The 116,526-nt window shown below is 42.5% G+C and overlaps 2 protein-coding genes across 3 annotated transcripts; one reads left to right on the top strand and one right to left on the bottom strand.

Moving 5' to 3' along the window:
• The first annotated feature begins 2,479 nt into the window (after nt 1-2,479).
• On the top strand, nt 2,480-7,256 carry NOL7 (nucleolar protein 7). Of its 2 annotated transcripts, XM_045497358.1 has the most exons (8): nt 2,776-3,096; nt 3,206-3,266; nt 3,898-3,956; nt 5,621-5,652; nt 5,890-5,971; nt 6,530-6,651; nt 6,730-6,807; nt 7,079-7,256. In XM_045497358.1, exons 1-8 carry the CDS (start codon nt 2,831-2,833, stop codon nt 7,153-7,155), a joined length of 777 nt encoding a protein of 258 aa, XP_045353314.1. In that variant the 5' UTR covers nt 2,776-2,830; the 3' UTR covers nt 7,156-7,256. The 2 variants fall into 2 exon arrangements, with proteins under 2 accessions (XP_045353313.1, XP_045353314.1); XM_045497357.1 differs by having other exon boundaries at nt 2,480-3,096; nt 6,530-6,807.
• A 683-nt stretch (nt 7,257-7,939) lies between these two features.
• RANBP9 (RAN binding protein 9) lies at nt 7,940-99,910 on the bottom strand. The gene is made up of 14 exons (XM_045497356.1): nt 99,088-99,910; nt 84,344-84,455; nt 46,265-46,317; nt 45,226-45,393; nt 40,763-40,785; nt 32,614-32,798; nt 29,834-29,946; nt 28,376-28,484; nt 25,701-25,891; nt 24,406-24,550; nt 20,964-21,085; nt 19,162-19,313; nt 12,288-12,399; nt 7,940-8,929 (listed from the first exon to the last, which is right to left on the bottom strand). The coding sequence occupies exons 1-14, from the start codon at nt 99,662-99,664 to the stop codon at nt 8,799-8,801; spliced, it is 2,193 nt and encodes a 730-aa protein (XP_045353312.1). The 5' UTR covers nt 99,665-99,910; the 3' UTR covers nt 7,940-8,798.
• Between the last annotated feature and the right edge of the window lie 16,616 nt (nt 99,911-116,526).

Below are 116,526 nucleotides of genomic sequence, written 5' to 3'. Positions count from 1 at the left end.
GCTTCTCAAAGTTAAATGCATACATTTTCCTAGGGTTAGCGATGTCAGAAGTCAGCATACTGTCTCAGTGAGTCTGATTATATATATTTTTTCAAGTTTATTTGCGAGAGAGAGAGAGTGCGCACATGTGCAAGTGGGGGAGGGACAGAGAGGGAGGGAGGGAGAGAGAGAGAGAGAGAGAGGGAGAGAGAATCCCAATCAGGCTCCACGCCACCAGTGCAGAGCCTGATGCAGGGCTCGAACCCATGAACCATGAGCTCGTGACCTGAGCCAAAGCCAGACACTTAACTGACTGAGCCACCCAGGCGTGCCCCGCGAGTCTGATTATATTTGTAACCTGTAATTTCTATCTGACCAAAGCCCACGTATTTCGGAACTGTTCTTTGCAACTCTTCTCATCCTGGGCCTTTGGCACCAGTGGCTTTTTTTATTTTTAGTTTTTAGTTGGATTCGTGTTTTTTCATTTTTGTTCACGTTTTGGTTTTTTTTTTTTAATTTTTTTTTTTTCAACGTTCATTCATTTTTGGGACAGAGAGAGACAGAGCATGAACGGGGAGGGTCAGAGAGAGAGAGGGAGACACAGAATCGGAAACAGGCTCCAGGCTCTGAGCCATCAGCCCAGAGCCCGACGCGGGGCTCGAACTCACGGACCGCGAGATCGTGACCTGGCTGAAGTCGGACGCTTAACCGACTGCGCCACCCAGGCGCCCCCACGTTTTGGTTTTGTTAGAGAAGATGGAAAAAAAGAGTTGAAAATACAAAATGTATGTGAGGTAGCATTATTTAATTCAATTTAATGTTTACTGAATGGCTCTGGACATATGATAGACACTGGAAATAAGATGATCGGTAAGATATGGACCTTACCCTCCAGGAGTTCACAGAATGGTTGGGACAACCGTTACGTAAACTATTTTACGGTGTGGCAACTACAGTGAAGTAATATGAGCAAGATTCAGGGAAGAATGCAATTAGAGATGGGTGGAGAGGGGATAGGGTAGATATTAAGGCACTTTAAGAGGAAGTCAGCCTTGGGGTGCCTGGGTGGCTCAGTCGGTTAAGCGTCCGACTTCGGCTCAGGTCACGATCTCGTGGTTCGTGGGTTCGAGCCCCGCGTGGGGCTCTGTGCTGACAGCTCGGAGCCTGGAGCCTGTTTTGGATTCTGTGTCTCCCTCTCTCTCTGACCCTCCCCCGTTGATGCTCTGTCTCTCTCTGCCTCAAAAATAAATAAACGTTAAAACAAAAATCGAAGAGGAAGTCAGCCTTGGTGGCAATGTTTGAAGTATAAATAGTTCCACGTGGAGGAGTATCAGAAAAGGAAACAGCGTGTACAAATGCATAGCAAGTGTGAAACAGCTTGGTTTGTTCAGAGAGTGACCAATCACTTAGTGCTGTGCAATGGGTGGGAGAAGATAAGCACAGAGATCAGGAAGGGCCCTGTGTGCCAAGAGACAAAATATACCCGGAGGCGGAGAATATAAACAACACTCGGGTTGCATTCACAAAGTAACGGTGAAGTTATTCTTCTACCAGATTCAGGATTTGCGACCACCCGCCACTGTTCAAGGCTCCTGGGGTTAAAGCAGGGAACCCGACCAGGACCCTATTCTCACATTGCTTACATCCTAATAGGGGTGTCCGATGATCAGCTGTCAGAAGTGGTGTTGACGAACAACGATGAACAGAGGCGTGGACAGTCCAGGGGGCAGGTGGTCAGGGGAGCCTGGTGGCTGAGGTTGCCAAGCACATGTTCGGTGCTGAGGATTGATTGAAACCTGCATCTGTCAACTTGTTCCTGTCGGCGACAGAAGGACTGGAAGGCATGGAGGTCCTATTGCTACAATTCTTCCCTTGGAAATGCCACTTCTTTGGGGTGCAGGGAGTGAAGAGAGCTGACTCTACAAATACTGATTAATTAGACTGTGAAAATTAATAAAGAGAAACCTCACTAAAATGGAGCTGGGAAGTTGGGCAAGGGCGGTCTCACGCTCTACCACTTGCCCTTACTTGCAAATCCAACAGTGGACCTGGCAGGTGTAGACAGCTTTATTAACGCCCGCAGGAGGGAGAGAGGCTTTCCTCTTCCCCCAGCAACAGCCCAGCCAATGACAGCGTGACAACTCGCCCAATGAGAAGCCACTGTAGTTTGAACTCCCAGTTTACTCCAATGGCCTTTTAGTTTGTAACAGCCCCACCCAAAGTTTCCCTTTCCTTTATAAAAAGAGCGATCCACGCTTTGGGGGTGCTTGCTGTGGTTTTGCCTGCAGCCTGTTTGCCCCGGGGTTGCAACTCTCTACGATTCCTGAATAAACCCATTTTTCGCTGGTAAAACAACCGGCAGTGTTATTTTTTCAGATTAACAGGACCAAGCGGATCCCCGTGGTAGGTAGGGCCGCCGGGGCTTGCGGTCACAGGTTTCTGGGCACTGGCTGGCATAACTGGCCACTGGACCGGAGGTGGAGGGAGCCAGCCAATCCTGCTGCCAGCCTCCCAGCGGAGGACGTCTCACGATGTCTCTTCCCCTCCTGGAAACGAGCCGCATCCCTGCCCGCTCTCGCAGCCGGAGCGCGAGCCACTGCTGCGGGGCGGAGAGGAATCCAGGTGGGAACCCAGGCGAGGAAAACCTCCTACAGAGAGGAAAGAAACACGGCCCGCTCTCTTTAGGCCACGCCCTTCCTCGTTCTGCGCCTGCGCCTCTGCTGGCGCGCGGCCGTCTTCGCATCTGCACCTGCAGGGGGAGGCCTAACTCGCGTCGCTCTTTCTTTGCGTCACGCGGCGCTTGCGCGTTGCTTCCGGGTCAGAGGCCGGACGGCCGGGCGCTGTGTGGGCCATGGTGCAGCTGCGGCCGCGCGCGTCCCGCGTCCCGCCGTCGGCGATGGTGGACGAGGGCCAGCCCGCCTCCGAGGAGGAGGAGGAGGCGGAGCACGGCCTGTTGCTCGGGCAGCCCAGCAGCGGCGCGGCCGCGGAGCCGCTGGAGGAAGACGACGAGGAAGGGGACGACGAGTTTGACGACGAGGCCCCGGAGGAGCTGACTTTCGCCAGCGCCCAGGCGGAAGCACGAGAGGAGGAGCGGCGGGTTCGGGAGTCGGTGCGCAGGTTCGGAGCCCGCAGCCGGCCGGGAGAAACCGCCCCCCTCCTCCCCCCCCCCCCCCCCCCCCCGGCCCGGGCGTGTCGCCCCGCACTGACTTGTCACTCTTTCTCTCAGGGACAAAACGCTCCTGAAGGAGAAGAGGAAGCGACGCGAGGAGCTGTTCATCGAACAAAAGGTTAGAGGCTGGGGAGGCGTCTCCGTTTCAAAGGCACCCCGGCCGGGGCAGAATTCCCATGTTTGGCAGGGAGAGTCGCTGATATCTCTGGGGACAAGGCGCTCGTGCTCTTTGCTGTCCACCGATTGAAAATGGGAGTGGGAAGAGGCGGGAGTTTGAGATCATGGGGTTCTCCCCCTTGTACCAGCTCACCGTGACGAGCCTGGGCATTTAGTCTCGCAGTGGTCATTTCTTTACCCGAAATTGGGTTGCTGAGGTACTTTGCAAAGTGAAGGCTGTACCTGGAGTATCTTTGCTTTGCTGTCTGACGTTTGGCAGATTGGCCACAGAGAGCCCGCTCAGAGGGACGTGACTTGACCGCGCTCATCGCAGAACAGTGACCTCTGGGGTGGAATACAGGGCCAGCCTTCCCAGTCTTGGCTCAGTCTTCCCAAGAACGTGTTACAGGTTCTGAGCTTCCTGGGCCCACTCCTTCCACAGCGTTAGAGATCGCAGGGGCAGGGAGGGTTCAGCCTAATTCATTTCTTGCTCTAGGTGTAAAGCTGTGTCCTTAGAGCCAGAAACTTGAGAAGCAGCCCAGGGTGTGTCATGTATCTCACCTCTGATTAATTTTTAAATGTTTTAATCTAAGAAAAGGAAACTCCTTCCGGATAACATTCTAGAGAAGTTAACTACAGCTGCACAGACTAGGTAAGTAATAGATCTTGTTATATACGCCTTGCTTAGACACCTGTCTTTGGATGGTATGCGGGTACACACCTTTGTTTGAATCCACATAATAATAAAGAGAATAAGACAGAAAGCTACACAGTAGGTGGTTGGATTTGGTGGGAAAGGTGGAGGGAATTAACTCCACTTTTCAGTCTTTTGCCACTTTTTAAAAAAAAATGTTGATGTTTATTTTTGAGAGAGCAAGCGGGGGAGGGGCAGAGAGAGAGAGGGAGACGCAGAATCTGAAGCGGGCTCCAGGCTCCGAGCGGTCAGCACAGAGCCCGATGCGGGGCTCGAACCCACGGACCGCGAGATCGTGACCTGAGCCGAAGTCGGATGAACCACCCAGGTGCCCCACCACTTAGTGTTCATTCCCACAGCAAACTCTAGCCTCCGAGATACCTGATTCCAGTGTGTTCAGTCAGGGGATGGTTGTGCTCCTGTCATTGTACTAAGGGCAGGGGAGACGGTGGTGAGTAAAATGATGTCTTGAACTGTATCAGCTAGTGGAGTAGCAGGCACATCGGCAGGCTCTGAGGCTCCTCTTGTCCCTTGACAGCTTGCCTTGGCTGCTCCCCGGCTTCTGTTTCATTCCTGTCATTTAGCAGCTGTGCCCTGTGCCGAATGTTTAAAGGCCAGTGCAGTAGTTCTCGTCCTCCTCTAGCCCTTGAAATCAAACCTTAATAAATTTAGACTGCCAGATATTCGGTAATTTTTTAATATTCTCCTGGCCTCTCCTGACTGCTTTATTAACTTCAGAAGTTTAGTCCTGTAGTTTTTTCTTTTTTTAATATTTATTAAGAGAGCGTGCAGACAGGGGAGGGGAGGGGGAGGGAGAGAGAGAGAATCTCAGGAGCCCGACCTGGGACTCAATCCCACGACCCTGGGATCATGACCTGAGCCGCTCGCTTAGTGGACGGCCACCCAGACACCCCTAGTCCTGTATTTCTTGCCTAGGCCAGCGGTTCTCAAAATTTTCAGTAAAAGGCTTTTCCAAAGAGCTATTCAAGGTAAACACTACCAGTAAACACACTAACAATTGTTACCTGGGGCACATTCCCCTTTCCTCCTTAAAAACCAAGCTCAGATGTCATCACTGCCTCCTTAGTGTAGCTTTTCTCCTGTGCTGGTGTTTCCACATGGGAGTCTCCTGTTGTGTTTTGTCAGTTCACATTGGTCTCCCGTGAGCCCACTACTCTTCCAGGCTAGTCCTGGTCTCCATCCTTGTCTTTGTGTCTGAACTGCTGAATTAACCCTTTGTGATTCCTCCAAGTAAAACGAGGCGGTCTTACCACCTTTTCACCTTGTATTTTGAATCCTGTATTACAGAACTCGTTTTTCCTGAAGTCTTTCACTTTACTGTTAACCACAGCGATCTGCTTCTGCTGAAGTTTGCTCATATGCTTTGAGATCTTCACTTCTGAGAAGATACTCCCTTCCTAGCGTATTACTAGTTTGGGAATTGGTAGCAGTGCCCTGGGGAGGGACTTTTGCTTTCCAAAACTGATTAACGATCCTGAGTAAAAACCGAGGGTGGTGGTAATGAAAAGGGGAGATCTTTGTAAAAGCAGATGAAATTGTGTTAACCAGTGGGGTCATCTTTGCTATCTGCCTTACCAATCAGTGTTTTTATTCTTCCTTAGCATCAAGAAATCATCAGGAAAGTTGAAAGAAGGTATGAACTATTCTTATTTAAATAACTTCTCTTGTAAGTGTCAGGTACATTTGCAGATATTTTCAGCCAAATGTTTGGCCCCGAGAGAGTGTGGGAATAGGCCCGGCCAAGCGTAGCTTGGGCCCGTTGTCTTTCTTACAAATAAAGATTGCACCCAGATTGGTACTAGTGGATGTTTAAAGTACAGTCCAGTAAATGTTCCTGCTTTGTTTTACATATATAAACTCAATTTTTTAGCGAATTTGCAGAAGGAAGATGAAGACTGTGACAAAGGAAGTGATTCCAAGAAAGCTAAAGTACAAAAAGTACAGTCTGTCGGGTAAGGAGGGTCTTCTTTTCAGAGAATGTAAAGCTGACCGGAGAGAGAGTATTGGCTTGTGGGGGGAAATAGTTTCATTATAGTAGTTTCAGATTACCTCCTCTATGGGAAAACCAGTTCTGATATTTGCATAAAAATAAGACCTCTGCCTCCTAAAATGGAAACGTTAGTCTATTTGTAGTAAAATAGCCCGGTGATGTCATTTTATTCACGATCTGCACATACAGAAAATTAGGATTTGGGGTTTAAAAAAAAATTTTTTTTTTAATGTTTATTTTTGAGAGAGACAGAGACAGAATGTGAGTGGGTTAGGGGAAGAGAGAGAGGGAGACACAGAATCCGAAGCAGGCTCCAGGCTCTGAGCCGTCAGCACAGAGCCCTACGTGGGGCTCGAACTCCTGAGCTGTGAGATCATGACCTGAGCCAAAGCCAGACGCTTAACCAACTGAGCCACCCGGGTGCCCCTTTTCACTTTAAGTAGCTAACAAAACACTTTTTATTTTAAAACTCCGCATGTTATCAGATTTGCTCATTTTGACCTTTTGTGTTTGTCACCAGCCAGAATAAAAGCTACTTGGCTCTAAGGCTAAAAGATCAAGATCTGAGAGATTCAAGACAGCAAGCAGCAAAAGCCTTTATACAGAATTCTTTATATGGCCCAGGAACCAACAGAACTACTGGTAATTTCTTTACAGACTGTCTCTCTCACTTTTTGCTGCAAATTAAACAAAGAAGTGATAGAGAATTCTCTTTTCTAGTAAATAAGTTCCTGTCTCTTGAAAATAAGAGGTTACCAGTGAAAAAGGCTGCAGCCCAGTTTCTGAATAATGCTTGGGGTAAGATCCAGCTCCGCTCCCTCAGCTTTTTATATATTGCACTTTCTTTTAAGGAGGTAGTAAATACTTAAGTAATCGTGAGATATCCATTTTTTCCTTATAATGGCTTCTGTATTAATATCTTGAAGTTGCTTCTAAAACATAGATCAGCGTGGTATATCTACTGTACAATTTGATTAGGGTTTATAGTCATAGAATCTTGAAAACTTTGGAATTGTTGCTTGTGAATTTCGTGTCCAATATTCTTACTGTATAAAATTTTCTATTCTAGGAACTCAGAAAAAACAAAATGCCAAGAGGTTTAAAAGACGGTGGATGGTCAGAAAGATGAAAACTTCTAAGAAGTAAATCAAATGAAGTAAACGAAGGATGAGAACTTGTATGTATAGGACTCAGTTATTTGGTTTAGAAAATGCTCTTAAAAAGATCTAATAAATGATTTATAAAGAGTTTTGAAGGGTTACTGCAAAACTCGTAGGTCTGTTGGGGGAAGTACCCCATCACCTCTCATCCTTCAGGACAGTCCTGCCTCGTAGTTTCTGAGAACGACGTTGGAAGACAAACCGGTCCAAAAGAATGGTTTCCCTTTTTTATGAGCGTTTGCGCATTTAATTGAAAGCTCGTCTTCCACCTGCGGTGTTGGGTGCACAGCAGGGCGAGAGAATTGGGCCCTGGGGTGTTTCCAGCTGCAGCTCTCAGCTGCCTTGGGCTCGCAGAGGTTTTGGTGCTCTGAGGGGCGTTTGTTTCCCAGGCTATGGAACAGGAAGGAAGTAGCTGAAAGCTCAGGATCTCCGTGCAGTATTTCTTCTCGAGGAGGATGGAAGCCTCCGTGCAGAGTTCATTAGCCAGAGGATTTGGTGATCTTGGTTAAGTGTTACTTCTAGCCAGGTTGGCCGGGTGTGCTTTGGTGGCAGGCCACGTGCCATCGTTCCTACTGTAGTAGTTATGGAAACAGGAGACGAATTGCCTGTTTTCTTGCGGCAGCACCCACAGCATCAGGTCTGACCCTACTCTAGGGAGGCCAGTAAGCTGAAGGCAGTCTTGCGTTGTAGAACTCCGATTTAGAGAATTGCTCTACTTCTGTATTAGAAGTGTGCAGGCACCTAATATATAAATTCAATTGACACTCTAGTATCTGTAATAGTAAATTTTTAATGGCTGGTTAATTATATCACTACATTTTTATTGCAATATAGTACTCATTTAAGCACTTAAAAATGGAAGGTGTACAAAGATTAAATTAAGACACGGTAAATTGACTAAATATTTGGTTTTTATATAAATAAAGGTCATAACCACACTGTTGACATGTAATACTGTTATAATACAACAGTTAAACTTGTGAGTCTACAACAGAAGTCGTCTGTAGTTAAACAGGAAACAAAGTTGAAAAAGACCATGTTAAAACAAAACTACTGGGACTAACAGGTCGGGATTGTAAGTAGCAACAAACATATTCACTCAGCTCCTGAGTATTTCAAGTTTTACAGTACACATTAAAAATGATTTCTTCCATCAACACTATAAATTCAAACTGTCGGATGTTTATGCGTTTTGCAAGTTACACTGATTGAATGCTTATATGGGAGCGGGGGTCGGAGCATCTCCCAAATTGAAGTTTACATCACCCACATGCTAACACAAACACAACTGGTTCCGTTTCCTTCCCCCCTCTCCCCCAAACAAAGGCGGCAGGATTTTTTGGTTTCTTTTAGGTAATTGTTTTAAAGGATTTGTGATCAATTTGAACGTCTGAAATTCAGTAATATTGAACTCTTAGACAACTAAGAGGTTAAAGATGGAAAATAATTTCTCCTAACACCAAGTTAGAAAATCATTTGCATCATGCTGTAAACTAGGAAGCAATGTAAAGCGACAAAAACCTGTCCCCAGTACATAATTAAAAAATCTAAATTTCAAATCAGCAGAGCTGGTCTACTTCCAGGTTGACTAAATGCCACAATGTACACGTGAGCTCCTTAAATGCATAGCTAGTGTAGGTAGTCTTCCACTGTGGCAAACGCACAGGATCCGATTCCTGACCGAGCCATCAGTCCTAGACATTGTGTGGCCTGGCCCATTGCTAGGGCGAGTGGAGGTTGCTTTGGCAGATTGTGGGTTTCTGAGGAAAAATGATTGAAAATGGAAACAGCAATTAGCAAGACATTTCCCAAAAACTTCTCAATGGGGAAAATACTGCATTACTTGAAAACGTACCCCTGCCTATCCTGTTCTTAATTACCTCACTAGCAATGGTCATTTCTAAGCCAGTCATTAACGTCTTGGCCTTGCTACTCGGACTAGGTGCTATGGGTACTGAGTATTCCACTCTGGAGGAAAATTCTTGCAGAATTCGACACTTAAAAACTTCCATATTAACTATGATGGGAAAGAGGTCGGGTCTTACCTGATATTTACAGTGGGGAGTAAGGACTATTTAGTATTTCTCTTCGACTTAAGTCACTTGACCTAACAGGAAAAGGCCTCAGGCTTAAAGTAAAAGTTTCACCGATAAACCCCTCCCCTTCTGGGGATAGAACCCACCAGAGGCTAATTGTCTCCAAGGCATATTGGTGAATGTTGTTTGGGCTTCTAGGGAGCAAATGGGGACGGTGGCCTTGAGGCAAGACAAAAGAAAAACCACCCTACAACGTTGGAGGGAGTTGACTTACAGTTGGTAGATAAAATATTTTTTAAATTGCCGATAAATTTGTTCTCCGTGTCCTACATACCAGAAGTCTGCAAGACTTCAAGTTCTGTGCCAGAAATGAAAAAATGAACTGGTGAAACTGGCCAAGTCCCTAGTGATCGCTCCCTGGGTGGAGATGTCCAAGTTTTAAGTTGATTAGATTCCCAATTAATGAAATCACTCCTCAGTCCTTTGTAGGCATAGTGGACAACAAAGGGCAAAGACCAGGATACTGGCAGGTAAGGCCACACTCCATACTATCCTATTTTTATTATTTTAGAGGGAGAGAGCATGCACGTGAGTGGGGGAGGGGGCAGAAGCAGAGACAGAGGATCTGAAGCAGGCGCCACGCTCCGCCCAGAGCCCGACACAGGGCACGACCCCACGACCCTGGGGTCATGAGCTGAAATCAAGGGGTTGGGACGCTCAAACGACTGTGCCACCAGGTGCCCCAATTTAATTCTACTTTTGATTCCAAGGCTGCAGTGGGGTGGGAGAAAGTTCCGTGAGGAATGGCACCAAAAAGTAAAGGCACCAAATTCAGGATTTAAAGGTACAAAAGAAAACAAAATAGGATCAAGGATTTAAGAATGGAAATCTGTAAGAAAAGGTACACAGATCAGTGAGAAAGTATGGCTTGAAAAGTGGTCTGTGGGTTAGGGTTAATGAAGTCCTGGCTATTCTTTGGTGAGACACTGTTTAGCTAAACTTCGATGGTGCTACGGTTTTTGCCAGCTCTAAGCAGCACGGACTTGATAGTTCTGTCTTGTGTCCAGAACAATTTCAGTTTTACACAAAATCAACATGAAAAGGAATAAAAAATGGAAAAGGAAGCTTTTTTTTTTTCAAAAATGTCTGATGGTTCACAGGGAAGTAACCTTGCTGGAAGATAAGCATCAGGAGGCATGTGGTTATAAGCATCTTTAAATTCTTTTTGGATCTGGAACTGACAAGAACTAACACACAATTAATATGTAACAACTTTAAGCACTAATTACAGATGGTACTACATAAAATAGCATGGTATGTATAAATATTCACATATTCATCTACAGCAATTTATATTAATAAGCCTGTCATTAATTTTGCAGGAATCCTATGAATATAAATTTAAGTACTAGGTACAGCTGAACCTATCTACCAGGTAGCACAGTGAGAGTACACAGATCTTTAATGGCCCTACAAAATTTCATATTTTATCACTGAATTACCTTAAAGAACTCGACATAAAAAACTGTTCTAAGAAAACTGGTTACTTCAAAAATTCTTCACGCATCTGATCCTTAAATATGAAGGCTGTAATTTCAAAAAGACTATTACAGTAAACCATAATTTGCCCTACAATCTCAACATTACTACTGAGTTCTGTTTTTACCAATAGAGCTAAGTGGATTTCATATAACCAAAGAGAATACAACACGTTAACCAGAGAAAATTCACGTGATTTATTATATACAAATTCTAAATTTATAGAAACCCCACCCAAGACGTTTTTTTCTTACCGTTATTGAAACCCCCCCCCCCCCCCGTTCTACTTTAACACAAAGAATTCACAGTTCACCCCTGAGAAACACCAGTTTGAACTACACAGACCCGCTTCCAGCTGCGGTTTTTGATACGGTACAGGGATGTGGACGGCTCTTCCCTTCCGGTTTTCTTCACCTCCAGCTTTATTGTAAGAATCCAGAACACAACACGCGTCACATACCAGATCTGTGTCTATCAAGGGCTCCTGTTCTTGGCAGGGCTTCCCGCCAGCAGCGGTTAAGTTTTAGGGGAGTCAAAAGTTACACGCAAATTTTTGTGCTGGGGGGTTGGTGTCCCAACCCCCACTCGGTTCGAGCGTCAACTGTAATGAACTTTGTAAGAGCAGATAAGGCTCATGTAGGAACACTTGCTCCCTTTACGTTCTAGCCATACGGTCCCTGGCCCGCTGCAGGTCTCCCTGCTCTTTGTGGCAATGCTCTCGCGCGCCTGAAATGGTCTGAAACGTGTTGCTAAAAGCTCCCAAACGTAACAGGGCCGAGCAGGAGTGGGAGCCTCGTTTTACCTGGGGATTTAGCCTGTAAAGTCAGGTCAAAAGCCATTCTTCTTTAAGTTACCTTTGAAAAGAATCTCTGAGAGAAGATCATCGTTTCACATAAACCGCCCTGTACGGTTTATATGTAAATGCACGGAATGTTATAGCATTCACAGAAAAAGTATTTGTTCGGGACATGAGTCCTGTAAGCATACTCTGTAGTGAGTTGCTTACAGGGACAGCAACCAACCAGGGGAAGGACAAACCGGTCTCCCTCGGTGCTCCCCTCTAGCGAAGTCTCACTACCGAAACTGCTGCTCTCTTCCCTCGCCCCTCGCTTTCTATCCGGTAAGGGCATAACACGGCTGAATATGCTGAACTTTCATGGAAATACGGTGCTACTCCAAGGGCTGGTGCTGGCAGGGCAGTCACACGTCACCCGGAAGTCCCTCGTGTCCGTATCTTAAGCACAGCGGAAGCTGCGGTATGTGTGGCTCAGCCCAAAAACGCTTACACAACATGCACACAAAGACTTCCATTTTCCAGACTTCCCGGGGTAGGATCCCAATATACCGTTGTGGTTTTTTTTTTATTATTCTATTTGAATCCGTTTAATTTTGGAATTGAGATGGTGGAGGGGAAGGTTTCTATATTTTGAAATAAGTTTACCTTTTTTAAAATGTAGAAATGGTTTCTACATGAAGATTTTACCAAAATACGAATCCCGTCTCAAATATGCAGACACTCTGGCTGAAGTGACGCTTCACTCACCTAGTATTGCACTGTTAAGGGCTGAGCACACAGGTTCTCTCTGAATTGGGTCAAGCTGATTTCCAACCGGGCTGTTCCAAGGATCCGAGTAAGCGAGTAAACTGAATGCATCCTGTTGAAAACACAGCAGTTTGGTTTTTAATTCAAACGCTTCAGCTACCGTCCTCCCCACGGCTACAAAGTTGAGAGACAAGTAAAATACACAGCTTTCCGGCACAAGACTACGGTAACACTCAAACCCATTTACCCCAATGATTATGAGGCTATATATCTATTTTTAACAAGATTATACAACAAAGCCTAATGGGTCTTCCTTCTTTACTATAAACAGCCAATCTGAATCTGAATCTTCCCCCATCCCTACAACACATACACAACGGCAAAATTAAATTCTGGTGGAACGGGCTAATTAAAGAGGAAGACAAAAACATTCAGATGCTCTATAATTTATCACCACTGGTATGAATCTGACATTAAAAGGACAGAGCCTATTTATTTTCTTAAACAGATGTGGGGCCGAGGTCCATCTCCCTGGATGTCACTTTCTCAAACTCAGGACCAACAAGGTAAACTGGCTGCCCTTCAGGAACATTCAGTAGTTCCAACCATCCTCAAGCCACCCTTCCTAAAGGGACGGACACGCGGTCTTCTCAGTCAGTGACTCTCAGTCAGTAAGCACTAACCGCTCCAGGACACTGGCAGCGTCCGTTCGTTCTAACCTCTCGGTACAGGAGGTCGTCCTCTTTTGCCCAAAGTCCATGCCCTAATCCGGGGCGGTGTTCCCGAGAGAGGCGAATGACAGGACGCCTTCCCGATTCAGAAGGCCTGCGTAGGACAGTGCTTAGGAAGCGTCAATGAATTCGGTCAGTGCCACTTTCAAAATGTGGATTACGGACAAGTGGGAGACTGGACTTTCTGAAGGAAAGGATCCCAGGTCCAGCTGCCCGGACGTTCCTCCGCTCAACTCACCGCTGCTCAGAGCGGCCTCGGAGGCCAGGCTTGCCGGTCAGCTGTGCTCTGGCCCTTTCTCACCCCACGCGGCCTGCACACCGGGGAGCCCGGAGGAGGGCTGTCCACACAGCCGGAGCCGCGCGGCCTGAGGCTACCGGGCGGGGAATACACGTGCCTCTCAAAGAAAACGCGTGCGGCTGGTCCACGGTCTTCCTTCCGCTGCTGAATATTTCATGGGTGGTAGACGGCTCGCCCCAGTTTTTATAATGAAAGGTCTCTGAAAGGAAAATTTCTTTCTTACACTATTTTGAGTCCCCTGCAGCTACTCACAGACGCTGGGAACAGGGAAGCAGCTTCACACAGCCGCCCATCACAGGACCTGCTTCTTCCAGTGCATCGCACAGAGCCACCCCGTTCTATTTCCTGGCTCCCCCACCCCCGCCATCCGAATTTACTGATGGAAAGAGTGTTAACGTCCTGTATCCTGGGAAGCTAACTCTAGTCACTGATCCTTCGCTCAAGACTTAATTTACCCCACAGCCACCTAGTGAGGTACCATCCCGATGCTACAGAAAGTTACCTGAAGTATACCGAAGAAGTGTTCAAGGAACACCTGGTACCTAAAAACCTCTAAGCACAAAACCGTCCTCTTGGGTGTATACATCTGGACACGCGACCAAAAACGAGAAAGGTTGCGGTCCCAGATCTCAAGGCAGACCGTTCTTCTGTTAACACCTTCTTCTAGTATTTCACCAAAACCTCACGGAAAAAAAGATAATGATGGTAAAAATTTATCGTGCACTAATACCGGGTGAAGCAATGTTTCGAGCCCTAACGTGGAGAATCTCATTTTATCCTCACAATAACCTTAGGAGACGGATACTGTTATGCCCATCTTACAGAGAAGCAAACTGAGGCAGTGAGAGCTTAAGGGCACACAGTTAGTACAGAACCTCTTTTAGTAAGATGCAGCTTTTAACGGCCAATCTAAATATCAAGATGAAGAAAGTCTAAAATTTAGCTCTAATATTTTCAAAACAATTGAGTATTATTGCACACAGCTGCCAGACCCCGAGGACACAGAGAGCAATCACTAGGACCTAGTCATTGTGCCAAGAACCCACGCGGTCTTACGGCGAAGTCAGACATGTAAATAAACAATGGACAGGGTACTGCTTATGAACATGCAGTATTTTGTGTCACGTGTCACAGTCCCAGAGAGACCCAAACTACGTGGAAACAGGCTGAGAGAAAGAAAGGCACGGACGGAGCCAGAGGTAAGGGGGGTTAGATCCTAAAATGTCCCCAAAGGCTTAAATTTTTTTTTTTTTCCAATACGACAATGGACTTTTTTTTTTTTTTTCCAACGTTTATTTATTTTCGGGACAGAGAGAGACAGAGCATGAACGGGGGAGGGGCAGAGAGAGAGGGAGACACAGAATCGGAAACAGGCTCCAGGCTCTGAGCCATCAGCCCAGAGCCCGACGCGGGGCTCGAACTCACGGACCGCGAGATCGTGACCTGGCTGAAGTCGGACGCTTAACCGACCAAGCCACCCAGGCGCCCCAACAATGGACTTTTAAATGGAGGACTGATGTGGGTAAGACTTGACTTCAGCAGGATCCCATCGCAGCACAATGGAACAGGCTTGGAAGTCAGGTGAAGCTATAGCAAGAAAACTAATAAAACCTTAAAAGAAGAAGAAGAAGAAGAAAAAAAGGCTTATGCCACCAGGTTCCCTGAATATCTACAACTTTTCCTTTCCAAAGGGAGTGAAATCAGGGCAGCAACATTAACGTTTTAAATCCTGCAGTAAAACCTAACTGATGGTGGTGACCAAAGAAATGCAAACAAGCGATTTTAAGGTCTGAGCTTGAAGTCACTAAAGCAGACTAACACAGGAGTACTTCTGGCACTTTCCTTTACTACTGCTGTAAGCTGGGGGAAGGTTTCTGGAAAACAGTATAGCAATCTATAGGAAAAGCCACAATAATCCCAAGCTTTGACTCAATCATTCTCTTTCCAGGACTCCATCCCGTGTTGTAATTTTAAGGAACAAAGACGCATGTATAAAGGCCTTCACTGAAGCATCTGAATAAAAGCAAAAAATTGAATAAAGCAACGCTTAAATGAACTGACACAGCAACTCAAGAGCGTAGCATGTAGCCGTTTAAAAAGAACTAATGCACAGAAACTGCGAGTACATTTCTAGGACAATGACAACACCACAAAATGGTATACTTACTATGTAAAATACACACACGGGGGATTTAAGGCACAAAACTGAAACTCTGAGGCGTGGGATCGTGGGTTACTTGTCGCTTAAAAACAAACAGATCTCAGAGGGAATGACTTCTGAGGCAAACGTGACGTCATTGAGGTAGGGTTCTCAAACTGTACTTGCAGTTGGCTTAAAGTCTGCAGCAGTTTCTCAACAGGGCTGGTCTTAAGTCGTTCTGTTTGGGCTTCAATCGCCAGCCGGGGCTGCTCCTTCGTGTGCGACTCCACGGTCCCTCCGGCCAGAGCCTCAGGACGCGGCTCCTGAACAAACTCAGGTAGCTCTCTGACAAGCCACTGGCAGGCGTAGGGAGGTGAGGAACAGAGAACAGGAGAAGAGGAAAGGAAGACAGAGAACTGGGAAAGGTCGAGGGAAACGGGCGCTGCAGGACGCCCTGCCCCGCCCACCCATTTTTACCGCACACGGGCCCCCCCAGGCTCTGCACGAGGCCTGCTCCCCAGGACCCTGGGACGTAGAATACAGTAAAGCATTTAGGGAACTCTTAGCTTCACATTTAAAGGAATCTTTCTCTCTACAGATGCCTGTGTGATTCAGATGCTTACGCGGATCCACACAAAATTAAAGATAAAAATTACCCACTACAATCACATGTGCCCCGAAATGAAAAACGAAAGGGGATGATTTCTAAACCTTCTCAACGATGACAAAAAAAACCACCTCTTCATGTGGTCCTCAAATCCTCCAGCTGTTCTTCGGGGACTTGTAACTCGGATCAGTCAGTCATCTTGTCCCCACGTGGATCAAGATAAGTTTGGGGAATGGGAAGGAAGGAGTTCAGAATATTAAGAAAGTCTCTTAAAGTAGTAGTTGGCATGTGCTCAGAAGTCAGAAGTGCAAAATCAAAGCCATCCACACTCTTTAGATGAGGAAGATGAATTACATCTTCATATAATTCAATATATAATCAAGGACTATCTGTGAGAAGAGGCCACATCAATGCCATTTTCTCAGCTTATGCACATCAGCATCAAAGACAGTAAGCTGATTAAGTGAAATCTTACATTCTGAAAGGCACTACATAAATCACATTCCTTCATCATGCACAATTAGCATAAAGTTTTAACAGGAAAACAGTCAAGATGACCTAGCGTAAAAAAGCACGTGAATTCTTAGAAACATTCCGTATCCCCAAATATCCCCTAAAACAGCAGTTCTCAAAGTACAGTCCAGAAACACTGGGTTCAATCTAAGATCCTTGCAGGAGGTCCCGGAACGTCAACACTGTTTTCATAATAAAACTGAGAAAACTCTCTCTCGCCTCACCCTCACTCTCATTCTCTCCCGGCCACACAGCGGGGTTTCCAGGGGCCACGGGGCCAGTGACAGTGACAGCACAGCACATCGAGTGCACAGGTAGGGACGAGAACCCAACTTCCCCTCCATTAAGCCTGGCAAATGTAAAGCGATGCCATTCTTCCAAAGTTTCTGGAAGTTATTTTTCGTAAAAATATTCAACGGATCCAGGATTATTGGTCAGGAGATTAAGCATTTGTTTGAATTTCTAGTATGGTAAATATCAATAAACAGAACCCATATAAACAAAACTCTTAATAAACATTCATGAATAGCGAGGTGCCATGCGCATTGGATATATTTAAAGGGGGCGGAGTTAAGTAAAGACCTAGTCTGACCTCAAGGAATTCTTCACCTTACAGGGCAAACGTGGGCAGCCATATTCCTAATATGTCAGTGTCTGGCTTTAATTTATTGTTGTTTTTTAAACTTCAGTATAATTAACACACGGCATTAGAATAGTTTCAGGTGCACAATATGGTGATTCAACAATTCTACACGTTACCCAGTGCTCCTCACAAGCGCACTCCTTGATCCCCATCACCTGTTTCACCCACTCCCCAGCCACCTCCCCTCCGGCAACCAGCAGTGTGTGCTCTCTAGAGTTAAGAGTCTTTTTCTGGTCAGTTTTCTTTATTTCTTAAATTCCACATATGTGTGAAATCGTGTGGTATTTGTCTTTCTCCAACTTATTTCACTTAGCAGAATATGAAGTCCATCCATGTTGTCACAAATGGCAAGATTTCGTTCTTTTTTATGGCTGAGTAACATTCGTGCGTGTGTGTGTGTGTGTGTGTGTGTGTGTGTGTGTCTCCCACTTCTTTATCCATTCACCGGTCGGTGCACACGGGCTGCTTCCCTAATTTGGCTGTTGTAGACAATGCTGCTGCTATAAACACAGGGGGGCATGGATCTTTTAGAATTACTGTTTTCATATTCTTTGGGTAAATACCCAGGAGTGGAATTACTGAATCATATGGTAATTCTATTTTTAATTTTTTGGGAGATCTCCAAACCGTTTTCACAGTGGCTCACCAGTTTGCGGTCCCACCAAGCGATTTGACATTTTAAATGAAAAACTGCTTAAATTACATATTCCACCAATTTTATTTAGCATAAAAATCATAATTAACTTCCTTTTTTTTTTTTGGATAGCTCAGGGTCGCCACCAGAAACCGCAGTTGTGCGATCCAGCGGGTGAAGTATCGCGTAGAGCAAATACACCGCTGCTCCCGTCGCAGCCCCCAACGCTACAAGACCGCACGCCGTAACTGGCGATGTACGTGGGTGGCTCCTCCTCCCACCATCCTAGGCTGAGCAGGTGGTGTTCCGTCTACACAGGCACCGTACGGAGGCTCCGGGGCAGGTAGCTGTTTGAGCTTTGGACGCTTTTAGGCCGCGTTTGGTGCTGCTAGGTGGTGCTGACTGTGGCGCTGAGGCTCAGTTTGGGTCAGGAAGGGCTGGCAGAAGCCTTGCTCCTGCCACTGCACCCCAGCATCGGTCTCAGGGCCACAGCACACGCGTCTCTCCTTTTAAACACGCAGGAGAAAATGTTGCTAACGAATCACCTTTGAGCCCAAGCTGATGCAGGATTACAAAAAAAATGCAACAGCTAGGTTAACATGTCATAGACTTACAGGGCTGTTGGGACTTATGTGTGTACGAAAAAAAACCCTCTTGGAGTCTTAACATCTCTACAACTAACAGCAACGGCGACTTAAGGGAGGGAAGAACTCTGTCCGCAACTGACAGGCCAACTTGTGACCACCGTACTAAACTGCTGAAGTCCTAGCCATCTTACCGTCTATCATGCGCATCAATCCAGAAGAGATCTGAAAGTGTATTTTATCTATCTGGGGTTGTGAAAGTGCCTCAGCAATCACTGTCAAAATGAAAGCCACGTAGTACACGTTCAATCTGCTGCAGCCCTGAGCAATGTTTATGGAAATAAAAATATCGCAAACTTATAGTTTTATCAGCAAACTCGCATGTCTCCTAATAAGTTTGCCAATTTTACAGCTAAGAAAATTACAGTAAGTCGACAAAGGGCATAAAACGCTGACAGGCGGCAGAACTGGGATTGAATCCCTACCTTTACTGATAGCCTTCACGCCCAGCACAGAGTGCAACGCGGGGCTTGAACTCAGGACCCTGAGGTCAAAAGCTGAGCTGAGATCAAGAGTCGGATGCTTAACTGATAAAGAGTCAGGTGCCCTGAGTCCATCCTTTCTACCTGAGGTCCAACAAGAACTCCCAGCGCTCAGTGCTTTACAAAATGAAATTTTAGTTCCTCTGACACATCAATAATTTGTCAAGGACAAACAAATCTACCTTCAACATTTTTTTATTTGCTGTGTTCTTGCCACATTCTCTCCTCAGCTGTTCACTCATGGCTTGTAGCTCTCTTCCAAAGTGAATCATTCTTTCTATGGCGGCTTGACTTCCTCCACACAACTGGCGTCTTAACTGACTCGAATCAACTTCTGTAAGCAAAACAAACGAGTATTTTACTTTCTTATTAAATGGAGTGCCAGGGAGAAATGAACATCAGTTGCTTACAACATTTTGTACGTTTCATTTAGTAATTACTACCTAATAGTTTATTTAAATATGCGGTTTTCTTTTTCACTTAATAGGAAACATTGCAGCTAAAAGGTATACTTTATCTAGGTCTCAAGAATCTAGGCTCTACTCTCCAGCACGCAGGTCAAAGTCCGTCGAAATCGGCTCCATTTAGGATGCCCCTGGTATATCAGGGAAAAGTGTAGAAGAAGTTAAACACAATTCTCTAAAACTACATTAAGCAGCATTAAGGAGAAAACAGCACTGCCACTCCAGCTACTCTGACACAGAGCAGAGATGGAAAAAAAGGACTCCTCCAGGTGAAAAGCTAAATGACTCCAATAAAAACACAGAAGACACCAGGGAATCGCAGGATTAATTACACACTTTGAGAAAATAATTGTTTAGTATATATCTTGGTTGACAATAACTGCTGACCAATAATGTAACTGTATGAATCCCTAATAACATATAAATTACTAACGATGACGATCCTTAACATTTACTAAGCACTTCCTTTGTGCCTACTAGCTTTTCACAAATTAGCCCATTTAAGTTTCACAGTGGCCTATGAGGCGGTTGCTATTATTACCACACCCATTTTACAGATGAAGAAACTGAGGCACTGTGCTCTTAAGTAACTTGAGCAAGGTCACACAGCTTGTAAATGGCAGTTGCAGAATTCAAATCCAGGTCATTTGGCTCCAGAACTCTCAATCACCATGCTCTGACTATATCTGAATGTGGAGGGTGCTGGTATCTGATAGAAGAAAACTAGGCTGCCTTCTCAATTATACCCCTTGCTGGAAAAATGGATTTTACACTGAACATATAATCCTCAACAACAGTCCTCAATAAAGGACCCTTTAACTCCCAAATACTCAGAAATCTAATGTTGCCATCGAATTCAGGCAAAAAAGAATTTTTAAGCTCCAATCATTTTCATTCTCCAATCGATGGGAAAGTTTGCTGATGGTTTAACATTATGGTACAATTTACTATGCAAGTTACCAACAAAACAAAACTATGTGTGCTAATGTACCTTTCAGCCACATCATTTTGGGGGGGCCTGGGGGAGGGAGAGGGAAGGGGGGGTCATACTGAAGCACCTACTATGTGCCAGGCACTGAACTATGCATAGTCACAGATATTCACATTAAATGAACTTAAGAAATTGATTCGAATTTATAAAATCAGCTGTACCCATTTGGCCTTCACTGGCTATACTGAAGCCAGTGTAAAAACGTTCATTTCCCCAACCCCAAGTGTCCTAAAAGACAGTTAACGCTAGTAAGAGTACGGCTGCATCAACGCCAGCACCAAGTTGAGCCGAAGACAGTCTGGCACAGAAAACCGGCTGGAACTTAACTTCAGAAGGCACTGGAAAGCACCGCGCCCTGCAGCAGCCCGCGCTCACAAGGCAGTTTACGGGATCTGTGCTCTTGTCAAATCCAACGGCACATACATCGCTAAACGTGATTTATGCTCATCAGCTGTGAATCAATACAAGTAAAAGCATAACCTTGTAGTCACCATTTTTTATTAAAAACGTAAGAAATATCACTGCAGACCCATTTCGGTGTCACAGTCTTCCATTTCGTGGTCATGTTTAGAGCTACCATTTAGGAAGCCGTTGGATGAAGTCTCTCCAACCCCATTGGAGTAGTGCTCTGTCTCCATATCCACATCATTACTGGAAATAAAGAAGAAACACCTAACTTTAGAAATCACATCCTCGCAGCGTAGTTTAAAATAAATTCCTACTCCTAGCCTCCTCATAGACTGACTTCATAGGGCAACGGCAGTCTGCAAAAACAAGGTATTTGGTTCTATCCTGAACGTCTTCAAAGCCAGTAGGTAGCCGACTCGCAACAAAGTCGTACTCCTGGAAGGAGGAAAACAGCGGACGTCCTAAAATGCAGCGGTTTCCTGACTCTATATCCGTATGGACAAACTCCTTTCCACATACGTCTCACCGTGTTTCCAGGTCAGATCTGCACTTGGTTCTGTGTTCATCAGCTCTTGCCCCCGGGTGCCCCAGCCTCACACCGCACGCATTTCGAGCAGTCAGGGCAAAAAAGGGGAAAACTACCCCATCGTAACAAACCATTCCCCGATCCCACTTCACCTTTCTCGTGCCCTCATCTTCATCCCTTCTAGGACGAGGTTTTCTTTAAATGGCCTGGACGGGGTGGCATCCGTCCTCACCCCTCAGAAACACAGCCTCCCACCAAGGTGAACGGTGATCTGGCTCGCCCTCTCACACCCCGGCCAGCCCCCACCGCAATTTTTCTCTCGCAGGCTTTCTTGCTGGCTACAGAATCTAAAAAGCACTGCTAAATCCTCACTTTAAAAATGTGATTTTGGGTATTTAGGTTGCTCCTCATTTGCCCTCAGGTCGCATTTACTGAAGAACAGCCCCGTGCCAGTAACTGTGTCTGGACACACACTGAACTTGTGGGCGCGCGCACTCGCTCTATGAACGACAAACGCCTCCTCTTGAAGACTTCTCCAGTGAAGATCCAGGCAGGGATTATACGGCCCAGAAGGAACGCGTGACGACAGTGTAGGAAATATTTAAATGAAAATGCACTTTTCTCATTAAAAAAGCAACCTATATTCATTCGTAGGAAAAAAAACAACACCGAACGCAGACAAGCAAAACGCGCTCTGCACACACACCACCAGAGGTAACCGCTGGTAGCACCTCGGGGTGAGTGCGTGAGTTTAAGTGTGTGCGTGTGAGAGCACTGCTTCCATCGGTGAGACGTGTAAGGCAAAAAGACACAGAGCTAGGAAGAAGGGGGTAATGGCCCCAGGATGACTCCATGAGGCAGAAAAGCTCGCTGACTGTATCTTGATGAGCTTTGACAATGAGAAGAAAAATCAAACTTTAAAAAATAATGTTTAATGTAATGGAAATTGTTGAGATCATAGCTCTTAGTGATCTTAATATACTAACGCTTGTTTCTTTCTTTCTTTCTTTCTTTCTTTTTTTTTTTTTTTTTTGACAATTCAATTCGGTATTTGGGACGGATTCTTTCATTCAACACACACTTAAGAGCCTCTGAGCCCACATTGTGTGTTGCGGGCTAAGGTTACAATGAGACGGCCTCTGCCCTCCAGGGGCCAACAGAGGACCCACTGGGAGGGAGCCACCACCTTTGGTGGGGATGTAACAAGGAAATCATCCTGGAAAGTGACAAGTGAACTCAGTTTTACAGCCGGCTGAGAGGAGGGGAGGAGGGAGGGCGGAGGGAGCAGTGTTGCAGATGGGGCAGCAGGGGAGGGGGGTGCTAATAGAAAAAGCACACGACTGGAAGTCAGGAATCCTGGGACGCAGTCACTGTTCTGCAACTTACTAGCCACGAGTTATTGACGTGTCTTGTTGACAACAAAATATCATTTACTTTTCTGGTTTTGGTACAATGTTTTAATAGTACCACCCTCGCTACTTCACAGGACTGTAAGGAAAGCCTTCAGCAACTACAAAGTAACTACTACCGTGTAACGGTTCCAGGCACTTCACAAGCTCACTTTCTTCGCCGTATGGCACACAGAAGATGCTGTCGCCAAACCCTTCCAGTGAGCTTGCTTCCCTGAACGCAGGTAACAACAGGTCTCTTTAGCAACTTCTTTGCCATGAGGAGGTATTGCAGACAAAAACCCACAAACTGCCCGAATTGCCCCCAGTCCTGCCACAAACAATGGCAGAAGCCTCTACCAAGAACAAAGTGCTAACATGCTATATATAAAGCACATACGCACGCACACACCCATATTCCATACAGAATTTTCAGCACGACACAGTCCTCTAACCTACTTTCCACTATGTCATTTCTACCGTGAAAGACAACCCGAATCTCCTCCGTACAAGACGGCGTTTTTTCCTACTCTTCTCCTACCACTTTTGTGGACCGCCATTATGACCTGTACACACCACACGCCATTACTTCGGCAGGCTGGCGCTTGGGACAGATCATCTTGATACTCTCATTACTCTCCTGATTTGCAATACTGATTCTCACACATACGCTTTTCTCCAGAATCCTATTTCCCATGTCAAAAGTCAGATCCTATCCTTTTTCCTTCAGTGAGAAAGTTTTGCACTGATGAACATTATTTCCCCCCCGCCAGATGGGGTGTGACCAAACAATTCATGTTGTAAGACCAAACCAACCTCAAGTTGATAAAATCTACACATCGTTTTTCATGTGCATTATTTTTTTATCATGCCACTAGTCCTGAACCAAAGTAAATTCAGATGCTAGATGATCTGGGCAGGCTGATTTCGTAAGAACTCGTATTCAAATGATTACATTTCGTGAACCTCGAGGTTCGTGAATATTCAACCCGAATATATGTGACAGGACGGTGACACACACATCTCTTCTCTCCCAGCTCTCTGAAGCCGGAGACCAGGCCCGGCAGAATGTGTGACATCCGACGGGTCCTCACACTGGGCTCATGGTACGCTTACTAAATGGCTGAAGGTCCCTCTGCTGCAACAAGCAAGCCCCGCCCCTTAAAGTCAGGCTTTCAAAAAAGATTCTTTGTCAAGTTAGTTACCTGGAATTCAGAAAACCTGATGCACATCTACACCAAAAAACCCACACAGAGAGAAAAAGACGGTTGTAAACGTACCCTACATTACTTCTAGAGAGTAAATGAACAACTGGGACTTAACCTGGAAATACAGGCACAGCATTACGTGACCACGTGTACAGGCCGCTGCCCACAGGAAGCCCAGAGGCAAGGAGTCCGGTGTGTATGCTTACAGCCTGGCAGAGGGAAAAGGTGACGCGGAGCACGACGAAGGAGCAGAGGAAAAGAGGCTGCCGGCCCCCAGGAGCCCGGAGAGTTTGGGACTCACTCCTCACCCTTTTGTTCTCTGAGGACCTGGGAGCGCCCGGACCCCCTATGGACGATCAAATTCAAGTTCTCCAAATGATTAAAAATGACGCTAATAATTAGGCTGCTTATTGTAATGTAAAAGCTAGGGAGACCACACACCTGGTGAAGTTATTAACTTGCTGTGATCGTGACATGTTTATACTGTTCAGTTCTGGTACATTCAAGTTGGATGACTGGTGTTTACTATGGCAATAGGATTGATGTGCTTTATTTGAGATCACACCATTACTACAACTTTCAAAACCTGGGGAAAAACAAGAAAAAGAGGCATGAAAACAGAAACAAACACCAACTTACTGGTCAGTTGTAACGACTATATGCCCGTATTCTGATCTTGCATTGAAAACTTTTATAACGTGGCAGTCCATGCACTGCTTAAACAGGAAACATAACTTCTTTGAAAGGACAGACGGATATTAATTGTGGGCTGTAATTATCATCTCCTCTAACATTTACTGAAGGCTTAATTATGGATCTTATTTAATCCCCCAAGCTCCCCCATGAGGCCTGTGTTCTCATCGCTCCCATTTAATGCACGAATACACTGAGGCCAAGAAGTCGTCTGGGCCCGAGTGAATGTATGAAATTCAAGAGGGGAGGTGGCGAAGGGTACAAACGTGAAATCACATGCACTGCACAGGATGGCGATGTAAATAAACCGAGAGGTGGTAATGTAGAAAGGTGCATGCCGACTGAGGAAGAGCAAAGGTGTTACTCTATGAAAGGAAAGAGGATGTGACTTTTGCTTTAGAAGGTTAAATGTACAGAGGAAAGAGAACACGCTGGGAAGAACAGAATGAGAGAGACCAGCAGAGGAAGACTAAGGAAGGCTGGAAGTAAACCTGTAGAAGTGATGTCCTCAAAGGCAGGGAAGGAGAGAATTTTAGTTCCTAGAACTCCAAAAGCCTGAGAGACCGTGACCGGTGAGCCCAGAGAGGGACATGAGAAAACGAAGCGGGCAGAGCAGAGGCCCGGTGGGGAAAGAAAGAGACAGCAGCCGGCCCAGCTAGCGTGGGGATCGGTGGCCGAAGCCGCCACGGCCACGGCACCGCCTTCACATTTACATGGGATTAGAATACACGGGTCACCTTTTACCTTTACCAAACATCTACTGATTCACTTTCTAGAGACAGCTCGAATGTCGACTTTTGCTTATGAAGATCTGCTAATAATCCATTCTCAGAAACAGCTCTGCTTCAAGTTACCTTCTGGTACTAAAAACACACGAGTCCGATCCACTTACAATTTTCCTTCCAGAGCAGCGCTGAGGTCAAGTATGTGCATGTGCAAAACAGCTATGTGGAAACGTCCATGTTTCAAAAAATTTTCATTTTGGTTCAAAACTACAAAGAAGGGCAAACACTTCGAAGTAACGTCGTAAGACTGAGTCTCACCAGAAAAATGTGCGCTGCTTCCTTTGCCTGGTGCTAAGCTGTGGATGCTCGATCCGTGACTGGGGCTCATGCTCGGGCTACTGAAAGGTCGAGGGCTGACAGGGTAACTGTCCTGAGATTTTGGACTCCGGCCTCCCAGACATCGTACTTCACTATCTGTACCATTCACCATTTCTATAAACTGACGCACTCTAGAAAGATAAGAGACAAATTTACTTAGGTCATTTTCAAAATTTTTTTTTTATGTTTATTCATTTTTGAAAGACAGAGAGAGACAGAGCACAAGCAGGGGAGGGGCAGAGGGAGAGGGAGACACAGAATCCGCAGCAGGCTCCAGGCTCCGAGCTGTCAGCACAGAGCCCGATGCGGGGCTCGAACTCACAGACCACGAGATCATGACCTGAGCCGAAGCCGGACGCTCAACTGACTGAGCCACCCAGGCGCCCCTACTTAGGTCATTTTCAAAGAGCAGTTTATTTAGTAGCAACAACAGATCTCTGAAAGGAAATACCTTATGGACTTGTATCTATCAGTAAGTGTGGTCTTTAGATAGTGTGCTAAAAACACTACATGTAGTTTCATACACTGTACTGCTTAGAATAATTTAAAAATTTCCGGAAAAACCAGAGTATAAAGCAAAACACACTATCTCTCCTTTAATTAAGATTTACTAAGAGGGACGCCTGGGTGGTTCAGTCGGTTAAGCGTCCGACTTCAGCTCAGGTCATGATCTCATGGTTTGTGAGTTTGAGCCCCGCGTCGGGCTCTGTGCTGACAGCTCGGAGCCTGGAGCCTGCTTCCGATTCTGTGTCTCCCTCTTTCTCTGCCCCTCTCCTGCTTGCACTCTCTCAAAACTAAACAAACATTAAAAAAATTAAAAAAAAAAAAAAAAAAGATTCACTAAGAAAATGAAGGAATCCATAGCTTAAAATCAGAAGACTTCATTTTTGAAGCTAAAAATAGTTTAATCAAATAATATTTGCATTTGGCGGCAAGTCCAAAGGCGTGCAAGAACACGATACGCTTTCGTGTACAGCTTTCGTGTACACATCACGTAGATGAAGCGCCTTGCTCCACGCTCTTCCTCACTGCAACTCCCATCTGCAACCTCTTAACCAAAATGTGCCACACTTAAAATTTTACTCTTAAGCAAAACAATTCTGACATTGGCTTACAAAGGAAGGGTTTCTGGTGGGGCGCCTGGGTGGCTCAGTCGGTTAAATGTCCGACTCCTGATTTTGGCTCAGGTCAAGATCTCAGGGTCATGGGATCGAAGCCTGCAAAGGTCGGGCTCTGTGCTGGGCACGGAGCCTGCTTGGAATTCTCTCTCTCCCTCTGCCCCCCGCCCCCGCCACCAGCTCACTCTCTCTCTCAAAAAAAAGAAAAACAAACACAAAGGGCGTCTGGTACTTAGAGAGTTGAAATATTAGGCTTAATAACACCTGGATTTTAAAATAACAAAGATTCCTAACACCAATAAAAAAGAAACGCCAAATCATGATGGCTACTGAAACAAAAGCTGCAGAAACGAAGTGTCGGCAGGATGCGGGGACACCAGGACTCTTGCATGCCACTGGCTGAGGCTGTGAAATGGTGCAGGGCTACAGAGCTCTAAGGATTAATCTCCTCCAAAAGTGAAACAGATTTACCACAGGTTCAACAATCCCACTTCTGGGTATATACCCCAAAGGGCTGGAAGCAGGGACCCTGCACAGACATTCATACACCACCCCTGTTCACAGCAGCGTTATTCACAAGAACCAAAGTGGAAGCGACCCAAATGTCTATCAGTTGTTCAGCTTCAAAAGGAGGGAAACTGACACATGCTATATAACATGGATGGGTTTTGAGGACAATACGCTGGGAGAAATGAGCCAGTTACAGGAACACAGACTGTTACGCTTTCTTTTATCTGAGGCGCCCAGAGCAGCCAAATTTAAATTCACAGAAACAGAAAGTAAAATGGTTGCTGGGAGGCAGGGAAGGGAGAAATGGGGACTTCAAGTTTCCATTTGGGAGAATGAAAAAAGTTCTAGAGGTGGATGACGGGTGACGATCAGAACAATGTGACTCCACTTAATACTACGCAAGTGCACGGGGTGCCTGGGTGGCTCCGACGGTTAAGCGTCGGGCTTTCGATTCTGGCTCAGGTCATGATCTCACAGTTCGTGAACACGAGCCCTGCGTCGGGCTCTGCGCTGACAGGGCGGAGCCTGCTTGGGATTCTCTCTCCCCCACTCCTGCTGCCCCCCACCCCCACTGGTGCACGTGCGTGCTCTCTCAAAATAAACTTAAAACAAAAATACTACAGAGGTGCACGTGCAAAAATGGCAAACGTTACGTATATTTTACCACAGCTTTCAAAATGACACAGACTTACAATAAGGTACTCTGCAGGAAGAAAAACAGATATCCACCTTCTAACTACAATTTTAACATTTTTAAACATACAGCTAGCACCACAGAAGAGCAGATACATAGCAAGAGATGCCATCTGCTTATAATCCTACCACAAAAGTGTTTTCTACAAACTGTTATGGAGACATTCTGTATCACAGAATTATATGTAAATACCTGACACGAGGTGAAACAAAAACTATTAAAACATGAAAACAATTCTGATTATACATAACACACACACACACACACAATAACGTTTTGTTTAGCAAACTCACTTTAACGTGAAAAGGAGATTAGGATTTCTTTCAAGTAAACTTGGGTATAACTGTTGTGTTGTTTCAATGGCTTCTCCCATTCTTCCTGCTAACACCAATTTCTGAATTCCTATTTAGAAAAAGAAGGCAAAAGATTAATTTTTTAAGAGTAGAAACATAAACTTAGTGGACCGTCAAAAAAAGAGTTAGTCAAAAAAAGTATTTAAATTACGGTGATTAACTTCCATTTCTTTTTTTGTTTTAAATCATAGTTTCTATCAGGGAATCAAGGAACAATTTCAGACACATTAAAAAATCAGAAAAACAAGTACTTTCATAAACTATTCCTAAAAATCACGAGTTAATATACAAGTAATACAGAAAAACATCTGTGAAGCATTACTGAAGTTTTAAACACGAAGATTAAAAGCAGGGACGTGTTTACGGCATACAGTGTGGTGCTGGCTTCATGGAATCCTTAAGCCCCAACTCTTCAACTTACACACTAAATACGTCAGCTTCTATCTAATATGCCAATCATATCTCAGTAGAGTGTTGTGTTTTTTTTTTAAAGACCATAGCAAACATTAAAGAGGTAATATTCAAAATGCCTTATCAAACGTGATAACCTTTTGAACCCAGTACTGAGAGAATGGGTAGCCTTGGAGTAAAGTCTGATTCAACATTCACTGAGTGTTCCCCGCTGTCAGGTAAGCTGTTCAATTACATGATGGGCACACAAAAAAAGTGATCGTCTCCGGTTTGCCAGAGCTTAAACACAGCGAGAAAGACAGACAAGCCTACAGTTGGTGACAACACAATGGATTAAGTGTTCTTATAGCAGCGCGACCTATAAAAACATCGCTTTCACCCATCACGTTGTTTCGATGCCTAGGGTCTCATCAAGCCACCCCCTCCCTGGTGGACTTAGCTGCGCCACTGTCCCTTAGGAGGCTAACTGTGGGAGCGACACACTGACGTGCCCCTGGTAGCCCGGGCCGACAGCTCTGGCCACAGCACCGGGACCCCGGGCAGTACAACGGAAGACCAATACTACCTTAAGGTTAGCGAGCGATTTGAATGCAAAGGTTTACATTGCTTTGTACGTATTATCTCTGCTAGTCTCTAATCATGGGATAACTTTACCAACTATAAAAAAAAAAAAAAAAATTTTTTTTTTTTTTGTTTAATGTTTACTTCCTAAAAGCTAAAGCAAACATTTTTTAAGAAAAAATGGTAAACATTCCTTATAAAACTTTCTCCAAAATTCTTTCTACATCCGGAACGCTAACCCAGTCTTACGTGAGTGTTTTTTACGGTGGTCTTCAAAAATGTCAGTGAAAATAAATTTCAGAGGCATCCATTTTAAGTTAATATATTTGAAAAGATCTTAGTTTAAAAAATAAAATTTCTAAAAATTGATATAACCAAACCTATAATCTGAAAACAAGTGTTATCCATGCACCACAGGGTCCTTACTTTGTCTATTCTTAATGGAAGCTAATTCTTCTAGAACGGTCTGGTCTGTAGATCTGGCAAAGGCCTCTGCTGTGGCACAGTACCCATGGTGGACTAAATAAGATGAAACCATTCTTAAAATAAAAAGAAGAAACACACATCTTTTAGTCAAGAGAATACAGGCTTCATACTACAAGTTATATAAAACAAGATCTACTCTGATGTTACAAAACCAACCTATTCCCTTGAAACCAGGCTTTAAGAACCTCAACTTTAAAGTTAAAAAAAAAAAATCATTTTGTTCTATTCATGTCATATTTCCAACAAGGCAGCTGCAAATCCCATGTGAAGAGTGCTTTTCCTAGGAGTAACTACCACTAGAGAGGCAAGGACATTATACAGCTCTTGATTTTTGGCTCCCCGTTATCCCCGGGGCCTTTCCTACTATTCCCATCCTTATATTCAATCCCACTAACCGTAATTTCGGTTTCATCTTTACTGCATGGCTTATCCCAGTGAAGTGTCAGCATTTTATAAAATCCAGTAATTTTTAAATAACAGATTAACTCTTTGTGTTGTGTGGAGCTCGACTCCTTTCTCTGCTCCTCAGTTACAGGATAAGGGGTCATAGGAGGTGAACACAAGAAACGCTAAGGTGAATCTGAGAATCTTCCAGAACAAAGTCTCTGAGGGCGATTCTACTAATCAATGAGAAATTGCCCTTCTAATCTAAATCTATTAGTATGACTGTACACACAAAAAACTGACTCAGCTGTGATTTACATGGAAGTGCCATACTTCCAAAGAACAAGTGTACTTTTTAAAAGGCCATCAAGCGGTCAAAACACATTTACATCTAATCTCAAAAGGTTACAAAAACTCGACTCAACAATATTAACCCAAATAACCAATATATCCAAATATTCAACTCCTAAACCTGCCTCCATCTGGCACTACTGAGGCCCTATCAAAATGGGGAAGGAAGCTGTGGTTCCGGAAGGAGGGACTGGGGGGCAGAGGGGCAAATCTCCAAGAAACAAGATGTTTCATTTTATTTCATCTAATTGGTCAAATTAATTTAAGAGGGTAGGGAAGAATTGTTTTAAATGGACCCCCTAGGAGGTCATGGTGAGTGTCACTTTTGTAAAGGACGTGGTGGCGGGGAGGGTCCTCCCCGGACTCCGACCACAGAATTAAGATAAACAAGGTTTCCTCTACTCTACTACTCCCCTGCAAGGATGCTCAGCGGCACCCATTTTTAAAGCATGAAAGGGAGGTGGCCCCGGGACAGCAATCTATCTGAGCTCTAACTCATGGTGACCACGAGACGTTCAGCCAGACTTCACTGCTGGGTCAAGTGTGCCGGAAAAGACTACCGGTGGAGAGCTTCTGTGATACCAGATGATAACGGCTCCAAGGAAGAAGCATGTTTTCCAAATTACCATCATGTCTTCCAATCACTATCTCCTCCAAAAAACACACACACAAAATTTTATTGTATCTTTAAGTTTACAACTGTTCAAAGCAATTACACAGACATTTAAGACACACTGTCAGATAGATGGTATCTCCAAGCCTTTGCTATTTTCTTGGGTGAGATGACAGCAGTGAAAATGACTATTTAAATTCACTGGTACTTAATTTTTAAGTCTGTACCATTTCAAGCTTTCAGAGCTACTGTTTAGTGCTACTGACACCCAGGTGTCATCTCTAGCCTTTTCGCAAAGGAATAGTCTACAAAGTTGACTGTCACAGGACTTGCATTTTCCTGCTGACTTCCATAATGAAATTCTATTTTTTCATAAAGGAGTTAAGATAAAGGTTGTTCAGTTTAGAGTACTTTTACTGACACCCATTGTTTGCTGCTACCCATTCTGTATCATCCTAAATCCTAAGTATTAATCCTGCATTTAGGAATCCTCACTGCATATTCTTAACTCTTTGATCTTCATTCTTTTTGCTTCCTCTTAAATGTCTAATGAGAACATATAAAAGTAAATTACATTAAAATAATTAGTAAGATTCTTAAAAATTCCTGCCATAGAATGCTTTTGGTCAGATTTTCCTATTTAGAACAGAGGCAATTATAGTCTCCCTAAATCTCCACGAAAAATAGTAAATATTTAGCACAACAGGAATCCTAGTAAGCAAAAGTAGCTGGTATTATTCTGACAGAGTAACCCACACACTGGAAAAATTTAGTCAAAACTTGAAATACAAAATGTACATCCCAAGTGTGTATTCCAGTACATTAACTATACCATTATTTTAACTGGATTATTTTTTTTAGCCCCATAAATATGCGAACTGGACACAGCCAAGTTCATGTCCAAAAACCATGAATTATACAACCTAAATTATCTTCCTGAATTTGTCTCTTGCGTTGGCACTATTAACAACAGAATCAAGTAGCCTATGGAAATCATTAAATCCTATTACTAAGGATAGCAAGCAAATGAATGAACCCAAGCTATCTAGTGTCACTTTATTTTGTCCTCCAAATCAGTAAGACCAGATACGAAATTATTTTTAATCGCTTAAGCAGAGTGAATTACTTTTTATAGAGATTAAAATATCATCACTACATTAAAATTATTAGGATATATAAAAATTATTTTTAATTAAGAAAAGTAAATTACTTTTTATAGAGATTTAAATGTAATCAATGATACACTAAAATCATTAGGATAGAAATTAGATTAAAATGCCTCAATAAATATTCTTTCATACTAGAAGAATGTTTCATAAAAATATATATATATATATTTTTGAATAACGTCCATTCAAACTTCCTCACTTACTTTTGTATCATGGTCTGCCATTCGCCTTCCCGATCTCCAATAGGAAACCGGTCTATCTGTGCCTGGATTTTGGTTCTCCACTCTCGCATATAGTCTTCTATATCAAACACGAAAGGATGCTGCCCGAAATTGGCATCCACGACTTCTCCTGGTGTTTGGAGCCCCACGGTGGGATATAAATTTGGCTGTAAGACAACACATTTCACTAGCATCTATCTAACTGTTTTAAAGACTCAGTCATTCTTTCAAATGCTACCTTTCAGAATTTTACTTCTTGAATAGTTTAAAATCTCAAACAAAACCAGCAGAGAAAGAAAATTAGCTAAAGACAAATAAAAGTAAGCAAATAATCTAAGTGAGACCATATGCTCGACAAAACGTAGCACTTCCTATAATCTAATCATCAAGAAAAAGTCTAAAGCCACCTAAACCACCTGTTTTATTCAGAGACCGTGTGGCATTATACTTCTAATAAGCAAAAACTTAAGTCTTGCTCTTAAGAACATGTCACATACTAGTTACACGTTAATTCAAGCGTAAACACATTAATTCGGATTTATGCTTTCATATATGATATGTCTGATGCATTTTCTAGAGACTTCATGAGAAGACTAGTTACTGTACAACTCTATCTGGGCAGGCGCCACTTTAAGTTTACTGATTTCATTTCTCCGTGCATTTGGCATGCCATGATAAAGGGACGGTGGTAAGAACTTAATTATAAGCAAAACACACAGTGCCATTAAGAGTGGGGTTCTCTGTATAAAAGTAAAAGACTCAAATGCACACGTTTCGGGAGCGGAAAGGGATTTCAATAATCAAATTCACAGAGAAATGCATTTAGATCTATTCCAAGATTCTGAAGCTAAACAATCAAGTTTAATAGCTTCGAGTATGCAAAAAATACAGGAATCCTTTTGGGTCTATCACTAGTTGTTATACCTAAAGGGCGGATGAATTACTGAATGTCTACTAAATAGCAGGGTTTAAGCGCAATAATAATCCTGTGAAATAATTATTATTTGCATTACAAAGATAAAGAAAGTGAGGTTTGGGGTAAATTAACTTGCTCATGGTATGCATCACGACACAGGAGGGACTGGAACACAGATTAATCTGACAACAAATCCACGTTTAGTTTTACTTTAGTTTTAACCCCAAGGCTTACTTCATCTTTATTCTCTGTATTTATGCCTTATTTCTTTGCTTTAATGGTTATCACAAATATTTTCACTACAAAATTGGGTAAAGATTAAGAGTGGATAATTGGATGTGAGTATAAGATGCTTAGATATATTTCACAGCAAAAAGCTGAGAGGACGTATTTAACAACAACTCATCGATGATCAGGCAACCAAAATCAGAAACAAAGGGAATACTGTGTCAAAATACTGAGGAACAGAATTGCACTGGATTCAGGAAATAAATGGTGATGCGATGTATGCAAATGCCCGGATTCCAGATCAACCAAACTAGCAAGTGTTTACAATTTTAAGCCGGAGATAAGGGAGATACTTGTTCCAGCCCTCTCATTTCACCCCCCAGAAAACTGAGACCCAGGGAGTGGCAGCACACATCTCTGAATGAGACACATAAAAGAAGGGACGCAAGCCTCTCCACTTTTGGCACACGATTCTTTCCACTGAACTCCAGAACCAAACTTTGACATACCTTAAAACAAAAGTATATAAAGCCAAAGACTGTTCATACAGGCAACAACAGAGTGAAAGGCAATCCCATTTGTCAAGCAGAATGTGATTCTGACATTCAGCACTGCCCAGAGACGCTTTAAAAAGGGTGTGCTAATCTAAATTTTCCTGGCGAACTCGGGAAAATAATCATATCAACACTAGAAAAGAAAATCAACATTCAGAAACACTCTGATAAAATTGTGCCATAACACAGATTAAGACTTCCCTATGACAAAACATGCCATAAACGTCAAGACAATAGACTTTATGGGAAAAAAAATCTGCTACACATGTAAGAATCAACATTCCCAATGTAAACAATATTCTCAAGATACAGGACAAAGATTAAAAGGCCAACTCACTTGTTTTTAAAGTGGTGACAGCTATACGCGCAATTTGCAGAAGAAATGTAAAATAACAATAAAAATATAAAGAGACACTTAACCTCACTGGCCTTCCTAAGATACAAATTAAAACAAGAAGAATTTGGGGTGCCTGGGTGGCGCAGTCGGTTAAGCGTCCGACTTCAGCCAGGTCACGATCTCGCGGTCCGGGAGTTCGAGCCCCGCGTCGGGCTCTGGGCTGATGGCTCAGAGCCTGGAGCCTGTTTCCGATTCTGTGTCTCCCTCTCTCTCTGCCCCTCCCCCGTTCATGCTCTGTCTCTCTCTGTCCCAAAAATAAATAAATGTTGAAAAAAAAAATTTTAAAACAAGAAGAATTTTTTGCACATTAGATTAAGATTTTAAAAGCTAAGAATACCCAATGTTGATGAAGGTTGAGACAGTAAACCCTCTCATCCACTGTGCACAGCAATGTAAAAGGATATCATCTTTTAAGAAAGAAATTTGGCAAAATCTATTAAAACTGACAGAGCAATTTCACTTGTAAGAATTAAATCCTACAGAGAAACAAACATAACGCCCTGAAGCATTATTTTAATGGAAAAATATTAAAAAGAATGTCCATTCACAAGTGGTATTACATACCACATTCATCGAAACTCAGACTCCAGTAATTGTAAGACATACCATCATTTTATGTCTAAGAAAAAACACTTCCAATTAAATGTGGCAGGCCACAGATTCTAAGATGCACCCCCATTTTATAAAAGTCAAAACAGAAGGGTGCCCAGGTGGCTCAGTCGGTTAAGCATCTGGCTTCGGCTCAGGTCATGATCTCACAGGTTCGTGAGCTCGAGCCCCACACTGGGCTCTGCGTTGACATGCGGGGCCTACTTGGGATTCTCTCTCTCTTCCTCTCTCTCTGCCCCTCCCCTACTCATTCTCCCTCTCAAAAAGAAACAAACTTAAAGAAATAAGTGTCAAAGTATGAAAAAATGTGCATCTCAGAAATTGTGGTAGCACATCATACAATAAGGTATCAAAAGCAAGCAAAAAACAAGAGTAAAAAATGTGTATGCTGACACAGAAAGATGTTATATTCCTAAATGCAGAAAAGCAAGCTACAGACTAGTACATAAACTATGACCTCACCTCTGCTGTAAACATTTAAATAATGGACATACTGGCTAACCTAAATTCAGAAACAGACCTGGAAGGATATATATTTAATGCAGCCATCATGTCTAAACAGGCTGGAATTTCGAGAAACTTCTCTTTTGTACCTTTCTGTATTTACAAACATTTATTATTCAAATACTTAACACTGTGTATTACTTCTGTAATCAGGACGTGATAAAAAACTAGAAGTGGTAAAGTCAGTTGGATTCAATGAAAAGTGACAGTATTTTTTATACCACTTACTCAACTTCAAACCTGAAGAACTGAGGAGAAAGGAATGGCTTAAGTGGCTAAACTATACATTATAAAAAAAAAAAAAATCTAATAGACTAACTTGCTGGACTACAGGTTTCTAAAAACAGAATATAGCAACACAACAGTTTTCAGTATGGTCACTGAGCTGTGCAACCATCACCACTATTTAATTTTATGACATTTTTATCACTAGCAGTCACCTCCTGCTCCCCATCCTGTAACCCCTGACCGCCACTCATCTACTTTCTGACCCTATGCAGCTACCTATTCTGGACGTTTCACACAAACAGGATTCATACGATATGTGGTCTTTTGTGACCGTCTTCGCTCATTTAGCAAAATGCTTTCAAGGTTCTTCCGTGATACGGCATGAATCTAGGTTGTGGATTTATGTAAAACAATGTTTTCTAGGAAACTTAATAAATTACAAAAAAAAAGATCACCCCTTCTCATGTAGAATCAGACAAAAATGAAGATAAGTCTCTATGAAGAGAAACATAGATCTCATAATTTCTATTAACCTATTAAAGATAAAGATATTAAAAATAATATTCAAAAACTAAATACACACAAAATCAAATTCAGTAGCATAATCTTGTTCTAAAGATGTTTTCTAATGAAAAGAAATGAAATGAAAAGAAATGAAAAGAATAATGTTATCTATAAAAAGTAGATTTCAAATCAGCCTAAAGAGCTGGAAAATAGCATCATTTTAAATGAGGACAGCTTCTATAACAAAAAAGAAAGAATTTATGTAATCCCAAAGTGAATTAGTTTATAGATGGATATTTCTCCAACGGGTGAGGTGAGCTGGGGAAGAAAGATTATTCTGGAAAAGATGTAATGTAGGGTTTTCAGAGCCATGTAAACACCCTAGGTTCCGTGATAAATGGAATATAGTCTAAACTTTTTTTTTCTGTAAATACACTCTCTACCAGGATTTAATGCTACAGCTGGCCAGTGAGAGATCACAGGTAGAGAACACAGAAACACTTCTTTGGTGGGGCCCTTAGGGGAAAGATTCACTTTTCCTTTCCTTTTCAAGGAGCGGAATGCTGTGCTGCATGTGGAAGTCCCAGCAGATCTCAGAATCCTAAGAATAAAAAGCTCTCAGAACCACTATATTGAAACAAAACAAAACAAAACAAAACAAAACAAAACAAAACAAAACAAAACAAAACAAAACTTGTAACACTACCCTAACTACCACTTTACCCGCTGTTGGTAAAAAGTTACCACCAGCTAATTATAGACAAGGCAAGAAACATAACCAGTGATTCTAAAATGGGACAAAAATAACCAGAAGGCAACACAAAAATAGTCAACATGTCTACAACCGGCGAGTCTTTTCCAAATTGTCACCACTCATGAAAGTGAGGAACAAGAGCTCATAAAACATCTGCTTGTTCCGACAAGTTGGTTCTACTTACTTTGGGTCACAAAAAGAGGAAAAAACGCCCCCAAACACCCAACCAGCTAAACCCTTTGGCCAACTGCAAATGAAACTCAAGTGTTGCTCGAAGCCTCTGCGATGGTTCTAAGCCACACTGACCTGCGTGCCAGCATCCACAGCTGCACCCCACCCCTGGCCCCTCCACAGATGCTCTTCTCTGAAGCCTCCCCTCCACGAGTCATGTGATCCCCAACTTGTCCACTCACGGTGTACCTCTCCCTTTATGTTAACTTGTTTGGCTGTTCCTGAATCATTCTCACCAGCAAATAAACATCCTAGTAAATCAAAAAACCTTTCACTGCTCCCACTTCTGCCACCAGCCACGACAGCCCACTTGTTTCCTCCCTAGTGCAGTCAAATTCTCCACCAGGTTGTCCGTACTCTGTGATTCCCCTCCTCCTATTCTCTCTTAAACCCTTTCCAATGAGGATTTCCCCGTCACTCAGTCGGCTGAAACTTTGTCAAAGTCACCAGCGACCTCCGCTCTGCTTAAATCTGCCGGTCAATTCTCAGTCCTTAGCTTACGGGATCTATCGCATGGACATCTGACACAGCTGCTAACTCCTTCCTTCTAGAGAGGTTTTCTTCACGTGGCTTTGTGGACACACTCGCTTCTAAGTCTTCCTCCTACCTCACCCATTGCTCCGTCTCAATCTCCCTTTGCTGCTCCCATCTCTTCTCCCAAACATGCATGCCCCTTCTTCTCTGCCTACACACACTCCCCCTTGTTGACGTCACAGTCTCGTGACTTTAAATTTACATACTGAAATGCCAAAGACTCCCAAGTTTTCGTCTCCAGCTCAGATCATGCTCTCGAATGCTGTATACCTGGCAAGTCCATTTCACTTTTCCAAAACTGAACGCCAGATCTACCCCCACTCAAAGCCTGCTTCCCTTACACACAGCCCTCTATCAGTAAGTGACATCGCCATCCTTTCTGTTCCTCGGGCCAAGAATCTCCAAGTCCTATCCTCTTTCTCATACATTCACATCCAATCCATCAGAAAATTCTCTTGCCTCTGGCTCTCAGTTGGGGTTTTGTTCAATCATATTGATTTCTGTTTTTTAATTTAACTCTTTACCTGGAACTTACTTTGGAACAAACACAAGACAAAACCCCAAGATGACATATTTTTTCAAAAAAAGAAACACCTTGGGGCGCCTGGGTGGCTCAGTCGGTTAAGCGGCCGACTTCGGCTCAGGTCATGATCTCGCGGTCCGTGAGTTCGAGCCCCGCGTCGGACTCTGTGCTGACAGCTCAGAGCCTGGAGCCTGTTTCAGATTCTGTGTCTCCCTCTTTCTGACCCTCCCCTATTCATTCTCTGTCTCTCCCTGTCTCAAAAATAAATAAAACGTTAAAAAAAAATTAAAAAAAAAAAAAAAAAAAAGAAACACCTGTTCCATCACTGTTTATTATTAAATAATGCTTCCTGGTGAGCATATTGATTTTAGACTCCAAATTCTCCTTGGCTTAGCAGAGTTGTTTTCTATTATAACTTCGATTTCTTTCTGGGTTTTCTTCCTCCCCTCAAATTTTCTTCAGGAATATTAATAATCTACAGGTCAGATGACTATTCTCTGCCTCTGATTCTCCTGCCACTTTTCTCAAAACTTCTCGGAAACTGGAACGTGTCTTATCATCAGTGGCACCTTACATGTGTCTGGTCAGGCAGCTGTCGCTGTGACCGCAAGAGTGTGAATTTGTTAAAACAATGTTTTTCCTGGTGAAACATGGATAACTGCAATTTTAGTCAGCAAGTCATGAATGGACCAACAAAGAAAGAAGTATCAGAGTCCTGACTGTTGTCAGAGAACCTCTGGTTAGTACCTTTTGGTAGTATTAAAAAGGGCTGTCATCAGAGCCTGCACAATGGCACCAGGAGCTTAGAAGAAAATGCCAGAGAGGTAATGGACAGCTCTTAAGAAATGTTCTTGATGGCCCAGAAGCCCCCATCATGTAGACAACCAGATGTCAACTCTAAAAAAGTGATTTCAAAGGTTGGACTCTTGACATTAAGTTTGGGGAATACCTCAATCAATCTATATTGCATATCTTATTGTTTTTAAGTGTGCAACGAGTGATATGGATTAAAAGCCTCTATTTAAATACGCTAAGAGATAATTCAATAAATACAAAATAAAAATTCTAGGTGACAAGAAAGCATCATGTCGTTGTTTGTTAGGTTTTTTCCCTTACTGTAGTGTTAAATATACATGAGGCACATGACAATGGACAGCCTCTGACTCGACAATGTATCTAGAATCACACCAGTTCTCACATCTCTAATGAGGGGAGTCACCATCATCTCCTGCCTCAATTTCTCAATGGCCTCCTCACAGGTCTGCTTGCTTCCACCCTTACTCCCTGTCCCTGTCTAGGTCTCAACCAGCAGTCAGTGACCCTTTAAAACTTAAGTTATACCTCAAACCCTGCAGGGTCTCTGCCTTTCACTCACAGTAAACGCCGAGTCCCTACAATGGCTCTCAAGGCCTCTGTGATCTAGCTCGTCCTCTCCCACCATGACCTCTGACTCACCTAGCACTGTCTGTGCTCCTGCCTCAGTACGGCTCCCCTGACTGTGCCCTCTGCCTGTGCCCTTCTCTACACACCCATTCAGTTGACTCCCTCACTTCGCCACAAGTCTCTGCTCGAGACTTACCCTGAGCAAAGGTGAGCAAACCGTACAGCTCCTCTTCTGTCTTTGCTACGCCCACGTTTTCTTTCTTTAAAAAGTACTTAAAATAGGTTATAATTTACTTGTTTTTAATGAATTGTTTATTCTCTATTCCCCAGCGTGAATGCTTCAAGAGGAGAGAGACCTCCACCTGTTTTGATGAATGACGTATCCCAAGCACAGAACCTGTCACCAGCAGGCACTCAATATACAACTGCATTAATAAATGACCAGAACTGTGGCACAGCCACCTGCTGAAAAGTTCAGGGATACCAAGTGAATGCAGTGACATTACAAGGTGTAGTCTAAGAATCAATCCTGATTTATTTTTTTTATCTACAACAAAGTTCCCTTGTGCCGTGGCACCCAGAGCAACTTGGGAGTTTAATTTCTAAAGTGCACAACAGCGGTGGCTACAGAAAGGATCTCTATTCTACGCATGATATTCTAAAATTAATAATTATCAGTAAGACTGAATTCCACACATGCTTAATACTAGTTTAAATTCTTTTAATTAAAAATGCAAGACTGCTTGTAAAAGAAATTATGTCTTACCGGTAGGTCGGTGAAAGCAATACCTAAAAAACAAACAAACAAAAACCAAAAAAAGTGGCATTAGAAATGGTTTTTCAAAGGCAGACAACAGTGACAAAGCTGAACTGAATTTATAACTGAAAACAAGGGAAGGAATGACAAAGGAAGGAAAGGAAAAATTTAAAGGCTAAATATAAAATAATGAGACCAGCATTTTTCTCAATAACACCAACAGAGGTTGGAGTGAATGCTATCTCCTCTCAAAGTCCACATCCTTCTTAGTCACACACCAAGTTTGTTTATGGGGTACCATTTTGAAAAATGGTTTTAGATATATCTCCTAGGCTATGTGAGGACCCTTGCAAGAATACTGGTTGCATGACAGTGACATCTGATTTTTGACCAACACCCAAGCTGCTCTATCCAGTCTTATCACTTAATCTTCCTCACCTGGATTTAGTTTTTCAGTAATTTGAGGGGGGAGGGGAGGGGCGCGGAGATTTCTTTTGTTACCAAGAAAAGTGAACAATGCAAAATACAGTATTTGTGTTTCCTTAAAAAAAAAAAATGTTTCCCATGAAAGTACATTCTTAAATAACTTGACTATTCTGTGACAAAAGTCAGTTCCTCATTCAAAGAATCAAGATTTACACGGTTGAGAACTTCTCATGAATGTCCTGGCAGTAATTTGAACATAGTCATGTTCCAAATATACTTGAATAACGTGACGTCATTGAAGTCTACTGGCATCCCGAAGTGATGACTTAATAATCTCTCTTCAAGTATTTAAATACGTTACTTAGCGGAAAATAAAATAATAAATAAACCAAACATTTCTGTGGGATCTCATTGATAGGTTTAAAAAAATGAGCTCCTGGGGCGCCTGGGTGGCGCAGTCGGTTAAGCGTCCGACTTCAGCCAGGTCACGATCTCGCGGTCCGGGAGTTCGAGCCCCGCGTCGGGCTCTGGGCTGATGGCTCAGAGCCTGGAGCCTGTTTCCGATTCTGTGTCTCCCTCTCTCTCTGCCCCTCCCCCGTTCATGCTCTGTCTCTCTCTGTCCCAAAAATAAATAAACGTTGAAAAAAAAAATTTAAAAAAATGAGCTCTAGAAAAAGAGGAGGAGATGTTGTTGGCTAGTCAGTTAGTCTCAGTTCTTCCAGTCTAAATACACATTAAAACAAAGCAAAAAAAAACCAAAACCAAAACAAAACAAAACAAAAACCCACACCAATACCATGACCTCTCCGGGACTGATCATCATCTAAAAATTGAGGGCGTTTCTGTTAAATTATCTTTATGGTCTCTCCCCACGTGAGATTTTATGGCTCTGTAATTGTGCTATACCATCAGAAAACACAATTATCTGATATTAAAGTAATAAAACGGAAAGACTATATACATCTCTACTCGATGGTTTTTAGTAAATGTGTAGAAATAGTGTTTTGTAGTCAAAGTCTTATTTTTATGACTTTCAAAAACTAGTAAATTCATGTTGGCTTGTCAAAAGGCAAACAAAGCTGGAGGTTCCCCCAAGTCCCCTGTAAAACATCCTGATCATTTCTGGCTTCATTAATAAATGGAAAGCGAAGGGACTACAGGCCAAATATGAAAATTTATTCTAAAATTTTCAGAAAACCAAACAGGATACAGAAAACAACAGAGAATATTTTAGTTGCCATTCATATCTTTACCATTTGCCATAAATTAGCAGCCTGATAAATTATTTTCCTCAAAGATGTCTATTGTAGCAAAGACTGTCTACTTTTATAGTTTCAGCAAAAGTTCCTTTTTGTTATTACCTAAATCTTCAGTCTTTACCAAAAACTCTAATGGAAAAACCCAATTCCACACATGAACATTTTGAACGTGGCCAAACCCAGCTACCACAACCTGTACACATCCAGACCACAGGAAGATGCCACTGTAACTAGTATAATTATTGAAATTTCACACAGAAGACATTTTTTTAATATTTCTCATTTTGTGACTTGGCAAGAGGTTTTCCAAAAAGTGATCTTCAGTTGATAATATTCAATAAAACAAGTAAAAAACTTTCCCAATTAAGTTAACCTGCATACCGAACTGTTTCTCCTTTACCTATTTCCTCAAATAAAAACTTCTCCATTTCTATTTCTACGATCAGTAAATATCCAGTTTTGAAAACCTTCACGAAACAGAAACTAAAGACGTATCAGCTTTTGGGTAGAAATTATCCACTCCAGGAAGTACACAACGACACTGTGGAAATAACATTTTATTTTCTAGATGCCAATATTCGGATCAAAGTTACGTAAGCACACTTCTGTAAAGACAGTACGTATGTTCTGCTCTCTAGGCCGTATGGCCTCTGTCACAACTGCTCAATTCTGCCACCGAAACAGGGAAAGCAACCATACACATTACACAAATGAATGGGTGTGGCTATGTTCCAATGGAACTTTACTTAAAAAAAAAAAAAAAAAAAAGGACAGGAGACCAATCTGGACCATGAGCCATGGTCTGCTGACCTCTGTCCTAGAGGAGTCATTTTTTACCACTGGACTTCCAGCCTCTAGCCCAGACCCTGGCAAACATTTAGTGCATCCTCACTATGTGCCACGCAATCACCTCAGAACTTCGCATGCGTCATTTCAGTCGACTTGAACAACCAAAAAAAGGTGGGTATTACAGTAATCCTGTTTTACAAATTGAGGCACACAAATACTAACCTGCTAAGGTCACAAGGCCTAAGCCAGGAGACAAACGCAGACAACGAAAGAACCCATTTCAATCGCTCTCATACTGCCTCTCTGTGGGCCTAATAACCATTACTTTTAGAAACGAATCATGACAAATGTCTCAAATTTACTTAAAATTAGAATGTGATCCCATCACTAAAGTACCCTTTTCCTAAAAAGCATCTCACATTTTAAAAACTGTTTCTTATTCAAGAGAAAACCTCAACATAAATGTTTGTGAAACTCGAACAGGAAACTGGCACATCGCCTATGATCTTTCCACTGCCCAAAATAGAATTTTTTTCTCTGGAATAAAGTTTTAAAAACATGTCTTCCTTTGCATCTTTGAATCGAAAGTCATACCTCAAAGCAGATTTCTCCTAACTTAAGACCAAACATCTGACGCGAGCAAGGCCACTGAGACCATCCCAGTTAACTGCTTTGATAAGTCAGAGCCAAAGCAGTTATTAACAAAGAAGCTGAAGAGGCTGCATCCTTCTGGAAACTGGCTGGCCACAGCAACCCAACCTTAAACACACACATTTTGCCTGGCGTCCTGAATCAACGTTCCTGTACCAAGGACCATATAAGGGTCTAGTATGGACTTGGAATGACCTTTTAGTCAGGTAACACAGGGCTTCAGGATCAATATTAAAAATTGGAAGGAAAAGATTGAAGCCATATATAAATGTGAAGACATTAACTGCATACCACGAAGATGCTGAGACACTAGAAAGGAATAGCTATTACCAATGTAGCAAAACACTTAGAATTTCCCACGATGAAACGAAAGACACAACAGCTTTTGTGTTCTATCAAAGAACATCTCTTATTTGCCTAAGGACACTATTTGCAGTCTAATTTTTCAATACTGTTTATGAGCCAACTGAAATTTCTGCCTTCTGAAGCTACTTATTACTTTTTGCTTCCTTACGCTTTACCTCATCAGAAATAATTTGCTTTGAGCCAAGGATTTTTCAAATAATGTGAAACCATTTTACTTGTAAAAGCATCAGTCTTACCATTCTTTCTTTATACTTTCTGTATAAAAACGAAAGCAAAAAGACTTCTAAGAAAAGCGAGTGTAACAACCGCATACGATTCGGAATTTGAAGTGCTGTGGGTGCATACGCAACTAAAAAAGCCTCATTTCCTACTCGTCTTACAATGGACAGGCTTCTTCGTGTTTCCATTAACCTGTTTATTGTGTATTTGCCATCTGTCTTTTATCCGTAGAAATCCTGCTGTTATTTTTTTCCTTTCAGTTCTGTTCCTTTCTGCAGAACTAACTTGTAGCCATCATCCCGCAGTCATCACACTGTTAGCAGGCTTGACCTTTCAGTAGGTCACGGCCTTTGGTTTGCTTGATAGTACCAATCTTTTCCTTCATTATTCCCCCATACTACACTACCAACTGACAGCCCTTCTCTTCCCCTTAGCACCTGTTACCTAGAGACTTCAGTCATGCTACGAAGTGTTTTACTCAAAGCAAAGCAGAGAACACTTAGCATTTACTTCTATTACTAGAATAAACACGTGAGCCCCGGGGATTATTTTCACAGTTATTCCCGTACATGTGATACAATGTGGCCTTCACAGAATACAAATTTTCACCGTTTCCTCAACCTCCACCTGGAAGGAACAAAGAAATAATGTCCACGGGCAACTATTTATAATAGAGAACTACATAATAAATGTGACTACCATGCTGTAAGTACAATAATCACAATATTCGGTTATTTTACATGCAATACATTATCTTAGTACCTAAACTATGTCCATTCTTGGTGTAGAAGCAGGTATTGTTGATAAGGTTAACACAACAGCCAATGACATCACCAGTCGTAAAAGTTGGTCCATAAGGTTGTCCCGTTCCAGAAGAACAAAATGAATGTCCATCATCCCCATGATAACCATATGAATGTTTATCCCAGCCTAAAGAGAAAGTTCCAGTATATTTACAATGAAAAGTCAGGTTCCTCTGTACGAGAGCTATTCACTAAGATTATGACAAGCAAGAATGGTACAACAAACAAGAGCACAAAGATAAATTCCCAAATGTACATTTAAATTCTCAACAATTACACCACATGATTTCTACATTAAAATACTGCTCACAACACTAAGGAAAATATGCCACACAGAAGACTAAAACATGCATTAAACAAGACTCCTACCATTAAAAAAAAAAAAGTCACATTTTCCATGCATATTTCCTTTGCTAACAGACCAAAGGAATTTTGCTTTGATTTGGCTTAGACACACACACACACACACACACACACACACAGCATTTAGTATAAAATATAAGATTTTTCTATTCTCAAAAAGTTTCCCCCCAAATTAATTTTTCAACATTGGTAAGTGGGATACCAGAAAATATAATCCAAGAATCACTTTCACACCTTCCTTAGTTTACTTTTCCTATTAGCCTACATTCCCAGAACATTAAACAAATGACAACAGGTTAAAAGCCAGGAATGTGCTGGGTAGCAAAGAGAACCAACCAATCACATGAAAATAGTTAAAGTAGTTGATATGGCTATATACTGGAAGTTAAAATACCAAAACAAAACAAGCAAAAAAACCAAAAAAACAAAAAACAAAAAACATGCATAGTACACATAAGTTTTGCTAAATAACATAAAACTTGAATTTTTTAAAGCCTCTCGGCTTCCACTTTGAACTCGTAATACATGTGATTAAAAACACAGAAAAATCAGTATTTAACGATTTCAAATTATTACTTCAAATTTAACCAGAAAGAAGTAGTTGTAAGACAGTACTATAATTCAATCACAAGTACCTGGTAGTCTATTCATGTTCACACCTTGAGCAGAAAGACCAATTCCCATGTAACTGTTAAAAAAGAGGGGGAGGGGGGAGAAAAGCATGTTATTATAACCATATATGTAAAAAAATTACCCAACACCCTGAAACATCAGAACCCAGCCCAAGTTGAAACTCCTAGGACAGCTACAAAACAGTTAATTACAATTCATTAGATGGCAAAAAGGACAATATTAAGCACAATAAAACCCAGATTCACAGTAAATTCCTACAGTACTCATTCATAAAGACACCCCAACTATTAGAAATAATTATGCACTCTACTAACAACTAGAAAAACCTTTCAACTTATCCACACAAATATTTAGGATTAAGACTTAATAAAAAGTGTAGGGGGATTGTGGAAGAAAAAGAAAACAATAATTAGGAAGCAAATATATTTCTAAAAAGACACAGTAAAGATCTAGACCACAAAAAAAGGAACACAGATACAGATTTAGAAAAAAAAGGATGTCAAATTCATATAAAAACATCTGAAATATTTAATAAAATTACACTTAAAAGTATTTTTAAAAGCTTATGAAATATTAATAAAACCTATAAAGACAGGAGAAAAGTGGAAAAGTATAAAGCAATACACCTGTAAATACTGACACAAAAAAACCCAACAACTAAATAAAACAGTAAACTGAATCCAGTTTGTTAAAAGGCTAATTGACTATGATTGCACCAGGATTTAAAATGGCATTTGACAGGATGCCTTGGGTGGCTCAGTCGGTTAAGCATCCGACTTCGGCTCAGGTCATGTTCTCACGGTTTGTAAGTTCAAGCCCCGCGTTGGGCTCTGTGCTGACAGCTCAGAGCCTGGAGCCTGCTTCAAAATCTGTATGTCCCACCCCTCCCCCCACCACGCCCTCATTCTCTGCACCTCACCCGCTCCTGCTCTCTCTCCCTCTCTCTCTCAAAAATAAACATTAAAATAAAATGTCATTTGGCCAATTTCAGCTACATTTCTAATAAAAACTCAAGCAAAATAAGAGTAAAAGGAAACTAAAATATGACACACTTCCCCCCCACCCCACCCCCTGCCCAACTCTAATACAGGAAGATATTCAACAGTAAACCCTGAAGCCATTTCCATTAAAACCAGGACATGGAGTTGTCTACAACTGTTAAACACTGTTTTGAAGTTTTCAGATAATTTAATAAAAATAATAAAAATAACCAGTATAATATTAAAAGATATAATCTTTGTAGTCGCTATGATTATATACATAGAAAACCAAGAATCTACTAAAAGCTTTTAGAGTTACAGTTGACCCTTGAACAATGCAGGGGGTTGCAATACTGACCCCCATGCAGTCAAATATCCAAGTATAACTTGATTCTCCCTAACTAATTGTCTGCTATGGACCAGAGAAGCCTTATCAATAACATGAACGGTCAGCTGACACATATTTTGTATGCTATGTGCATTATACACCGTACTCTTACAATACAGTTGTAAGTGTCTAAAGAAAGAAAATGTCAAGGAAATCATAAGGAAGAAAAAATACATCTACCGTGCTGCATTTATTGAAAAATATCTGCATATAAGTGTACCCGTGCAGTTCAAACCCGTGTTGTTCAGAGGTCAACTATAATTATTTTGGCAAAGTGACTAGATATGAGACCAACATTTACATTTCTCTTTTAGTAGTAACTAGAGGGAAAAAAGTGGTGTGTGTAAATATACAGTCACAAAACTACAGAAATCGTAAAACAGGAGTCCCACGGCATGAAAACAATATATTAAAATAAAAGCTATAAATACATGGGTATGCTATGTATTTGGATAGCCTGACAGTACAAAAAAAGACTATCTTTCTAAAATTAATATATACATGTAATAAGATTTAAGAAAGATTCCCAATGGGTTTTCAAAACTAGAATGATTTTGAGAGTATTGCACGTATTTTACATGCAATGTAAGTATTGGGAGAAATAAAAGACTTAATAAAGTACAAGACTTAAGTCTTTGAGAAGAAACACGAAGCTGCGAGCAGGGACACGACGGCAGACCTGCAAGGTTCTCGGTCTAGGAGCACCCATTAATGGCTACGAGTTTCCCCTTCTGGGAAAACGACGACTAAAAATGCTCCCCAGGAGGCACGTCAGCCGTGTTCACTGCTTAAGACCAAAGACTGGAACAGGCTTCCGCTCCTGAAAGGAAGAGAAGAAAATACTGATACCACTTGTTGCCTTGGCTTAAGCCTACTGGACACTGTGGCCTAGATAAGGCTCGCAGTAGCCTCCTGACTAAACCTGAACAAAGCTGTTGAATGATCAGGGACTGAATCTGCCAGGCTGCCAATCCCCCTGAAGAGAGAACTGAAGACTCTTCTACCTGCTTTTGTTTGGGGGCCCAGGGGTTAGAAAGTACAAACTGTCATAAGGAGAAAATAAGGATAGAAAAAGATGCACAAAATGAAGAGAAACTTTAAATTTTCTAATCAAAATGAGACTACAAAAGCAAAACTCTATAGGATATACCAAACATAGGCCAAGGAAATAAATACAACTGCAACAAGAATTCATTCTAGATGACACAAATAAGTGGACAATTAAGACAGAGGGAACAATTTAAAAAGGACATTTAGGATACGTAAAAGGAAAAAGGAGCCATTAGCACGGAAAATTAAAGCAGAACATCAGTGTTTATTAAGATAGGTAGCTAATTTTCCACAACTGAAAACTATTATTGTTGAATTGAAAGCGCATACACACTGAGGAAGATAAAGTAAACCCGCACGCAGACACACTACACAATATCGGTAACACTTAATCCTAAAAGCTTCCAAAGGGAAGATGCAGCTTATGTCCCTCCAAGAAAAGACCATTAGACTGACAGCAGATTTTGCCCCAGCGGCAGCTGATGGCAATACACAATGGCACAAAGCACTAAGGGTAAAGAACAGTCTAGAACTTAAGGTAAAGAACCTAGAACTTAATGCCCAGATCAAGTTGCACTGAAAATGAGGGCAACATAAGGTATTTAAAGACACTAAAAAGCTAACAGTTTTACTATCCACAGACCCTCACAAAAGAACTACTTCAAGATATGCTTTACCAGAAAGTGAAAAAGTAAAAAAAAAAAAAAAACAACAGAAGAAATGCAAGGGTCAAAGAAACAATAATCAGCACAAAAAATGATGACATGTGTAACTAAAAATAATTCCTCAAAATACTATTATTTTAAAATCCTATAATCCATACCTAACACGCTAGAATACAATTAACAGTACTTTACATATAAAGACACAGGAAAACGTGACCCATATTCAAGAGAAAAGAAACAAAAAACAGAATGACCCTGAGATGATGGAGTGGTTGAAATTAAAATATAAAGAATTTAAAGCAACTCTTGTTACAATGCTCAAGGACGTAAAAGGAAATATGCTTGTAATCATTTCAACAAAGAAGAAGAAACAATAAAAAAAAAAAAACCCAAAAATTCTAGAGCTGAAAAATACCTGAAATAAGCACTTACATACTTAACGGCACACTGGAAATGGCAAAATGAGTTAAGTAAACATGAAGACAGAGCGATCTGAAGAACAGAGAGAAAAAATGAGGGGAAAAAAGAGTTGCCTAAGGCAGTATCCAAAGGTCTAACATACATGTAACCCGAGTCCCACAAGGAGAAAGAGAAAATGGGTTAAAAAATCTGAGAAAAATCTCCCATATCTGGGAAAAGCATTTATAGATTCAATAATCAACAGGTTAAATACAGGTTAAACACAAAGAAAAGCACACCTATGCACAAGTCACAAGGCAAACTGCTGAAAACTAAGAATAAAGTGAAATAGTGAAAGCAGCCAGAAAAAAACAAAACAAAAAAAAAACCCTATTACTGTCACAGGAACACTGAGCTGCATATTCGTGCATTTCTCACATGAAAATAAGAAAATTTTATTTCACAGTAGAATATCTATAAATGCAGAAACTGGGGGAGGGGATCTCATTATATTATCACATTTAAGTTCCTTAAATTCACTGCACTATACAAAATCATGCAATAAAAACCACAGGGCTTATGGGAAAAAATGGGGTAAGAGCATGGCATTCTAAAACTCTAGCAGTAACACATTTAAAAAAGACAGAGAAGAACCCAATTAAAAAATTTTTTTTCAAAAAAAAATTTTTACACAAGCTAAATTGATTAAAATACATAAACACAACAATAAATATAGCATCCTGCACTGAAAAAGACTTGAAGTTCACTTGGGGAAGTGGGTGGCACAGGACTGTAGCTTGTGGTTTATTGTGAAGTGGTGGAAGGAAAGTTCTTTGACGGGCAAATCTGTAACAGCAGATGTGGATGGGTGTGGCTTGTAACAGGCAGTGAACCAACATAGTTGGTAGATGTTTGAGGTGTGGCATGACATATAAAAGCAAGTTCGAATTACACAGCAATGAGGGAGTGTCAAGATTTTTAAAGTACATGAACAAGAAATTTATTTTTTATTATTTTTTCATAATATTTATTTTTGAGAGAGACAGAACATGAGGGGGGAGGGGCAGAGAGAGGGAGAGGGAGACACAGAATCTGAAGCAGACTCCACGCTCTGAGCTGTCAGTCAGCACAGAGCCCCATGTGGGGCTCAAACTCACAAATTGTGAGATCATGACCTGAGCCAAAGTCAGATGTATAACTGACTGGGCCACCCAGGAGCTCCAATGAATAAGAAATTTATTATTGTGATACTCTGTGTTTAGCAAAGGAAATGGCTATAAAAAATTTTCAGATCAATATATCAATTTCAAATTATACAGTTATTAACATTTTAAAAATAACGGTTGCACCAAATATCAAATAACAGAGACTAAGAAGATTAGTTTATATTCCTACTATAGGTTTAAGGTTTAAGTCAATTAGCTTGTTAATTTCGCATCTGTTCTCTCCATTCATCCTTTTCTACGTTCTTTGTATTTTTCTATATTTACCCTTTGTTATTAGCTTTCTGCTGTATGTTTTGATAGTGTATCAATGAACACCATGTGTTAAGAAATGCATCTTTAACACACATAGTCTTGACTGAATTAGTATATTTATTACATGATGACAATGTAACACAAAACTTTTAAAGCCCGTTTACCTCTTCCCACATTTTTGTCACTCACTCCACAAGAATGGCACCATTCTTGCTTTGTTTAGTTAATGCTACTTAACTCTATTAGACACACAACAGACTTCTCATCAGAGACCATGGAAGCCAGAGGCAGTGGGATGACGTTTGGCAATGCTGAAAAAGCAAACTCTGTAAAGCAAGAATTCTATATAGAGCAAAACTATGTTTCAAAAACAGAGAAACTGAGATATTCCAAAATAAACAAAAACTGGAAGCTTGTCACTAACAAACCTGCATAAGAAATGATAAGGGATAAAAGAAAGGAAACTAGAGACTAACTCAAAACCATACAAAGCAAGGACATCAATACAGATAACTACACAGGTAAATACAAAAGAAGGTATGAATGGTTGTTTCTAACTCTCTTCTCCTACACAAAAAACATAAAAGCAATAATTATAACTCTTTAGGTTTAAATTGCATACAGATAGAATTTTAAGACAATAACAGTGAAAAGAAGGAAGAAATTAGATATATTAGGAAGCAAAACTTAACATACTATTGGAATTAAGTTGGTATTAATCCAAATTATATTTTTATGTTAAAGTATTACCTGAGTAATCCTCCAGAGCAAACACTAAGAAAATAACTCAGAAACTACAGAAAAGAAACCACAATGAAATTGAGAGGTATACTAGAAAACATCTAATTCACACAAGCAATAATGGAAGAGTACAGAAACAAAAAGATATAACACATGTAATAAATATCAAAACGGCAGACTTAAGTCCGACGTTATCAGCAATGATAAGAAACACAAATGGGGGTGCCTGGGTGGCGCAGTCGGTTAAGCGTCCGACTTCAGCCAGGTCACGATCTCGCGGTCCGGGAGTTCGAGCCCCGCATCAGGCTCTGGGCTGATGGCTCAGAGCCTGGAGCCTGTTTCCGATTCTGTGTCTCCCTCTCTCTCTGCCCCTCCCCCGTTCATGCTCTGTCTCTCTCTGTCCCAAAAATAAATAAACGTTGAAAAAAAAAAAAAAAAGAAAGAAACACAAATGGATAAAGTCATCCAATTAAGAGGTAGAGACTCATAGAACAGTGTTTTTCATTAAAAAAACAAAGAATGACGTATTATATACGGGGAACACTTTAGATTTGAACACACAAGATGAAAATAAAAGGAAGGAAAAAAGACATACTAAATAGTAATCAAACAAGAAATTAAGTAATTACTAATACCAGACAAAATAGACCTTAAGACAAAAGCTGCTACTAGAAACAAAAGGATACATTTTATCATGATAAAAGGGTCAATACATCAAGAAAACATAACAATTATACACAAATACAAACCTACCAAGAGAGCCCTATTTAAAGTGAAGACTCCAAGAATTAAAAGAAATACACAAGTCACAATAATGGCTGAAAATTTCAATAACTCACTTTGAATGATGGATTGAACAATCAGAGGATCAACAAGGAAATGCAAACTTGAACACAACTGTAAACCAACCAGAACCAACAGACATCTATAGAACTCTCCACCAACCATGGTGAGACATGCTTCTCAAGAGCACACAGAAGAATCTCCAGGCCCTAAAACAAGCCCCTGTAAATTTAAAATAATTGAAATCATACACAGCATATTCTCCAACCACAAAGAAATTAAATTAGAAATCACAAACATGGGGTACTAGGTAGCTCAGTTGGTTAAGTGTCTGACTCTTGATTTCGGCTCAGGTTACGATCTCACCTTTCATGAGATCGAGCTGCGCGTCGGCTCTGCATCGACAGCACCGAGCCTGCTTGGGATTCTCTCTCCCTCTGTTCCTCCCCAGTGCACACACGTGCGCACGCTCTCTCTCTCTCTCTCTCTCTCTCTCAATAAATAAATGAACACTAAAAAAATTTAAAGAACTCATAAATACAATAAAAATTGGAATGTACACAAATATGTGGAAGCTAAACACACTTCTAAAAATTCACAAAGAAACCACAACTGAAATTAGAAAATACTTAGAAATGAAGGAAAATGAAAACATAATACACCAAAACTTATGGGATGCATCTAACGTAGTACTTGGAAGGAAATTTATAGCTGCAGTTTCCTATATTTTAAAAAAAGAAATATCTCAGGGCACCTGGCTGGCTCAGTTGATAGAGTGCACGACTCTTATCTTGGGGTTGTAAGTTCAAGCTCCTTGTTGGGTGTAGAGTTTACTTAAAAATAAAATCTTGAAAAAAAGAAAAAAAAAAGAAATAGATCTAATGAATAATCCAACTTTCTACACTGAGAAACTAGAAAATTAAAACAAAACAAAAACCCCCCAAAACTAACAAACCCAAGCAAGCAATGGGATTAAAAGATTAGAGCAGAAATAAATGCAAAAAAGACCAGAAAAGCAACAGAATCACTGAATCCAAAAGGTGGTTCTACTACGAAAGAAAAAGACTCAACAAAAGCAGCAACAAAAGAGCGGTAATTACTACCAAAGTAACAAAAGATTTTAAGGAAATAAAAAGAAATATAAGAAAATACTGTGAAAAACTATATAGCAACATACTACGGAAACTATTTAAAATGGACAAATCCCTAAAAAGTCATAAACTACCAAAACTGAATAGCAATCTTAAAACTTGCCACAAAGAAAAGCCCATGCTCAGATGGCCTCACTGGTGAATTCTACCAAACATAAAGAAAACTGATCACCAATCCTCAGACTCCTCCCTGCAAATTTGTAACAGTTTCTAACTAATTCTACAGGGCCAATGTTACCCTGTTGTCAAAATCAAGCAGATACCACAAGAAAACAAGAGAAAATATCCTTTACAAACATAGATGCTCAAATCTTCGGCTAGGAAACCAAATTTGGCAACACACAGAAAAGGACTGTACATCATGAACAAGAGAAATTTATCCTAGAAATGCAGGCTGCCTTCGAAACATAATCAATGTAATACACCATACTTGCAGAATAGAGAATAAAAACAACTTGATCCCTGACACAGAAAAAGAATTAGACAAAATCCAACATCCCTTCTTTACAAAAACATTCAACAAGTCAGGAATAAAAGGGAACCTCCTAACCCGGTAAAAAGTATCTATTACAAAAAATCCACAGCTAACATCATACTTAATGGTAAAAGGCTAAATGCTTTCCCCTTAAAATCAGGAACAAGAAAGGGATAACCCCTTTTACCCTTTCTATTCAACACAGGACTGGAGGTTCTAGCTTGGGCAATAAGGCAAGAAAAAGAAAAGACATCCGTATTGTAAAGTTAGGAAGAAACATACCCTAGTCACATACAACACAATTTTATACATAAAAAATCCTCAGAATCCTTACCAAAAAACTATTAAACAAGTTCAGTAATACTGCAGGATACAAGTTCGATATGCAAAAATCAGTTTTATTTCTACTCTCTAGCAACAATTTGAAAATAAATTTAAGAAAACAATTTCATTTACAACAGAATCAAAGAATATCTAGAAATAAAATTAACAAAAAAGTGCAAGACTTGAACGCCAAAAACTACAAAACGTTGTTGAAAGAAATTAAAGAACATCTAAATAAATGGAAAGACACCCACATTCACGGATTGAAAGAATACTGTAAATACTGGTAAGATGGCAATGCTGTCCTAATTAATCTAGAGATTCAAGGCAATCCTTATCAAAATTCTAACTTGCTTTTCAGCAGAAATGGAGAAACTGATCCTGAAATTCATAGGGAAATGCAACAGGGCCCAGGAGAACTGATCTATCTGGAAAAACAAAACAAAACAAAAAAACTTGGTGGACTCACACTTCAGAGTTGTTAGAACTCGCTATAAAGTTACAGTACTTAGGACAGTGTATTATTACTGGCTTAAGAACAGACATATGTATTAATGCAACAGAACTGAGAGTTTAGAAATTAACCCTTATGTTTATGGCCAAGTGATTAGGATAAGAGAGACAAGACAATTTCATGGAAAAAACAAGTCTTTGATTTAATGGAAATTGGATGGAAAAGACAATAGTCTTTCCACAACTGATGCAGGGACTAGATGTATCTAGGCAAAAGAATGAAAACAAAGCCATACCTCGACACCATATATAAAACGTAACTCAAAATGAATTAGAGAACATAAAAACTCTGAAGACAAAAACACCAGAGTAAATCTTCATAACCTCGGATTAGGCAATAGTTTCTTAGATATTATACCAAAAACACAAGTAACAACCACAAAAAGATAAACTGGACTTCATAAAAATATAAAACTTTTGTGCTTTGAAGAATATTGTTAAGGAATTTAAAACAGGATAAGATATATGCAAATAAGCTGTCAGGGACTTGTATTCAGAACACACAAACAACTCTTACAACTTAGCAATAAAAAGAAAACCCAACTAAAATATGGCCAGAGGACCTGAACAGACATTTCTCCAATGAAAATATACAAATAGCCAATAAGTACATGAAGTGATGCTCCATATCACTAGTCATTAAGGAAATGCAAACCGAAATCATTATGAGATCTCACTTCACACACCCCACGAGGACGAGAATCAAGAATACACTAGAATCATGAATGAGCGTTTAGAACTTTCACAGTTGGTGACGAGGTAAAACAGTGCAGTCACTTTGGAAAACTGTCTGGAAGTTCCTTGAAATGGGTATCATTGAGTTTCTTTCTGACCCAGCAATTCAACTCCTGGTTATCTACCCAGGAGAAACAAAAACATATCCACACAGAAACATGACACAAATGTTCATAACAGCATCATTCCAAATAGCCAGAAATGTGTTTCCACCTACTGATGAATAAACACAATGTGACATATCCTTATAATGGAATATTATTTGGCAAGAAAAAGGAATGGAATACTGACAAATGCCGCAACAGAAATCAACTCTGAAAACATTATGTTAAGATAAACAAGCCAGAAACAAAGGTCATGTGTTGTATGATTCCATTTATATGAAACGCCCAGGGTGTAGGTAAATCCGTGGAAACAAAATAGGCAAGTGGTTGCCTATGATCAGGAGAAGGGACTGCTGAGGAGTACAGGATTTCTTTTCGCGCCATGAAAATGTTCTAAAATTAAACAGTGGTGAGGATTGCACAATTCCGTGAATATGCTAAAAACTACCTAACTTCATGCTTTTAAGGGTGAATTTTTATAACTATGAATAATGTCTCAGTAAGATTCTCATTAAAACATAAACGAGAGGACTTTTGTTTGCAGCGCGAATATGTAAAGAGCTTGGAACTTGTCACTCCCTTCCGCACAACAAGAAAAAAAAAGGTGAACAAATAAAAAGGCTACGACGCTGTGTGATTACAGAGAATCAGAGCTTACCATGAGCAGGAGTCTCTGAAGATAGTAACTGGTACGAATACCACCTGGGTGGCTCAGTTGGTTAAGTCTGTCTGACTCCTGATTTCAGCTCAGGTCATGATCTCATGGTTTCTGAGATCGAGCCCCACGTCCGGCTCTTCACTGACAGCGCAGAGCCTGCTCGGGATTCTCTCTCTCCCCTCCTCAACACACACACACACACACACACACACACACACACACACACACACACACACTCTCTCTCTCTCTCTCTCTCTCTCTCTCTCAAAACAAACAAATTTTTAAAAACTAAAAGGTAACAATGAATTCCTGAAGGCAGAGTATAAACTAGCTTGAAGCTTTAAAACTGCTGATGGCCCAGTCTTCCAGAAGCCTCCACACTTGGATGAGTTTTACCTTGTCACCAGGTTATCACCCAGGAGCAAGAAGAGCTCTTCCAGTTCTGTCCACGGGAAGGGGAAAAGTGACCATTCCGAGATAACACCCAGAGCAGTGTGTCCCCTTTAACAAAGACCTGCCTTCAAGAGAAACTACTTTATCAGAACCTTATTTGAATTAGAAAAAGAGCATTTAGACAACGCCAGTTCTTGTTAGCCTTCCCGACTGAAGAGAAGGGGTTAAAAAAAAAAAAAGAAAAAGACTAAAATTCTTCTGAAATTCACAGGAAAGGGACACTAGTCCACTATAACAACTGAGATTTAGTCATTAAATCACAGACCGCTGCCTTTCCCTGGTACCTTATCACCACATCAGCAAGGCTCTAGTGTAACACTGTAACAGTCAATTACAACGGACAGAGGTGCAGGACACAGACTCTATTTAAGGAGTTTCTAGGGAAACCCCAAATAAGAGTGACAACAAAAACAAGGAAACCAGAGAAAAATGAAGCCCCTGACACAGTCAAACGATACATACACCAAGGAAACATTAAACATAACTTGACTCCTAGCCACGGTATAAAACATCACATAAAGATCTATTTACCTAAATTTCTATTACCCAATAAATCATGTAACATTCTCAACAACAACAAAAAAAAATCACACTGCATGTTAAATAGCAAGAAAAATACAATCCGGAGAAATAAAGCAAGTATCGCAATCAAACTCAGGCAAGGCAGAGATTTGGGAATTTTCAAACTAAGAATTTAAGATAACTGGGATTAATAGGCTCTAGGCTATAAGAAATATTTTTTTTTTAATGCTAGAAGTTAAAAACATTATTACAAACAGTGCTCTTGATGCGTTCATCATTCGACCAAACACAACTGAGAAAGCCAGCAGTGAGCTTAAGGATATGTTATTAAGAACTTCCCAAACTGAAATGCCAAGAGAAAAAAAAAGGAATAGAAAGATCTGAACAGAACATACAAGAACTGCAGGACCAATATAAAAGGTGTAACATACACATAAAGGGGATACCAAAAGACGAGGAAAGAAACTTGAGTATTTTAAGTAATAATGGCTGGGAATTTTTCCAAAATTCATGACCAGCATGAAACCAAAATTCCAGAAAGGTTACAGAACACTAAACAAGATAAATACCAAAACATCAACACCCAGGCTTATATTCAAATTTCAGAAAGTCAAAAAAGAAAATCTTGAAATAAACTAAGGGCACAACAAAACAAAACCTCACCTATAAGGAAAAAGGATTAAGAATTACATGAAGACTTATTCTCAGAAACCACGCAAGCAAGAAGACACTGTAGTGACATACCTGAACGCTGAAAGAAAAAAATTATTCCCCTAAAATTCGGTGTCCAGCAAAATTATCCTTAAAAGGTTAAGGACAAATACTTTATTAGACAATCAAAAACTCCCAAGAACTGCCAACAGACTTGCCTTGCAAAAAATATTAAAAGTTCTTCGGAGAGAAGGAAAAAGTATTGGGGAGAAACTCAGATCCACATAAAAAAAGAATCAGGCAAGAAATAAATGAAGATATGATAAAACCTTGCATTCTTCTCATTCTGAATTGATCTTAACTGTTGGAAATAAAAACAGCGACAATAAATTGGGTAATTACAGTTTATGGACAAGTGAAATGAGTGAGAGCAGTATTATATGAGATGGGAGGGAGGAAGTGGTTATAATGTAATAAAGAACGTGTACTACCTATAAAATGGTAAAGTGTTTTTCGAAAATGGACTTATACTCATGAAAATGACTACTGCAAACTCTGAGGCAACTAGGAGAGAAAATGCAATCATAAAAAAATGCTCAATTAAAACCGGAGGAGGAAGAAAGCAGATTTTTCTTTTGAATAAAGGCAGCAAGGAACAAACGCAATGAACAGAAGACAAGTACAAATAGCACTGACACTAATCCAGCTACAACAGTCAGTTTCAATGTGAGAGGTTGAAATGTATCAATTAAGAAAACTGCCAGTGTGGATAAGAGAACAAGGCCAAACTATATAGCATCTACAAGAAACCCACATTAAATATAGGTACACACATAGATGGAAAGTAAAGGGACAGAGAAAGGCATACCGTGCTAATACCAATCAGAAGAAAGCAGGACTAGCTATATTAATTTCAAAGCAGATTTAACAAGGAAAACTATCAGAACTAAAGAACATTTCATAACAATAAAGAACCAATTCTTGAAGATATAATAATCCTTAATGTTTACGCACCAGTAACAAAACGTCACAAGATGGCAAAACTGACGGAACGGCAAGGAAAAATAGTTAAATCCACTATTACAACTAGAGACGTCAACAAACATGCATTAGTAACCGGCAGACACAGAAAAGAAGCAAGCATGTAGTCAAACTCAAAAACATCATCAATCAACTGGCTTTCATTGACATTTATACAACGCTTCATCCATCAACAGCAGAATACCCACTCTCCTCACGCTCACAAGAACATTCACCAAGACAGACCACCTTCTGCTCCAGCAATCGTGCTCCTAGGTATTTTTACCCAAATAAGCTGAAAACTTATGTCCAAACAAAAACCTGCACATGTCGGCAGCTTTGTTCATAACTGTCAAAAACTGGAAGTAACCAAGATGTCCCTCATTAGGTAAACAGGTAAACAAATGGTGATACATCCGTACAATGGAGTATCATTCAGTGATAGAAAGAAATAACCTATCAAGCCATGAAAAGACATGGAAGAATCTTAAATGCGTGCTAAGTGAAAGAAGTCAGTATGAAACGGCTACATACTGTATGATTCCAATTATAACCCTCGAGAAAAGGTAAAATTATGGAGACAGTAAAAAGATCAGCAGTTGCCGGGAAGTTTGGAGATGGGGGGGCAGAGAGGGGAGGGACAAACAGGTGGAACCAGAGGGGATTTTTAGGGCAGTGAAACTATTCTGTAGGATACCGTAAAGGTGGATACAAGATATTATGCGTTTGCCAAACCGCACAGAACTGTATAACAAAGAGTAAACCCCAATGTAATCTATGGACTGTAGTTAGTAATAACCTATCAATCCTGGTTTGTCAACTAGAACAAAAGTACCACATTCATGCAAGATGTTAACGGGAGAAACCAGGGGAGTGAGGGGTATAAACAGGAATTCTTTGTAGTATCTGCTTAATTTTTCTGTACAAATTTTCTAAATTTCTAAAAATTTCCTAAAACTGGCCAAAAACCCGAAGGTACATTTAGGGAGAAAAACACCATAACCCAATACAAAGGGCAAACAAGTTAGGAGTGATATTCCAACATACATAATATAGAATTATGCTTAACACAGAATGTGCTTAAAAATATTGTGAAAGAAGAAACCTATTTGCAGATACTCTCTGCAGCTGTACTCCTAACAGACATATGGACAACACAAAGTCCTTCATACTGTGAACGGATGAATACATTGTGGGGCACCCTTACAGTGGAACACTACTCAGTAAGAAAAAGCAACAAAGAATTGGTACAGGCATCAGTGTGGATTAATCTTGAAGGCACTATGCTAAATGACATCAGTCAGTCTCAAAGATTACATATGACACAATTCCATCCATATTTTTCAAAAAGAAAACCATGAAGGGAGGAGAATGGTTCAGTGGCTCTTAGGAGTTACCAGTGTAGAGAAGATTAATGATCATTCCCTTTTAGGGAAGAAGTTCAGGGAGTGATGGAATTGTTTTATATCTTGGCTGTGGTAGTGGCTGCAGGACTCCATGAATTTGTCACAACTCAGAGAACTGTACAAACAAAAAAGTTTTACTGTACATTAATTAAAAATAAATTTTAAAAAAGGAAGTACTGTAACAAAAAAATGGGTAATTTGAAAGCCAGCGTTCTCCTCCATGGGTAACAATAAAGGACAGGTAATAAATCATTTTGCACGCATACATTCCAAATAGGCGGCACACAAGTCCCCATCTCGTGCAGGTCCCCCCAGGACCCTGCACGCTGCAACATGACGGCTGGAGGAAGAGACGGCCCTGTACCTGACAAGTCAGCAAACTGTGGCCAGGCCCTGCCGGACTCCCCAACACCTTACAAAGAAACAAATCCATGTGATTACTGCAAATGCTGCCATAAAAAAATGTAATAAAATGTAAAGATATCAGGCAATAATGGAGGAGGAAAGCCTGTTGTGAACCAGTGTGCACATCTGCTGGAGCTGTAAAGGGGTAGTGTTTTCCAAAAGGGCAACTATGGCCCTTTTGAGTGAAACAATTCAACTTTTGGCAGTTCTCAAAAAGACTGGTGAACTAGATGTTTCTGTCATGGGGGCTGGAGTTAGCTTTTAATTTAATCTTAAGATTTAATATTAATTTAATTACAATAATTCATGTAACCACCGCCTTGTTCGAAACCAACAGCAATCTTATCAATGTGATTCTTAACAAAAATCACTGTGATTTCTTAACAAGTGTTCATGAATCTCAGGAATAAAGAAAATTTCAAATTACACTAAATGTTAGCTCTTCATTACGCATTCATCTAGTGGGTATAATGGTAACCAAGCAAATTCCTTGTTTGATGCTGAATTTTAAAATTTCAAATTCTGAATAGTTTTTTCATGTTACTCTAGGTACAAAAGGGATCTTTTGGCCTTACAAGACTTGAAAATTACTTAATATCTTTTGAACTAGAATGTCTTATATCTGTCTGAAGGCATAATGAATATAGTAAAATAAGACTCTTAAGAGCACCTGGGTGGCTGAGTTGGTTAAGCATCCAACACTTGATTTCGGCTCAGGTCATGATCTTACAGTTTGTGGGATCAAGCCCCACGTTGGGCTCCACGTTGACAGCATGGATCCTACTTGGGATTCTCTCTCTGCCCCTCCTCCACTTATGCTCACGCTTTCTCTCTCTCAAAACAAACTTAAAAAAAGAAAAAACTCTTACTTTAAGAACACCAAAAGAGAGTAATTACTGCTTCAAGATATACTGGTATATGTATATCTCCTTCTATACAGAAACTCAGGACACTTATCTGCAACTCACAAGTACCAATCTAAAACATGTGTAAAAGATATGAATATAACATCCATTTCCTCTTTATGTGAAAGAAAGCATCTAACTACTTTCAACTGTTAAAAGTAAACTGCAGACATATACCCAACTGGTGACTCATATAGTGCTGTAAAATTAAACCACAAGATTTCATCAAAAGTTGCACATGCTCCTGTGAAAATATTTCAATCAGGTTTTTAAGAAATGCATGCTTCACGGTTAAAAAAACCAAAACCAAAACCAAAACCAAAACCAGACAAACAAAAACAATTACTACCCAAATCAGTTAAAAACTTATAAGAAAGCAAACAAAGAAAAATAAAGCAACTGTCTAGGGAGCTCTGGTCCTGAAAGATTATGAACACATAGAAATTATGAGGAAAACATATGACACTTCACTTGGCCACTAAAATAGTCATGCTTTTCACCGTATTTTATATGAGGTCTTGAACATCTTAAAGAGCTTGCTGGCCAAGGAGAAGACGGCAAAGGACTTGGCCCGGGGCACGTCTCCCACACACAAACCAGCCAATACCCGGTCTGCAGCCCATCTCGTTATCTCATTTTCACGTCAATCCGTCCCCTGACCTAAATCCCCCCAGCGTCAGGCACCAGAAAACTGGAGACCACCAAAACGGCCCAAAGCCCACCAAAATCATTCAAACGAGCCTCTCCTAAACTGTTGCATCATTTCCCTTGGAAACCCCAAAAAAGGCTCTGGCCTAGGCCTTCCCCTTACTCCTGTCTTCTGCCCCCTGACCACAACCCGGTACTTCTCCTGGGGCCCCTCGTGGCATGTGGGACCTCCCCTCTCTAGGACCTGTGAGTGTAATAAACTTCCTCGCAAGCCTTGTTCTGGTCTCCTCCTGCAGCTGTGACACCTTTACCATCGTATCCAACATGTGCGTTCTTAGAACGGCTACTGCTACTATACGAAGGTAATTCAAGATCATGCGTATCTAAAATATTACAAATTAAGCACTAATCACCAGATGACTATCTGAGAGAATAGGACTGAGGTAAGAAATTTAACTGAAGAAAATGGAAATAATTATCCTTAATATTACTATTCAAGCCTAGCGCACCCTGTGACGCAAAATGTTGTTCCAATTCTGATTCTCCACTGACAGCAAAGCAGCTACCGATCTCTCTCTACACTGCACTGCTCTTCCCCCATTCCTCCTAAAGCAGAAGGGTCATGAAAAACAAACTTAACAGGCTCTACTACTTGCCTCTGGAAAGTCCACCATAATATACATCAAACTTCGAGATGCAGATTTCTCCCATTACCTCTAAAAGAGCTATATAAACAATACCTTAAATTAAAGAGTGGCCTTCAAGTATTCACCGATCCTGCCTTTTAAGTAATAATTAAGACAATCAAACTCAATGACCCACAAAAGCAGAATACTAGTTTCAGAGTTCCTCTAATAATTCTTTGTCAAAGAATCTCATCTGTAGTTAGTTAATTACAGCAACGAAACATAACTTGGTTTCCTGACTTTTGAAAGTAGCCTGTCATAGTGTTAAACAGAGAGTAAGGAAAATAATTTATCACATTTTAGGTATAAAAGAGATCGTTTCCCCTCATAGACACTAAATTATGACTCTAATAAAGTGAAATCTTTGGCTAACAAAATCAATTCTTTCTATTGTACTCCATACATAAAATTCTTATTTTTCAGCATGTCCCTACAAAATTGATAAACAATAAATAAACAATAAATAGCAGCAATTCCAAATCAAGCCAATAAGTTAATAAGAAACTGCTTCACATCTGGGGCACTTGGTTGGCTCAGTCAGTAGAGCATGCAACACCTGACCTCAGCAGTTGTGAGTTCGAGCCCCATGTTGGCTGTAGAGATTACTTAAAATCTGTAAAGAAAAAGAAATGGCTTCACATTTCAATCTTATGAACTTTACAGGTACTATCCATTGTACCAAGCGAGGTATACCTACAAAACTACACAGACTGTGGTGTATTTTACGGTTTTTCAGCAATAACATTTCTCTTCACACGTGTTAGAACTTAAAATTTACATTGGATCTTTAAGACTTTTTAATAGGAAGTCCCCAATTTTTAATAAACATAAGTAGAATAGTGTTTTTACCTGCATCATGTAAGAATTAGAAGAAAAAAATTACATCAGAAATGAAGACAAACTAAACAGAACGTAAGAGGGGCGCCTGGGTGGCGCAGTCGGTTAAGCGTCCGACTTCAGCCAGGTCACGATCTCGCGGTCCGTGGGTTCGAGCCCCGCGTCAGGCTCTGGGCTGATGGCTCGGAGCCTGGAGCCTGTTCCCGATTCTGTGTCTCCCTCTCTCTCTGCCCCTCCCCCGTTCATGCTCTGTCTCTCTCTGTCCCAAAAATAAATAAACGTTGAAAAAAAAAATTAAAAAAATAAATAAATAAATTAAAAATAAATAAATAAATAAATAAATAAACAGAACGTAAGAGTGAACAGTCCCCATAGATAAAGATGGAACAAGAGAACCTGGGTGGCTCAGTCGGTTAACCGTCCAACTTCGGCTCAGGTCACGATCTCACAATTTGTGGGTTCAAGCCCTGCATTGAGTTCCGTGCTGACAGCCTGGAGCCTGGAGCCTGCTTCAGATGCTGTGTCTCCCCCTCTCTCTGCCCTTCCCCAGCTGTGCTCTCTCTCTCTCAACAATAAACAAAACATCTTTGAAGAAGAAGAAAAAGAAAAAGATGGAACAGAGAAATTTTCTAAATAAATAAAGAAGGAAAGTAAAAGGTTTTGTGAGCAAATGATATAGAAGTCAGGCAAAGAAGATCCAACACACCCTCTTGACTGGTGTCCTTCAAAAAGAAACTTATGTAATGGAACAGGACAAGTACTGAATGAAAATCATCATACACTAAACCTTTCCAAAACGAAAGAGGGCTTGAAATTATTAAGGCCATACAGGAAGGTTAACACCAAGATATATTCAGTACTGGCTCTTCAAAGAAAAATCTTTTGGCCATCCGAGTGAAAGACCAATTTTCTCATAAGGAAAAAAAGATGGCCTAAGACTGTGACAATGATGCTGCACATCCAAGACTATGGAGCTCAAGAAAATATAAGCCAGCGATTTTATATCCAGTCAAATCTTCAAATAAAATGAGTGTAATGGTCACAGTTGCGAACCAAAAAGGACTTAAAAATAATATTGTTCCCACGAGCTCTTCCTGAGTTCTCTAGTAAAGAATGATCTTCAGACAACCGGGAAAAAAAACAAACAAACAAACAAACCAAAAACCAAAAACCAAAAAACCCTAAGAGAAGCTTTGGCATAAGGTCTGGTACTGAATGACTAAACACTGAATTTTTAACTAACACTAAAAGATGAGGTAACACAGCTGTGGATGCAAACATATTATGTGCTTTTACAACATGTAGATATAATGAAACTAACAAAATGGAGGAGTCTGCCAAAAAGAAAAGAATGAACTATTGACATACATTGGACTACCTACATGAATCTCAAATGCATCATGCTAACTGAAAACAAAGTCATACTCAAAGGGTAACATTTATAAGACATTCTGGTTTCCAATAAAAAAAAATTATAGGCATAGAAAACAGATCAGTGGTTGCCAAAAATTAGGGGTGGGAGGAAGATTTGATTATAAAGGGGCAGTAAGATGGAATTTAGGGAGGTGAGGAAGAGTTCTGTATCTTGATTATAATGGTTGTTACATGATTTTATGAATTTGTCAAAACTCACAGAACCATATATACCCTTTCCAAAAAGTGGATTTTACTGCATGCAAATCAGTAATAAATTTTTATTTTTTTTATTTTTTATTTATTTTTTATTAAATTTTTTTTTTCAACGTTTATTTATTTTTGGGACAGAGAGAGACAGAGCATGAACGGGGGAGGGGCAGAGAGAGAGGGAGACACAGAATCGGAAACAGGCTCCAGGCTCTGAGCCATCAGCCCAGAGCCTGAAGCGGGGCTCGAACTCACGGACCGCGAGATCGTGACCTGGCTGAAGTCGGACGCTTAACCGACTGCGCCACCCAGGCGCCCCAGTAATAAATTTTTAAATGCCAAAAAACAACAACAAAAGATACTAGGGAAGAGAGAGGTAAAGTGAAGAAGAGGTTACTGGCTGATTTCATTATTGCTCACAAAAGAGAGTCTCTTAAAAGGAAGGGACCTTTTAAGGTCTCTTAAAAGGAAGGGAGGTATTAGTATAAAAGTAACTTTCTAAATGTAAAACTACATAATCTTCCCCCCAAAAGAGAGCAATGAAAATAGGTATCATAAAAAACAAAATTCAGAAGTGACAAAAATGTTTCAAGCTTCCTTTCACTCCCATCTCCAGCTAACCACTTCCTCTATCTAGAAGCAACTGCTGTCACCATTTATTTGTGGTATTTGTTCAGAGTGTTCTAAGGCATATTCGGTTATACAGCTGACCCTTGAACAACAAGTGTTTGAACTGCATGGATCCACTTATACATGGATTTTTTATATTACAATACTGTAAATGTATTTTCTCTTCCTTACGATTTTCTTAACATTTCCTTTTCTCTAGTTTCCTTTAGTGCATAAATACAACATATAATAGAGATACAAAATATATGTCAATCAACCGTTTATGTTACTGGTAACATATCTGGTCAACAGTAGGCTATTAGTAGTTAAGTTTCTGGGGAGCCAAAAGTTATACACAGAAAAGCAGGGGTAGCAATACTTCTATCAGACAAAACAGACTTTAAAACAAAGACTGTGGGGGCGCCTGGGTGGCTCAGTCAGTTAAGCAACTGACTTCGGCTCAGGTCATGATCTCCCAGTTCGTGGGTTCAAGCCCCATGTCAGGCTCTGTGCTGACAGCTCAGAGGCTGAAGCCTCTTCAGATTCTGTGTCTCCCTCTCTGTCTGCCCCTCCCCCACTCATGCTCTGTCTCTGTCTCTCAAAAATCAATAAACATTAAAAAAACAATAAAAAAAATAAAACGAAGACTGTGATAAGTGACAAAGAAGGATACTACTTATTAAAAATGGTATCGATCCAATAAGAGGATGTTAACAATTGTAAATATCTATGCACCCAACATTGAAGCTCCTAAATACATAAAGCAAATGTTAACAGAATAAAAAGGGTGAAATGGACAATATAATAGTCCACTTTAACACCCCACTTACACTAAAAGATCATCCAGACAGAAAATCAGTAAGAAAACAGTGTCTTTGAGTAACACATTGACTAGGATGGACTTAGATATATACAGAACCTTCCATCCAAACACAACAGAATACACATTCTTTTCAAGTACACATCGAACTTGAATGGGATAAAGCCCATGGTAGGCCACAAAACAGTCTCTATAAATTTAAGAATACTGAAATCGTATTATGCATCTTTTCCAACCATGGCAGTATGAAACCAGAAATCAATCACAAGAAAAACACTGGAAAATACACAAACACATGGGGGCTAAATAACATGCTACTAAACAACAAATGGGTCAACAAAGAAACCAGAGAAGCAATAAAAAACATACATGGAGACACGTGAAACAAAAATGGGAACCCAACAGACCAAAATCTCTGGGACACAGCAAAAGCAATTCAAAGAGGGAAATTTATAGTGATACTGGCCGACCTTAAGAAACAAACAAAAAAAAATCTCAATCTAACCTTACACCCAAAGGAACTAGAAAAAGAACAAAGCCCAAAGTTAGTATAAGAAAGGAAGTAATAAAGATCAGAAGAGCAGAAATAAAATACACACACACACACACACACACACACACACACACACGCACGCACACTAGAAAAGATCAAAGAAACCAAGAGCTGGTTCTCTGAAAAGAAAAACAAAATTGATAAACTTCCAGGCAGTCTCATCAAGAAAAAGAGGAAGGAATCAAATAAAATCAGAAATGAAAGAGAAGTAACAACCAACACTACAGAAATACAAAGGATTATTAAGAGAGTACTGCAAAAAACAATATGCCAACAAACTGGACAACCTATAAAAAAATCAATCAATTCCTAGAAACATACCATCTTCCAAAACTGAATCAGGAAGAAACAGAAAATCTGAACAGAGTAGTTACTGGTAACAAAATTAAATCAGTAATCAAAAAACCCTCGGCAAACCAAAGTCCAAGACCAGATGGATTCATAGGTGAATTCTACAAAACATTTAAAGAATTGGTGCCTATTTTCCTCAAACTATTCCAAAACCTAGAAGAGGAAGGAAAGTTTCCAAATACATTCTACACGGCCAGCATTACTCTGATACCAAAGACCAGACAAAGATACTACCAAAAAAAGAAAACTACAGGCCAATATTCCCGATGAACACAGATGCAAATTTCCTCAACAAAGTATCAGCAAGCCACATTTAGCAATACATTAAAGGGATCATTCACCATGATCAAGTGGGATTCATTCCAGGGACGCAACAAAGATGGCTCAATATACACAAGCCAACATGACACACGACATTAACAAGAGAAAGGACGCAAATCATATGATCCTCTCAATAAAAGCAGAAAAAGTACCTGACATAATTCAACGTGTTTATGGTAAGAACTGTCAACAAAGTGAGTTTAGAGAGAGGATATACCAACATAATAAAGACCATATACGAAAAACTCAGAGCTAACATCATTTTCAATGGTGAAAAACTGAGTACTTTTCTGTAAGATCAAGAACAAGACAAAGATGTCCGGTGTAGCCACGCTTATTCAACACAGTCCTGGAAGACCTAGTCAAAGCAATCACACACAAAAAAATAAAAAATAAAAGGCATCCAAATTAGCAAGAAAGAAGTTATACTGTCACTGTTTGCAGATGACATGACACTAATACATAGAAAAACCCTAAAAACTCTAAGAATTGAGTAAAGTTGAAGGATACAAAATTAACACACAGCAATCAGTTGTCTCTAGACACTAATAAAAAAGTAACAGAGAAATAAGAAAATTCAAATTACAAGTGTATCAAAAAATATCTAGGAATAAACTTAACCAAAGAAGTGAAAGACCTATACTCTTGAAAACTCTAAAACACTGATGAAAGAAAGATGATACAAACAAACGGAAAGACAGCTCATGCTCATGGATTCAAAGAACTAATATTGTTAAAATGTCCATACTACCCAAAGCAATCTGTAGATTCAATGTAATCTCTATCAAAATACCAACAGCAGTTTCACACAAGTGAAGAGTACTAAAATGTGTATGGAACTACAAAAGACCCTAAAAAGTCAAAGCAATGTTGAGAAAGAAGGACAAAGCTAGAGGTATCGTAATCCCAGATTTCAAGACATACTACAAAAGATAGTAATCAAAACAGTATGGTGGCACAAAAACAGACACAAGATAATGAAACAGAATACAGGGTTCAGAAACAAACTCATGTTTATATTGTCAATTAATCTATGACAAAGGAGGCAAGAATATACGATGGGGAAAAATAGTTTCTCCATTAAATGGTGCTGGGAAAACTGGACACCTACATGCAAAAGAATGAAAGTGGACCACTTTCTAATACCAAAAAGTAAAATAAATTCAAAATGGGTTAAGACCTAAATGCAAGACCTGAAACCTTAACACTCCTAGAAGAAAACAGAGGCAAAAATCTCTGACATTGGCCTTAGCAACATTTTCTAGACAGGTCTCCTCAGACAAGGGAAACAAAAGCAAAATTAAACTGTTGGGACTACACTAAACTTAAAGGCTTTTGCATAGTAAAGAAAACCACCAACAGAACCAAAGGGCAATCTACTGAGTGGGAGAAGATATCTGTAAATAATGTATCTGATAAGAGATTAATATTCAAAAAATATATATAAGGAACTTATACAACTCACCGGTGGGGGTGGGGGTAACAATCCAATTAAAAACTGGGCAGAGGACCTAAACATGAGAGAGCCATTTTTCCAAAGAAGACCTACAGATGTCCCAACAGACACAAGAAAAGACGCTCAACAACACTCATCATCAGGGAAACGCACACCAAAACCACAATAAGATATCATTTTACACCTGTCCTAATGGCTAAAACCAAAAAGACATAACAGGTACTGGTGAGGATGCAGATAAAATGGAACCCTCATACACTGTTGGTGGGAATGCAAATTGGTACAGACATTGTGGAAAACAGTATGGAGGTTCCTCAAAAAATTAAAAACAGAAATACCATGTGATCCAATAATCCCAGTTATGGATGGATATTTACCAAAGAAAACAAAAACACTAATTCAAATAGATGCATGCACCTGTATGTTAACTGCAGCATTATTTACATGGACCAAGATACCGAAGCAACCTAAATGTCCGCTGGCAGATGAACGGGCAAAGAAAATATGACACACACACACAGAATGGATACAACAGTGGAATATTACTCAGCCATTTAAAAAAAAAAAATGAGACCTTGCCGTTTGGCAACATGGGTGAACCTAGCAGGTATTGTGCTAAGTGAAATAAGACAAATACCCTTTCATTTATATGTAGAATCTAAAAAACAAAACAGACAAAAAAAAGGAAATGAACACACAAACAAAAAGCAGAAACAAACCCATAAATACAGAGGAAAAAACTGATGGGTGCCAGAGGGCAGAGGGGCAGAGGGATGGGTAAAATGAGTGAAGAAGATTGGGAGATACAGCCTTCCAGTTACATAAGTCACCAGGATGAAAGGTAAGAAATAGGGAATAGAGTCAATGTTGCAATAGCATTGCTGGGTGAAAGATGGTAGCTAGGCTTGTGGGGGGCACATAACAGGAGTCAAGTATACATCCAAGAAAAGAAAAAAAAAAAAGATGTCATCTCCAAATGTATCAAACATTCCAGGCGAAAAATAACTTTTGATCAGGTAAAAAACAAACAAAAAACCCCAAAATTATGTATTTGCAACTGCATGGAGAGTTAGCAGCCCTAGTGCCCTGTACTGTTCAAGGGTCAAATGTATTTTCAAAAGAAATAATGGAAAGGTAAACCAAGAACTAATAAAAATGATTACTTGCAGGCATGGGGAAGATGACCCATTAAAATGAAACTTCTGTGATGTACCTTCTTGTACAGTTTTAATTTTGGAACAATGCAAATGTCTAAATGTTTTACATAATTACAGAAAACAAAAAGAAAGAAACCCCTAAAAACCTAAAAAACTTAAATAAATGAAACTAATAATGTCAAGTTAGTTGTAGTAACACAAAGAAAAGAGTTACTTCAAGGGACTTTAGAGCGCAGTATTTTGAATATCTATCCCTAGTAGGATATATTCTAAAAAACAAACAACTAAAAACACATCATAGAGTAATATTCTTTTTAGTAATGATACTGGTATTTTAATTTAGAAATAAATAGCTATGGGGGCGCCTGGGTGGTTCAGTTGGTTAAGTGTCCCACTTCAGCTCAGGTCATGATCTCACGGTTCGTGAGTTTGAGCCCCATGTCCGGCTCTGCTCTGTTCTGTTCACTCAGATCCTGGAGCCTGCTTCAGATTCTGTGTATCCCTCTCCCTCTGCTCCTCACCCGTGCGCACTCTCTCTCAAAAATAAACATTAAAAAAAATTAAAAAGAAATATATAGCTATGTTGTAGTATGAAACAAATGAAAAAAATGTCAGTAACGTAGGAAGCAAAGATTTTCAGATTAAGAAAAAAGAGATACAAGTATAAAATTAGAAAATGCAAGTAAAACTGATCTGAAAACTGCAATTTACTTTGAAATGCACTAAATAAGACAGACTGATGATGGCTAGACAGACCTGTGATAAAGAAACGCATCAGTCCCAACCCTAAAATCTAGGTGCTGTGTACACGAGTATTCCCTGAACTCTTGCGTGTGTCTGAAAACGTTGGGGAGGAAAACGCTCAGAACGCGTGCTGTCTGAATCACCAAGAGAGAAAGACTGGGATGAAGCTCAACTTTTAACCAGCCCAGGCTTCCATCCGAGAACAAGGACTGCTCTGTAATCACTTCAAACACTTCGACCGCTCCTCCTCAACAACCCATCCGAAGCGCCAGGTCAGCCACAAAGAGGCAAAAGGTCTAGGACCAACAGACCACTTTCTCCTTATTTTGAAATTCGTTTAATTTCACCTAAATGATTCTAGCCGTCAGTGAACAGCAAGCACGCTATCTGAGGTCACCATAAACAAACTGGTTACAAACCGCTTTTCTCGTTCTGAAAAAGTGAAGTACGACCTCAAGTAAGATCTTCATTATGACAAAGCTATGCAACCTTACAGTTATATTGAAAGATTATGGGTATTTTCAAGACATTCTTAGAGAGAGGTTTTCTCTCTAAATTTTTCATTAAACTCATCCTAATGTGAAAATGTAAGTAGTGGTACACACAAGAATAATGTATTTCATTATTCAAATACATCCTAAGTCTTTTTTTTAGAGTAATGTTAAAATTTGTTTGAATAGAGACAAAAAGTCCTGGAGAACACCACAAAATGTCAACTGCACTTTAGTATGTATGGGTGGTGGGACTGCAGATCCTTTTTAAAATAGTTATGCTGTTTTCTACTTCACAGAATTTGCCTGACTTCTTTTACATTAAGAATGTGTTACCTTATACACCTCAAAAAAAAAGAAAAAAGACTCTTGAAAAAATCCATATGCATTTGCTGGGTATAAAATAACTGATGGGAGTAGGGGGTAAGGACGATTTGAGATTCATTACACTGAAGATAGTAACTCAAGAATAATTTGAGATAGGGCCCCTGGGTGACTTAGTCGGTTAAGCGTCTAACTTCGGCTCAGGTCATGATCTCATGGTTCATGGGTTCAAGCCCCGCATCAGGCTCTGTGCTAACAACTCAGGACCTGCAGCCTGCTTCGGATTCTGTGTCTCCCTCTCTCTCTGCCCCTCCCCTGCTTGCATTCTGTCTCTCTCTCTAAAATATATAAATCTTTAAAAAATTAAAAAAAAAAACCAAAACGAATAATTTGAGAAACACAATGGTGCTGTATCTCTAGGTCACTTTTCCCATATTCCCCAGGTCCTTTGTTAAACAACACTGTCCTCCCCACCACAAACACAGCTCCCAAAATCTCTGATCCTTTCACAAGGCAGGTAAAATCACTCCATCCATTCTAAATACATACCTACCCTCTGCACAAGGCAGAGCTGGGGGGATATGGAAGAAAAGACATCCCTATCTACCTCCACTTGGTCAACATACTCCTCCAGCACCGATTTTGTGGAGAATACAGGAGTGAGCAGAACGGACTCCAAATCCCTTCTGCTTTCTCTTCATGGAAGTTGTTCTTCACTGCTACATCCAACCTGCCTCTTTAGCAATTCCAGCTCAGAAATCCTACCAAATTTTTTCTTAAACCTCACTATAGACAGCAATCTATACATCTCTTTAATTTTGTTGGAGTTTATCAGTTCCTTACTCATTTCATTTCTTCACCACCCAGCATGAACTAAAACTGGCTTATTTTAGTTTAGTTTAGTTTAGTTTAGTTTAGGTAGGCTGCATGCCCAACGTGGGGCCTGAACTCTCAACTCTGAGATCAAGAGTCACATGCTCCAACTGAGCCAGTCAGGTACCCCTAAAACTGGCCGTTTAATTATTCCCTCACCAGTAACCACAATCTCCTGCAACTATTCTTTCAATTTGCCTAATCATTTCCCAACCTGCATCAATCATGCAATTCAACTTTCCTCCCTAATCAGCTAAGAACACAGAGGAAAATGGTAGTAAGTATGTAAACTGCTGTCACAACAAATTCCTGGTTTTATTATTATTTTTTAATGTTTATTTGTGAGAGAGAGAGAGTGAGAGAGAGAGAGAGAGAGAGTGAGAGTGAGAGCGCACACAAGCAGGGGAGGCACAGAGAGAGGGAGATACAGAATTCAAAGCAGGCTCTAGGCTCTGAGCTGTCAGCACAGAGCCCAACGCAGGGCTGGAACCCACAGAACTGTGAAATGAGCCAAAGTCAGATGCTTAACCAACAGAGCAACCCAGGCGCCCCACAAATTCCTGGTTTTAAATCTCAAAAGTTCCTCAATACGTTTACTTCTCTGATCAGTGAGTGTTTACTGATAAGTATGTGGGGGGACAACACATAGACAAAAAGTCTGTGCTGTCATGGAGCAGACACTCTCACAGGGAAGACAGACCTTAAAAAAACAATTATAAACACGACAAAATGCTAGGAAGGGGCAGCACAAAGTGCCATGAGAACAGGCAACAGGAGCCTAACCTAGTGGGGAGGAAGAAACGCTGTCAAGAAAGGCTTCCCAAAGCAGAGATATATACGTTCCAATCAATTTCAAATTCCATCCCATGTTCCTAATTTATTTAAAACCCCCAACTCCATCCACTTAGCAAAGGAATTCATTCCCTCGATCCTTCTTTGGACTCAGCAGGGACTCCTCCTCATCAGCTGATTTCTATAACTAAGTCTCTCCCGCCTAAAAGGGAGCTGGACTCCTCTTCCTGGAGAGTCATTTGGCTACTGTATCACAAGTCTCAAAAATGTGTGTATGTTTTCCTTTGGTCCAATAATTCTACTTCAAGAAATCTTTCCCTAGGAAACAGAGATAGATTTCATGCTTAAAAATTATTTAATAGTCAAAGGAGTTCACTAAAATAACAAGAGAACAGTACAGATGTGCCTTAATATAGATATGACAAACTACGATGCAGCCAAAAAGTAAAGGAAAGAGAAAAAAGATGTTCAGGGCTTTTAATCTTATAGGAAAATGCTTGTCACTGTGTAAAAAATATGTAATAATAAATACAAATAAGTAAGCCAATAAAACAGGACGCAAAAATCTGTAAGTAGAGAATAATCATATTTAAAATATGAGAGCGTATTATCTAAAAAAAACTAGAAGAAAACAAGTTGGATTGTTAATAGCAACTATACAAGATTATAATTTTCTTCCTCATTTTTCTTCTGTGCTCTCTGAATGTTTCAATTAGCTGCGTATTACTTTGCTGAATGGAGACAGGATGGTTTCCCACGACAGCGACACAGCCCTGGAGTCTGCAGGCTCCGTGGTTTCCGTTCCCCACCTCCGGAACTTGGAGCTCTGACCTACTGCGCCCGCCTCTGTCCTGACTTCAAGGAAACTGTTTCAAGCCAGTGGACACTTCAGTTCTCCTTTTTACGGACTTTCTTGGCTTCTGACACAATACGGTCTCCCATCTCCCTTCTCTCTGACCATTCCTTCCTAGACTCTTCAAGTCGATTTCTTTCCTCCCGTATATATAGGAGATATATATATGTATGTACATACATATATCCAAGAAACGTGGCGTTTCAAGTGTCCATCGCCAGCCTTTCTTTACGCCACGTACGTGGGTGATCACATCGATCCCTACGGCTTTAACAACGTACATTCTGAGGACTCCAGAATCCACCCGTAGCTCTGCTCTCCCTCGGAAAAACCCACCGCTTTACCGTTAGTCATCTGGCTGGCCCACAGCAGTTCAGACGCTGCTCCAATCTGCAACCTGAAAGCTCAGCTTCCCTCCGGTATTTATTTTGTTTAGTCACCAGAAACCTGGAAGGTGTCCTCAACTCTCTCTCTCTCTCTCTCTCTCAAAACCCACCCTTGCCACCTCCTTCTCTCAGTTAAGGTTGTTTTTGTTTTTTCCGTGTCCTAATAGCTAACCACATCTGTCTAGGTTCTCACCAACTCCAGGACAGATTAAGCCCTCGATTTAAAATCACAATAGCCCAAATGGTCCCGTCCATATCAGTCTCAGATCTCCTCTCTGTATCACCATCAGAGTAACCTCCGTAAAATGCAAAGCCAAGCGCTATCATTCCCTTGCTTAAAACTAGCACCTAAATGACCAAGGGCCACGCACATAAGCACTGGAAGTCCATGTGAGGTCACCTCTGCACACAATCCTCCCACAAAACCTGGGGCTGCTCTTTCTCCACCAGCGACAGCAGCATCAAGCATGGGCACCAGGCACTCTAGTAAGTGTTTTCAACGAATTACTAATCCTCTGAGGCTGGCACTCTTATTTCCATTTTACAGATGAGGCAACAGAGTTCATCCAAAAGTACATGCGCAGACCCAACGTTCGAATCTCCGTCTGTCCGATCCCAAAGTACACTGTACTTGTTGGCAAAAGTCACTTATCAGTTTCTAAAACAGCTATTCATCTTTTTTTTTTTTAATATTATTTATTTTTAAGAGAGAAAGAGAGTGAGTGGGGAGGGGCAAAGAGAGAGGCGGACAGAGGATCTGAAGGAGGCTCTGTGCGGACAACAGAGAACCTGAGTGGGGCTCAAACTCAGGAACTGTGAGATCATGACCTGAGCCGAAGTCAGACGTTCAACCGACTAAGCCACCCGAGCCCCCCATAAAATAGCTATGTCTTTAAAAGCTCTGCTCATAGACTTGGGTGGGGGGTGGGGGGAATCTCCAGGCAATTAGTCTAAAGAGGGTAAATGAGGGCTAAGGGACAGTGAGAGACTTAGATTTAACCTTCCTCTTCCATAACTATAAACAAGCTTTCTATAGTGGCTCCCCACCCTATCCTCTGATAGAGTTGGTCACTTCCTCCATTACTACATATATTTTATACTATATTTAACAACTCACTGACCTGTCCGTGTCCCTTCTTACCTGCGAACCTCTGGAGGGCAGGGACCCCGTTCGTCTTTATAAACCCCAGGTTCCTAGCACATAAGTACGCCAAAAATTAAACCACCACCTGTCCCTCTATTTTTTTCCATGTTTATTTTTGAGAGAGATCGCGAGCGGGTGCGTGGGAGAGATTGGGGGTGGGGGGGCGGGCAGGGGACAGAGGATCCAAAGCGGGCTGTGCCCTGATAGCAGCAAGCCTGATACAGGGCTCAAACTCACGAACCATGAGATCAAGACCTGAGCTGAAATGGGATGCTCAGCTATCTGAGCCACCCAGGCGCCCCCCTCCATTGTTTTTTTAAAGCGCTAACATAATCCATCCCAAGGCACCAGCCTCATAACCGAACTCCAACCGTAGCCACCTTTCACGCTGCCACCGCACACCATATCCAACGTACCCCACCCAGTTAGCACTGCCTTTCGAAACAGTATCGCTATCACTGCCCTACTAAAAAGACTCCAGGCTCCCTACTACCTTCCACGTGAGAACTGTCCTCAGTGCTCTCTAGAGCAGTGCTCTCTATTGCCATTTTCACTTCTGGGAACTCTTCCCTATAATCCCTTAAGTCTCCAGCAATACGGAGCCACATACCTTGGCCAAAGATACCATACGGTTCCACTCGTCCCATGAAACTAGTCCCGCCACTATCACAGTCGGGAGTATTTTTCCCCAAAAGAGCGTCTTCAATTCTTACTCATTTTGTAAAGCCTATCCACACTACCTTCTTTACAAATCTGTCTCCTTGAGCTAGAATTAATCACTCTCTCCTCAGTTCTCCCATATACTCTCTTGCTCTTCAAGTGAGTAGTGTATCTTAATTTAGAGTGATCTGTATATGTCTGCCGCTTCCCCTGCCCCACTGTACTCTCCAATGAATTTACTATTCTTTGAGGGCAAGGACCCACATTTAGTTCACTCAGCGTCCTCTAGAAACTATGGACAAGACAGGGATGAATAAAATAATTTCATTTTTATATTCAGCCGCTGACAATGCCTGACACATCACATGTCACACGTGGTCAATATATATTTGCTAAGTTAATAAATATGTCACTTGATGCCTTTGTTCACTTTTTCCACCTGTGTTTCCATTTGCTGCTTATCACCCATCGAAAACAGAAGGAAAGACTTTTTAAAGCCGTTTAAAACTAAATGGGAAGAGAGGACTTATTTCTTTTCCTCACTCCCAAGAAATAATCCAGAAAGTCAGCGAGCATAGAAGGAACACTCTAAGGACTGCACTTTCTTATCAGCAGAAGAATTTAGGAACAGAACAGAGACTGGATTACCTGCTGGCTTCTCTTGAACCACTGGCAGAATGGCATCAATATTTCATTTGAAAAGCTAAAAATACGACTCATAATAAATTATAATTCTACAAATACTCAAAAAATGGATCACTTCTCACATTTAAAACTGACTGGATGCTCACTGCCTGTATTAGTATGGATAATCTAAAACTTGAATGAAATTCCTGCACTGAATGTACATTCATGAGACACAGCTTTGAGAAATTCATCTCGAGAGTCAACAATCATTAACAAGACCACAAAGTAAATATATAGCCTTAAATATGTTTAAAGTTTATTTAAATATATTAAAGTTCTATAACTCCTAAAAAAAGCTATGCAGGTGACAGGTGATTTAATCTTTTGTTACAAAATGTATTCAAAATTTATTTTTATTTTTTTTTCAAAATTTATTTTTAAATTAACTACAAAACTTAGGCTCTTGTGTCCCAATAAATAACCTTATTTTCCTGGACACACACAAAATGTTTAAATGAAAATCTAAGGCAAAAAACAAAATATATTATTTCTTTCACTCAATAAAAGGCTTCCTTCAAGCCTTATTCCTTAGGCAATAAAGTACAAGTAACAATTATCACGGTCATATTCCTAATTTTCCAAGGCAGACCCAGAAATGATGCATATCACATATAAATTAAGAGGTAATTCATACTCAACTCATGCTATGTCATGAGAAAACATGCTGCATTTATCAATTTATCTGAAGACAAGGTCTTGGGTCTAAGTATTTATTTGCCTGCTCTGATCCTGGATAAACACACAGTTTAAAAGAAACTTAAATTCCAAATATAATAAACTCTCAGATGAGCACATGTCGCTGCAAATGAAAAATAACAGCTGCTCTTTCTGGTCCATCTTTACAAAGATGCTGGGATTTTAGGAATTTTTAGTTCTCTTGATACAGTTAAATACATCTCCAGAAAGACATTACTTGCCCAGTTAGCAATACAACTTGCTTTCCTTCATAAAGGAATCATGCTTCCCTGCCAAAAACATAGAGCCAGACCTAGAATTTTGTTCAAAAAGTGCACCAGAAAGATAACTAAGATCTGCCCAAAGACACGACAGATCTGTCCAAGAAGAGGAGGTAAGTACTGTTTCTCATTCATTCATACGAATGCTGGCTATAAATTAGTTACTAGTGCTAGAGTGACAGAAACATAAAATATCAAATAGTCCCTTACCCTTGATCCTGCAGTTTATATACCACTGGTAGGAAGTGAAACAGGAGAGATATAATTACAGTCCGACCAAAAGGTAAATGAAGATTATTAAAGGCATAATCCTATTTGGGGGAGGAGAAAGTACCACGAAAAAGGAATCTTTAAACTAGGGTTGAAGAGTAATTAGTTAAGCCGGGCAAATAGTAAAGAGACAAGAGAAGGTGAATGTAAGAAGGAAGGAAAGAGGGGCCCCTGGGTGGCTCAGTGGGTTAAGTGTCTGGCTTAAGCTGAGATCACGATCTCATAGTTCCTGAGTTTGAGCCCCGCGTCAGGCTCTGTGCTGACAGCTCAGGGCCTGGAGTTGCTTCGAATTCTGTCTCCCTCTCTGCCCCTCCCCTGCTCATGCTCTGTCTCTCTCTCTCAAAATTAAGCAAACATTAAAAAAAAAAAAAAAATCATGAAAAAAAAAAAAGAAAGGAAGAGTCTGCAGACAGAACTAGAAATATTTGGCCACATGCACAGCAAACTGTGGTACTACACTGCTGTCTACCCAATGCATTTTTCACAGATGCTGATTCTGATTAAAAACAGGTCCTTGTCGGGCACCTGGGTGGCCCAGTCAGTTAAGTGTCCGGACTTTGGGTCAGGTCATGATCTCACGGTTCATGAGTTCAAGCCCCACGTAGGGCTCTGTGCTGACAGCGTGGAGCCCACTGCGGATCCTCTGTCCCCCCTCTCTTTGGCCCTCCCCCACTCACACTCCCTCTGTCTCTCAAAAGTAAATAAACATTAAAAAAAAACAAACAGTTTGTTCCATCCCTCTTTGGGGTCATTTCACATTGACTCCACTCTGTTTCGTATCCTACTTTCTACTTTCTGGGGCTAATTTCTCCACGCCTAAGCTTGCATTAGGTGGAAATGGAGATTAACTGGATGCCCCAGGTACAGCTTACAGTGCTCAGAAAAGAGATGAGGTAGAAGGACCTTGAATTTAACTGGCGTGAATGACAAAATGAAAACTGCCCTATGAAACTTTCCACTCAGTTTCACTGTCATTCAGGACTTTTAAGTGTTGTTTGTAAGTCGTTTCTTAACCACTTCCACAGTGGTTGGCAGATGATGAAAATCAAAATCAAGTAATTTTGGAGTTTGTTAAAGGGGGGGTCAGATAAGAACACAAGATCCTTTAACAACATTAGTCATTAAGGAAGTGCCAATCAAAACCACAACAAGAAACTACCAGATACCTATTACAACGGCTACAAATTTGAAATAAAAAAAACAAACCTGACAATACCAAGTGCTCCTGAGGGCGCAAGGCACCAGGAACTCTCATACACTGCCGCTGGGAACACCAACTAGTACAGCCGCCTTGCAAAACCGACTCGGCAGTTTCTCATAAAGTTAAAAGTGCACCTAACACACAGTCCGGCAATCTCACTCCTACATATTTACCCAACTGAAATGAAAACTCAAGTTTGCACAAAAACCTATACATAAATGTTGACAGCGGCTATGTTCCTAATTGCCAAAAATGGCAACAACCCAGATGTCCTTCAACTGAGAAGTGGATAAGCAAACTGTGGTTGGCTCAACCATACAATCAGCAATAAAAGGACTGCTCTACCAGTATATGCAACAACAGGGATGAATCTCAAATGCACCATACTAAGTGAAAGATGCCAGAATTAGAAGGCTACATTCGATGATTCCATTTATAGGCCATTCTAGAAAAAGCAAAACGAGAGAGACAGAAGATCAATCAGTGGTTGCCGGGGGACTGGAGATGGGGAAAAATTGTCTACAAAGGGGTAGGAAGGAATCGGGGTGGGGGGGAGGAATGGTTTTATCACTGATCCTTGAACTATGGTGGCCTTGGAACACCAACCTCCCACCCCCTCCACCCCCCCCTGCCGCCACACAGTTGAAAATCCTGTGTAACTTTTGACATGTCCAAAACTTAACTATGAACGGCCTGCTGTAGCCTGAAAGCCTTACCAATTACATAAACGGTTAACACATATTTTGTATGTTGTATATGTATGATACGCTGTATTCTTTTTTTTTTTTTTTTTTAATTTTTTTTTTCAACGTTTATTTATTTTTGGGACAGAGAGAGACAGAGCATGAACGGGGGAGGGGCAGAGAGAGAGGGAGACACAGAATCCGAAACAGGCTCCAGGCTCTGAGCCATCAGCCCAGAGCCTGACGCGGTGCTCGAACTCACGGACCGCGAGATCGTGACCTGGCTGAAGTCGGATGCTTAACCGACTGCGCCACCCAGGCGCCCCTGATACGCTGTATTCTTACAATAAAGTACACTAGAGGAAAGAAAATGTTATTAAGAAAATCCTAAGAGGGAAGAAAAAGAAAATCATAAGAGGGAGCCTGGGTGGCTCAGTTGGTAAAATGTCTGACTTTAGCTCAGGTCACGATCTCACGGTTTGAGAGTTTGAGCCGTGCATCGGGCTCCGCACTGGTGGTGCGCAGCCTGCTTGGGAATCTCTCTTTTCCTTCTGCCCCTCCCCCGCTCATGCTTTCTCTCTCAAATAAACTTAAAAAAAAAAATCGTTAAGAGAAAGTATATTTACAGTACTATACTGCAGTTATAAAAAATGTCCGCGCATAAAGTACACCCATGCGGGCCAAACCTGTGTCATTCAAAGGCCACTTGTATATTGACTGTGGTGGTGGGTACACGACTATCCACACCTGTCAAAATTCACAGACCTGCATGCTAAAAATGATCAATTTTACTACATGTAAAAATCACCTAATTTTAAAAAGAGAAGAAAAAAAATGAATGAGGATCCCGGCAACAAAGAGATGAGACTGAAAAACTACAAAGGGAGTTAAGTCACACCACGAAGGACCCTGCTAAGAAGTTTTAGATTTTATCCTCCAAGCAACAAGTGCACCAAACAATCTCCCAAAGGGGACAGGCACAACTGTGTCTGAAAGAACACTGACAACAGTCACAGACTGAAGTAAGACCGGTGAACCAACCACCTCGGCAACTTAGGGGACAAACGAGGGAAGCTGACTTAAGGTGGAGGCCGTGGAGATGCACAGAGTCAGTTAAGAGTCAGGAAGTTCTCAAGTTTCCAGCACGAGTGACACCACTGACCAAGCTAACCTGGAACGTGTGTGGGACACTCACATGCAAACACCGGGTCAGATGTATGGGGCTGGGGCTCGAGGGAAAAAAAAACATGAGGGGCAGCTTTAAAGTTGAGACTCGTCAGGGCACTTGCAGCCATGAAAATATAAGGTCAAGATCATGCAAAGACAGAATATGGAGAATGAAAAGGTAAAGAGAAGGGTGTCTAGGTGGGTCAGTTGGTTAGGCGACCGACTTCAGCTCAGGTCGTGATCTCACAGCTCATGAGTTTGAGCCCCGTGTTGGGCCCTGTGCTGACAGCTCAGAGCCTGGAGCCTGCTTGGGATTCTGTGTCTCCCCCTTTCTCTGCCCCTCCCCTGCTCCCATTCTGTGTCTCTCTGTCTCTCAATAATAAATAAATGTTTAAAAAAATTATAAAAAAAAATAAAAAGAAAAGGTAAAGAGAATCCTGGGAATCACTGTGAGTGACACCAGCATTAATGAGGTTGATGGTATAATCTGAAGTAAAAACAGAATTGGCTTACTGAGTATGCAGCAGCCGAGTAAAAAATGATTATAATCATGTGCCTATTTCAATCTGGGGTCTCTCAACCACTTTATCTGTGGCTTCTCTGATTTTATATTTGCCCTGATCACCCTGGGGAAACTGAGGCAGTTAAATAAGAAGTTATCATGAATTCCAAAGTTTCACTTTCTACTTCCCATATTGTTGACAATGAAATTATTCCACAAATAAAGTAAGAGGAATAATCTATTAAACATACTTATTTTGTCAGTTAAACACAGAAGAAGCACTAAGAGGTTAAATGATTCACTTCAAATACAGGTGAACTTAGTAAGTTTATCTTGGTAGTCGGACAAATGACTCTGGATGCTTTAAAGGATTTCTGGGCCCCTCCCCCGCTTGTGCTTTCTCTCTCTCTCAAAATAAATAAATACGCTTAAAAAAATTGGGGGGGGGGGCGGTGCCTGGGTGGCTAAATAGCTTGAGCGTCTGACTTCAGCTCAGGTCATGATCTCACAGTTCCTGAGTTCAAGCCCAGCATCAGGCTCTGTGCTGACAGCTCAGAGCCTGGAGCCTGCTTCAGATTCTGTCTCCCTCTCTCTCTGCCCCTTCCCTACTCGTGCTCTCTCTCTCTCAAAAATAAACTTTAAAAAAAAAAATTCTTTTTTTTTTTTTAAAAAGGGACCTCTGGTACCACAATGAAGTTATCCGGAAATACCAGAGGATAGATCCAATAATTCAAGGTAATTAGTTCTTAATCAGAGATAGGCACCAAAATTTCCTGCAAAGCATACTCAGAATGCCCATCTTGCCTAAGCTCTGCTTCTGAAAATAGTGATTTAGGAACTTTTAGGATAAGGCCCAAGCTACTACATTTCCAATAGTGCCGTAAGTGACTCTAATGTATACACACACAGAACACACTGATCCCAAGTTGAAAAGCAATGCTATCAAAGTTGCCTCCAGGATCTACATCTACGTGGAGATCTCATTTGGAGGCCGTTCCACCACATCCTAATCCCTGCCAATCACCTCCAGCTGAGAACATATAAACATACACTTCCCTGATCTAAACCCAAAAGTTAAACTCCTAACCCCCATAAAATACCTATGAATCACCGTTTGGCCTTGGTTAACTAGCTCTGGGAAGATTTAAATTCTCAACAGAATTCAGACAAAGGCAGTGTAAGGCAAGGCATGGAAAATGAGTCACTGTCTCCCTGTCGTTTAATTCCAATTCTCCAACTTAATGACAAACCCACCAGAGAAACTTTGTTATTTCACCAACCCAGGTATTAGCTTCAACCAGTATTTAAACAGAACTAGAACTACATCCAACCTGCTACAGTGGAACGTTCGGATCCTACTTGACCGATTACCAAAACTTCCAAGATCCCCGTTTTCCAGTTACATCACAATTATTATAAATCAAGGCAAAATAATTATGCAAGAACAGCCAACAGTTCGTCCCACCAAAATTTACACTTACCCATCTCTTCCCTTACTGACAATTTTTACTTCAAAATAATAGATCCCACAGGCTGCTGGTATTGGGTGCGTGGCACGAACGGACGCTGCATCTTTGGGGGTTTTACCATGACCTGCATAGGACACAGGAAGGGGGGAGAAAAACACCTCAAATGAGATATTCAACAAAAATCTTAAGCAATTCAGGAAAAATACAGTTTTTAGAACGATATATACGTTTCTGCTCCCATCAGTACATTATAAAGACTTAGTGAAACATTTATTATCGCAAATCAATATGCAAAACAGCCCGTTAGCCCCGGGACTTTTCACACTATTACTAAATTTAATACACTTTAAGAATCTGAATACATAGAACCTACCAAACTAAATATTTTAGGGTAGACTATATTTTAAGAGAAAAAAAAGGCTGCATTTGAAAAAGATGAAATTTTATTAGATCCAAATTGCATATAATTTATACTATTCCCACTCTTTTGTCAAGTGGTCTATTTTTTAAACCAGAAGCATCTATATCATAGAGTATTATTTTATTTAAATTTTCTTTTTTCTTTTTAATGTTTATTTATTTTTGAGAGACAAGAGAGAGACAGATTGAGAGAGACACACACAGACAGAACATGAGCAGGGGAGGGGCAGAGAGGGAGGGAGACACAATCTGAAGCAGGTTCCATGCTCTGAGCTGTCAGCACAGAGCTTGATGCAGGGCTCACACTCATGGACTGCGAGATCGTGACCTGAGCCGAAGTCGGACACTTAACCGACTGAGCCACCCAGGAGCCCCTCACAGGGTATTAGTTTTAAGTGAAGTTTTATATAATTAGATTGGACTTGGCAGAGCAGCTTTCTTATTTGAAGAATTTACAAGTTTTGGGCACCTGGGTGATCTCCTGATTTCAGCTCAGGTCATGATCTCATGGGTCATGAGATGAAGCCCTGTGTGGGGCTCCACACTGAGCGTAGAGAGCCTGCTTGGGATTTTCTCTCTGCCGCTACCTGGCTCCCCACTTCATGTGTGCACACATGCGTCCTCTCTCTCTAAATAAACATTAAAAAGAAAAAAAAAAAAAGAATTTACAAGTCTGTTCTTTGACATACTCTTACCATTCATTCTATACAAAGTCTGATCCATAAAATTTCTTTGGTCAGTTATAGCCTACTGAGAAGTATATCTAAACTCTAGTTGTATTTTCTTTCTCTCTTTTTAAAGAAAGAAATCTAACACCATACCACTGCTGAAATCTTTAGGGAATCTGTTAGCTAATGGCTTTTAAACTTTTTAAAATAGCAATTCCTCAATTCTAATCCAGGAGGATTTCCTTCCCTTACAATCGCCTCCTCTGTCCCTTGCCCAAGACACAAATTAGCCTAAAGCTAGCATGTGAACAAAATCAACTGAGCAAGATATGCCCAAAAAAATCACAAAAGAAGAAAAACGTAAGTTGATGGCAGAAAGTACTCAAGAGTGAGACAACTCTCCACAATCCCCAAAAGGACTGAGAAACAACACTCTAAATTCTTTTTCGGTGTTAAATATGTTTCCCCCAGTACAAACTTAGGTCATTACCCTTTAGTCACACTATAATATGACCTTCATGGGTTGCAAACTTCCCGTTCTCAAATGTACCATGTTTCAAAACTAAATAAATGTCTTCTTCAAATAGAAAATTCTCTCTTAGCTGTACAATAACTCTCACGCACCAATGAGACAGCTTCCCTTACCATACATACACCTTAATCAAATTACATCATTAAACAGGTAAGCTTACACTAGCAAAGCAAACTAGCATGTGTTCACATGGCCCAAAAGAAACTGAGTGATCTCAGACACTCCTTTCTGTTACCATGAAAACCTGTGTCCACAGATCTCTTAAGTATGTACGTTATGGGCAAAAGTGGTGACCACTGAGAGGTGATAAAATTGGTGAGGAAGATAAAAATGGAAGCAGCAATATACTGATGCCCCTAAAACCGCTTTAACATATGTTAGCTAATAGATTTACATCGAGCTAGGCAGAAGGAAAACAAAACAAAACACATCAATCTGTAGAATACCAGTCAATTCTTAAAGAGACATTTAATAAATTATGGTTTCAGCAAAATTTGTTTTTCAGTAAGAATGTGTTCAAATAATTGAGTTGCCTGGGAAATGGTAGGGTGAACTAAATGAACTTTTAAAATTCAGACAGTTAAAAAAAAAAAAAAATCTAAAGAAACCCTACCCTGATTAACCCTGGAGTCCTGAATCAACTTTTACTTTTAGTTTTGGTTTTCTGGAAGAGAAGTGACCAAAACTTTGAGGGATAAAGTAGTCGCAAGGTATATATTCAATAATAATAATCAGGGTGCCAGGGGACTCAGTCGGTTAAGCAATCACACTCTTGGTTGCGGCTCAGGTCATGATCTCACGGTCCTGGAGTTTGAGCTCCATATCAGGCTCTGTGCTGACACTGTGGAGGCTGCTTGGGATCCTCTCTCTCCCTCTCTCTCTGCCCCTCCCCTGCTCCTGCTGTGTCTCACAATAAACTTAAAAAATGATGATGATGATGATGATAATAAATGACAATAGTCAACATACATTTAGTGTTATGTGACAGGCACTTCTCAGAGAGTACCATATTTGTTCACTCGTTTAGTGTTCAAAACAACTTCTGAAGTAGGTACTATTTATGATCATCTCACAGTTGAGGAAATTAAGGGAAGATGAAGAAACTCGCCCAAGATCATACTGCTGTGTGAGAATTCCAAACCAGGATTTGTGCTGGGATTTAAATTCAAGAGGTCTGATCCAGTGTGAGCTCTGAACCCACAGGAAGGGTTCAATGAGCATCCTGGGATCACTTCACTTGTATTCCTAGCTCCTATTCTTGCTACTTCTATGGGAAAAGAGAAAGAAAATTAGTATTTGAGGGTGAACAACCTCCCAAAGAATTAGGTGCTTTGGTATATAGATTTTCTCCTTCAACATCTGTGAAACAGGTATCATTTAACCTCACTTTAAAAATGGAGAAACTGTGGGGTACCTGGGTGGCTCAGTCAGTTGAGCACCTGACTCCTGATTTCAGCTCAGGTCATGGCCTCACGGTTCGTGAGACCCAGCCCCACACTATCACATGCTGACAGCACGAAGCCTGCTTGGGATTCTCTCTCTCCCCTCTCAGCCCCCACCCCGAAAACATACATACATACATACATACATACATACATACATAAAGTAAAAATAGAGAAACTCTTACAGAGGTGGTATAACTTGCCCCTAATTAGTAGAGTTGTGTGTTAAATCCATATATGAATTAAAATGCCCTGGGGCGCCTGGGTGGCTCAGTCGGTTAAGCGTCCGACTTCGGCTCAGGTCACGATCTTATGGTCCTTGAGTTCGAGCCCCGCGTCAGGCTCTGGGCTGATGGCCCAGAGCCTGGAGCCTGCTTCCAATTCTGTGTCTCCCTCTCTCTCTGCCCCTCCCCCGTTCATGCTCTGTCTCTCTCTCTCTGTCTCAAAAATAAATAAACATTAAAAAAAAATTTTTTTTTAATGCCCTACATTTTCCTCTTATACAAAAATAACTGTAAACTACACAATCATCAATCTTCCAGATTCTATTATATTATGTTCTATTTAGACGCTGTAGAAATATTCCGTAAATGTTAAAAAGAATTGGTCTCATTTTTAAATTAAATTAAACTTAAATGGAAAGACCTAGGAAAAAGTTGCGATGTCAGACTAAAGGAGTCGTACTGTCTCCTAGGTAAGACTCGTAATATCAATAGCGAAGGGCCTATTTCTAGTAATTGCTCATCGGCAGGAAGCTTGTTACCTTAAATTCTGTCGTGACCAGACAACACTACTTCACACTACCAAAGGATAAACTTTTAAACCCACAAAGTCTTCAGCGTCACGTGTTTTCTATAGGATTCAGAGACAAAGTACAGTTACTGCTTCAAAACCGTAAGGTTAGCTCTTTCATTTCACAACCTGTCGATTCCTTTTAACTGCAAGGACAAGGTTTTGAATTAAGCCCACCTCTCACCCCCCTCCGCTCTCCCAACGTGCAGTCGACTGCCTTTCTGGAAATATCAATCGGTCTTCCTAGTGCCACTATCCCCTCACACCGCTAACACTCCCTCTCACCAGCCTCCCGTTCAGCCAGGAAAAAGATACACCACTGCCTGAAAACTCTGTCGATCTGGCCTGCCCCCCAGCACTTTCCACCGCCTTCCAGCACCGGCCACACTGGCCTGACCAGTCTTCACCCAAACCATTCCCCCTAACTGGAAAGCTCTCCCCTTCCTCCTCACCTAGTTACAGCAGCTCGCCCCTTAGCTCTCCGCTCAACTTTTTCTTCCTCAATTACTCTTCCTCTAGCCTCTGACTGGGTCTAACCTCCTTCTTCTGTGCCCTCCTAGCAACACGTGTTTGTCCCAGACACTTACACGCTCCACACTTACTCGTGATTATCTTATTGTTCTCACATTTTAATTCCCGGGCCTCTTTACTTCCACTGACCTCCTCCTACTCTAACTCCAATCATTCCTTCCTGGAGCCACACTCTGGATTCTGACAGCACCTGAAACTATTCTGCCTCAGAAACAGGAAATTCTAACGACGTGTGTTCTCCTACAAAACACGTTTCTTGAATACAAATTAGCTCACACGTACTTGATAAATACAGGAATGATGTCAGCACAATAAAGAAGTCATTTAGTTCATAACACAGCTTTTCCCAGTACATTAATGAATTAAAGAGCAAAGCCTAGCAACATGCAAAAAAAACTCCTAAGTCAAAAAACCTGGGGCCCTCTACAAGTGCATTCCTACGGTGTCCAGTGTTCAGTGGCCTCAGGAACAGCTACACCTGCCACGGCATTAAGCCATCTGGGGAAAAATTCAAGCGCGACACTGATCAAAAAGTACGAAGATACTCCCTCTTTATTTATATCGGTATGGACTCATGCGTCTCTTGCATATTTACTTTATACTCTGTGTTATAATTCAATACTACTTTGTTTTGCTGCTCAAACTGCCCAGCCTCTGGGAGCTTTTTCATTTGGCTCCCCTGACATACCTCCATTATGTCGCTTCTTGCTGTTTGCTATTTTCTGGCCCTAGAAGACTCTGGAGGCTCATCTTGTGTATTTCCCACCCTAGTCCTAGAATGAGCCATTCTCCGAGGAGCCCTGGGGCTCGCTCCTTTTACTGGCAAATAGCATCAGAACCCAAGATCGAGCTATCAGGTGTGCTCCTTGTTACTGGGGTGTCACTGCTTTTAGGCTTGCTCATTGACAAGAGCAGGGAAATATATGGATGTATATTAAACCCTTACATGTACATGCGTACATGTATACGTATGCACACATACACACACACACACCCTGCATGTATCTACGTTTCTATATGTAATCATCTGTGTTTGTATTAAACCAAACATGAAGTCACGCTGAGGTCTCCAAGTTTATTACCACACAGATCATTCTAACCTTCTCTCTCTGCTCATCTGTAAAATTCCACCCCAACAGTAAGAAACTTAGCTCCCACCGTCCGCCATCCATTTAACTGTGCAATTCCAGTACATGTATAATAGCGTCTGAATTGTTAATCCATATCCCCATGGGACACAACTTGATCAGTAAAAGTTCAGTGCTTTTGTAGTTTCTTTCACCTTTACTTTTACAGACTATCGGTTTCCCAAGTTACCTGGGGCAGCTCCTTTCCCCCTCTTCTCCAAGGCTATTCCATGGATTTGTAATACAGTTAGACCGGTTTGTCACATTCTGCGTTTTATCCTGGGATTTCCCCCCTCTCTCCTAATACATTTTTTTTGAAACGTACAGACATTAAAGTGCACTCTTTATGGCCGTAAAGTTCTGTGGGTTTGATAAATACAGTGTGATGTGTCCACCGTTACAGTAACGTGCCTTCACCGCCCTAGAAACCCCCTGTGCTTTGCCCATCCCCCCACTCCCCTCCCCTCACGCCCCGACAACCACTTACTTATCTTTTTACTATCTCTTTACTTTTGCCTTTTCCAGAAGGTCAGGTAATTGAAATCATACAGCACGTAATCTTTTCAGACTGGCTTCTTTCACTTAGCAATACGCATTTCAGATCCATATGTGCCCTTGCTCGGAAGGACAGCTCATTTCTTTTTATCACTGAATAATATTCTATTGTATGGATGTACCACAGTTCACCCGTTCACCTCCTCAAAGACCTCTTGGCTGCTTCCCCGTCGGGGCAATTATGGGAGAAGTCGCTCGAACGTTCACATGCGGCCTTCTGTGTGGGCCAAGTTTTCAAGTCAGCTGGGTAGGAGCTCAACTGCTGGTGAAGCTACGTTTAGCTTTGTTAGACACCACCCAACGCTGTGCAGAGCGGCCGCATCACTTCGCGCTCCCGGCCGGCAGGACGCAAGCCCCCATCGCTCTCACGTCCTCACCAGCAACTGGCATTGTCAGGTTTTCTTTGGACTTCAGCCATCCTAACAGCTCGAGTTTGTATGTTCTTCCTTTGTTTGGAAGGGGGGAGGAGGGGCGGGGATTTGAAAAGAGCTAAACCCTGAATCAGATTTTTATTTTTGATCGGACGGCTGTCAAGCGCTTACCTCTCTAAGAAGGAAGCCCAAACCCCAGGGCTCCAGGCTGCAGCCTGTGATGCCGGACACAAACGCCAGCAGAAATTTAACCGGGCTTCTGTTTTACTAGGCCGTTATTTTTGTGGGGCTCTGGTTACAAAGTTCCATAGGTTTCAAGTAGTCTGCCCCAGCCCTATTTTTCCCATAAGGCCCGTTACCTTCAGTGCCCAATTTTGTGGAAAACCTAAGGTTTTTCCAGGAACACATTTTTGGCACAGGAGCTGCAATGCCTGTATCTTCCTCTAGGACACAACTCCCTCTGCTCTCCCCTTCCTAAACATTCCTGGTCCACACTCGTCTTCAACATCAAGGGATCAACGGGAACTCCCAACTCCCGTTCCCTGAGCCCTGCTCCCCCGGCTGCGCTCTGCTCCGCCCCATCTCTCCTCTTCCGGGACGGGCTACGTGGTAATCACTCAAAAGCTCTCAAATATCGTTGATTTCTCTCCCACGCCTATCCTTCCGCCACACGCAACCAGCAAAACCACAGCCTTAGATCAATATTATAATCCACTTCCCTCCTCCTGCCGGGGGCACTTGGCCTCTACCAAGTCAAGTCCAACAACCTCGCACACAGCCACCACTATGAAGGAATGACGTCGGCTGGGCTCGCCCACTGCTGTCTACGGTGTACTGAGAAAGCTTTAGTTGGCCTGTGCCCCCTTCCCCTCGATGGCCGGTCCACATTCTCATCACCCACTTTAAGGTCACCACCCACTTTACCGATGCGAGCAAACCGCCTCGCCTCCTTTATCGTACACTGGGACTCCGCTAAGTGCACGGTCATGTTCTCGTCTCCACTCTCCTATTACAAACTGGTCGGCGTCCACAGCAATCCTCACCTCTTCCCCGATCGGGGGAGTCTCAGGGGAGTGGGATGTCCTCTCTTCTTCCGGACTGCGCTGTGCTCCGGAACCGCCCTCCTCCCCGCAGGCCAGCGGCGTCAGCCTCCCAAGCTCTTCTTCCCCCTTCCCCTCGTCACTCTCCTTCCTCTCAATCTGTAAAGGCGGTGTCCCCAGAATCCCCCGTGCTTCGGTGCCACATCATGGTCAGTAATGCACTGGGGTTGGTAGTAAGTATAATGAACTTTTTTTTTTTTTTACGGTAATAAAAGCAAGTAGCGTTGACAGTAACTTTGTCAAAAGGTCCATTAAATTTGGACATGACATTTACTGGGACTCCGTACATTCGACTAACGCCACGCTCTCATCCAACTTCACGTCACTTCAGTTTTACCCACACCGCCAAGCGAAAACGAGACTTAACTTGGAAATGATACAACAGTCTCGAACACAGTACCTTCCAACGGAGTGTTCAGGGATAATTTTGATTATGTGGATTTTCATCTTCTATGCTGGTGTTAGACGCTAATCACCAGGCGCGATGTAACTCCACCATCCACCATTTAAACAACAACAACAACAACCACAAGAAATCCTGCCTTAACCTCCATCCTCCTCCAGGTTTCTTCACTTATTTTCTCAAGAGTAATCTATATTCACTATCCCCTCTGCTTGGTCCCTACTATTTACTCTGATCTTCGCCCCCCAACACTAAATTCAAACTGCTGTCCTCAGGTCACAATGATCTAATTTCCAAATCCAGTGGAAAACTTTGCCTTGTCTCACTGAGCCTGTCTGTTGCACCTGACACTTGAGGTCACTTCCTCATTTCTCATAGTCCTCTGCTCAGCTTCTGGGACACCACACTCTGCCCTGTTCAGGTACCTCTCACCTATTCCTTCTTGGACTCCACCCGGTCTTTTAATGTTGGTGTTGCTCAGGGTTCCATCTTTAGCCCACTGTTTTCACTTTATCTACTCCCTCTCTGGGTTTCAACCACCACCTAAAGGGGACTCCCAGATCAGTCACGACCTAGACCTCTCTCCCAAGCTCAGGTCAGTTACCGTGTATGCCCACCCTTCCTAGGAGAAAGGGCCTCAGACGCTATCCCTACTGCAAGTGGGGCCCCACTCTCCTTATGCCCGGAGGGTGTTCTGTATTTCATCAGTAGCCTCTCACCTCTACAGCTGACTCAACACAGGTTAGCACCTGACGTGAAGGCCACCCATTCACACCACAGCACGCAACGAAAAGCTGCGCCCAACTAAGAATGATGGCAATTAGCTAAGCCAATCTGCTAAGTCCCTCAGGAATCTGAAATAGGAAGGAAAGGATAAACCAGTCAGCAAGGAAAAGAGAAGAAAACAACCAGAAACTAGAAACTGTAGCTGAGTCTCTTTGGCACTGGAATAAAACGAAAAGTCATGAACTCCAGCCACTGCAGTGACTTGGAGCCACCTTAACTCCAGAAGATCTGTTCCTGCTCTTTCTGTAAGGAGTCTCTGGGTTCTGCTGGTTGCCATGAAGTCAGATCATATGACTAAGATTCCCAATCCTACTTATCTCCAAATACACTGCAATACTTCCTTGCAATCATTATTTGATTCCTGGTTCTTTGCAAGAACCTAACAGAGCTAGAAACCCAAGTGTCACCCTTGATTTCTGTCTCCATCATTCCATCACTTCCTATCAGTGTTACTCTAAAACATATCACCAATCTGGTTTTCCTCCATCCCACCACTGACCACGTTCTAGGCCTTTCTTATGGTCTGTCTGCCAAACAATCATCTAAATGAATTTGCTCTTTTCAGCCCTGTACTCCTTAAATCTATCTTCCAATTGTTTGTATGACAAAAATGAAAATATAAGCCAGTCACTTCCTAGTTAAAGTCCTTTGAAGGGCACCTTGGGGCGCCTGGGTGGCTCAGTCGGTTAAGCGTCCGACTTCGGCTCGGGTCATGATCTCACGGTTCATGATTTCGAGCCCCGCGTCGGGCTCTGTGCTGACAGCTCGGAACCTGGAGTCTGCTTCCGATTCTGTGTCTCCCTCTCTCTCTGCCCCTCCCGTGCTCACGCTCTCTCTCTCTGTCTCAAAAATAAAGAAAACATTAAAAAAATAAATAAATAAAGTCCTTTGAAGGGCACCTGGGTGGCTCAGTCGGGTAAAGGTCTGACTTCAGCCCAGGTCCGGATCTCACAGTTCGTGTGTTTGAGCCCCGCATCAGGCTCTGTGCTGACAGCTCGGGGCCTGGAGCCTGCTTCGCATTCTGTGTCTCCCTCTCTGCCCCTCCTCCCCCACACTTTCATTTTCTCTCTTTCTTTCTCTCTAAGATATTAAAAGAAAAAATTAAAAAAAAAAATCCTTTGAAGATTCCTCATGTCCTAGAGAAGAAGATCTAAGCTTGGTAAAATATTCCAAAGGCCTCTCATGATCTTTTCCCAGCTGCTACTTGTCACACACTCTTAAATTCCAACAAACCAAACCTGCTGGTCAATCTGAACATACAGGGTAACTCTCTCCTCTGGGCTCTTAGTTATGCATTTTCACTCCTAACGCCCCTTCTCCTATTTCCTCATCTTTCCAGACTGACCACTGGCCTCATCCCTCCCAAAAGCTGTCCCTGACTCACCAACTTTATCACTTCCAGTATCAACCAGGGGTCGATGCCCCTCCACTCTTCCACAGGACTCTAACACTTCCCTTACTACCCTTGAGTGTTTTACACGTGCTTTCAAAGACACTATCTTATCACCTTGGAGTGCCTAGAACTTGGTACAAAGTAAACATTCACTTAAAAGCTTGTTGGTTGGGCATCCTACTTCGGCTCAGGTCATGATCTCACAGTGTGAGTTCAAGCCCTGCGTTGGGCTCTGTGCTGACCATTCAGAGCCTGGAGCCTGCTTGGGATTCTGTGTCCCCTCCCTCTCTGCCCCTCCCCTGCTCGTGCTCTGTCTCTCAATAATAAATAAATGTTAAAAAAAAATTTTTTTTAATAAATAAATAAATAAATAAAAGCTTGTTGAATAAATGAATGAACAGAGAGCAGGGCATAAACACAAACTGTCTAGCAGAATATCTGCACCATAGCAACTGCTCAATGAATGCCATTACTACTACTTTTCTATTGTTGTGATTATTAGGTTCACTTAATTGTTGTAGTTATAAACTACCATTTTTAAAAAATTGTTTTAATGTTTATTTTTGAGAGAGAGAGAAAGAGAGAGAGCAGAGAGAGAGGAAGACACAGAATCTGAAGCAGGCTCCAGGCTCCGAGCTGTCAGCACAGAGCCCGACGTGGGGCTCGAACTTATGAACCGTGAGATCATGACCTGAGCCGAAGTCAGACGCTTAACTGAGACACCCAAGCGCCCCTCAACTACCATTTTTTTTTTTTCAACGTTTATTTATTTTTGGGACAGAGAGAGACAGAGCATGAACGGGGGAGGGGCAGAGAGAGAGGGAGACACAGAATCGGAAACAGGCTCCAGGCTCTGAGCCATCAGCCCAGAGCCCGACGCGGGGCTCGAACTCACGGACCGCGAGATCGTGACCTGGCTGAAGTCGGACGCTTAACCGACTGCGCCACCCAGGCGCCCCTCAACTACCATTTTTAAAGCTCAATTTCCCTAATACTGGCAAAGAGATCCCTGGGAAAAGCTCAGCTTGGTTTTTAAATTCTTTGATATTAGGGAACATTTTTCTATCATCCCCATAAGTCCTGAAAGACATTCGTATTGGTAGGCAAGCAAATATCATAAAGATATTTCTTCAACCTGAAGAAGCACAAAAGAATTCAGTGAGTAATTAAATTTCAGAAGTGTCAAAGGCCTGATGACCGGGCATACTGAGAGGGATGGGAGTGAGGCACACCAGAAAGTCAAGCTATTTCATTAGATGCTGTTAATAATGCCTCAATCAAAAAGAGCAATTCACTAGTTCATAGCTACTTATTTCCAACTTTCACTTATCCTGCATTTCTGCTAAGCTGCCATAAATTGCTATAATCAAAGCATCTGGACTTTTCCAAGGCATTAGTGTGTTCCAGACCACGTTTTTTTTTTCCCCTGGAGGAAGTACTTTTAACGTCAACTAGTCCTCAAAAAGTTCTAAATGTGATCACTGGATTATATCTACTAGAGATAACTAAAACTCATACAAATTGAAAGAGGCAATACTGGAGGGTTGGAAAGAGCACTCAATTTAGAGCTGGTGAAAACTAGTTTCCAGGCCTGGCTTACTTGTGACTGGGAACACCTAGCCTCCAGGTGCTGCCACTCTCTCATATCTGAAATTGAGAATTCCACTACCTTGTCCAAGTCCACCAAGACACTTGTGTGTATTAAAAAGCTTTGTAAAGTATCCAAATGGGATAACTTCACAAATATAAAAATGCAATCTGTAACTGAAGCATTTAGGACTAATTGAATCCAATTGTCATATGCATTAAAATGCTTTAAGTTGGAATAAAGTTCTCATTATAACGGAGTCTAAGCTTGTCACATTCGTACTTATTCAAGGCTGACGAGAGTTTTAAAAATAAAAGGGGCTATGCCTGAGTGTTTCACCAGTTGGTGTGTGACTGCTAAGCAAAGGGTCTTTTTTAAAATTTTACCACACAGTACACACACCCTGCTATTCCACTGCAATCCGATCAACTTTGTCTGCATGTCTGGCATTGTTTAACATGAATCCCTTCAAATCATTTAAGGAACCATATGGCTTCCAAAACAGTAATTCCGACTCAGAAGAATAACATCTTAAAAACTGAGCATGGTTCAGAGCAAAAGAAGCCAACGTATTTCTATTTCAAAGGTAAGAAAAATCCTTATCCTTCTGGAAAATAACACCCATCTTTTCAAATTCCGTTATATGCAAAAATATTTTATCAACAGTGGTTTTCATGCTAAAAGGGTGCGAAAGTGCTTCTGTCCAAATCAAAGCAGCCCAATGATATGTCAAATAAAACTCACTCTTCCAATTTGGGGACTTCAATATTTTATCCTGAATACCTATGACACTCCCCCTTTGCTCCCTTCCCTTCTTACTGGGACAGAGTTGCCCAGTACTTTGGTGTGGTCCACTCAGAAGGCACACAGAAAAACAACAGGAAAAAAAAAAAAAAACAAAAAACAACACAAAACCTCACACACATTAAAATAACAAGACAAGAGGAAGAGGCAGTAGAAGGGGGGGGGGGGGAGAGACTGTGACAAGGGGGAAGGGAGAGACAAAGGGGAGAGAGAGAGAGACAGAAAAGAAAAAAGATGACAAACAACAAAATCTGTTCTTCCAGAAATAATGCCTTGTGTTTATAAAAGAGTGAAGTTTCCAGAAAGTGAATCTTAGTATTACACAACAAAAAAGTAGTAAGAGGCCAACAGGAAAAATAATGGGAGACAGCAGTATCATAAATATTCCAAACTCCAACCAATTTCACACAAGCATGCACTTTTCTCTGACCCAAATCATCAATTTTACGTAAAAGGAGTCAGTAAAACTAATCGAGGCATGTTACAGTGCTAAAGAGACTCTAATCAGAAATCCTAGATCTCACGGAAATTCGGAGCTGGAAATTTCCTTACCATCCAGCTCAACTCACTCAACTCTCAGAGGAAGAAACTGAGGCCCTGTCCCGGAACATGCCTAAAATCACAAATGACTGCGGGACTCAAGAAAGGTAGGATTCTTTGTTCAATAATTTTCCATATCGCTTGCCTCTGATTTTATAAGCTAACTATTAACCATCAACCATAAATTTAAGATAAAGTTTTGTCAAGTCTAACAAAAAGCTCTCCGGTAGCCAGATCAGAAGTAAACACTTCACAGCACAGCACAGCTCACACGAAGTAAAACGCAAAATTAAATAACAGCCTTCACAGAGCATGAACGAAATGTCCTAACTTAAAAAGAAAGCAAAGGTCATTTTCAGCCATTTAGAATAAGGAACACAGTATTTAAAACGAAAAGTACTTCTGTGGATCTATGGAGAAAAAGAAGGAATGTGCAACAAGGCCTATTTTTGTGCGTGATTCTTTCCAGCCAAACCATTTGCTAGATTTCTGCCGCCATTCTCCTTTCTGATCAAACAGTAACTTATTTATCAAGGTTCTTCTCCGATTTTAGTCCTGTGTACTTCAAGAATTTATCCACAAAAACTGTTTATACCCTCTATATCCCCTGTCACTAGGATCTGATGAAGCCCCTTCCTTTGTAGCCAATCAAAACGAGGCTGCTTTGAAATGTAAAAGCTCTTGCTTCAGGTTTGGGGCCTAAAAACTGGATTTGCTTCCAGACAGACATACGTTAGATTTTGTTTTCTCCCGACAAGTAAACTCGACTCATGCTATTCATTTAGGCTGCTACGTTTCAAGAATTGTCAGAGCAATTGATAATTTCATATAAAACTGATCTGCTTAAAGCTTTGTTTTAACAGATAGGTGAGGGAGGAGGGGACAAGCCTAAGGCTGCTGTTGTTTTTTTTTTTTTTTTTTTTTAACTGCAGGTGTAAAACGTAAAGCCATTTTCTTTAAAATGCTATATAACATTTTTAAATATCCGTTTTCAATTAGACTTCATATAACACGAGCACATAAATATAGGGCATTTCCAATCACTAGTGGTAGGTTTCTGCTCCCCTAAGAAAACACCTACTTTTGAGCTTCACCTCTTCCCCTCCCAGTTGCTCTGAGTAAGAAACACTGATGGCAAACTTGGGGCCCTTGCCCTTTTGTCCCCGTAGACAATCTCTGGCCTAATTTTGGACAAAATCCTCCACTGATTACCCCTCCCCCTATATATCCCTGATCTCCCTTAATTAGAAATCATACCTCAGGATCGTGCCTGTCCACCCCACCCCCCCCCACCCCCCACGTAAGAAGAGAACGCTTGACCCCATCACCACCACTTGGAGAACAATGTAACCCAACTCCGGGTCCGTGGATTCCTCCACCCAAGCCCTAAGATTTATCTTCAAGGGAAATCGGAAAGCGAGTTATGTCCTGTCATCCTGGATTCCTTCAAGGTGTCCCACTCCTGGCCTAGGATCACCGGCTCCATTACACCTAGGGACATGCTACTCACCTGCCTTAACCAACAATCTCGCCCGTTCCCCGCGACCCCGGTCCCACCCTCGCAGCCGCGAACGGGCGGCGAGTCACCTCGGAGGGCCCCGGGCGGGAGGGGGTCGGGGGCGGGTCGAGAGTCGGCTGCGGCGGCGGCAGGACACGTCGGGTCAGCGGCCCCACTCCCACCGCACGACGACACACGCCCAGTACCTTTGTAGTGCACCCGCAGGTTGTTCTGAGAGAGGCCGATGTAGCTGAACTTGTCCTTCGGGCTCCAGGATCGCGGCAGCGGCGTCTCCTGCTCGTCCACCGCCGGGTAGAGGCGCTTCAGCCGCCGCTGCAGCTCCTTCTCCTGCTCGTTCAGGGCCGAGTCCCCGTGCGGGAAGGGGGCCGCGGCGCTGCTGCCCGCCGCCAGGGCTGCGGCCGGGCCGCCTCCGGCCGGGCCGGGGCCCGCGGCGAGGCCCGGGGGCGCGGGGGGCGCGCTGGCGGGGGCGGCCGCCGAGGCGGGCGGCGGGGGCGGCGGCGGCGGCGGCGGGGCCGCGGTGGCGGGGGGCGGCGGCGGCGGCGGCGGGTGGAGGAGCAGGGCGGCCGCCGCGGCCCCCAAGCCGCCGCCGCCGCCCGCGCCGCCGCCGGGCGAGCCGGCCGGAGAGGAGCCGGCGCTGACGGCCGGGGGCGCCGGCAGGACGACTCCGGAGACGGGGGCCACGGCCGCCGGCGGTGGCGGCGGCAGCTGCTGCTGCTGTTGTTGTTGCGGCGGCGGCGGTGGCGGCGGCGGCTGCCCGGACATCCCGGCCGCGACTCAGCCTGCGGCCACCTCCACCTCTTCTCTCCTTCCTCCTCTGCTTCCCGGGGGCGCTGTCGCTGCGGCCGCCGGCACCAGGCGCCCAGTCCGCCCGCCCCGGAAGCAGGCGGCGGGCCGCGCGCCGAGGGAAGAGCTCGGCGGTTGGGGGGCTCGGAGACGGGGGAGCGGGCGGCGGGCCGGGGGAGGCCCCGAGAGAACGCTGGCCGGGGCGCGGGCCCGGGACGCGGCGCCGAGGGCGGGGGCGAAGCGTGAGCGCGGGCGCAGAAGGCGCGGTGGCGGCCGCCGCGGCCGCTGCTCTCGCGGCTGTTTCCCGGCGGGCGGGCCGGGCCGGCGCGAGACGCTGCGCGCGGGCGGCGCTGGGCGAGGGGGCGGGGACGGAGGCGCGAGGGGCGGGGGGAGCGCGGGCGGCGAGGGGCGGGCTCGCGGGGGTCCCGGCGCGCGGGCCGCGGGAGTGGGAGGCGGGGGGGCGGCGAGGCGCGCGGCGGGGGCGGCGGAGCGCTTCTCCCCGGCGGGGCGCGGGGCTACTGGCGCGGGGTCCCTCTGCCGGTCCCTGCCTCCTCCCAGGAGCCCGCCGCCTCCCCCGCCCCCCCCCCCCCGCCCTGGCCCTCCCGGGAGAATCTCCTCCTACTTTACTTCTTTTTGTTGTCGTCGCCCCACCTCCCCCCCCCCCCCCCCCCCGTAGGGTTCCCGCTGGAGCGGCGGTGCTGCTTCTCGCCCAGGCGAAAGTAATCGAGCCCGGCTGGGGCCGCCGCGAGCCCGGCCCGCGGGCTCCCGGGACGAACGGAGAGGCTCGGGCTCCGGGGGCCCCGCTGGGTCCCCGAGGTGAGCAGTCCGGAGACTGCCCACGGGCTGCCCGGGCTCTGCCGGCCGAGCTTGCCCCGGACGGGGCGAGGTCCCTGTCCGCCGCCTCCCTCTCCGTGAACCTACTTGCTCTTTATTCTGCACGGGACTTAATACCTCAGCGTTTAGCATGTGGGGACTGGAAACCATTTCTGAAGGCAAAGTCTCCCCACTTAAAATAGTGGTCATTTGATTAATTAATTTTATGAGGACTTAAAGTGAACTTGGAGTGGTGGAAGGTGGCACAGGAATACTAATAAAGACTGGCATATCTTCAAAGAGCAGGAACACGAACTATATGAATACAAGATTATAGTGTGGATTTAGAAAGGGCTTCTAGAGACGTCAAAACATTTTATAGACTCGTTAATTTTCATAACAGGCCTCTTTGTTAGGTAGCAAAGAATTATGCACATTTTTAAAACAAGGAAATATTCACCGAGGTCAGCAGAGTCAAAAATAGGACTTCCTACTTTGCAATTCCCAATAGAGTGCTTTGCTTGGTCGACTAATTTGGCACAACTTGCCAAGTGTTGCTCTCTGACCCATCCTAGCATTACTATTTTGTTTTCCTCTCTTCCCTTTGTTTGGGTTATCCTTTCCTTAGCTGGCAAAATCGATCTCAACACGTGTAAACGACATGATGTAAATTCTGGTATTTTGTTTGCTTGCAAAGATATTGTGGTGGTAATTGTTTGTCCAAATATGCAAGGAACGAATAGTTTGCTGAATAGAGAAGTATTCATTTTGTCTTGAAGAGGGTAGGTAAATGGTGATTTAATTGAAGGCCCCTAATGTCTGGCCAGAACGAATAAAGTCATTCAAGTCTAATTTCTCCCTCAATTACCCAGACAACTTGATGCCCTCTTGTTCTTTAATAAAAATTTCTGATCATTGTAACCTATTGTTTGATGACTTTTTCCAAGCCAATGCACTTTAAATTACAGGATGTCATTGTATTTAAATTGTTCTAAAACTTTCATTTACATCACAGTAACAACGAGTCCAATGTAAGCCACACTCTATTTAAATGTTGGCTAATCAAGGTAGAATAAATGCGCTCCAAGCCACTCAGTAGAAGTAGGACTGCAGGAGTGTGTTTAGCACGTTGGTTTGAATTTTTTTTTTTTTTTTAAATGTATCCCGCTGGGCAGCAGAATTGCCAGGAGAAGGAGGCCAACCAATTAGAAACAGACACTCCTTTCTCTTGATTTAGTCAGTGGATATTGGGCCCAATTTCAGACCTCCCTCCAGGCCTCTTGCACGGGCATAGTGTGAAATAAATATATGGCCCCTTAAAAATATGGTTTTGAAGACCTGGAAAAGAGATTATGATGTGCTACATGGGAAATGACTACCCAATAATCATACCCGGACCCAACTGTTACCAAAAAGAGTTGAAGGAAAAAAAAATAAATAAATCACAAGATGTTTCTGTAATGGGTAATTATCATACATGATTAAAAGTAAATTTTAATTATGAAAACATTCAGCTTGTACATAGAGATATATGTGGTAAAAATCCATTAGCCTTGAACTTGTCCACCACTTTTGTCACCTGTTTTCAGCCTTTGCCATGTATGGCAATAATATTGATATGTATCTCTCTGCTGAGGTTCTTGGTTGCAAACAATAGGAGCCAGTTCGGCTCTCTTAAGCAGAAAGAATTTACTGGAAAGATATCGGATGGTTCTCAGAATTGACACAAGCCTGAAAACAAAGGCCAAAGGTAGTCAGGCCAGGGCCCCACCACTGGTCACAGCAGCCACCATCAATCAGATGCCACCTCCACTGCCTGGACTCTCATCTCTCTGACCTCCAATCTGCTCATCACTCACTCAGATTTCAAAGTTGGCAAAGCCTAGGTGGCATGATCATACCAGGGGCTCCCTGTGAGCAGAGATTCCCAGCTTATTCTATGGGTGGGTTATAGAGGGTAGCCCTTGAACGCCTGGAGCCCACAGAGCTGGTCTTTCCCGGCCTTGAGCAGCCTCATGCATTCATAGAGTACTTTACACCTCATATTCATTTTCTTTTTTTAAAAAAAATTTTATATGTTTATTATTGAGACAGAGACAGAGTGTGAGCAAGCAAGGGATGGAGAGACGGAGACGCAGAATCGGAAGCAGGCTCTAGGCTCTGAGCCATCATGGGGCTCGAACTCACGAGCTGTGAGATCGTGACCTGAGCCAAAGTCGGACGCTCAACCGCCTGAGCCACCCAGGCGCCTCTCGTATTCATTTTCTATGCCTGGCATGACATGAAAAACGTTAGAACACACTGCCCTAGTGGAAAAAGGGCCACTGATGCCCAGAGTTGAAGATTTCCCAGGACTAGGAAAGAGGGTCAGACACTGGCCAGCCAGTTTCAGGAAATATCCATGACAGTATCCTTCTAGGTACTGGAAAATGTGACGGCCAAGTATGCCGAGATCCAGAGTATGGCTTCAGGGTCTGTATTGGTTATCTACTGCTGCTTGGCAAATTACCCACAAAGTTAGCGGCTTAAAGTAACAACATATAACATAGTTTCAGTGGGTCAGGAATCTGGCCCAACTTAACAGAGTCCTCTGCGTGAGAGTCTCTCAGGGGCAGTCAAGGTGTCAGCTGGGTGACCCTCATCCCAAGGCTTGACTGGGAAAGGCTCTACTTCTAAGCTCACCCACCTGGTTGATGGCAGGATTCAGTTCCTTGAGGCCATTGGACTAAAGAGCCTCAGTTCCCTGCTGGCTATTGGCCAAAGTGGCCCTCAGTAACTTGGCCCATGGGCCTCTCCAATAAAACAGCTTGTGTCATCAAAGTGTGCAAGCCAAGAAAGCAGATAGCAGCGAGACAGAAGTCAGTCTTTTGTAACCTACCTAATCACAGAAGTTCCATCCCATCATTTTTGCCATGATCTATTTTTTCAAAGTAAGTCGCTAAGTACATAAGTCACTATAGGTCACTAGGTGCAGCCCGCATTCAAGGGGAGGGGATGATTCTAGGGGATGAACAGAGACTTCAGAGTCCAAGGCGAAGTAGACAAAACCTAATATGAGGAGGATTCGTGTGCTGTCTTGGCCAGGCCAGGAAGGTGGTGCTGGCTATGATTGCAAACCCAGAGGTAGGATTCCTACGGCTGAGGGTTCGGGGTGAAAAGGGTCCGCAAAATCACTTGGAATAACACAAATGCACCATTTCATATTCATGCATGACTAGAACAGTTACAATTCAGTGTTCATTAATAACACAAATGTGAAAACCCAAAAGTTATTAAATGTAGAGGAAACTACATGTTTTATTAATCGGTTCTAGAAGGATTTGAACAAAAATTGCAATTTTGGCTTAGAGAAGCTGAGCTAAGAAGTTAATCTATTATCAATCTGAGTTCCCTCTTAATTTTTCCTTCTACTTTTTCTAGTCTCCCGGAGCTCCTCCTTCCTTTGTCAAAACTCGCATCTCTTCCCTCCGTGTTGATTTCTGCGTCCCCTCTATTTCCTGGTAGTGCCACAAAAGCACATGCAAGGTGGCATATCAGCAGGGAACAAAACTTGCTGTAAAGCTCTGATCTGGAACTTACTTCCTCTGCACCGTCTCCCTCAGTGCCATTGAGTAGGGGCGATCAGGTTCTTGATGGAATCATAAAATGAGAAGCCTGCCCCAGAATTTCCCTGAGGTCCAGACAATGCACCTGCGAGCCTAGGAAAAGCCTATTGGATGCTAGATCATGCAGGCAGCCCAAGGCATGCTGGTTTGGTCCGTTTGGGCTCCTAGAATAAAATACCACAGACCAGGTGGCCTATAAACACCCAACGTCTACTGATCACAGTTCTGGAGACGGGGAAGTCCAAGATCAAAGCACCTGAAGATTTAGTGTCTGGCCAGGGTCCTCTTCCTGGTTCATAGACGGCTATCTTCTCCGTGCGTCCTCACCTGGCCGAAAGGGCTAGGGAGTGCTCTGGGATCTTTTTTATAAGGGCACCCGGTCCCATTCACATGGGCTCCACCCTCGCGACATAATGGTGTCCCAAATGCCCCACCTCCAAATTCCATCACATTGGGGGTTTAAATCTCAACATCTGGAGTTTGGCAAATAGGAGGGAAGAGACAGGTGAAAGGAAGACAAAAGACAAAAACAGAAAAAATAGGCGAGAAGAAAGAAAGAAAGAAAGAAAGAAAGAAAGAAAGAAAGAAAGATGGGTCCTCAAAGGGCAATGGTAGATAGTTCCCCAAAGTGCCAAACATCCCTGAGGTCTATAACTTGCCTACAACTGCGGGTTAGCCCCCTATCTTCCTGGGATATGGGCTGCATTGCAGCCATCATTTATTGGGTATCTATTACATACAATACACAGCGCTAAGCAGCACATGGGCATTTCTAGCAAAGGAGAGGGGAGGTGTGGGGGAGAAATCTTAAAGTCCTTGACTTCGAGGAGTTTGTCATTGTGTGCGAAAGAACATTGCTTTTACATAACCAATTTTTCAGGTTGAGTAGGAAAAGTGCTGTAATAGAGACGGAAAGCACTATGCCTATTTTTCTAATATCCCAGGAAAAGTAATTCTCCAGCCAACCCATTGTTGCCAGTAAAATGAATTAATTCTTCAATCCCAGTTTCTTTGTACCTAGGTTACCACACAGACATAATTAATGCACATATTTTTTTTTTTATTGTAACGGCCCTCAAAGAAGGTGCAAGGTGTAATTTGCAGTCTAAATACAAGAAGAAAGTAATTTAGTGAGGCAATTTATTTTGCAATTCACTGTTTCCTTCATCACGGCTGTATATCACTTTATGCGCAGTAATTAATTTCTTAAACTTTTTTGTTTGTTTTCCTGAAGTGCCTTTAATGATATGCGAGGAAAAATATGCCAGGCAATATGTGAGGCTTTTTAAAATCATAATATTTCAAAGATGTCAGAACATCTGTATTTTCTCAAAAGATTTTTTTTTTAATGTTGTATTTATTTTTTGAGAGAGAGAGAGAGAGCACAAGCAGGGGAGGGGCAGAGAGACAGGGGGAGACAGAGGATCCGAAGTAGGCTCTGCACTGACAGGCTGATGGCAGAGACTCGGTGTGGGGCTCGAACTCAGGAACCGTGAGATCATGGCCTGAGCCAAAGTCAGACGCTCAACCTACTGAGCCACCCAGGCACCCCTAAAGGTTTTATTTTGAAGTAATCTCTACACCCATTGTGGGGCTCGAGCTTACAACCCTGAGATCAAGAGTCACACCCTCTACCAACTGAGCCAACCAGGAGCCCCCTTTTTCCTTTTTCGTTTTTTAAAATATTTTATAGAACATCTGTATTTTAAAAAGCAGCATAAACGGTTTCAAATACTTCTTTAGTAGTTTTCTGCCTCAGCTGAAATCAGTTTACTTTACAAATATTTAACTTATATAAATAGATAGCAGTTATTTCAAGGAGTGGCCTTAGCTGGGAATTACTGGCCTGTCTCCTGCTGTCACCAACTGTCTCAGCCCGGACATGTGCTTTGTGCCACTATCCGAAAATTTCCCATAGACGATTGATCTTCAGCATTTTTTTTAAATGCTTGGTTTTTTGTTTTTTGGGTTTTTTTTTTTTTTTTTTTTGGTTTTTTTGAGAGAGATAGAGACAGAGAAACAGAGTGTGAGCAGGGCAGGGGCAGAGAGAGAGGGAGACGCAGAATCCGAAGCAGGCTCCAGGCTCCGAGCCATCAACACAGAGCCCGACGCGGGGCTCGAACCCACAAACTGTGAGATCATGACCTGAGCCGAAGTCAGACGCTTCACCGACTGAACCACCCGGGCGCGCCATGACCTTCAGCATTCTTAAAAGATCAAAGACCTTTCTAAATCCTTACACTCCAAATCCCATCGTAGCATAGCATGCCACCCTATAAAACACACCTGAGCATAATGAGAATCATTGACATGGTTAGAGCACAGAAAAGCTGCACTAACAGGTGGGTGTTGGGTGACTACTCAATGACCAGGTTTCTATTTCCATGTAGTGCTCTCACCTCATCGCACATGTGATGCAATCTGTGCTCGGGCAAAATTATGAACCTGAATTTCGTCAAGGGTCTTCCGGGCTGCCTCTAAAGAGCCAAGACTGTGGGCGTTCAGAGTTGAGTACGGTGCGTAAGTGCTGCCCTGGTTAGATTCCTCAACGGTGCACGGCCCTCTCTATCTTGGTGCGGCTGTGCACACACATACACACACACTGTAGTTGACCCCAACATAGCACCCCAAAAGATGTCCATCTGTGAACCTGTGAACGTGACCTTATTTGGAAAGAGGCTCTTTGCAGATGTGATTAAGGAGGTAATGAAGTAATGCCTGGATTATTATGGAGGGCCCTAAATCCAATGGCAGATGTCCTTGTGAGAGAGGCAGAGGGAGATTTCAGACAGACCCATGAGGAGAAGACACACACAGTCAGAAGGCCACGTGAAGACAGAGGAGGGGAGAGGGAACGCCAACATCCACCAGGCAAAGCCTGGATCTTCCCTTACAGAGATGGACAGAGTACAGCCCTGTCCGTGCCTTGATCTCTGGACTTCTGGCCTCCAGAACTATAAGAGAATAAACTCTGGGTTGTTTTTTTTTTTTTTTTTAATTTTTATTTATTTTGTGAGACAGAGAGAGAGAGAGACAGCACGAGTAGGGGAGGGGCAGAGAGAGAGGGAGAGAGAACCCCAAGCAGGCTCCGTGCTGCCCCCGTAGAGCCCCACGCGGGACTCGAACTCACGAACTGTGAGATCCTGATCTGAGCCGAGATCAAGAGTCAGACACTTCACCAACTGAGACACCCAGGCGCCCCATAAACTTCTTTTGCTTTAAGACGCCAAGTTTGCAGTCATTTGTTACGGCAGCCTAGGAAACTCAGGCACACATATACTTCAAACTTATTAGGTTCTGGGGGGAAAAGTTGTACCAAGTCGTTAAGAAGATTAAGTATACCGGGTGCTGTGGAAGCCAGAGTGATCCATTAACACATTTCCCCCATCAAAATTGCAGTGTTTCTTACTGGAATGTACTTTGCCATACGATTCAGAGCTCACGTGTCATGTTAATTGTCTATCTCCAGAAGGCAAATCTAAGCTCACTACTTGTCTTCATAATTTTATAGCTTAGCCTCATTTCTCTCTCTCTCTGTCTCTCTCCTCTCTCTCCGGGTTCTGAGTTCCAGTAAAGGAAGGGGTTATAAGCACTTTGGTTTGATGGAAAAGTAATTTTATGACTGGGGTATGAACTGAAATGGCTCTTCCATGGGTCAGAAGCATAAATGCCGTAAAACTGCCTTGAGGACACTATTAGAGGGTCACCTTGGCTGCCCCAGCTCAGAGCTGTTACTTTTTAACCATGAGATGCCTAATGTCATGTGTATCACGCTTTAACGACTCTTGAAAAATCTGACCCCATAAGGATAACTTTGTAGGACAGGTCAGTTGTCCTATTTCACGTTTCCTAGAAGCTGAACCTGAGATGGGGTTTCTTTGTTTTTTATTTATTTTTTAATCCCAGTATAATTAACGTACAGTGTTCTATTAGTTCAGGTGTATGCAATGTAGTGATTCAACGATTCTATATATTACTGCTCATCATGATAAGTGTATTCTTTTTATTTATTTATTTATTTATTTTAACATCTATCCATTGTTGAGAGACAGAGAGCGAGCAGGGGAGGGGCAGAGAGAGAGGGAGACACAGAATCCGAAGCAGGCTCCAGGCTCTGAGCCGTCAGCACAGAGCCCGATGTGGGGCTTGAACTCACGAACTGTGGGATCATGACCTGAGCTGAAGTCAGATGCCCAACCGACCGAGCCATCCGGGTGCCCCATGATAAGTGTATTCTTAATCCCCTTTATTTCACCGATGGTCCCCCCACCTCCCCTCTGGTAACCACCAGTCCGTTCTTTATATCTAAGAGTCTATTCTTATGTTAGTCTCTTTTTTCTCTGTTCGGTGAGATGGGATTTCCGATGCACGTGGTTTTTGAGACAGTGCTCTCAAGTGACATCTGTGAGAGAATAAGGGGAGCGGGAGAGGGCAGGGGAAGAAGCCAGGCAAAGATGAGTGTCCAGCGAAGTCTGGCTTCTGCCTGACCCCACAGGGAGCTCTGAAGTGTGTGCCATGCTGCAGGATTGCCCCATCTCGGGCAAGCGTCCAGGACTTTTCTAACTTGTATTCAGCCCTCATTAGCTGACCACCTCCCTCCCTGGGGGAGCATCACACCCTGGCATCTCTGGGCTAGGAGACTCCCTTCAGGCAAGGGCAGTTCTCTGGAGAAGGATGTAACGTGAACCACTGGCAGCTAGTGCTCCCAGCAGCCTGAGATGGGCGAACCGGCTGGTGACAGATACTGGTCAAGGTAGTTATCGCATTTAGGGATGTGTGTGCTCTGCTCCAAGCTACATTTCTAATCACACGGCTGATCATTTCTTTTCTTTTTTTTAATGTTTATTTTATTTTTGAAAGAGAGAGACAGAGCATGAGCCAGGGAGGGACAGAGAGAGAGAGGGAGACACAGCATCGGAAGCAGGCTCCAGGCTCCGAGCTGTCAGCACAGAGCCCGACATGGGGCTCGAACCCACGAACCGTGACATCGTGACCTGAGCCAAAGTCAGACACTTAACCTACTGAGCCACCCAGGTGCCCCACATTTTTTTAATGTTTATTTATTTATTGAGAGAGAGAGAGAGAGAGCGCATGCATGAGTAGGGAAGGGGCAGAGAAAGAGAGGGAAAGAGAGAATCCCAAGCAGGCTCTGCACTGTCAGTGCAGAGCCCGACACGGGACTCGAACTCACGGACCGTGAGATCATGCCCTGGGCCAAAATCAAGAGTCAGACACTTCACCGGCTGAGTCTCCCAGGCGCCCCACGGGTGATCATTGCAACGAATACACCTGCCAGAAGAGAACTCGCTGAAAGAAGGCAAACAAACAAGCATGTTTGCATTCCCGAAAGGCTGGAAATTCACGTCTTGCAAATCCTATGAGGAAGACCTCATCAGCAAACACTTTCAACTTTCAGTAGGAATGATCTAGGAAGAGTGTGTTTTGTAGAGAAATCTGTTTTTAGGATGCCTGTGGGAGCAACCGCACAGTTGTGAGTTTGTGCTGCCACGCTCAGTGCTGACCTCACACCGTGTTTGTTTTCGTGGCCTGCATGCCTTTTTCCACTCTCTGTTGGCCGCATGAATGTCCGTCTGTGTCCGAGTGGTTTATTTTAGTCTGTAAGGTCCTGGTAGACACAGGTCACATCTATTTTTTGTTCTCTATGTCGCGTGTTGCACAATTTTCTGCTTAATAACTACTTCTTGCTGATGATGCACTGTAGAGACGTGACTGTTTGCTTTGTGATGACGGCAGTGACATTTTACTCAATGACTTACCCAGGCTTTAACCATATGACTCAGGCACCATCTAAACAGGATGTGCCCATCCAGATACCTCCAGGAGCCAGCCGGACCATGTAGAAGAGTCACCCAGGTTAGGTTTAAAACCATACGGAGCCGTGGGGACTGTCACAGATGGAGAGTGTAAAGAAATTCGAATCGTAATGTTTGAAACAGTACGCGGGCCAGGCAAAACATCTCTCTGCGGGTCAGATCTGGTTAGCGGGTCACCAGTTGGTGGCCTAAAGGCAACCCTGAGCTCAGAGCCGGACATTCGGGGCCAATTACAGATGTCCTGGATGTGCCCTGCCGTGTCCCATCTGCCTGGTTCACCGAGAAGCCAAAAAGTGTTGTTATTTGCCTCCACCTACCTACCATCGGTGACTGGGGACATTAGTCTTTTCAGGCACGCTACCCTGCCTGTGGAACCAGACCTAAAGAGCCTGATACACCTCCCGGCTTGCCAGGGAAATCTGAGTCACAGGTGCCCCATTTACTTAACACAAGCAGGAGAAACCCCTTCAAAGAGCCCACTTCCTGTTATAATGCCCCACATCCGGTACGTTCTCCTTAAGTACTTCCCGGTGCTACACACAGGCTAGTTTCAAAATCTTCGATTCCAGGTCTTTACGAGCACCTCGTGGCTTTCATTCTCAGAAGGAAGTTTTTCACAGTTTGATTACGATGCCCGGATTACGTGTACTAACAGCCAGTGTTGGCAAGAACGTGGAGAAGTCAGAACCCTCACGCCCTGCTGGCGGGAATGTAAAATGGGGCGGCCCCTGTGAAAAACAGTATGGTGGTTCCCCGAAAGGTTAGTTACGCATAGAGTTACCAGATGACCCAGTGATTCTACTGCTATGTATACACCCAAGAGGAATGAAAACATGTCCACACAAAAGTCTGTACACAGATATGCATAGCAACATTATGCATAATATAGCCAGAAGGTAGAAACAACCCAGATGCCCATCAATGGATGAACAGATAAATCAAAGGTAGTATATCCATACCATGGAACATCACTCAGCAAAAAAAAAAAAAAAGAAAGAAAGAAAGAAATGAACTAAATGTCTCATTCCTTATCAAACTTTTAATTCACAAAGTTATTTATGGATCTATCAACACATGACTTCCTATTTATTCAATCGGTTCATAAATCACCACTATTATCATTTATATTTTTTTTAATTTTTTTTTTCAACGTTTATTTATTTTTGGGACAGAGAGAGACAGAGCATGAACGGGGGAGGGGCAGAGAGAGAGGGAGACTCAGAATCGGAAACAGGCTCCAGGCTCCGAGCCATCAGCCCAGAGCCCGACGCGGGGCTCGAACTCACGGACCGCGAGATCGTGACCTGGCTGAAGTCGGACGCTTAACCGACTGCGCCACCCAGGCGCCCCAACACTATTATCATTTATTTTGATGCTCAAAGTACCCGTGGTTTGGCTAGTGGGTCCTTTTGACACATCTCTGTCATTCTTTGAGCATTTTCTTACTCTCCGGCACAAGATGATGCTCCAGACTCGTCTTGTACCTTCCACACTACAGCCTTGGAATGAGCCATTTCTCCAAGAAGACATGGTTCCTTGTAGTTGGAAATGACATTGGAAGAAAATCTGGGCACTAGGTATATGTATTGCTATTGGAGTGCTGTTGTCCTTAAGCCTTCTCAGTGAAAGCTAAGGTACATGCACTACACGTAACTAGTTATCTATTGCTGCGTAACGAATTTCACAAACTTAGCAACTTAAACCAACACCCAGTTATTATCTCATAGTTTCTGAGGTCAGGAATCCTGGCATGGATTAGCCGCTCCTTTGCTTTAGGGTGTCACAAAATGTCTGTTTGGGGTTGTGATCTTATCTGCAGGTTCGGTTGGGGAAGGACCCCCTTCTCAGCTCATGTGGTGGCAGAGAGCCTCAGTTTCTCAGTGGCTGTTGGCCGGAGGTTGCCCTCAGTTCCTTGCCCTGTGGGCTTCTCTACAGAACCACTGAAAACACAGCAGCTTGCCTCATCAAAGCCAGCAAGGGAGAGAGAGTCTCCAAGCAAGACGGGCATTAGAATCTTACGTAACATAAGCACAGAAACGACATCCTATTTGCCGTATCGAATTGGTTAGAAGCAGGTCATAGGTCCTGCCACACTTAAGGGGAGGGAATTACACAAAGGCATGAATACCAGGAAGTGTGGATCACTGGGGATTATCTTAAGAGCTTGCTACTACGATCACCTTATTAAGTGATAGAGGCAAGGGGGCTATCTTGTAGTCCATCTGCCACAGTACGTATATGCATATGTACGTCTTTGTTTATATTTCTATCTATCTATCCATCCATCCATCCATCTAGTCTATCCATCCACCTATTCTGTCTTGCAAACCATGCTTCATACTATTTCACCTACTTCCAATGTAACATCACACCGTTCACTTCCGTTTTCTTCCTTTCCGTATTTGTAACTCTCTTTTCCCGACGGTGAGAAACCTCTATACATTTATTTGATCCGTTCCTTACCTCTTCTGCCACTCCTTCTCCATGACAGATGCTTTCCTCTCTACTCGGGCCCCGATATCCTGTGTCCGGCTGCCCTCACGTGAGGATGCCTCTGTCATCGTGCTCACACCCTGACACACACACATGGAACCACCCTGTATGTGGATGCCCTCTCACCCTCAGAGGCCCTACCTCCCCTTTGCATGGTGGCCCTCTTCACCTTGCTTAAGATCTGACACACCGCCGCTAACCCTCTCTCCCCGCACCATGGATGTCCAGCCCCATCCAACGCTTCAGGTCTGAATCATTTGGGATGAAAGGGAAGGGAAAGGAAGCAAAAGAGCACATTTCTCTTTCATGATTCCATTTTTTTTCCTCGTGAAATGCAATTCATCCTCCCCTCCTTCCAAAGTTGGGAGAGTAGGTACAAAACATTCCCTGAACAGATGGCGTCAGACGCAAGTGGCTCTTCTATAAATTTGCAGCCTATTAGCTGGTGCGGAAGGAGCTCTAATGGGCGAAGCGGCAGCAAGAAACTATAAAGGAAGGACAAAGAGAAGGAAGCAGGCACAGCTCTCTCATTTGACTTCTGTGCTTTGTTCAAGCTCATCTGTTTTCCAGTCTGCAAGGCTCACTTTTCTGTCCTTTGCATTAGTTCAATTCTTCACTCGAGGGCCAACTCCCAAGCTTCCTTCTTCCACAAAGACCCTCACTAACTGGATTCCAGCCATCTTATCCCCTTTTAAAATTCCAACCCATACTCACGTCTTTGTCACCACATTCTAACGCTTGATTCTATATGACCTCGTATTGATCGCTAGTTCGTTTACGTACACGTGTCTTTTCTCCCGAACTGGAGAGTGAGTTCCTTAAAGGTGTACTTCACTGTGCCTACCACATGCTTGGTGAGTGATTGAAAGCAGCCACTCTGTGTAGGCACATGAAATCAGGCTGGAGGGGCGCCTGGGTGGCTCAGTCGGTTGAGTGTCCGACTTCGGCTCAGGTCATGATTCTGCGGTTCGTGGGTTCAAGCCCCACATCGGGCTCTGTGCTGGCAGTTCAAAGCCTGGAGCCTGCTTCAGATTCTGTGTCTCCCTCTCTCTCTGCTCCTTCCCTGCTAGCTCTGTGTCTCTCTGTCTCTCTTTCTCTATAAAATCGACATTAGGAAAATTAAAAAAAAAAAAAAAAAAAAAAAGAAAGAAACCGGGCTGGAAAGGGACAGACGGGAACTTACCTCGAAAAGCAGCCACTAGGTGGTTCATCTCTTATCCTCTTGTTTAGTTCAGTGTCTTGAGTAGAAGGCACGCTCAGCGTTGAAACGTTCAATAAATATGGACTGAATTATAACTTAGCGCATACAGTAACCACAATTCTCCAGAATACGCGGGCCCCAGAAGCCATGTGCGTTGTATCTCCCCGACTCCAAATGGATGGCCTGTGACATCCATATGAAAGCTGAGGCACTGCTTATTTATACCCCTGTTTTTCTGGATCCTGTACGTAACACAAGCCCCACAGTTTAGAGGAGTCTCCCTGAACGCGGATGCCCAGTTATATTCACGAACCAGTTGAAGAGAGGGAGCAAAGGGTGAGATGTTCTTCTGATACAGAGTCTGAGTTAGGAAAGGCAGCTTCCTTGGCTGCAAAAGAAAGCAGTAAGATCAATTTCCGAGTGGGATGTGTACCCTCAGTCTGTTGTGTCACGGCCCCATTGTTTAAGGGGGTTGCTTCTTGTAGATCCTTCGGAGCTACTCAATGGATGCAGCTACAGGTGACTGAAATTTCAAGCTTATTTATCCCATAACTCAGAGGGTCTGTCCGATAATAAAACCCCTAGTAACTGCGGAGGGAGTAGATGTTAGCCACCATCACAGAAGTTTCACTAGCTTGACCAAAGTCACTAAAAAGCATCAGACCTGGCACATCTTGACCTTCTGGCCAGTACCCCTTCCAAGAGTCCTTGTGGGTATTACTGCTATCTATTTGTGGGTTTTTGTTTATTTTTTATTTTTCGCGTGCTGGGGTGCACAATGAAAGATACCCCAGTGGCTGGCTTTGGGGTGTGCATCATGGGGTGGTGCATCATCAAGCCTTCGCTAATCGCCCTGATCTAAGACCCAGCGAGGCGACACAGCCCCAAAGCGGAAGCTCATGCGATCCCAACACACAGTACGCCCCTCACCGCCGCCGCTGGGCTGACAGTCCCAGATCCGCTCAGCTGGGCACGGCTCCTTTAAGGGGTGGAAGCACGAAAGAATGCGTGCAGGCTGCCAGAGTAACATGTGAGCCTGGTGAAGAGGATCCCCAGCTGGGAGCACGTGAAGAGGGTGAGGCGACACGTAAACAGCGCTCTTTCTTCTTGGCAAAAACAAGGGACAAGAGACACCTCGGAGGAGACAGAGATGCTATTTTTAGATGCCGTGGCTCTGGCCACTGGTAGAGGGTTTTCCCACCACACTTAAAATTAGGTGTGTTTTCCTTTTCTTAAGCGGAACATTTGAGTCTCGTTCTAGAAAGCAATCGGATACACACACCTGCACCGCTGGCCCATTTCGTTGGCCAGGGGGCTAGCTGAGGAGATCGAAGGAGCGTTTTGAGGTCCTTATGTGTGGCAGGGACCACAGTGGTTGCCTCTGAGGCTTCTTAGTTCTCCTGAAACACTGAAGGAAAGGCGGCAGCGTTTGAGGACCCGGGTTAGCCCTGTAAGGAATGGCCCGTTGAGGTTGCCCTTGCCCTTGCCCTTTGAGCGACTGGACTACCATTCGAAATCGACATACTCTCATGATTAGGAAGAGACCCCACGGAAAGGGAGCTGGACAGCAGCAGAGGGTGTAAATCGACTGGCCAACTCAACACCTGTTGGAAACGTTCCCCACCCGGGAAGCTGAGCAGCTTATTTATGCTCAAGAGACGTTCTGCGTCGAATTCTTTCGGTGAGCCACTACCCCTAGTTATTTTGGCTAAACATCTGCGTGTTCAGTTATCGGGCTTGCTTCGTTTAAGTTCCACCTGCATTTAATCAGACGGTTGTTGAACAACACCACCAACAATTGCTTTTTCATTTGCCGGGCTGGGTAGGTGGTGGGAAAGGGCTCAAAGTGTGGAGTCAGACCTACCTATAACCCACTTCTGTCCCTAAACAGCCCCGACTTGCAACAGACGGGTCAGGGAGCCTCTCTGACCTTCCGTTTCTGCGTCTGCAAAATGGGGGGCATGTTCCCAACCCCACGGGACACTCTGCGGTCTTCAGTACCTTTCTGGCCCAAGGTAGACCCTGAGAGAAGAAAAGTGACGATGAGTTTTGTTCGTTGCCGAGCCAGAAGCCTCCAGAGGCTGGCTGCACGTCACAGGAGTTCAGCGGCTCTGACCTAATTCCTGCTTGGGCTGTGGAGGGGGATGACCCGAAGCTCAGAGATGTCAGGATTCAGAGGACAAACTGCAAGATTTTTGCCCTTCAAAATCCACGGGAGACACAAAAGGACAGATATTGTATGATTCCACTTAAGTGAGGAACCTAGATTAGGCAACTTCATAGAGAAAGTAGACTAGAGATCATCAGGTGCCAGAGATCATGGAGATAATGGATATGGGATTTCGGCGTAGGATGATGGAATGCTCTGGAGATGGACGGTGGTGATGGCTGCACAATCGTGTGACTGTACCTCATACCCCTGAAATGTCCACTGAAAAATGGTTAAAATGGTCGATTTTGTCAGGTATATTTGACCACAATTTTAAAAATAGGCGGAAAAAATCCATTGGAATGAAGCAAATCAAGATACATCCAATCATGAAATACCATATAACTGTTACCAAGAATGGGGTAAAAAGATGTAAAAAGATGAGCCTATTCTTATTCTACTGACGTAAAAAGATGCCCAGTACAAAAAACAAGTTGTAAACCACACATGTAGCATAATGCCAGTCGTGTTTTTCTGCTTTACTCTTACTGGATCATCTTACTTTTGCCACACCCCTATGATGTATATACGGCTGTCATCGCCCCATTTTGCAGATGAGGAAACTAAGGCGCAGAGAGGTGAGGTGCCTCGCCCCAGGACACAGGTCTAAGAAGTGGCAGAGCTAGAATTTGGACCCAGCTCCAACTATCTGGCTCCCAAAGTCTGAGTTCTAGACTCTTCAGTAT

This window comes from Leopardus geoffroyi, chromosome B2, assembly GCF_018350155.1.
Source record: "Leopardus geoffroyi isolate Oge1 chromosome B2, O.geoffroyi_Oge1_pat1.0, whole genome shotgun sequence".
NCBI classification, from domain to species: Eukaryota; Metazoa; Chordata; class Mammalia; order Carnivora; family Felidae; genus Leopardus; species Leopardus geoffroyi.
The sequence above is the reverse complement of the archived record's forward strand: the minus strand, read 5'-3'. Positions and strand labels throughout refer to the sequence as shown.

What these genes read in the sequence shown, in the direction of transcription:
- RANBP9 (XM_045497356.1), bottom strand. Translation starts at nt 99,664, where the DNA reads ATGTCCGGGCAGCCGCCGCCGCCACCGCCGCCGCCGCAACAACAACAG. An exon ending in AGACTGTGACACCGAAATGG is followed by an intron (nt 19,314 to 20,963) that starts GTCTGCAGTGAT and finishes TTTTGCTTACAG; the next exon opens with AAGTTGATTCGAGTCAGTTA. An exon ending in CCTTAACAGTGCAATACTAG is followed by an intron (nt 8,930 to 12,287) that starts GTGAGTGAAGCG and finishes ATTTTTCCTCAG; the next exon opens with AAACCCACAATCTGCCAAAG.
- NOL7 (XM_045497357.1), top strand. Translation starts at nt 2,831, where the DNA reads ATGGTGCAGCTGCGGCCGCGCGCGTCCCGCGTCCCGCCGTCGGCGATG. An exon ending in ATCAGGAAAGTTGAAAGAAG is followed by an intron (nt 5,653 to 5,889) that starts GTATGAACTATT and finishes TCAATTTTTTAG; the next exon opens with CGAATTTGCAGAAGGAAGAT. An exon ending in GTTTCTGAATAATGCTTGGG is followed by an intron (nt 6,808 to 7,078) that starts GTAAGATCCAGC and finishes TTTCTATTCTAG; the next exon opens with GAACTCAGAAAAAACAAAAT.